The following is a 118,692-nucleotide window of genomic DNA, read 5'->3' as shown; positions in this document are numbered from 1 at the left end:
GTGTGACTTGGCCAAATTCTTTTACAGTTCTCAGAAGAAAAAAAAAGGAGGGAAGTTGGACCTTATTGAAGTTGGACTAAATCCAAAAATTAGATTTAGAGCTAGAGCACATTGTGAAAGATACCTAGTCCAATGGCATCCTTTTGCACATGAGGTTAATAGTCCCAGAGTGATCCACAGTGACCCCTGCCCAAAGACTGCACCACAGCCTCACTCCTGTAGGATTTCTCTTTTATTGGCCCCCAAAAGTCAGAGCAGGAACGTTTTATTTCTTTCAATACCATATAGCACTTGCTATCTTCATTGGGTTCTATTTCATGATACCAAAAGGAAGGGCCATATTGGTGAAAATGCTTTTTAAATCATTTTGACAAACATTTCCTTAATTTCCAGCATAAATAAGAGCCCTAGAGGCAGGAAAGTGAAAGACCAGTTTTGTTTTTTCTTCTTGTATATGTGTCTTCTTTCATAGCATGAATATGGAAATATGTAGTGCATGACAGCACTGGTTTAACCTAAATCAGACTTTTTACCGATTTGGAGAGTGGGGAAAGGGAGAAGAGGGTCAGATCTGAATCACAAAAGTGAGATAAAAATTGTTTCTACATGTAATTAAAAAAAATTTTTTTAAGAAAAAAAAAGGACTACCATCTTTCCTCTGAAGGAGCTAGTGTGCAAGTGAGGAAGTACATTTTCAGGCACTGAGGATATCTTGCATGAACAAAAGGGTAGAATTTATCAATTGGGAAGGAGCTTAGGTTGTTCGGTACAAAGAACCATTACCATTCTAAGAAGTGAGTCTTTGATGAAGGGGAACCTCACAGAGGTCTCATGTAATACAAAGACTAGGGAACAAAGGTTGTTTGGCAAGAATGTTGAGCAACTATGGGGAACAGTATGAGATAAGGCTCAAAAGAGAAGTCTCAAGAGGTTGGATCCAGATTGTGAATGGCCTTGAATGCTAGACAAAGGAATATGTATGTAATCCTTTAATAGGGAGGCCACTTAATGTGCCCAGAAGTTTTTTGATCCAATCTACCATAGAACTTGATCCTGATTATATATTGTTAGACAAGTTTCATAGGCTACTCCTTTGGGTGTTTTGGCAAATGCAAGACTAACTAGAAGTCAGTGCACTGTGTGTAATGTATTTTAAGGATAGAGGCTGGACCTAAGAGTTTATTGGTATGGGAAACTGCTGCATCAATATAGATTGGCACCTTCTCTGCATCTTATAATCTTAGTTTCCTAGAATACTGAGACATGAAATGTTTTGCCAAGAGTCACATATAGACAAGTTATGTGTCAAAGGATAGACTTGAACCCAGGTCTTCTTGGCTTAGAGGTCAGCTTTCTATGCTATACTCAATACTCAGGAAGTCAACAAATGTGACAGCAGTTAAAAACTGCTAGCTTGAATTAACAGAAGTGTAACAGAAGCCAAAACAAGGGAGGCTTTTTTAAAAGAAGCATATTCTGGTCAAACCATAGCTCAAGTAGTGTGTTCAGTTGTGGGGTCAATATTTTTTAGGATACAGAAAAGCTCTCAGAAGAAGCTTTAAGTTCTTAAAGATTGTTCCAGAGAATTATAAACTCTTAACAGGATCTATCAGGATGGAAAGGTTTTGAACCTGATCCTGGTGACATACTGTGTCTACTGTTCAAATAGCAGTCTAAATAAATATGAATTTCACTAAGAGAAAGTTGTCTATTAGTAGATAAATTCTTTGGTCACAATGCTACATGAAACAAAAAACAGACAATGACCCTGAATCCTGTTGTTCTGTGGTGAAGGGCAATAAAGGGGGCAGTGATACTAATCAGTACCACAGGTACAGATTTTAGACTCTCTATAAAAACTAAATTTTAGTATTCCAAATGAGAAAAAGTTCTTGAACCTTTAAAGAACTGATATAATACCAAAGGAACTTAACTATATCCATATCGACATTCCCAGTATAAACGAAATCAGTCATAGTCACAGCAGCTCTAAATCACTATTGATATATTAGAGACTAAAAAAACGGGTCTAAAACTGAAAACATTTCATGGAGATGGGACTTCAGTTAGGCCTTGAAAAGATTGGTAGGCTTGGAAAATGAAAGAGAAGACAGAATATTAGGAAGGAAAACTAGCTTAAATAGAAAAGTTAAATTTGATGTCTTTTGTGTTTTACCCATTCACTATTCCTTGAAAAAAAAAATTTTTTTTTTGAGACTGGGTCTCCATCTCACCTTGTTGAAGTATAGTGACTACTCATGGCCAGATTCCACTGATGACTGGCTTGGAAGTGTCTGAATATACAATGCTAATAAACAGTATATACAGTACTAAATATATGTATGTATACATATACATTACATGTACAGTATTAAATCTAAAATAGAATGTAAGAGATTTTTAAAAAAAGGATAATGTCCAAATTCTCCAGCCTGGCAATCCAGTTGATTTTCTTTCCTCCCCACCTAAAGCATATCTTCTGCATTCCACTTCCCTGCCACTTAAATTTTCACTACTTCTCCCATATTGAAATATCTTTCATTTCTCCCCCTATCTAAATTCTATTCATCTTCCAAATAACAGTTGAAGTTTGACTATTTTTTTAAACATTACTTTATTTCTCATAATAAAGAATTGCTCTAGGAATGTTGGCTCATCTCTTAAAAAAAGGAAGGCCCCACAGACAATGCTCTGGAACTCAGTTATGAACAAGTGCTCAACCATAAATGATTTTTTTTCATAAACATCCTACCAATAAAGTTTTGTTTTCTGTATTATAGTCCATTGTTCTAGAGATCTGAAATATTAGTACTTATCTGGCACTTACAAGCAAATTTATATGGATAATATATATGTATATTTCCTCCAAACCCCTTATTTCAACTTTTCTATAAAATCTACATAGATGTGTTATATTTGCTGTCTCAATTTGCTGGGACCAGTCCAGGTTCTCTTTAGTTTACAAATGGACTTTATAATAGATTACTTTCTGGATTCTTAAGATGTGTCTTCCTCTAACACAGACTACATATAATTACTATGTTGGTATCTTTATTCTTCCCAGTTATTTATGGTTGTTCTCCATTTACCTTTCCAATATAACCCAAACTCCAGGTCCACATTACATTCTTAAGTTTCAGTTTCTTGGCAAAATTCCATTACATTCCAGTCAGGCCAGTCTCTTGATTTTATTCCTATTCTTTGAATGCTATGATCATCTACCTTTTCAATTTTATTTGGTTCTTCTTTTCAACAAGAATCTTTACCATCCTTCCTTTCTCTGAAGCTTTTACCTGACCATGTTCTCCCCTTTCAGAATGTCCTTAAAATTTAGTTATAACATGCATTTTAGTAATTTTAGTACTAAGCACCAGATTGGAACACTAGAGATCATAAAATCCATCCCTCTTCTATTATATGTGAGTTAGCTGAGGTTCAGAGAGGTTAAATAATTTGCTTAAGAGTGAACTACTGACAAGTCATATCTTGAGCCTGAGTTCAATGACTATAAATTCAGTGAAATTCCCAATACACCTCACTTCTTGATAATATGAATTCTGGATGACTTTGAATGCAAGGATCAATTGAATTATTCCTATAGGAAATAGGAATCAACTAAGTTTTCCAGCGAAAAAGTAAAAATCTGATTGCCATAAAAAAGACAAATTATCAGTGGAACTAGAAATAAAGGATGATAAAAGAAACAAATTAGAATAAGGAAAAGTTTAAATGTCAGTTTTATGGATAAGGGAAGAATTTATAGCCTTAAAAACAAAAACTAAAGGGGTAATTTTAATTACATCAAATTAAAAAGGTTTTATATAAACAAAACCAATGCAAACAAGATTAGAAGAATTATTGGTATATTTCTTAAGCTAGAGTAAATATATTCCTAAAGAATATGAAAAACTTATTAAATAGTTATGGAGAATATGACAGTTATAATATCCTACTGTAATATTCCCAAAGTAGTGGTACTAGGGTGTGACTTTGCTGTATCTTTTTTTTTAAATCTAATTCTGTATTGCTGAGTTTTTGCAATATCACAGGATATTGAGGATGAATACCATACTGTACACAATGGAAATGCAATATGCCACTATCATTTATGCAAGCTTGACAATGTGAGACTGTACACGGCACACTATTGGTTGATGGAATTAAAGGTAACCAACCACAGCCCTGTGTTCTGTATCCTGGACACTGATTGGCTCAGTGTTTAGTGTGGGAAAGGCTAGTAAGAATGTGAAAAAGACGTATAGGAAGAGAGGGAAGGGCTTATAAAGCCTTAAAATATATTGAATAATATAATTCTGCTACTTCGCAGATTTTCACCTATCATGAGGGGCTCTCTCAAACTTAACTCCCATGATAGATGAGGGATCACTATATACCAAATAAAGGTTTATGAAAAGATAATCCTTTTTATTTCATATGCATATGGCATGGTCAACTCTAGAACTTCCTTTCATGTTGAATAGGATGTAGAAAAGGTTTACTGAAAACTAAAGAGTACAAGAATTGACAAAGTTTGGATCCCTTGGGGGCAAGAGGGATAGCTAGGTGGCACAGAGAATAGTCAGGTTGACTTGGGTTCAAATATGGCCTCAGACTCTTCCCCCTAGCTGAGTGACCCTAGGCAAGTCACTTAAAATAACTTCAATTGCCTAATCCTTACTAGTCCTCTGCCTTCCAATTGATACTTACTTAGTATTGATTCTAAGAAGGTAAAGGTTTTTTTAAAAACTGACTGGATCTAGTGATGAATGTATGTAGAATTTAAAATAATGCAAAGATTTTTTTTATTACAATCTATAATCCAGTTATGATATCCATAAAATGAATGTGGTTATGAGTAGGGATAGATTTGATAATCTGTAAAGGTCCTTTCACAACCTTGAATTTAACGATCCCATGAATCAAAGAACTAAAATATTATGTTTGTGATGAAAACTTCCAAGTATGTCTTTGCTGTTCTTTTTGATGACTGAAACCTGACCATAGCAAAAGAAGGCAGGAGTAATATTATTTAGTGTTAAGTACTTTTCAAGAAATTAAGTCTTGTTACCTATAATAGCACTGGTTTTCATGGTCAACACAGGGAAAATATAATGGAAGATAAAGCACCAAAGTCAACACTTTAAACAACAAAAAAATTGTTTTAAAGAAAAGACAAATTACCTATATATTCCTTAAAATGCCATTGCTATGTTGCTATCTCTTGGTATTATTATTTAGGCTATTTATGTTAACTACTAGTTTTGAAGATTATAATATTATTGTGAAACCTTATATTTTACGATGAATGTAAAATTATACACTAATTTGGAATGACTGGGGTAGAGAGCAGTGTGAATTAGTGACACCAGAATTATAGGACTTTTGTTATTAAAAAAAAAAATTGAGTTTTATTACTTTCAAGTACATAGGAATATGTAACAGTGTTGCCAAGAAGATAAACATTTATAACAAACACATTATTTGTATGCAAATGATGTTGCTAAAGTGGTTAAGGGGTTAAAAAGTTTCTCAAGTAGGTTAGAACATTCCCTTCAAAATTGAGTTTATACCTCTCCTCCTAGTTTAGTTTATATGCTCTTCTAATTTATACTACAAAAATTTACATGATCATTAGTCTTCTCATAGATTGTGTATAAAGGCAAACTTCATTCCTATATGAATTATTTAAAAATTCCCAATTAAACAAATCTGAATTAGTTTTGAATGAATTATGCAGTTAACAGAAGATACAGGTTATTCCATCTTTTATGTTATTGAATTTTCCATTCTTTATACTGACACCAAAAATAATGAATCTAAAATCCTCAAAGTGTATTTAATTTCTGCTCTGATTACGATGTGAATAACTTGACATTTAAAATCAAGTTAGACAAAGTGCTGCTATTAAATTTAACCCAATATACCAAGAATGAAGCAATAATAGCAGTATTTACATATTGTATATTTAAACGGGTAGATATAGATAGTCCATAAACATTTTTCTGAAGAGGCAATAAGCCAGTATCCATCAAGCATATAATGACAAGTCCTTTGAAGGAAAGTGTGTTGTTTGAAGTTTCATTGGAAAGAAAAAGACAAATAACTCAGTCAGGCTTCAAATCAATTAGACAACTTTTACTAAATGGAAAAAAAAAACTACATTTGAAATATGCCTTTAAAACAAAATGGAATTAGAAAAGAGACATCTATTTTAAAGAACTTTTTCACTGTGTCAAAAATCAAATATCTCTTGCATTATATAACGTGCCAATTCAAATGTAAGTTACTAGAATCCTCAATTTAACATTTTAAAAGACGATATTAAAGAGCTTTACATCTATTGTAGCACATTCAGAATGGCATTATAAATCTGTTATCTTTCTCCAAGCTTACAAATTTGACAACGTTCAATAAAAACTTTTATAATTACATTCAGTAAAGAACTACAAATCTGTCTTCCATTTTTCATCTAACAACTTTAAGTGACTTTTTTTACACCTTGCCATTTACTAATGTTAACCCTTAAAAAGGGGAGGGGGGAAAAAGAACAGTAAAAGAAATACAGCAATAAACTCTTGATCATGTACAGAAATTATTGCTACTATAGTATACTACAAAGCATAAGTCTATACAGTAATATTGTATGAACTTTGATCATGAAAATCCAGGAGGATAAAATCTTTAGTGATATAAGCCTTACAATTGCATACGACATCCACATGGCAATACTAGACAGTTAAGCACCCAATATCCATATAGTTGACAGTGTCCCACTGATCAGCATCCATTTTAAATACATCCCTTCTTTATGAAAAAATTTTAAAAGAAAGTGTCAGCTTTCTGAGGCTTATCAAAAAAGGATCCTCACATTCTGGGGATCTACAAAAAAAAATTCTCTGATGCAGGTGAGGGTGTTACCTGAAAGCTAAGCATGCCAAAAGGTGTTTCGTGCTAATTAAATCTAAAGCCAAGGTACCACATAATCACATTACTAACTAATTGGGTAATACTATTGAGCCTTATCTTAAAGTTAAATGAAATGCTACTGCACAATATAGCATTAATAAGTTAAAATATAGTGTGCAAGTCCCAAATCAGAGGCAATTTAAGTAAAAAGCAAAATGTTTTCTGTCAGCTGGTCATATTGCCCAGTCAAGTTGCTTAAATTGCCAGCTCAGACTTAAGGTTGCATGTCTTATTTACTTCACTGAATTATCCTTTTTAAAAAGTATAATGGGCTGCATATTTACTAAGTCAAACAGGTAAATAGCTCAATAAGCAAGGGAAAATAAGTCAGTGGCGTTTTTAAAAGCCCATCCCCACATTTCACTTCCAAAAAATCTAGGGAAAATGAAAACCATTTGCCATTATTCTAGCTTAAAAAAATTCAAAACAAAACACCCCCTCCCCCAAACAAACCCAAAGTAATTAAACAATCAAGCAACACTAAAAACCACATTACACAAGTGGATCATCATGCTTTCATCTGGTTTAACTATCACATCTAGTTTTAACTGGGATGCTTTTCAACTTTAAAAACCATGATAAGTGCATATGGAACCTTAATGGGTATTTTTGAGTCTGGATTTAACTTTGCTGGATATTAGAAGAGAGTATACTTATTACAATACAGTGTTGCACATCTTTCTACTAGGAAAAAAAAATGAAGATCCTTTACCCGTCTCTTTAAGTTAAATGTATGTGACATCATAAAGAGTGTCAAATGGCTGGATGGTTTTACAGTGCACACTTATATATTATGGAGTTTTGTCCTTGACAGATCTAATTGGTTCTCTACACAGATCCTTTCTTCACCTCTTCTTCGGGGGATTAGCTGTTCGAGGTGGAGTGACAGGACGTCCAGAATTCAGTCCACCATACTGATACTTGGCTTTCTTTTCAGATGGTTTTAGTATCTGTAGTAAAGAATTTATCAAGAAAGTGCTGTTTTTTACTAATGAAATAAATCAGATAATTCATTTTCATAATAAAAGTAAAATACTATGATGACAGAAACATTAATATTTTTTAACCTTATCTAAAGAAAATAGCTTCAAAAAAAAAGGAAATTAGCAAAGTTCCTTAAAATGTGATTTACTTTTTTTTAACTCTTACCTTCCATCTTGGAATCAATACTGTGTAGGGCAGAAGAGTGGTAAGGGCTAAGCAATGGGGGGTTAAGTGACTTGCCCAGGGTCATACAGCTAGGATGTCTGAGGCTAGATTTGAACCAAGGACCTCCCATCTCTAGGCTTGACTCTCAATCCACTGAGCTACCCACCTGTGATTTACTTTTTATTTCATTTGACTAAGTAGACCTATCAGATGAAAATCACTGTGATTATCCATAGCTTGCATGTTTTTAGTCATTATCACTACATATTAACATGACTTATAATTTGTTTTAATAAATCAAGAGGCAGTGAGGTATGATGGCACAAATACTCTCTCTCTGATACTGGTAAAGTTAACTCAATCGTCCCAGAATCACATTTCTTCAAGGATAAAAGATTAGACTATGGCTACGATCCTATAATGCTATCATAAAACCTAGGTGAATGATGTGGGGGTTGGGGGTGGGGGAAAGGATGTGTGGTGGTGCTACAAACTACTAAAATTTTTAGTTATAATTATCTCAATTCTCCCTTAGTGTTGAAGTTAAATTCCTAGTAATGATTAAACAAAAAAAAAATTTAAGTTTCTAAATAATTTAAAGAAGATCACTAACTCTTTCAATGAAAGTTATCATAGCACTATCATATGGATCTGAATATAAGTTGGTATTCTTCTACCCCCAAACCCAGTAAGGGCAATGAAAATAGAAGTAATGAGAGAATTAAAAGCAAAATATTCACACAAGATATTTTCATTGTACTTTCGTGAACTATTTTCTGGCATATACATACATTGTTTTAGGCACATACTCTGATATCACAAGAAATACATGCATGTACCTTTATTTAAGATAAGGAGATGTGGGTACATATATAACAATCTGCCTTTACACTGCTGAAATAAAACTTAACAGAAGACATTAGTCTAATACTAATTAGTTTGCCTAATTGATAATTAAACTATAGCGCAAATTTGTAGAATAAAACAACTAAACTGAACTAATGTAAGAGGGAAGGAAACAGTCTAAATCAGTAAAATTTATATTATATAATTCCTAAAAAATGTTTCATTACTTTCACATATGTAAAATTTCTATTTTAACAACATTAAATTCTGCTTCTTAATAAACAAATAAGAATAATTTTTAATTGCTATTTAAAATCTAGTGCAAATTTGTTAATTTTTGTTCATACTTTTACTTTAAATAAAAAAATAGGGGGCAGCTGGGTGGTTCAATGGATTGAGAGCCAGGCCTAGAGATAGGAGGTCCTAGGTTCAAATGTGACCTCAGCCACTTCCTAACTGTGTGACCCTGGACAAGTCACTTGACCCCCACTGCCTAGCCCTTACCACTCTTCTGCCTTGGAACCAATACACAGTACTGATTCCAAGACAGAAGGGTTTAAAAAAAAAAGAAAACAAACAAATAAACAAATAAATGAAGCTATTTACTGAAAGCTAATTTAAGTTTTCTACGGCTTACTAGATACCTGACTACTGAGCAAAAGGAGCTCTTATTTCTTAAATTTTCTTAAGAATATTTATTAGGTTTGTATTTTTCATTTGTTCCTATCTTTTTTTTAACCCTTACCTTCCGTCTTGAGTCAATACTGTGTATTGGTTCCAAGGCAGAAGAGTGGTAAGGGCTAGGCAATGGGGGTTAAGGGACCTGCCCAGGGTCACACAGCTGGGAAGTGTCTGAGGCCGGATTTGAAGCAACAAAGAACCTCCTGTCTCTTGACCTGGCTCTCAATCCACTGAGCTTCCCAGCTGCCTCCTGTTCCTATCATTTTATATGAAATCTATAAGGGCTATATTCCTTCCTCTACCATCCATAAGACTATAGGTTCCTCAAGAGCAAGAATAATAGTGGCCTCTTTAATCCTCAAAATGTCTTACAGATAGCAGTCACTTAAAATGTTCACTGAACTAAAAAAAATTATTTCAAAAGTATTCACTGTATTTATTAACCTTTAATATAGGACAACTATAAAGCAGGCAGCACCTTACTAAATGAAAACAGCTAGACTTAGAAATAAATTCAGGTTATCACAGCACCTAGAATATTATTATCACTCTTCTACCAGGGGGAAAAAAGCCAGAACCCCACCCCCAACAAAAAGTATTCAGAAAACTATTATTAATACATTAATATGTTAATGCCATACCTGAAATGAACACATCAAAGTTTCATCCACACTCATCATTCCACCAGCATTATCAAACTCGCCACAATAATTTGGGGCTGAAAATAAGGTTACCAGCTGTCGCTTGGCAAAAAATTCATATCCATCTTCAACCACCTATCAAAATAAAATAATCTAATTTATATTTAATTCCTAATTGTCAATATTAATATAGGAGCACAATAACATAATTCACTGAGCAATTAATAATATTTTTTAAAATTCAGAATGTACAGTGTAACTTTTGGGAGTGAAGAAAGAATATTCACACCACACTGCTTTCTATAATCATTTTTGGACACCTCAGTATTAACCTCATGGTCAGATATTTTAAGGGTAACCTTCTCTAGTCACACTCAGCTTCTCAATTTAATTATCTTCAATGATTGACTCAAACTATAAATCCAAACAGTTGTTAAGGCTCTGTTCACCTTCTACCACATCTTGGAATTCAAATGGCTTTTTGTATTCTTAGTAGTTACTGTCTTCCCCTGAGAGCTAAAGTTACTTCTTATATATTTCATATTTATTGATTTTTATGAAGTTCCTGTTCCTCTCAGTAGAATATAAGCTCTTTAAAGGGAGGAAATAGTTCATTTTTGTCCTTGTTACCTGGTCTATCTCACATAATGTCTTGTACATATAATGCTTAATATATTATTGCTGAATAAATGGCATCTAATCTATAGAAAACAAAAACAAAGATTACCTTTCGCAGCATATGATTATGTAAGTTTAGCCTCAGAAATCTCAATTCTAGGAAAGATGCTTACAAATAGGAGGTAATGAAGAAATTAAAGCTATAATTTCTGAAGGCTTTTTTAGTCTTATTTTCAATTTTCTATCTGAATTGTATAACTATACACTGAGTCAACATTAGTGTCAATGAGTCTTGGTTTAAATTAAATAGTTCCCTTGAAAAGGTAGTAGGCATTATAATGTCTATAAATCATTTAGTTTCATTTATGATTGATCCTCAATAAAAGATTTGATACTAAACACAAGGGGCTTTAAATTCTCAGAAATAGAACCTATTTGCTTAATGATACACACATAAAGATTTTATACCAAGAAAGGTCACTTCAAATATTAAGTATTTAAATTTTGTTTTTCCTGAAAGCAAAACATCCTTTTAAAATGCAAATAATTACCATAGTACTTTTGGCCAGTTTCTGACAAGTATGGTAAGCTTATAGAGTCAGATTATCAAAATGTTTAAAACCACATAAAGCACTTTACATTTGATTCTGGGGGTAATTGGGACTCACTAGAGCTCATTGGTAAGGAGTATGGAGAAGGTGATGTGGTCAGACCTAAGCTTTAGGGAAAAAAATCACCTTGGCAGGTGAGTGGAGAATGCACTGGGGTGGAGTATAGACCTGAGGCAGGGAGACCAGTTAGGCAGCTATTCTGTATTAATCTAAGAAAGAGCTGGTAAGGTTTGAACAAGGGGGTAGCTATGTTACTATAAAAAAAATAGCATGTCTAGATAATTCCTGCTTACCATTAAGTGGGCCAGTCCATAGACATCTTCCCCCACCCCCCACTTGGGGAGCTCAGAGTGGTCCCCACCACCACCCCTGAAAAAGCTGTGGCTCCAGTATCCTCCCGCTCCCTGCAAGTTAGAGCAGCTGCACGGCCCTAGGAAGGTTGTGTGCTTTTGTGTTTACTCTCCCCCCTCCCCCCCAACCCTCCCAAGTCAACTAAGAAAGTTGAAATTTGCTAATTTGAATTTATGGGAAGTGAGAACTGTCTGTATATGAGAGATATCATAGAAGTAAAACTACTTGGCATTGAACTGGAAATGTGGGGCGAGTAAGAATAAAGAGTCAAGGTTAGCACTGAGGGTTGCCAGATGAGGAGGCTAGGAAAAAAGTGGTGCCTTAGTACCAAGTAACAAGGAAATTCAGAAGGGAGGAGTATAAAGGGGGAAAAAATTAGTTCTATTTTAGAAGTCAAGAGTTTGAGATACTGATAGGATATGCAGTTTGAAATGTCCAAAACAGATACAGATGTAGAATCATAGCCCAGGAGAGACTAGAGCTGGAGATAAAGAACTGGTAATTATCAACATAGATATGACTATTGAAATGCTAGAAGCTAATGGGATTACCAAAATGGATAGTATAAAAAGAGATATGAGGGTCTAAGACAGAGCTTTAGAGAATATCCACATATAGAAGGCATGGCACAGAGATACAGCAAAGGAAATGAAGGGCAATCAACAGAGGAGGAGAAAAGAAAGCAGTGTCACAAAAAAGAAGTTAATCAATTGTGTCAAATGCAACAAAAAGGTAAAGATGGGTCAGAATAGAAAAAGGCTATTTGATTGGGAATCAAAATATCACTTGAAACTTTGGAAGGCAATTTCACTTGAATAATGAATTAAATACCAGATGGCAAAGGGTTTAAAGGAAGTTAAGAGGAGAGGAAGCAAAGGAAGCAAATGTAGATGGCTTTCTTAAGGCATTGAATCAAGACATAGTGAGGATAGAATCAAAACTATGAAGTCAAGAATCCTACAGGAATAACAAATACAGCTAGAGAATGATATAATGTGACTGGATAATTTATAAGTTTAGTATCCTGCTTAACAAAAGTAGAGGTAGCAGGTAAGATAAGCAAAAGTAAGTATGGAAAAGTAAAGAGGGAAATGGATCATACTAGGAAAAAAAAAATCTTTCAATGTAAAAAACAGTGGCAACTGATATGTATGTATTTGATTGATATGCATATTTTATAAAGTTGTTAATCACTCTTGGCAATGACAATAATTATACATGCACTAAATATATTTGTAGTTTAAATGGCAAAATTGCCAAGAAATTGTTTTGACAAAATAAGACACCTCTATACTTTAAAATACATACATCATAGGGGGCAGCTGGGTAGCTCAGTGGATTGAGAACTAGGCCTAGAGACAGGAGGTCCTAAGTTCAAATCTGGCCTCAGACCTTCCCAGCTGTGTGACCCTGGGCAAGTCACTTGACCCCCATTGCCTAGCCCTTACCACTCTTCTGCCTTGGAGCCAATACACAGTATTGACTCCAAGACGGAAGGTAAGGGTTTAAAAAATAAAATAAAATAAAATAAAATAAAAATAAAATACATCATTAGTTACTACAAATATAAAAAAAAATCTACAAAGACTATTCAAAATGTTTTAAATTTTACTTTAAATTTTGATGTTATAAACTGGTTCCTAAGATTCAAATATTTGTAAGAAACCACTCTTCATAAAAGCTGAAGACAAGTAAATTTTACATTTAAAAAGCTGTTGTTGGGAGACAGGAAAAATATCACTCTATAATGATCAATAAGCATTATTAAGCACCTACTATATTCCAGACATTGTACTAAACACTGAGAATAAAAAAGCAAAATTAGTCCCAGCCACTTTACATTCTATTAGAGTAGACATGTATACATCTAACATATTTTTTTAAAAAAGAGGTAAAGAAGGAGGGATAATAAAAGGGAACTAGAAGGACAGAATGCAAAAAAGGCTTTGAACTAAGTTTTGAAAATAACAACTAATTCTAAAAAGTAAAAGTGATAAGAGACTGTATTCCTGGCACAAAAGACAAATAGTGCAAAGGTTACTTTAAAATGTTTCCAGAGCTATGTGTAATAAGCCAACATCAGTTGAGGTTTTACCATACAGTGTTTCCATGTAATTATTTGAAAATATGTTCTGGAACTAAAAAAGAAAATAAATGACCAAGACAAATCATGGCTAAATATTGCCTACAAGTTTTCAAAAAATTACACAAGAAAATAAACTAAAGAGGCAAATTGGATTTTTCTTAAGCCATACCTTCTGCCTTACTTGGTTCTAAGGCAGAAGAGCAGTAAGGGCTAGGCAATGGGGGTTAAATGACTTGCTCAGGGCCACACATTTAAGAAGTGCCTAAGGACAAATTTGAATCCAGGACTTCCCATCTCTGGGCCTGGATCTCAATCCAATTTAGCGACCTGGCTGCCCCTAGAAATCTACTTCTAATCCACACCAGTCCTTAAAAGGTCTGAGGTTCATGATTAGGATTGTAATTCCTTGAGAAGTAGGGATCTTCACTTCTGTTTTTGTATACAGTGTGGCACCATTAAGTAGGCACTTAATAATAATTCAGTAATAGATGTTAATTATGTAAGGCAAGGGTCAGATTTTGCCAAAGGCCTGTTGCCTATTTCTGTAAGGCAAAAATCTAAGAATGATTTTTATATTTTTAAATACAATAAAACTTTATTTATGTAAAACTACATAACTTTACAAATTTCTGAAATAAAACTTCTATTCCAGTAGAATATAAACTTCTTGATGCCAGGGATTGTTTTGTTTTTTCTATTCCTATTTCCAACAATGAGCTTAATATCCTGAAGTCCCTTAATAAAAATTCTTGTGAAATTAAGTATTTCCAAAGATTAGAAGTATCTCTCTTATTAAGTCCATTTATCAAAACAAGTTTTAGATTTCATACCTGATGAGCTCGACAAATCAAGTCCAAGTCATGACGATTCAGAAATTTACTGACCACATCGGCCCCAAAAGTGAAAGAAACACCACGATCATTTTCTCCCCAGCCTTGTACATCCTTATCTGGGTCAGACCATAGCAAATCACAAAGTAAACCTTGAAAAAAATAGCAGTAGCAAAGTTACTACAAATATGATACAGAAGTACTCTATCTAAACTCTTCCTTAGTCTCAACTTTTAAACCATTTACCTTCAGTAATTCTTCTCAGCTTATGGAATCAACACTCAATACGGTCCATTACCTGGGTCCAATCTGGCCCTTGTTCAGCCTGATCTCGCCCTCAAATACATTATATTGCATTAAAATTAGAATACTTTGTTCCAGTTCTCCTCTTAGAATTTTTCCTACCTGTGTACTCATGCCAAACTTCTAAGCTACCTAGACTATCACCATCCAACCATGCCTAGCTCAAACAAACTTAGCTTCTTTTCACAATTATATTGTATTCTCACTAAACTGTAAGCTCCTTGAGGGAGGAAGACTGTCAACTTTCAGCTTTATACTGAACCGAGCACATGCCAAGCACTTATTTTTAATTTTATAAAGTCAACAATCTAAGTACTCAGATTCTTGAACACATCTACTTTGTTTCCCCCCAACTTATTAAAACCACAAAGACTTTATTGGCAAAATCTATGACAATAGTGTGGAAAGCAATGCAGCATAGAGCAAAAATGCTTAATTTATAGTAGTAAGAACCTTATTTTAATTTATATCTTAACTCTGAAGAATTTCTTTAACTTATCTGAACAATTGTTCTAGAAATTAGAGGCAACATTGCTTAGAATACCAAAATCACAGAAGGTACATTTTAAGCTATGAATTTAAGCTATGAATTATTATATGTTAGTTGTCCTTAATAAGGTTCTAGTATACAAGGATATATTTATAATTATTTATGGACACAGTGAGGAAGAACTACCTAACATTATAGTGGAAAATACCCCCATTTAAAAAGTCCTAAACACAGCAATACCAAGGTAAAAGATATTCTGATGCATCTATGATATCAATGCTAAGGATATATATTCTCTAAAAGTGCAAATTACATCCTATTAAGTAGAATTTTTGTCCACGTTCTTTTATAAATCTTCCAAACAGGGTATGAAGCTAAGGTAATAGAGACTTATTCTATTTCTAGTCTATTTCTCTTGACATTCAATGGATATCAGTGAAGTACATGTATGTCTTTCTAGTCATATAATTCTCTAATATCATCTTTCAAGGTGCTTTTTATGTGCAAGTCTATGTTGGTAACTTATTTCAGTCTACCTAGGTCTTCCATGTCCCTCTTCATTGTCTTTTGGGTGAAATGAGGCTCTATTATTTTATTTATTGAGTCATTTAGCATCCCTAATGTTTTAAAATAATGGATTTTTAAGGAAGAAGTTTAGAGGTTATTGAAATTATACAAGTTCTCAAATTCTATCCAATTCACTCTTTTCATCTTATATAATTCTATCTGGCTGAGTTTTAATTGATCAAAGAACCTGGCTCATGGCTCATTTGTATTATACTGCTAGACAAACTATAAAGAGTGTACATATGAGTTTCCATTAGCAAAGTTTGAAATATGGGCATTCCTTATTTGCATTATTCTTTGAGGTCAAATTCTCTAGTTACTATGGATCTCATTTAAGATGTCCTGCAATATTCTTGAGCTTGATATAATCAGCACCATTTTATCCACAAACAGATCACATAGATGACCTAGCAAGGTCTTAACAAGATGGTTGAACAAAGTTAATAATTTTGTTACACAATTCAGGGAATCCTATGATTTAAACATATATGCTTTGTTTAAGAACTTTAATGCTACATTTTCCTCTACAAAATCAATTCTTTTAAAGTCACACAAGGCTGGGATTTTATATTGTCTGTGTTTTATAAGCAGTTATGTCAAAATGTTGAAAAAGCCTGCCTGTATAATTTTCTTACTTTCATCAAGGTTACCCTTAATAACTTTTAGGTAATTTATATTTTTCTCAGTCCTTTTTTTTGGGGGGGGGTGGGTAAGAAAAATATTCTGTTTTAGCTATCTTAAGAACTGAATTGATTCCCTCAATGCGTTCAAAATTCTATCATCTTCAGCAGAGAAGTCTTCTGAGCACAGTTCAGCTGCGCTTCCTATCCTTTCTCCCACCCCATGTCTACTTTCTAATGTAGATAATTCATTGAAGATGAGGACTTTACTGGCAATGATAAGAATAATTTGTTAAAATAATCCCAAGGATTTTTCCATTTCCTTAACTTATACAATTAGTCAACATGCATTTATTAAATGCTTGCTATATGCCAGTCAAGAAGTGACTGGAGTCAAGAAGACCGATATTCTTGAGTTCAAATATGGCCTCAGACATTAGCACTGTGACTCTGGACAAGTCACTTAATTCTGTTTACTTCAGTTTCCTGTAAAATGAGCTGGAGAAGGAAATGGCAAACCACTCCAGTATCTTTGTCACGAAAATCCCACAAGGAGTCATGAGGGAATAGGACACAACTAAAACAACTAGACAATAACAACTATGTGCCAAGGATTGTACTGCTAGGAAAAAAAAATTGTGTGTGTGGGGAGTAAAGATACTGCTGGGGTCTTTCATCTGTGTCGGATATTCAGGTCTACAACATCAAATTTCACAACTTCAGCAATAAAGAAATGCATTGTCTTCTTGGCTATCTGAACTAATCCAATCAGTTTTCTGTTTGTTTCAGCAGGAAGATGAAGAAAAGAGAGGGAGGAAAGATAATGATAAAGATATTCACAGAGAACATCCTTGGAGTAAAAATAGAGTATAAACTATAAGACAATAAACTTGACTAAAGTTTCTAGCAAAATTCATAAATATTATGAGTATAATTTGTGAACTACTAGAAAGGAAAATAATAATAATAAGGATCAACATGATTTCATTGAGAATGAGTCATGACAGCAAAATGTAGGAAGACTTGTATGAATTAATAAAGGGTAAATTGAGCAAAACAAGGAAAATTGCTTTTAAAATGATATAAAAAAAACTATGAATGACTTAAGAATTCCCATCAATACTACAAAAAAAAATCAGGACACTCTACCTCTTAGCAGAGAGATTATGGACTAGAGTTATAGAATGACTCCTATTTTTTCAGACACAAGCAACATGCAAATCTTTCACCTTATCATCCTTTTTTTTAAGGAAGAGTTTTTCTTTTATTTATTTGAAAAGCAGAGAGAGAGAGAGAGAAAGAGAGACAGAGACAGAGACAGAAAGACAGAGAAAGACAGAGACAGAGAGACAGACAGAGACAGAGAGAGACAGAGACAGAGACAGAGACAGAGACAGAGACAGAGACAGAGAGAGAGAGACAGAGAGAGAAGGGATGGGCAGAAAAGGAAGAAAGAAAAGAATGTCAACAAAACATTTTAAAATACACAGAAAAGAATACAAGGAAGATAAATAGATAAGGGTAGTCTTGGTACTATGTTAAATTTAATATATACTTGAAAAATAAGGTCATGCAAGACCAATTCATTTTTGATAGAATTACTAAAATGCTAGATATAATAAACCGGAAGTACTTGAGAAAGCTCCTTCTGTTATCCTTTCAGACAAAATAGAAACATGAAATAGTGGTATAACTGAATAAATTTGGAACTAGATGAATAGTCTGATCCAAAAGAGTGTTTAGGTTTGTAGTCAGGAAGTTTTAGGTTCAAATCTTTGCTTGGTCACTTACTGCATGGAGAAGTCACTTAACCTCTCTAGGCCACATATGTAAAATGAGGCCTTTTCTAGCTCTTTCTATGATCCCCAGAGAAATTATTAAGGGGATGAATTTAATTTAGAAGCTATGTTTCTTACATTTGGAGATGACACAAAGCTAGATGAGAGATAACTTAAAGCACTGAATAAGAGTCAAAATCCAAAAATATCCAATGCAATAGATTAATGGAACAAATCTAATGAGAGGGAAAATAAAGTCTTTCATGTGAATTAAAAAAAACAAAACTTCACAAGCACAATATAGTATCAGATATCTGTATGAACAAGGCCTAGAAGACTTCATGGAACCCAGAAAACTAATAATACCTTACATTGCATTAAGAATGGTGTTAGCATATTTGCTTTGGCCACACCACATCTAATAATTCAGTTTTGGATGACCACATTTTAGAAAGAAAATTGACAAAAACGAAAGGCATACAGAAGAATACGAAAATGCTAAAAGTCAACCATGTCTTTTGAACATGAAGCTGAAGGGAAACTGGGGACATTTTGCCAAGAGACAAGGGTGAAGGCTGAGGTAGGAAGGAGAAATCTTCAGTTTTTAAAGAGCTATTGAATGAAAAGATTAGCCTTGTCCTACATAGCCCCAAAGGGAAATAGGAAAAATGTATGAAAATAGCAAAGAAATAAATTTCAGTGTTATGTAAGAAATACTTCTGAACAATTCAAGTGAAATGGTCTGCCTTGAAAAATAGTGGCTTTTCTCCACTGGATCATTTATGGATGATGTACAAAGATTTTGTGTACAGGCGCACATTTGACTAGTTGGCCCCTGAGGTCCTTTTTCCAACTTTGAGACTGCATGTTAATCATCTTTGTCAAAGTGTCTAAATCTAAATGAATAGGACACAAGAAAGTTCAGAAGTAAACAAGCAGGAAAATGTTGGAACTACTGTATTAAATTTTTATATATTTAAAAAACTGATACATACTAGAAAGCAATAGCTTCATATGTAATCTTTTTTCTGTTCTCTTTGTATAAGGAAATGTTCATGTTTGTTGATGCTTGGCAAATTCATAATCATAACAAATTGGGGAGGGGGGATGCAGTTTAATATACTTTTGGTATAGGCCTGCCTGTTGGTGGACACTGTCTCCTGTGCAAGGATTAGTCTACTTAACTCTGGAGAGGCTTATCACCAGATTGTTCACAGAACAATGAAATTTTTTTTTTTCAAGAAAGCAATTCTTGAAGATACTCTGCAAAGTTGTAGAAAAGATATATTTATGTTGGTAAAGGAAGTATCCATGTTGAAGAAATTAGGCCATATCATATCATAACTTTTTAGCCAGTAGAAAACCTAAAACTAAACTGAATTATAGAATTCAATATGTCTACACATCTTGACAAGAGTATTATCTGGTCCCAATAACATTAATGAAAATTTCTGATGTCCGATATTAAGAATTTTAAAATTGTTTGATAAGGTACTTACTCAACCTTCATGGTTCTATTTAGTTTCATACTTGAATATTAAGATCCAAATACAAATTAAAAGCAATACTATTTTAGACATGAATTATATACATAAAGCTTAAGTATAAAATAATTATAATGAAACCTAGTAGAATCCAATGAGAGGCAGTATAAAGAGCTGACTGTTGAGCAGGAACACCTCAAATCAAATCCAATATCTGACACATGCTTTAGCTGTCTGGCCATGGGGCAATAAATTGCTTCCTTTATTTCTTTCTTCCCCAGGCACTCCTTTAAGAGTTTAAGAACAGCGTTCATAAAGGAATTTTCCACACTAATAGTTCTCCACGACAATGAAATAAACAAATTTTTTCTATATGTACATGCATGTTAACTATAAATAGAGGAAGTTCACACAAAGTTTCCAAAAAAAGGCAGTTTGACAGATGGAATGCTTCCAACTTAATATCTTAAGTTAAAATAGAAATTGTGAATATTCTAAAGCAGCATTTTTTCCTATGTTAGAGAGGATCTATTCATAAAACCTTTTAACATCAAAAGACTTCTATAAAGTTCAGTTATTGCTCAAACCGTTTATGCTACTCCTGGCTTCCTTTAAAACGCCTATCAAATCCTACCTTCTGAAGAAAGCCTTTTGTGGTCCCCAACTCTGCTGCTAAAGTTTTCCCTTTCAGATTTCTCTATATCAGTGGTTCTCAACCTTTCTAATGCTGTGAGCCCACAATACAGTTCCTCACGTTGCAGTGACCCCAAACCAAAAAATCATTTTGGTGGCTACTTCAAAACTGTAATTTTGCTGCAGTTATGATTCGGGATGTAAATACACGATATGCATTATGTATTCTCATTGCTACAAATTGAGAGGTTGAGAACGGCTGCTCTATATACTTCTACACATCTTGTTATTTGTGCTGTCCCTGTTCGAACATATGATCCTTGAAGGTAGGGACTGATTTTTTGTCATTCTTTATATCATATAGCACAATGCCAAACTTTTTCTTTTAAGTACACAATCAACACACTACTCCTTATTAACAGAAGGTATAGTCCTTCACTTCACTGCTATATAAATCACAGGTGAAGATTGGATTTTGCTATCTACTGATTGTAACAATGAAGACACTTCTTTAACAAAATCAGGAAGGTCTACACCCATACTTAAGGATTAAGTATTCAGGAGGATGGCCTTTAACAGACATATGCAGAAACAGTTGACAGAACACTGGGCTATCCTAAGTCAAGCTAAGCTACAAATAAGATGCAGGAAAATGATGTAAAACTGTCCGTATATTTCGCGTCACTTCCTCTCATTGGCCTCTTTCCTTGGAGATATGGCTCTGACTGGCAGAGTGCTAAGCATTCTGACATCTTGGCATGGTGGCAGCTATTTGTCTGGGTTTTGGCAGTGAGTTTGCCCTTGAGCTAAAATTCAGGTTCAGGCATCTTAGCTGAGCCCTCTTGGAATTCAGGCTGAGTCCTTCCTCCTTTACTCTCCAAACTTTATCTTCCCAGAAGCCTCTAATCTTCCTCCTGGCACAGGCCAGGCAGGAGAAATCCTACACCTTTTCCCTCTCCCTTCTCCTTAATTGATTTCCTCCATATTAATTAAAATCACCATAAATTTCCAGCTGTCTTGGGTATTTTATTTGGGATATCCCACGGCGACCAATAACTAATATAATTTAGGTCACAACACTAAAATTATCCTTTGCACACCCAAGAATTTCTCAATTGCCAAACTCTTCCACTACTCAATTTTTAAATTTTTATTTTTTGCCTTATTTCCTACTTTCATTCTCCATTTGGCAAAAATTATTAAAAAAACAAACAAACCTTACTCTGACAAGGAGTCAAATCTAAATCCATGCCATTCTTTCTTACTTTCTCCAGGAATATTTTATAAATCATATGCTGCAGCTAACATCATTTCCTACCTGCCTACATACACAAATATTCTTGATCTTAACAAAAACAAAACTCCATCCTCCTTTGATTCTTCAAGAACGTCCAGCTAACTGTCTCATTTCCTTCATCTCTCTCTTTTTGAACCTTCTAAGAAAAAAAGTTGACTTTATCTGAGCTCCTGGTTAGCAGCCTTGACTGAAGAAGCCTGGACAGAAGCGACTCACAGAATATGCAAACCTGAAAAAAATTGTAGAACCTAAACTAGTCACATGGTCAAAATCAAGTAAGGGGAAAAACATGTTCCAAAGTGCGTAACATGTGGAAAACGAACAAGAACAAAGTGTTTCTGAATGTTTCCCCAATGGAAAAAAAAAAGAAAACTATTGTACAGTGTCCCTCTGAAAATAAAGACTTCAAGACTAAATTACTGTCTCAATTTTCCATGAAAGCTCAGGGAGCCAGCTTCTGAGGCTGGAGAAAAGTAATCTCATTTTATGAACAAAAGGTATGAGGACTAAAAACCTCTGGATTTGGGGAGAGTATGATATTAGAAAGAATATGCTTTCTAAGAAACCAGGTGAAATTTAAAGACAGGAACTATCAAGAATTACTATAAAAGATACTCTCACTTTATAGGCTATTCCTTTTGTGACCACCCTCAAGGCCAAACTGGAAGATTAAAGCTCTTATATACAAACCTGCCCAGCTCAAGAAATAGCTCTAGGTGAATGTGAAATCAGCTAGAAGAGATTGGCACTAGGTGGCAAAGGAGTACTTTTATTAATCAAAAAAGATGATGGGGTGGGGGGGTCATCTTTATTTAAGGACAATGAACCTCTTTTGTACCCATTTTTCAAATCTGCATTAAAAAAAAAAAGGCAGATTGTTGATATGACTGAAAATACTCTTCTTCAGTGACTACACATACTAGAAATCTGCAGATTTGACACTACAGATACACCTTAAAAAAAAAAAAAAACCAAACCCTTACCTTCTGTATTAGAATCAGTGCTGTGTATTAGTTTCAAGATTTGAACCCAAGACCTCCTAGGTCTGGCTCTCAATCCATTGAGCTACCCTACAGCCTTAGAGTTAGAGATGTAAATTTTATAAGATTTGGCTTGGAAAAAAAAAAACAAAAAACAAACCAACCAGTGCTAATTTGGTACTGGGCTCTTCGTCATGTCACCACTAAAATTTCTTGGTAGAATTTCCTTTTCCTTGTTCTTGCATAAAATATTGTTTCTCAGTGTATATAGTAAGGGAAACATAAGACTACAGTAGTTGAACTGTTTTTTCAATACCAGAAAACTCTAATCAAGGGGGCCAAAGGGGGCCAAATATAATTATTTAGCTGGAAGGTTTTAAGTTCTGCCATAAAAAAAAAAAAAAATCCCATTTTTATGCAGCACCTAAAGAGAAATTTGGGTCTAGTTTGCCCAGAATTGACCACTATTTCAAGTCCTGCCTCACTTCTCACTTCTGTACTGCCTCACTCCTCTCTACTCCCCATATGTTATAGTTCTAGAATGATAATAAAATCAATGCTTCCATTGTGACTTGAAAGGGCATGCCCCCACCAACTCCCTAAACTCCCAATCCTGGAAACTTTCTAAACAAAAGCATCCATTCTTGAGTATTACTACTCTCTTTTACGTTCACAGTAGTCTGCCCCTATTAGAAGTATACCCCTTCAAGCCAGGGATTAAACTTCCTTTCTATATTTTTATCCCCATATTTAGCACAGTATTTGGCACACAGTAAAATGCTTACTATATGTTCATTTGTTCGTTCATTCACTCATTCACTCACTCATTCACTCATTCATTCATTCATTCATTCATTCATTCATTCATTCATTCATTCATTCATTCATTCACCTGGATGAGTTTTTAGTTCTTTTTTGGGTTTTGGATATTGATCTTATTTAAAATTAGTATTAAAGTCATTATTCTTTTATACTGTCAGGATAACTGAGTAATAAAAAGACATATATGTGCTCTTTATATATCATAGTATATTTCTTTTGGGGATTCAAAAGCAAAATGATTTTTAAAAATAGGTTGTTACCTAATGTCTATTCCCCACCCCCAAATTTGTCCTTACTTTCCTTACTATCTGACTTATGCTACCAACATGAAACTGAAATTGTTCTCTAAGAGATTTCCAGTGACCTTTTAATTGTTTTATACAATAATATTTTTAGCTATTATCATCGACCAATTTCTAGCATGACACTTTAACTGTTTTAATTTTTTAATTTTATTTGTATTGTTGTGCAAAACACTTCACACTGGTCATTGTTTTAAGAGCAAACTCATACATAATCAAAACCCACAAATAAAACCATAAATACACTAATGTGAAAGATGGCTCCAAGAGTTCTTCCTCTGGAGGTAGAGAGCATTCCCTATCATGTGTCTTTCAAGATAGTCCCAGGTCATTGCACTGCTGAGAATAGCCAAGTTTCATCCAATATTGTTAATGCATATAACATCCTCCCAGTTCTGTTTATTTCGCTCTGCAGATTTTTCCAGCTTTTCCTGAAATCTAAACCTCCCTTTATGAATATTCTTTTCTCTTATGGTTTTATTACCACTCTTCCTGTTTTTCGGGTTTTTGTCTCATCTTCCTTCACTAGTACCTTTTGAATCTTTTAAGAAGGCAATCTTCAAGATTTCGCCCTTAAATGCCTTTTTTTAAAAAAACCCTTACCTTCAGTCTTAGAATTCATATTAAGGATTGGTTCCATGACAGAAGACCAGTAAAGGTTAGGCAACTGGAGTTAACTGACATGCCCAGGATCATATAGCTAGGAAGTATATACAGCCAAATTTGAACCCAGGACCTCTAATCTCCAGGCCTTGCTCTCTCTTATCCACTGAGCCACCTAGCTCCCTCCCTCGCTATCTATCTTCTTTACATTCACCTCTCTGGCAATATAATTTACTCCCATGGCTTGATTTCTGCAGGTGACTACCATATCTTTTAGCATTAGCTTTGACCTCTCTTTTAAGTTCCAGGACAATATCTCTGATTGCCCACATGACATTGACTTCAGATGTTTCACCTATCTAAAACACAAACTAGTTTATAATTGTAGCCAGTTCTTTCTCCTAAATTCACTATTTCCATCAGTTGCAGTACCACTCTCCCCCTAGTCATCTCACTTGCCACCTTTCCTTACAAAGGATTGCCTTTACTGAAATGTTTTGAAAAAAGTTTCTTTGTTATACTTATGCTGATATATGGGGGTGGATAGCCTTGGAAGAGTCACTGAAATAACTTTGGAAAGATCTTCAGGGATCACAAAGATATCTTTCAATGGTCAAATGATACAAACTTGTTTAATTTAACATACTTGCCTTTTCCTTTATTGTTTAACATGCTATTTTTGAAGGAGTTAGCCTTTGAATTCTATCATTGTTATTGTGCTATGATAATCTTAATTAACTTTTTACTTCATTATATTTATATCTTATGTTTATATCTGTAAAAACCTACCACAGTTCTGGGCACAGGATAAGTGTTCAAGAAATCTTTGACAATAGTTTTAGAGCTGAAAAGGACTTCAGAGGCCTATTAAGTTCAACTCCCATACTTTACAATGAGGAAGTGGAGACTCAAGAGAGGCTGACCTACTACTTGCTCAATGAAATTCTTTTCTCTCATAAGCTGATGTTAAGTCCAGTTTGATACAATTCAAGATTAGTCAAATCTTATCGGAAAAGGACTTTCTTTCCCTCACATTACAATTTGCTCAATTAAGTAATTTGCTGACATCTGCCACCCATTTCCTTTTAGCTAGTAGGCAATTTGTAGCCTAGCAAAGTTCTGTGAAACTGGAAGCATAAAGCAAATCAGTGCTTTGCACTGTAATAAAGATGATAGCTCCTCAAAAGTTATTATGTTACTTCAATGCTATTTGGTTATATCAAAACTGGCTAACTCTTGGGAAAGGTATTATATCAAGGTAGCAGACTAAAGGCAAAAGATTATGAAGGAACTACTGAAAATTTCTGAGGTGACATTAATATTAGGTAAGATATACATTTACATGTACACATTTTTAAAAAATTCTTCTGAAAAAGGACTGAAGATGGAAGCTAGTTTGTACAAAAATGACCAATGTCAGGAAGAAAAGTCAAATGTGAAGGTATAATTCAGAAGCATATAATCGAAGAAGCATGAGGAAGAATTGGAGATCCAACTGAACAGCATTTTATCCAAGATAAACATTTTAGCCAAGTTTTTGGCATAATATACCTGTATCAGGGACATCCGTTGGTCTCATAATTCTCCGAATCTGCTCCATTGATTGCAGATCTGGTGAAAGTCCTAATTAATGATAAGGTAAGAGAAAATGCATGCAGAATAAATATTTAGTATTCAATTCAATAAAAAGTATCTCAGAAATTAATTATATTTGGAACTTAAAATGTTTTAAAACAACCATTTCAGAGCTGAACGCATGTGAAATTTCACCATTAAAAATACAGCAACATTGTTTTGCTTTCAAAAAGTTATTTCTAAATTAAAATCTACCTATTAAGAAATGTACATTAAATTTAAAGAAAAAAGAATGTGACTTCAATGAACTTATAGTCTATATTCACATGTAATAAACCTTTGCTTGTATCAATAGCTACTTAAGTATATATTCACAAGTATCCACAAAAGCAAAACAGCACAATTGTATTAATTCATGAAGTCACAAATATTAGAAATAGAGAATACATATTTTAATAGTTTGATGTCTTACTATATTCTACACAGTTCTTATTCCTTTAGTGTCTCACAGCAATTAAAAAAAATAATTAAAAAAACCAACCCATACCTTCTAAAAAACCAATATTGTGTATTGGTTCCAAGGTAGAAGAGAGGTATGGGATAAGTAATGGGAGTTAAGTGACTTGCCCAAGGTCATACAACTAGAAAATGCCTGAGATAATATTTGAACCTACGACCTCCCATTAATGCAGCTTTGTAGGTAAACTGGAAAAAAAAAATCTAGCAGTGTGATATATAGCTCTATGTCTAGTTACTCCCTCATCTTCATGCAGGGTCATATCTAATCAGAGGGACACCAGAACCTACTCCATTTTTAAAAGTCCTCACAAAAGAAAATTCCATAACTTGATGCAGTAAGGCATTCTAAGATTCCTCTTCAGTGTCCAAAAAAACCCTCTTTTCCTCCAACCATGTTCAGAGCACCAGACTTGGTTTATTGCTCTGGGATTCTAGGCTTCTGAATGCTGCCATTTCAAAGCTGATACTCCAGAATCCTTACCAGTCTTGCTCTGGAAACAGTAATCCAGACACTACTGTTCCTAAGAATATGTCATACAAATGCTTTAAGTCCACTCACTATTCCTGCAACTTCCTTCTCCAGAACTTGAAAAGAATTTACACTAAAAATAGAAATTCAGATAGAATTCTGTTTTTACAAGTTCACCAAATTGTTGCATTTTAGTCAAGTTTTAAGGGAAAGAAGATTGGATTTGGAGTCTGAGGTTCCAAGTTCAAATGTGAGTGTCACTATCTTACCTGTTTGACTTTTCCCCCCACCTTTAACACAAGTTATGTTAGCAGATAGGTATAGTAAAGCATTGAACTTCAGAGTCAGGAAGACCTGAGTTCAAATCATGCCTTCGGCACTACATGAGTAACCCTGGGCAAGTCACTTAATCACTTTCTGTCTCAATTTCTTCATCTGTGAAATGAAGATAATAGCAGCATATACTTCTGAGGAGTGTTGTGAAAATCAAATAAGTCAACATATATAAATGCTGTTTAAACCTTAAAGTGTTATACAAACACTATTATTATTATTACTTAGTCACAAGCTTTTGAGTCTCCACAGTTTCCTTATGATCTGACTAAAGAATCTCCACAGTCATTTTCTAGCTCTAAATTTTACTGTCTAAAGTGGAAGACTATTTTTATTTTTACATCATACTGTAAACCTTAAAATTTCTTAGACTTATAAATGTTGGAAATTTCACCATTGGGAAATTTCATACTTGGAAAATTTCTTACTGATAGTCTATTGGAATGTGAACCTCATTGGCATGGGAGGTTCCTCCTCCTCCCTTCTTAAGATTACTTTAGGACAGAAACCTTTTGCTGAACAATGGAAAGGGCTTTGACCTATGCTTAAGCATAGAACAGGAAGTTCTTTGAGTCATGATTGATTTTAGAATTGATACAATAGAGATACTTGGAATGACAGAACCAGGTCTTGGAAATTACAATCTCCACCCTACTCAGTCCTAACAGGATTTAGGAAGGGCTGCAGCATAGATCAAAATTAAATTATTCCAATCTCCACCCTACTCAGGGTAACAGGATTTAGGAAAGGCTGCAGCAAAGGATCAAGATTTAATTATTTGAGAATATGATCTTCAACAGACATATGCAAAGCCACAGACCTCTGGGCAGCCCTGGGTTAAGGTAGAGCCACCATTGGCACAGGGAAGACATGGACAGTGATTGATAGATGTGAGAACTGAGGGGAGGGAACTTGGATGGTTTCCTTCAAGATAGCAGGGTCTGAGGACTAAGGGTGGTTGGAGAGGTTTTGCTCTGAGAGGTTGTGCTCTGAGAAGCTTGCTCTGAAGAAAGCTGGAGGTGGAGGCCCCTGAGACTGTTTCTCCATTTTGGTCACGTGAGTGATAGGGACTGATCTCTTTTCTTTGCCTCAGCTATCTAAGGGCTTGGGCCTTTTGGCCCAGCCTAAACAGAAGGGGTATTTAAGCCCTATTTTCTCTCTCCTCTCTCTCTCTGTCTCTCTCTGTCTCTCTCTCTCTCTCTGTCTCTCTCTCTCTCAAACCTTTCTTCCTCCTGTTTGTAATTAAACTCCATAAAAGGTTGACTGCTGACTTGAGTTTTCATTTAGGAATTACATAGCTGAATTCCTTGGCGACCTTAAATTAATATATATCAGTCTTTTAAAGTGATTTCCTTGTCACAAATACACAGAGGGCAATCTTTATGGTTAAGCAAATATTAAATGTACAATGTATTTATAAACCAGTTGGAATAATATTCAATATTCAAAATCAAAGAATCAGAAAAGACTTAAAAGGTCATCTAATTCAACCCCACCCCCAAGATATCCTTTTCAAATGCCAAAAAACAAAACAACAAAAAACAAAACAATAAAAACAAAAAATAACACACACCATGAGACTATAGTATAAATGCTATACTACCCTTTTAAAAATGTAAAATAAAGAGGCAATATGCTGTAGTGGATTGAGAACTGGCACTGATATCCAGAAAGCCTTGGTTCCAGTTCTACCTATAACCTATATTAGCTTTTTAATTTTTAAAAACTGGTACCTTCTGTCTGAGCATCAATATGGATTCTTTGACAGAAGAGCAGTTAGGACTAGGTAATTGGGGATAAGTGACTTACTCAGGGTCACACAACTAGGCCATATCTGAGGCTGGATTTGAATCCAGGACCTACTATTTCCAGGCCTGGCTCTCTATCCATTGACTCACCTCGCTATCTCTCATACTACCTTTTTAACACTAGCTAAGATATAATTTCTCAGGGTTCTAGGCTGGGAGTGTCAAACTCACAAGAAGACAGGGGCCAATAATTTCATATTATCTATATTGTATTATATTCTTAATTTACTGACATCTCTACAATGCTGACTTATAATGACATGGGGTTTCCCTATCCAGAATTTCTCTTCCAAAGAAATCAAAGGTCTAGTACTCTATATTAATAAAATGTAATATGTTTAGCTCTATGTTTTACTGGTGATTTGAGCAAAATCATCTCCTTAAAATATCTTTTTCTAGGCTTCTAAACTCAATTATTTCATACCTGTTCATCCTCCAAAAATCAGGTAAGATCTCACATTTATATAGCAACTTACAGTTTATGAAGCACTTCCCTCATAATTTTAAAATTGATTATGAAGTTAAGTGATCTCCTGAATGATCTACAATTTCAAAGCCAAGTTTTAAAATAAGCCAAACACCTCCAAATCCAGTGCTCTTTCCCACTATCCATACTTTATGAATCCCGTCTTTGAAATGAGTATGTTTTCTTGCATGATAAGAATATTTTCTTTTGTTACTTTTTTTCTTCTCTTTTTCTAGATCATCTCCTACCTCTGCATGTGCACATTAGCAATCTATTATTCTGTTTTGTTTCTTTGGTGAGACTCCACATAACAGATACCAATTTTACTATTCTGCCCATGTTCTTGCTGTGTAGGCTATAAAAATCTGCTTTCATAATTCTTAATTTTATTTTGAACCATCCAGGGAAAGCAAGTTGTGGTTCCATGTAAGCCTCGCATTCTACAGGGTTCACAATCTCATCATGCGTTATATCATTTTCTTTTGTTTTAAAGTATTCATTCATAGATGCCTGAACTCATTTATTAGCTATGGAAGACAGATTTCCTTTTGTTCTTTATGTTTTCTCTTCAGATTTTTCTGCTATTTTTTAGTTCTTTTGAACTAAGTTCTTCTTAGGATCTCTGGTAATTTCAATCATTTTTTTAGTGCCTGCTTTTATCATTGCTCACTTTCTGACTCTTTTCCCATGAGAGGTGATTTCCTTAAGGGACTGAATTTCAAAAGTACCTCACTGTTCATAAGTCTCTGCCCCAATGACTTTAGAGTGAAGAGAACTCGGTTCAGCTAGATACTGTGCTCTTTTCCTCAGGCTTAGTTAAGTGCTACAAGCCTCTTCCCAAAAGTATTGCCTTGTTCCCCCTCAGTTCTCTGCCCTAACAACAACAGTTCCATTACAGCCTAGAAGCAGGGTTTCTATGGCACTGGAAAAAGGGTGAGAGGATCATGTGAGATTGGGTCTTGCCCTATGCCCGTTCCTTAGGACTATTAATGCAATGGAAAGTATAAGAGGGGGGCCACATGAGCTCAAGGTAGGCACTGGTTCATGGGTTTTGTTTTGTTTTATATTTTCTGGGACTCTGGGTCTCCCAAGACCATAGAAATAATTGAAGTTGCTTCATCTTTGGTGCAGAATTTGTTTTGATGAGGTTTAGGAGGTCATGGGGATCAGAAAAAAGGTCTATTCCTCCATCTTCTCATTCCGTCACTATATTATGCTAATTTATAAATAACCCATTTACAATGAACACAAGGATAGAGCTATCTATAACCCCAAAATGTGGCCTATAAGCAATTCAAATCAATTTTTAAATTTAAATTTTATTATTTTCTGTTATTTTACATTTTAATATTATATATTACCTCAAAGAGCCTACATTCATGTGTGTGGAAGGGATGTCAATGGTGTCATATTGTGAAGATTGGATTTAGCTATTTCCTGTTTGTAACAATGAAGATATTTCGTTTAACAAAATCAGGAATGTCTTGGGAACTCTAAATTACTCCACCCTACTTAGACCTTACTTTAGGGGAAGATAAAGTTGTAATCTCCTGATTGAACAATGAAGGTACTTAGTTCTCACCTTACAATGAAGCTAGAACTTTAAGCCAAGTCTATTTTTAGATCTTAATACAAAAAGGTGTTAAGTAACTATAAAGGTTAAATTAATCACAAAAAGCTCAAGTAACTCACAAAAGGTGAAGTTAACAAAGAAGTGTTAAGTAACTCTAAAGATATAATCAAATCAAAGATGAGAATTAAAAGTATGGGCAGTCCTGGAGAAAAGCCTTTGATATGATTGGTAGACATGAAAATTTGGCAGAGACACAAGGGTGAAAGGTCTATATATTTGGGATTTTTGCTCTCTCTAGCACCTTATTGGTGGTGGAGAGTTAGCTGAGAGCAGCATGCTGAGCCTTCTGGCATCTTAGCGTGGCTACAAACTATTTGTCCCGTTCGGTGGTGAATTTCTGGCCAAGTTTCCTCCTTTACTTTTCCAACTTTATCCCCTTAGAAGCCTCTAATCTTCTTCAGAGACCTAGAGGCAAGGAATTTTAAACCCCCCCTGGCACAGGCCAGGCAGGAGGAATCCTATAGCCTCTTTCCTCTTTCTTCTTAAATTCCTCCCCTCCATATTAATTAAATTACCATAAATTTCCAGACTGACTTAGGTATTTTATTTGGGATTTTCCCTGACGGCCAATTAAATCTAGACTTTAAGTCATAACCCTAAAATTATCTTGACAATATGGAGGCAAATATAAGTAAAAGAGAAATAAACACAAAGTAATTTCATCAAAGTGGGAATATTAACAACTAGGAAAATTAGCAAAGTATAAGAAGTAGCACTTGAATAGAGCCTGAAAGAAAGCTAGGGAATCTAAGAAGTGGATGTGAAGAGGGAGTACATTCCAGATATAAATCTGTGTGAAGGCCTGGAGGTGGCAGGTAATATGACAAGTATGAAAAAAGTCACTATGATAAGAACAGAATGCATGAAAGGAAATGTCAAAAATGGTTGGGAAGGTAGATGGAAACTAGATTTTGGATGGCTTTCAATGTTAGGCTGAAGATTTTTTATTTTATCCTAGAAGCAACAGGGAGCCATTTTAATATTTTTGAGTAAGAATTAAAGGCACAAAAATGCTTTAGAAATAGATTATTTCATTCAATAAACGTTTTCCTACCAGAGATTTTTACATAGTAAGAGCTTAATTTTTATTAATTTGGCAGCTGTGTAGGATACAAGGGGAGACTGGGACAAGATGACCATATATCACAGGGGGCTACTTCAAATATCTAATGTATAACAATGAGGAAAAAAGAAATTTATCATAACATTTCCTTTGGGAACAAAAGTATCTAGACTCATACTAATTATTAGACTTATTCTTGAAAATATGATACATGTAGCCCTTGGGATAGGGGGAATATTAAAGAAATAAGGAGTAAATAAAAGTCAAGGATCTAGGTTTCTAAGTCATTAAGAATGGCAGAGTATGATGAATCTGGATGGAAAATTAGTGTAAAACTGATTACTAAAGACTACTATAGAAATCTGATTTATAAATTAGATTCAAGTAGGAGAACTAAGGGGGAAAAGGAAAGTATATTGTCTGTCATATCTTACTACTCCCATCTTCTATGAAAGACACTTGAATTCTTTTTAAAACAAATACCACTTTACATACTCTTACCCCTACCCATCAGTCCTACCAATATGCAAAAACAAAAAAATGCTTTAGTATTATTTCAGACACTACAAATATTCAGAAAATGCCAGGCCTAGTCCTTGGGAAAATAGTTAATAACTAATATTTACATTTAAAAGTTTGCTAAGCATTTTATGTATCTTTTCTCATTTGATCCTCAAATATATGTGCTATTATTATTATCATCCTGATATTACAATTGAGGAAACTCAGGCTGACCAAAGCTAAATGATTTGCTTAGGAATACAAAGATTAAGTATCCGAGGCACATTTGAACTCATAATTTCCTGAGCATACTAAGTACATGAGCCCCATCTACTGCTCCTCCTCAATAAGACACATAAGATAAGTAGAGCAGATACAATAAGAAAATGATTGTTTCTCTTTATTGGCCTCATTCCCTTCTGTCTACAAAATTAATTTTCTTGCTCAAAACAATCCCAATGCAACGATGGGGTTATTGAAGATAGAAGATAGTTTAGGGTATGTAGAAAAGCCATGAAATGTTGTCTCTTTTAAGGCTAAACAGCAGTGATAGAGGAGCAATATGATTACATTTAATCATCTCTAGACTTAAGATGCAAAATGAGACATACATTTTTAACAAAAACCAGTGTAGAAATTTGCTTTGCTTGACTATGCATATTTGTTACAAGTCTCTTCTTCTTTTCTCTTTTTTCCAGTTTTAAGGGAGTAGGTGGGAAAAGGGGATTAAAAATAAAAGAGACTATTTCCCTAAGAGAAAAGAGGGGAGGGTAATTAAAGCATTTTTTGAATAGAGAAAGCTAGAATCACAAAAAAGGGACAGCTTTGAAAATAATATGTTGAATTTATTTTGCACGCACATTTAAAAGGAAACAGTATCTAAAAGATTCTCAGTTTCAACAATGCTATTCATTTTATTTGCATTTCAGTTCAGAGTAAAAACTGATTAAAAAAATTAAAAAATTAAAAAAAAATATTCCTCTACTGCTATTATATTTAAAGAACTAGTAAGAGAACTTCCCTGAACATGGCCAGCCATACAAATATGTATGTGCTTTTATAATCCAATATTTAATATGATTTTAAAACATTCAATCACTATAGGAGGAGCAGCCTTCTATACAGTAGTAGAAAGACTGTGGCAAGAAGGAAGATGTGGATACAAATACAGGTATCCCTTCTATATCTTAGGAACACAGCATCCCTGCAACCTGGAAAATTCACATAGAATGTTTTGGCTTTCATGTTCTTTTCAAAAAACATTTAATTTTTCATTTATTTTAACTTCAAAAAAGTAACTGTGCATATTTATGGTACTAAAAGATAAAATGTGTTATACAATATAATGTCCTGCCAAAAGAATGATATTCATCATTCCCTACTTGAATTGCTGCCCAACTTCCCCTAACAACGTTTTTATGATGTTATTTCTCAGGTCAAAAACTCTGAACATGTCTCTATTTACAATGTAAAGGCAAACTCTCTGCTTAGTAAAATCCCTTATAATTTGCCCCCCCCCCCAACAAATTAATTTCATGCTTGGTGCCAAAATATACTCTTCACTAGAGATAGGCGAGTTCTCTTGTTATTCCCATAATATATGACAAAGTTTGAAAATGTGGAATATGTTCTCTCCAAAACATAGCTGAGATCAAAGCTGGAATCTTATGCACCTTATAACAAGCTTTCCCCAACAATTCTAGGCCTTGTTGATCTGTACTTTTCCTGAAATTTCACAGCATTTACTTTATATGCCAAACACTTTGGAATTTATTGTTACATTTTATACAGATACAAATATTTGCTCTCTGATTAGATGGATTTTAAATTCTCTAGGGCCACAAAGAAGGTAGGATAGCATATTCTATACTTGCTGAAACTGGATAGAATGGCACTAATCTGTCACACAAGTTATTACACACTTAAATATATTGCATAGGTCATATGAAAAAGCAACATTCATATTCAGAGAAAAATGTTGAACAGGTAATGTTAAATCTAAACTCTGTGTACAAAAAAATCCTTAATGAAATTAGGACTGATGGAAGTAGGGAACACAGTAGAAAGACAATTGTAGAAAATATCCTAACAAGATCAGAGTAAAATTCCATTTGCAAATGGAAGTTCAAGTAATATTCTAGGTCTAGGGCTGGTAAGTCTGCTTTCTTTGGGTAGAGCCATTTGAGATAAGGAATATTTTTTTTTACAACTGACCCTTGTATATTTTGATGATCTCTGTTCTGGATCAAAGTCTTCAAAAAATGGTATAAGTTTTTAAATTTAATGGTATCAACATGTTATTCAACTTCATTCTTCAAATACAGTTCTTTATTAACAATATACATATATATTATGCATGAACTAGTTTCCCCAAGATTCAATTTCAGTAGCTTGTTTTCTTAATTCTTCTTCTATTATCAGGAAGCTAACCATAACAAAAGAGAAATTTAAGTAAGATAAATTTCTTAGTTTACCTCCATGACAACAGAAGATCTTCTCATCCACAATGGCTGCAATAGGCAGACAGTTAAAACAATCTGTGAAAGTCTTCCATAGTTTAATATTAAATCTTCGTTTGCCTAAAACAATCAACATACAGAATAAGTTCAGGATTTCATATATAACTTAACTACATACCTTAACTAAAATTGACCTAATGTGAAGATCATAATGAACAATAAGAAGCTTTAACGAAAGTATATCTACTAAATGTCTTTAGGAAAATTACCCCAAATCGCAATGGCTTCTTGAAGGGAGGAGGAGGGGACAAAGGGCCACTGGTATTTTTAAAAGAATGTTAATTAAAAAAAAAATTTAAGAAGATGGTTGAGAACACTGGTTCACAAAGTTTAAATCTAAATCCAAGGAGAGAATAATTCCAAACACTAGCTGGTTTTTGCTTTTGAATGTCTTACTACTACTTGGATGGATAGCAAAGTAAAAATGGAGGCTAAAAGGCTATAATTTTTTCTGCAATTTGCTATAAAGCAAGGACAACAAAACAAATACCCTGCAATTCAACTTAAAGCTGTCATTTTGCTATTATTAACAATATTTGCTAATAGTAACAAGTAGGTGATCCACAGGTGGGGGGAAGAGGCCCTAAATGATGGTTTCTTTAGATTTCTAATTTCATAGCTTGGTCTCAAAACACTTTGGCAGTAAGAGCTGACTATAATACTTAGAGTATGTCTCACTTCTTCTTTCCTTTAAGATACTTCTCTTGGTACTAGAAGCTAGTCATAATTCTGTCTTTCCACTTGTGGCAAATAAGTAAATTTTAGAAGATTTCTATTATAATTAAAATAGTTTAAAAATAACTGTAAACACAGTTATCTTAAAACCATAGGACCCTGGAGATAAAAGTAAAACTTCACTGTGTGAATGTCAAAACTACTCAACCCTATTCAGACCATTCTTTAGAAGATGGGATTTTAGCTATTTCCTGATCAATAACAATAGAGATATTTGGAATAACAGAATCAGGTGGGGAAACTACAATCCCCACCCTACTCAGGGTAACAAGATTAGGAAGGGCTGCAGCAAAACTCAAGATTTAATTACTTGAGAATATGGCCAACAGACATGTGCAAAAAGGACAGACCTCTGGGCGGTCCTAGGTCAAGCTAGAGCCACCACTGGCACATGTGAGACACAAGAAGTGAGGTAGAGGACAGCCTCAGGAGTTCTCATGACTTCCTGTGAGGAGGGAGAGAGTCAGTGGAAGGCTGGTGCTTGGAGCTGGAGGAGCCCAAGGACTGTTTTCTCCAGTTTGGTCATGTGAGTGATAGGGACTGATCTCATTCCTTGCCTTGGCTATCCAGGGCTTTGGTCCCGCTTTGGCTCAGCCTGAGCAGAGTGGGTATTTTAAGCCCTCTTTCCTTCTCTCCTCTTTCCCCCCCTCTCTCTCCCTCTAATACTTTCTTCCTCCTGTTTGTAATTAAAACACCATAAAAAAATTGGCAGCTGACTTGAGTGTTTCATTTAGGAATTACATAGCTGAATTCCTTGGTGACCTTAAATTAATATATATCAGTCTTTTAAGGTGATTTTAATATCACAACTGGCTTATATTAATTACAGGAAAACAGTGGAATCAACAAATCTTCTAAAAAGAATATACTATTTCAGTACATAAAACTATAACTAAACCAGGAAGTTTTGATTTGTAAAAAAAAGTCCTTAGGAAAATGATCTATGACAAGTAGTATAGAAAAAAAAAACAAATATTTCTAATGTGCTTTGTGTTAATTCTTTTCTTATACAAACACTGCCTTAGCTATCAAAACATTAATTTCCTTAGCAAAATTTTTTTAAAATTAAAAGTATATCATCAAATAGCAATACAACCAATTAAACTTTCTTCTTAAAACAATAATGACAATTTTTCATCTATTTCCTCTAAATTCTCACTAGTACTTTGTCCACTCATTCTCATTTACTTTTTTTTCCAATATGACTATTCTTACTGTGGAATTCCATTTTTTGGGGGTTCTATTTATTTGCTTTGCATTACTTTGTAAAGATCTTTGCAAGTTTCTCTGTATTCCTTGTACAAAATGATCTATAACTATCTCTTTATTAATAGATATGTAAATTATATGCAATTCTATATAATGCCACTACAGAGCAATGGAATAATTTTTTGTTTTGTTTTGGGGAATGATTTTAGGATCTATTCCCAATAGTGAGTCAAAGTGTTAGTCTTACAATTTTGCTATGAACTGCCAGGCCACTCTAAAAAGATTCTACTATTCCTTTACATACATGAGAGCATGGAGTTTAAAATGAGTAAAACCAACCAATAAATGTAATGTTCCACACTCAATTTTGAATTTTGACATCCTTTTAAGTTTTGCTAAACAAAAGCAATTTAAAATAGTGGACAGATTAATTTCAGTTGTCAAAATTGTTATAAATTAGGAAACTGAATAAATGCTGTCTCTAACATATATTATTAGGGTGATTATATTACAAAATGTTAAATCATTGTATAATAGTTTATTATCTACATATAGAGATAGAGATATAAAAATGTCATTAATACAGGGAACTCTTCAAAGTTGAAATTCCTTCTGCGAATACAGATGTTCCCTGCAACTCATAATCTTAGAGAAGTGTCTAAAGCAACACAAGTCTGACATGTCTGGCCTAAAGTACTATGAAATTGAGTGACTTTTCCAGGGATATGCCATCAGTAGCTGTCAAGGGTAGAAATTGAAACCAGGTCTTTCTGGCTTTGAAGCGAACTCTCTATTGACAAAGATCTAACAATAGAAGAAAAATGAATATGAAAACATCAAGGAGGTGACTTTTTGATTCATAAGTGAATAAAAAGAGTAAGAATAAAGGAGCTCTGACCTCTCATCATTTGGAAGCACTGTTTTCACATAACAGCATATCTCCTAACTTGAAAAAAAAATTTAAGAGGATAACAAAATTTAAAAGAGTAGCACTGACAGATGTGTACTTCAGATTATATAATAGCTTTCTATCCAAGTTTAATGGCATAAATTAATAGTAGCAATACATTTTAACTGCTGAATAGTTCTTATAGCTTTCAGTTTATTAACACAGCTTGTCAAAAGTACTGAGAATCAACTCCTCAGCACTTGCTGGAAACTGGACTAAAACATCCAGGACAATCTTTTTCATAGTTGATTTATCTACCTGAAACTCCAGATTATCTAGATTATTTTCCTTGCTCAAGAATGCTCCAAATGAGTGCTTATCATATGCATATGATAGTATGCATATATAAGAATACTAATGAGACACTACTATGTTGTTCATAGCAAATTCCCTCCCTCCTCCCCTCACTAACTCTTTCTCCACAAAATGAAAGACTAAGAAATATGTCTCCTTTGTTTCTTCCTTATTCAGAATGCCTGGTCTTTAAAATACAAGAAGTTATACTTTATTTTGCAAAACATTCAAGTACAAATTTCTCTAATTTATTCATTCCCCATTATCATTTAAACAATTTCTTACTTTCACTTACATTCATCATAGAATCCATAAATACGATTGATGCTAGCACATTCATGGTTTCCTCTTAAGAGAAAGAAGTTCTCAGGATATTTGATTTTATATGCCAATAGCAAACAAATGGTTTCCAAAGACTGCTTTCCTCTGTCCACATAATCTCCCAGGAAAAGATAATTGGCTTCTGGTGGAAATCCTCCATATTCAAATAATCGAAGTAAGTCTGTATATTGACCATGAATGTCTCCTAAAAATAAAAAGTATATTTTTATAAGTCAGTCCTATTCATATGAAGAGTTCAAATAATCAATTTTTGTATTAAACTATTTAGGTATAACTTTTATAACTTATGGAATCTTGTTCATTACCAGGGCAGAGTATAATGTCAAGCTATGTTGAAAAAGGATACCCTAACTTTCAAATGGCTTTTGCTTAGTAAGAAGAAATATTTAGAAACAAAAATTTGCATTCAATACTCACTGAATATTGAGTGTTTTTAAATCTTTATCACCTTAGAGAATAGTCATTCTTCGAAAAGTTCTAAAACCTATAAACCATAACAGATTTTTACTCAAGGGAATTTGTTTGTACAGAAATGTTTTAACTAGGTCAACTGAGAAGTTATCCACATTTTCTTTATTTATTTAAAGTCAAAAAGGTTAGGCTAAGCTTCTGTTGAGAATGAAATGACTTGTGTTTATTTTTTAACTGAGTAAAAGCAAAAGAAATTTATTTCAAATTAATATATGAAATGATAATATTTAACTATGAAGCAATTTTGTTCTAATTTCTCTAAAACTGTTACTTGAAAGTGATGATCTAGGTGAGCTAAAGTAGACCGCTATAAAGACAAGAATAAATAAGTGCACAAAGAACAGTTTAATTCAATGTAGCACAACTGGGGACTTCTAGGAAACAAAACACAAGCTAGAAAGGTCTGGTGAAAATTAAACTGACCTTTTAAAAAGAATTACTTGTTTTTAAGTATTTTTCCAAGGTTACATGATTCATGTTTTTTTCCCTCCGCTCTTCCCTTCCCCCTCCAGAACTGACAAGCAATTCCATTAGGTTATACATGTATTATCACTCAATACCCATTTCCATATTATTCATTTTTGTAAGAGTAATCTTTTAAACCAAAACCCCCAAGTCCTGTACCCATATAAATAAGTGACAAATCACGTCTGTCTTCTGCATTTCTATTCCCACAGTTCTTTATTATGTGGATAGCATTCTTTCTCATAAATCTCTCAGGATTGTCCTAGATTATTGCACAGCCATTAGTAGCAAAGTCTATTACATTTGATTGCCCCATAATATTTCAGTTACTGTGTATAATGTTCTCTTGGTTCTGCTCATTTCACTTCCCATCAGTTCATGGAGGTCTTCCAAGTTTTTATTGAAATCAAACAGTTCATCATTCCTCATAGCACAACAGTATTCCATAATCACCACATACCACAATTTGTTCAGTCATACCCCAGGAGGGATTTAGGACACTTTTTAAATGAGATTATTGATATAAATTAACCTTTTTTAAAAAGCAAATGCAGAAGACAACTCTAAGAGTCTTTATTGAAGTGAGAAATGCTACAAAGAATAGTTGTATCAGAGAACATAGCTTATAAATCATGTTTTTTTTTGGTCTACATTCAAACTTGCTGATAGCAGATCACCAAGGGATGAATTTTTTATTTTACATCTCTTTTATTGTTTTTTGGCAAAAAGATACTGTTAAACTTTCAATTAAGGGGGGAAAAAACAGTAGGCAAAATGTTATCAGAAAAAAAGTTAGGAAGAACACTATATTTCATCAGTATAGAGAAATCCCTCCACTGATGCAGATTGCAATCTTCTCATTTATATAACCTGGTAATAAACCTATATAGCTATAAAAAAAAAAATAAACCCCCAATCTTCTCTAATTTTTAATTGTGTGACATTTTTGTATCTCCTTTAGCCATATTTGACTCAGTAATCAAAGAATTTTTAGAATTGTAAAGGATCTTAGTAGTCATCTAGTCAAACCATACACAAATAGGAACTTCCAATATAACAACAATATTATAAATTTTGAACCATATACAAACAGAAATTCCCAACATATGACAATAATAATGTTATTTATTCTCCAACTGAGGCCCTTTGATGAGAAAGAAACACCTACTTCACAAGGCAATGCATTCCATTTTTGATTGGCTTTATAGGCATATTTTTTCCTGCTTATTTAAGCCTTCAGATATCTTAAGAATCAATTTTTCAAAATGCAAAGATTGTGTTAACCTCATGAAAAAATATTTCAACAGTTTGTCAATCTGTAGAGAAAAAAATTGAAGCAAAATGCAAATACAGTAACAAAAAATTGCATGATCTAGTTGCCAGAATGAAACAGCACCAAAAAATTTCAAGAACTCTTAAGACATCTCACGGATAATCTATTCCAGAGGTTCTTAACCTGAGACCTATGAGATTTTGTTTTGTTGTTGTTTAAACATTTTGATGAATGAACTTCAATACAATTAGTTTCCTTTGTAATCCCTATTTATTATGTATTTAAAAATATTCTGAGACGAGGTTCAAAGGCTTCAAACTGCTCAAAAGGGCCCATGACACAAATAAGGTTAAGAACCTTTGATCTAGTCCAATTTTTTCATTTTACAGAAAAGAGGTTAAAGAATTACCCAAAGTCTTTTAGTGGCAGAACCAGATCTAGAACCCAAATCTCCTGACACTCAGTCTTACCCTCTTCTCACTAAACCATAGTGAAATACTCTCTAAGGAAGAATTTGCAATAAAGATAAACTATAAAACTTAAAGTTGGAACTCATAAAATGTTTGGCCAAGTGTTACAAGTAATGAACATCATATTATACATAATTTTACTTTAAAAAAAATAACGATATACCTATATTCCTGTTTTATGAAAGTCCAACTCCAGTATCTCCTCAAAACATAAAAGTGATCTGGCTTGAAGGTTTTGGAGATCCTTGAACCACATCTAGGATTGTTTTAAATATGGCCTGAATAGAAGGATGTGTAGTATTACATGAAATGTCTAAGTTTGGTCATGTTAAAAGCAAGGGGGGTATGCAGCTGGGTAGCTCAGTGGATTGAGAGCCAAGCCTAGAGATGGGAGGTCCTAGGTTCAAATCTAGCCTCAGACACTTCCCAGCTGTGTAACCCTGGGCAAGTCACTTAACCCCATTGCTTAACCCTTACCACTCTTCTGCCTTGGAACTAATACACAATATTGATTCCAAGATGGAAGGTAAGGGTTTAAAAAAAAAAAGCAAAGAGGGAAAACGTCCATTCTTGAAACACTCAAATTTGTTAAAAGGATTGAAGTTTTTTCTGCCTTCTCAATTCTCATATTTTGTGATTTTGGCTTGAAGAATAGATTTTCTATGTTGCAGGGCTTATATGTTACCAACAATAAGGTCTAGTATTATCATCTATCCACTCACAAAATAGTCACAGTTGTCACTTAAAGCCCAGATAAAAACAACTTCAAAATTATGTTCTGTATATATACCATAAACAATTATAACAATTGTATAGTTAAATAGAAAACTACATTTAAGATGCTTTCTCCCTGAACAATCTTCAGGGATCTAAAAAACACTATCCACAAGCAGAAGATAAACTGTGGGAGTAAAAATACCGATGAAAAGCAACTGCTTGACTACAGGGGTGGAGGGGATATGACTGAGGAGAGACTCTAAATGAACACTCTAATGCAAATACCAACAACATGGAAATGGGTTTGAATCAAGAACACATGTGATACCCAGTGGAATTGCGAGTCAGCTGTGGGAGAGGTGGTGGGAGTGGGGGGGAGGGAAGAAAAGAAAATGACCTTTGTTTCCAATGAATAATGTTTGGAAATGACCAAAAAAAAGATGCTTTCTACAATTATATATTTTAAACTTGTCTTCAAATCATAATACAAATACATTTAACTAGGCATGAAGAACTGCAAACTGTGAAGATGATCAACTCCTAGGCCACCTACCACAAATTTTCAGGGGAGCTTCTAACTCCAGAAGTATAGGCTGACTAAGGAAGATCTCCCGAGATTTAATGCACAAGCCTCGAACTTCTGCTTCAGTCATCTGCACAATCTTCCCAGGACGACATCCTCGTACTGAAATGCAAAAGATTTCATAAATTAGTCCTTTTTAAAAAAATTAAAAAACTTTATTTTCCCAATTACAAGTAATAGCAATTTTTAACATACATTTCCTGAAATTATAGGATCCAAATTGCTCCCCTTTTCCCCTCAGAGATGGTAAGCAATTTGATCTCAATTATGCATATGTTAACATGCAAAACATACTTCTATATTGGTCAGTTATAAAAGAATATTCATATAAAAACAAACCCCCAAAATAAAATCATAAATAAACTAATGTGAAAGATAGTATGCTTTCATCTGCATCTGAATCCAACAGTTCTTTCTGTGGAGGAGGATCACATTCCTTGTCATAAGTCTTTCAGAATTGTCCTGGATCATTGTGTTGCTGAGAATACCCAAGACTAAGACAGTTGATCATTTCATGATATTGCTGTTACTGTGTAAAATGTTTTCCCAGTTCTCCTCATTTCACTCTGAATCAGTTCATATAGCTCTTTCTAGCTTTTTCTGAAATCATCCTGCTCATCACAGCACAATGATATTCCATCACTGTTTCTTCAGCCATTCCTTAACTGATGAACATCCCAATAGTTTCCAATAAATTGTTTTTTTTTAATGAAAATTCTACATGTACTTATGAAGCAATAACTTTCACAAACAGATATGTCCACTTATGTCTTCAGAGACACTAGACACAGATTTTTTTTGTTCTGCTGCCTCCTGATGTGGCACTTGAACACTATAACCAAAGGTTTATATCAGAATTCATTCCTATATGCCTGTCTCTCCTACCTCAATTCAGTGCCACAGAGAGACCCTGACTCTAGGCTATGGAACTATGTTCATTCCTCAACAGTCTGCCTGGTTACAGCCCTGTAGGAGCAAAAGCGTGCCTGAAATTCTAACACAGAAGCACCAGTTGCAAAAAAAAAGGAAAAAGGAAAAAAAGAAGAAAAGGAAAAAAAGAAGAAAAGGAAAAAAAGAAGCCGAACTTGACTCCTGTGGAAAACTGGTAAACAGCTTCTGAACCACTGTTGCTGGGCCAAAAAATTAAGGACAAAAAGAATGGGCAAAGTCACCAGTACAGTACACTGTGCATATGTGGGGCTATACAGCATTCCCTCAAATCTGAGCAAAGTGTATAGTGTTCACCTGGGACCAGTTTTGATTAATCAAAAGTCAACTGGAGTAGAAACCAGGAATCAATTGCCAAAGTGAGAAGAGGCCAAGACTGAAATCTAGCCTTCAATTAAACTGCAATTAGGGGAAGGCAGTCAGGAATAAAGTGGTAAGAAAAAATAAGGGTTTGGAGGAGGGTGGCTGGGTACCAAAGATTTCAGGAAAAAGAAATTTCACAGACCTTGGACATCAACAGGTAAATCAACAGAAAAAAAAAAAACCAACCACCAAGGAAAATATAGCCTCCAGATCTAGTAAAATGAGTTCAGGCTTATATAAATAAATACTGCAAAACAAAGGAAAATGATCCAATACTTGATGAAACATAGGACTTGTGGAATTTGAGGAAAATGTGGAATCACAACATACTGTTCCTGTTCTGATAACAAAAATAATAAGCGGAATAGAAAAACTTGAATCTGAGAATAGAGTAGAAAATAATAAGTAGAAATGAAAAGCAACTTATAAGAAAAGCAGAAAATAAATTCACTTGTAAGCAAAACATATACATCTCAAAGACAAGATATGTACAGAAAATCTAAGAATCAAAAGTCAACCAGAATAATATGACAGGACAAAATAAACCTTACTACCATAATAACAGAAGAAAAGTGCCCAGAATTTCTAAACTTAGCAAATGAAATTCCAATCAAGAGAACCTACAAATTGCTCCTGGAACAAACTCAAGGCTGAAAACTCTAAAACACATAGTGGTTAAATTTCTGTTCTGCAAGCTCTACAAGTCAGCAGACTTTCAAATATAAAAGAAAGGGGGCAACTAGGTGGCTCAGTGGATAGCTAGACCTGGAGATGGGAGGTCCAGGATTAAAATTTGGTGAACCTGGACAAGTTATTACACCCCCAGTGCCTAGTCCTTACCACTCTTCTGCCTTGAAGGCCATACCTAGTCTTGATCCTAAGATAGAAAGTATGGGTTTAAAAAAATACTGCCAAACTATTTCTGTATCTTTACAACAACAACCCAAATGGAGGCACAACTGAAATGAGACTGAATAAATAAAATGTTAAGAGAAGATATTGAACTGAAGAAATTTCTAGAAAAATTATAAGGATATAAGCTGTGTTTTAAATTGAACAGAAAAAGAACACTTATTTCTCACCTCATAGAAACTTTTCAAGGGTCAAAGAACAAATCACAAGAAAATCATAACAAAACAGGTGGCCACAATTTCTAGGATGTAGCTAAAGCAGTCTTGGGGGTGGGGGGGAATCATACCCTTACAATCATACATTAACAAATAAGAAAAGAGACACTTAATGAAACTGAATATGCAACCTTTTAAATTGGAGAATCAACAAATACAAAATAAGTACAATGGGAGAAGTATTAAAAATTAAGAGGGGAAATAGATTATGGGAAGGGGAGAAATCTATACAAATGATAACTAAACCAAAGTTGTTTCTTTTGAAAGACTATCATGAAGGGGGCAGCTGGGTAGCTCAGTGGATTGAGAGTCAGGCCTAGAGATGGGAGGTCCTAGGTTCAAATTTGGCCCCAGACACTTCCTAGCTGTGTGACCCTGGGCAAGTCACTTAACCCCCATTGCTTAGCCCATACCACTCTTCTGCCTTGGAACCAATACACAGTATTGATTCCAAGATGGAAGGTAAGGGCTTAAAAAAAAAAAGACTAATCAACTATTAGCTAATCTGATTAAAGAGAAAAAAAAATCAAATCAAATAACAAAAGAGCAAAGTAAAAATCACATTCGTGATATCACAGTAGAATTTTCATCATGGCAAATTCAGGAAGACTTCTCTTCTGGAGTTCAAATCTGGCCTCAGACTAGATGGGCTATCACTTAACCCTCTTTCCCTCAGTTCCTCATCTGTAAAATTAGCTGGAGAAGAAAATGGCAAGCTGCTCAAATATCTTTGCCAAGAAAACACCAATCACAGAGTTAGATACAGCTGAAAAACAATTGAACAAATTGTTCAATTGTTCAACAAACCCAAAGTTTGTTATACAATTGTAACCAGTTTTCTATGAAGTCTATCCATCCTTAATTGTGCAAATTAAAGCAAAACCAGAATTTTTAAAAATCTGTATATTTATAACATAACTGAGAACACAAAAAATAGAGGAATATCTTCAAAAATATAAAGTATTCAAACTATCAGAATACCAGATATAGATCATAAATAATTCAATTTCAGAAAAGGAAATAGATGAATTATGAACTATGAAGTAATTACCAAAGAAAAAAATTTTATCAAACTTTTACATGTGTAATTATGTAAAATATTATTCCTTTTGTAGAAGAAAACTCAATTTTGAAAATTTAAGAAAGTGAAAAGTCCCGTTCCCTCCCCAGCAGATGGCATTAAAAAAAATCATGAACCCATTGAATAATTTTGGATCATTGTATTGTTGAGAATAGCTAAATTATTCACAGTTGCTAACCATACAGTTACCTGTCACTGTGTATAATGTTCTCTTGGTTCTACTTATTTCACTCTGCTTCAGGTCATGTAAGTCTTTCCAGGCTTTTCTAAGTCCATCCTGCTTGTCATTCCTTACAACACTATAATATTCCCTTACAATCATATACTATAACTTACTCAGTCATTCCAATTGATGGGTATCACCTCATTTCCCAATTCTTTGCCCTCTCCCCACCAAGAGCTACTTTAAATATTTCTGTACATATAGGTCCTATCCCTTTTTGTTTTTTAACTCTTTGGGATACAAACCTAGTAATGGTATTGCCGATCAAAGGGTGCTGTTTTATTGTCCTTAGAACAATTGCTCTCCAGCAAATGATTTAATCAGCTCATAATTTCCCTAACAGTGCATTCCTGTATCAATTTCCTAATCTCCCCATTAACTTGTCATTTTCCTTTTCTGTCAATATAGCCAATCTGATAGGTATGGAATGGTACCTCAGTGTTGTTTTTATTTGCATTTCAATTAATAGTGATTTAGAGCATTTTTTTGCATAACTATAGACAGCTTTAATTACTTTGTCTGAGAACTGCCTATTCACATCCTTTGACCATTTTATCAATTGGGGAATGACTTGTATTCTTATATACTGGACTCACTTCTCTATGAATTTGAGAAATGAGGCCTTTATTAGACTTGTAAAAATTTTTCATGATGATTACTGTGCATTATTTTCCTTTCTATTTATACTTTGTCTCCAACCTCCAACTGTCCCAATTTGCCCCCCCCCCCCTTCCCTTTCTCTTCTTACTTTCCTCTAGGGCAAGTTAGCTTTCTATATCCAATTGATTTAGTATGTTCTTCCCTCACTGAGCCAATACTGATGAGAGTCAGGTTCACAGGCTCTCCCCTCTCCACCTCCCCCATATTACCTCCCACTGTGAATGCCCTTTCATGTCCCATTTGAGATAATTTATCCCATTCTATTTTCTCCTTCCCCCTCCTCCCAATGTAAGCCTTTTTCTCATGCCTTTATTTTATTTTTTTCTAAAAATCAACCCATCATATTCAACTCACACCCTCACCCTCTGTTTTATTCCAACTGCCCTAATAATGATGAAGTTCTTTGACGTCTAAGAATCATCTTCCCATGTAGGGTTGTGCATAATTTAACCTTATAAAATGTCTTTTAACTTCTCTTTCTTGTTTACCTGTTCCTATGATCCTCTGTAGTCTTGTATTTTTCATCAGAAATATTTTAAAGTCGTCTATTTCATTGAATACCCATTCCTTCCCTCCCCCCATGAAGGATCAAGTTCAATTTTGCTGGGCAAGTGATTAGTTGAAGTTCCTTTGCCCTCTGAAATATCAATTCCATGCTCTCTGACCCTTTAATGTAGAAACTGCTAAATCTTGTGTTATCCTGACTATAGCTCTATGATATTTCAATTGTTTCTTTTTTGGATGCTTGCAATATTTTGTCCTTGACCTGGGAGTTCTGGAATTTGGGTACAATATTCCTGGGAGTTCTCCTTTTGGGATCTCTTTCAGGAGGTAATCAGTGAGCATTTTCCTTGATACTTTTTTTTAAAAGTATTCCTCCCTACACTGCAAAGTTCATTACTAGAAAGGCAGAGGGACTCAGGCTGCTCCCCTCCCCCCTTCCACCACACCTGAAGACATTTTTTCACATCACCTGCCCCTCTGCCCGGAAGTCTAATGGGAGCGCTTTCTCCCTCCCCTGTGTGGGGTAAGGGGCAGGGTCACCTGTCATTCATGGGGTTGGGGGGGTGGGAAGGGGATAGCATGTGGTTTCTGGGGTGGGACATGGCAAGTGTTCTTTAAAAGGTTCACCATCACTGTCTTATGGTGTAACTACTCAAGTTTAATCTGCACTATTATTCTCCATCACTTTCTTAAGACTAGACAATCATCAATACTTCAATCCTTGATTTGTAGGATTTAGTCAGCCAATAGGAGTTAGCTCTAACACATCCCTTGTTCTCTCACAAATAACTTACTTTTGGAGGGGTTATCAAACATTGTAGGTAGTAAACAACAATGAATATGATAAATACAAAACAAAAACAAGGAAAGACTTAGACAAAGTAAAAGTAGAATCATGAAAAAAACCTAAACAATGGCTACAACAATGTAAATGGAGAGGTGTACAAAGCAATCCAGTCTGAATGATATGAAATTAGGACCAAGAGGGCCACAAAGAAAAATGAGAAAGGCACCCTCCCTCAAAAACTTTTTTGCAAAGGTAAGGAATAATGTATGGGGTCAGTTTTCTCCCCTTTTTTGTTCTTTTGTTTTTAAGTACAAGGATGGCTCTCTAGAAAGAAGTTGAAGACTTTATTAGAAAATGTAGGTGATATTTTATAACAATCAAAGTATAAAAAAGGATTTATCTAAAAGTAATCATTAGAGAAACAGGGGCAGAAGAAACAACATTCAACATCAGTAAACATTTTTGCCAAGTTGAAGTCAAAGATTTTCTTTGACTAAAATAAGACAACTTCTAGAAAATGTACTTGAAGCTTTGGGGAAATTAAGAATTTAACAAGCTTCTGATTTTACTATACTGACTATTGAACCACGAAACATTTTCTATAATAATGAAGTACTGAGAAAGTCAAAGATGTAAAGAAAAGTACTAATCGATGGTAAGGGCATTAGAAATCAACAAAAAAGGGAAGAATTAAAAATAATGTTTCTGGCTAGTGTGTGCCACGCCTGTGCCAAGAATAAGAAACTTGATATTGCACCATAACAAATAAAGGAGTTCATAAAAAGCTAGCAAAACTTCTATGAATTGATGCAAAATGAAATAAGCAGATTCAGGGAAATAACGTATACGTAATAAAAATATTGCACAATGATCAATTGTGAAGGACTAAATTATTAGCAAAGCAAGGTCCATAATACCCACAAGGGACCCATTACAAAAAAATGTTATCCTCAACTAAAGAAGGAACTGCTGGAGTCTGATTGCAGATCAAGGGATGCCACCTTCCACTTTATTTCCTTCATGAGTTTTTTTTTAATATATGTGATATATATCAGGTGTCATAGCATGAGTAATATGGAATTACACATTGCATGAAAGCACTGGCATAACCTTTATCAGGCTAATATTTACTGCCTTGGGGAAGAGGGTGGGAGGGGAAGGAGGAAGCAAAAATCTGAATCCTAAAATGTCAGAAAACAATTGTCAAAAATTGCTTCTACATGTAACTAGAAAATTAATTAATTAATTAAAAAGAATATTAAAGCTTTCTTTCTATATAGTCTCAGACTATATAACTCTAATTTGGACCTAATATATTGTATAATGAGCATATGTATAAACAGACACACAACAGGATTACTGGATGTTGGAGCTCAAAGATAAACTAGTCTAACTTCCTCATTTTTTATAGATGAGAAAATTGAGGGCCAAAAAGGTTACATGACTCATACTAAATCACACAGTGGCAGAGTCAAGATGAACTCAGATGGCTTGACTCCTAATCTATTGCTTTTTTAAGGACTGAAAACACATCACAGTAGAAGCACATTTAAATTTTAATGTTTTGCTCAATTTGAAATAAAGACAACAGACTCATTTTTCCTTGGAAGTAATTTTCATTAAAAACAAAGAAGTACATATACTGTTCACGGGGCATTTTACTAGAATAATTTTTCAGGACTAAGCTAATTTAAATTTGTTTAACCCAATATGTTCATTTTTATTCTTCTGTAGTTCCTTTCATCAGGTAAGCTGGAAAAATGCTTTATACATCACTTAGCTTTTATAACAGGAAACAAAGACATTTTTAACTAGACCCACACAAGCTGTTATGCCCCTAATCTCAATTTCAAATGCCTTAGCAAACTACCTAAAAACAAAGAAAGGCTTCAGATCTCAATATGATTTTCACTATGGAAATATATTTTTTAAAGTGCTTCCACCTTTACTAGTATGTCTAAGGTTGAAACAATTGAGTTTGTTTAGAGGTGGGGAAAACTTCTTAAAAGCCACATTTAGTAGAGTTGTAATATACTTCAAGAAAACTAACCACACTTGTCATGAAGCAACTCCAATATCAAGCTATCCAGGCTTTGGAAATCCACTTATCTATGACTAAAGGTTAAAGAACATGAATACTATAGAGAAAAGCAAATTATTAAGTGTTTTTAATAGAAAACATGCTTTATAGTAAATGTTTACATATTAAAACAGTTATTATGAACACTGGCCTGGGAGTTAAACATGAATTCTAGTCCTCAGACTGCTATACTTATGTGTTAGGGTCAGTCACTGGACACAATATTTTAAAAGGCTCATTTTCCTCATCTGTAAAATGATGGAGTTAGAATAAATAATCCTTAAAGTTCCTTCCAATTCAAATAGTCTAAGAACCAGTCTCCATTCTGTGCTTAGGTTGATATTTTTCCTTAGATTGAGGTTACTATACAGTTGGCTCTAACACTTTTCCATGCTGTTGTTTCAGTATGAAATTCAACCTCTCTAAATAGCCAAATATAGTATACTAAATTAGAACATACAGTACTGAATTGTGCAGCCATCTGATTCTTTTTAAACAACCACATCTGTGATGGATTTGACAAAAATAATTTCAAGTCTGTAATCTCCATAAAAAAGGCTTACTTAAAAACAACCTTTATGGAAGCTGCCTTCCATATATTTTCTTAAATCAAAATTAGAATAAGGATAGAAAAATTGTTTTTAATTTGGTAGAAAGTGCTTCACAGAAATAACAAAAACAATACTTAAACAAAATTCTTTTCAGTAAAGCTTTAAAATCCCATAAATTCCTTCACATTACTCAAGGAGAAAAAGGTTAAACTACTACTATGCCATAACCATAAAAACTGATCTATTAAGAAAGGGAATTCATCACCTGCTAAAGTAGCCCATTTGGGGCTTTAGGATGGCTTTGTTAGGAAGTTTTTCCTTACAACAATCCTAAATTTGCCCCTTTACAACCGGTCCTGTTGGTTCCGAGTTCTCCCAAGCAGTAGAAGTCTAATCCCTCTCCCACATGGCACTTTCAAACATTTAAAGACAACTATCATGTCAGGCCCTTCCCATCCCCCACCCCTCAGAAGATATCCAATTTCTTCAACAGATCCTCCTGTGACTGGAAGTTTCACCATCCATTGCCTTACCCAGGATGTTCTTAGTCAATTTACTAAATGCTTGCAAAATGCAAATCAATATGCTAGGAAATAGGGATACTGAAATTATATGATCTCTCTTCTCCATTACCTTATATTTTATTGGAGAATACAATACATACATATCAAATAAAAAGTAATGTTGGGATGGGTACTGATGATGATGATGATGATGATGATGATGATGATGATGAGAGATAGCATTTAAGTGTTACATGCACTTATTATGTGCCAGGCACTGTGTTAAGAGCTTCACAAATATTTCATTTGATCCTTACAACCATCCTGGGAGTCAAGTACTATTATTATCCCCAATTTACAGTTGAGAAAACTTAAGGCACAAAGGTGAAGAAGTCTCTTGCCCATGGTCACACAGCTATTAAGTATATGAGACTGCACTTTAATACTAGTCTTCTTGTCACCAAGCCCAACATTCTATTCACCCTGCCGCCAAGCTAGTAGGCAAATTTGGCTAGAACATAAGAATTCATGAAAGCAAATCATGAAGTGTGCAAAGACAGACAGATCATTTTGTGAAGGGCATTAAATGCTAGGAGTCTATTTTATAAAGCAACTGCAAAAGTCTACCCAAGAAAGTAAAACAAAGGATATAAATGCTTTCTAAAACAGGATGCCCAGAACTGAACAAATACTCCAGTTGTAGTCTGATTCATGTACCCTATAAATCACATTAACTTATGTGAATTTTACATTTATTCCACCCAGCTTAGTCTTTAGAATTCTACTAACCAGGAATGTATACACCCCACTTAAGGATTAACTATAGGGGAGAATGGCCTATGACCAGCACGTGCTAGCAAGTAACAAATCAAGAACAACTGACTGACCCCCTAGGACACTAAACCAAGATTAAGCCACCATTGGTACATGTGAGACACAGGAAGTGATGTAAAGAACTGCCTATATATTTTGTATCACTTCCTGTGAGGCTCTTTCTCCATGGCTTGGGAGCTTTTGGTGGCGTTTGGCATGCTTACGGCTTTGGTGGACTTGGTGTTGGGAGTTTACTGGGAGGAGCTCTGTAGCATGGTCTAGGTGAGATGATTTCCCTGAATCAGATTTGGTGAGTGAGAAGGCTGACTCCCCTTTTCCTTGACCATCTGAAGGCACTATCCTCCAAGGAGGCCCCTCATCTTGGAGGAGGCCTCCAGCTGGAAGCTGAGCTAGATTTAATCTTCTGAGAAGGCCCCTTGGCTGAGGTCTCTGAACTCCTCTTGGCTTAGGCAAGGCCGGAGCAGATCTTCTACCCGAACCCTCCTCTTCTTCTTAATTTCTTCCTTCTAGTGTAAATAAACCACCATAAAATCCCATACTGAATTCAGTATTTCATTGGGATTGAATCTAAATCCTTGGCAACCATTAATATAATATATGCAGTCATAACCCCTAAACTTACTCCTAACACTTACCTAGCTGCCACAATAAGCTTACAATCCACTGAAATCCTCAAATTTATTTAGCCACATAATTGGGGAAGTTGATTTTTAAAAATCAGGTGCTCAGACATTTTTTCTATTATATTTCATCTTGGATAAATCCAATATTCTAGTTTGACGAGATCTCTGTAGATTCATTTAGCATGATAAAGCAACATTGACAATTTTGTGCCATCTGTAAATTTTGATAAGCAAAATGTCTGACTTTCCTTAAGTCACTGATAGAAACATTACTGGACTACACACAATTCTGAAGCATATACTGGAGACCATCCTGCCAAGATCACATAAAGCTATTAAGGACTATCCTGAATCCAACCTTTCACCCAGTTCTGAATCAGCCATGTGTTAACCACATAATTTCCACAAAGATAGCATGAGACACTTTGTCTTATTTTAAAAAGAAAAAATCCATATAAACTAGTCCTAGAGCAGTGATAGAGAACCCTTTTGGACTTACTGTATGCCCCACAGGGAGGCTCCAGTGCCCCATACCCTTAGCTTGCATTTGGGGGTAGGGTTAGGCTACCAGCCCTAGATCAGCTGTACCCCTTGTTCCTAGGGCCTGAAGAGGGTAGGCAATGCAGTCCCAGGGCTGGAGAGGCCATCCCCATCCCCTGCATTCCAGGGCGGAGCCAAGTCAGGTGCCTACATATGCCCACTGAGTGTCATCTTTGGCACTCATAGGTTCACCATCATGGACCTAGAGCATTCTTCTGATTTATCAGCTTAGTATTAAATAGATCAGTGGCTTCATCGAATGACATAGGTGACAAACCCATACATACCTACTCATTTGTCTAGTGCAGTAGTTCTCAACCTTTCTAATGCCGTGACCCCGCAATATAGTTCCTCATGTTGCAGTGACCCCAAACCAAAAAAATTTTGGTGGCTACTTCAAAACTGTAATTTTGCTTCAGTTATGATTTGGAATGTAAATATGCATTATGATATGCATTATGTATTCTCACTGCTACAAATTGAGAGGTTGAGAACCGCTGGTCTAGTGTCTAGAACATAGAATAGGCATAGGGACTAGATCTGATTTCATTTGCATAAGGAACTCCCAGATTAGAAAACTCTCCTTCCATTTGAAGTCAGAATTTTCTCAGCAATTTATTTAGAGATTGGTATGGAGCATTAAAAGAATAAATGACTTGCTTGCCCAAAGTCATACACAATTATTTTGTTGATCTTGATCCCACCTCTGGGGCTAGCTCTCTATCTGCACAGTTTCTAAAATATAGTAGATGCATAACCAATATCTGTTGAATTAAGTTATATTACTATAAAATCTCAGATAACCTATTGCTATAATCTTTTTGGTAAGCACTTCATGGGATCTACATGTAGATAAGCCATCCACTATTTTTTAAATGACAAAAAACATTAAAAAAAAATTTGAAGTACAATTAAAACTGCTAAACCATAGAGAAAAGAGAAACTATTTTAACATACCAAATTTGTAGTAATAGCTGCAGTAGTAATAATAAATCTAGCATTTTATATAACATTTTAAGGCTTGCAAAACACTTTAAAACACTTCTTAACAGTTGCCAAGTTCTGAAGTGTCTCCCTCAGTCAATAGTTTTTGTATCTGGCTTCAACAATCACTACACTCTCTTTTGCTAAATTACAGCAATAGCCTAAATGTTCTTCCTACTTCAACAATTTATTGTTCCTCAACTAATCTTAATACAGAGCTGAGCATAATATTCCTCTCCTGAAAACTCTTCTGTGGCTCCCTATCATCTACCAAATAAAATAAAAATTCTTCATCCTGGCAATCAAGGTATTTTTTTCTGCCTCTGAAAATTTTTCATATCACTACTCCCTTTTACATGCTCTGTTTTACCCAAACCAAACTACTCTATTTCCCTCTACCTCAATTCCCATTTTGTGTTTTCCTTGCTCTGCACCTTTACATTTACACAACTCCCTAAAATTGGAATGTATTCCTCCTGGTACCTCACTCTCTGGGCCAACTTGGATGCCATCTCTTCCATGAAACTGATTCCTATCTCTCTTTCTATAGACTCCTATCAGCACTCAGATAAAACTTCTCTCTCTAATGGACACAAAGACTTGTACAAAAATATTCATAGCTGCGCTCTTTGTGGTGGCCCAAAACTGGAAAATGAGGGGATGCCCATCAATTGGGGAATGGCTGAACAAACTGTGGTATATGTTGGTGATGGAGTACTATTGTGCTAAAAGGAATAATAAAGTGGAGAAGTTCCATGGAGACTGGAACAACCTCCAGGAAGTGATGCAGAGCGAGAGGAGCAGAACCAGGAGAACATTGTACACAGAGACAAACACACTGTGGTATCATCGAACGTAATGGACTTCTCCATTGGTGGTGGTGTAATGTCCCTGAACAACTTGCAGGGACCCAGGAGAAAAAAACACCATTCATAAGCAAAGGATAAACTATGGGAGTGGAAACACCGAGAAAAAGCAACTGCCTGAATACAGAGGTTGAGGGGACATGACAGAGGATAGACTCTAAATGAACACTCTAATGCAAATACTATCAACAAAGCAATGGGTTCAAATCAAGAAAACATCTAATGCCCAGTGGACTTACGCGTCGGCTATGGGGGGTGGGGGGGGGGAGGAAAAGAAAATGATCTATGTCTTTAACGAATAATGCTTGGAAATGATCAAATAAAATATATTAAAAAAAAAAAAAAAACTTCTCTCTCCCTCCTAACCCTGCCTACTTAGACTTATTCCCAGGATCACATACTGGGATCTTACCTGCATACTGCATGCACTATGTCACATCAGTGCATTCCAACATGGGTCATAGGACAGTGACCTAGGCACACTGACCAGGAAAGGATCAGGTTATAGCTCCAGAAAGTAGTCACCCACTATGCTCTCTCTCTATTCACTTAGACATGAGGCAAAAAGGACAGTGGTGGAGAGAATCATGTCAAGGAGAGTCCATGTAGCTAGTTTAGAATATACTTCTTTCTATCTGCCTGCCTCCTCTTATTCAAATAAATATTAATAAACTATGGAAATTAAGGATCAGAGTTTAATTTAACAAAACATTCCATCTCTGGAGACTTCTGGAATGTTCTCCATCTTCATCTGTTTCCTGGCATCCTGCAAGTCCCAACAAAAACCTCACCTTTTATAGGATATCTTTCCCAGCCTTACTTAGTATTTATTCCATTTGTAGCTTCTTTTTGTTTGCTTCTTGTCTTCCCCATTAGACTATGAGCTCCTTCAGGATGGAGACTATCTTCCCTCTGCACCAAACTCTTACCTTCCATCTTAGAATCAACATTATGTATTGGTTCTAAGGCAAAAGATGCAGTAAGGACTAGGCAATGAGGGTTAAATAACTTGCCCAGGGTCCCGCAGCTAGGAAGTATCTGAGGCCATATACTGGAACCCAGGTCCTCCCACCTCCAGGTTTGGCTCTTTTTATCCCCAGAACAATGGTTGGTACATAATATGTACTTAATTATAATTGATCTAAAAGAGAGCTGAGATCATTATTTCTCCCCTTGTCAAGATAATTTTAGGGTTGTGACTTAAAATCTAGATTTAATTGGTTGCCAGGAAAATCCTAAATAAAATACATAAATCAGTTCGGAAATTTATGGTAATTTAATTAATACAAAGGGAAGGAATTTAAGGAGGAGGGAAGAGGCTATAGGATTACTCCTGCCTGGCCTGTGCCAGGGGGGGTTTAAAATTCCTGCCTCTAGGTCTCTGAAGAAGATTAGAGGCTTCTAAGGGGATAAAGTTGGAAAAGTAAAGGAGGAAACTCAGCCAGAAACTCACCACCGAACGGGACAAATAGCTTGTAGCCACACTAAGATGCCAGAAGGCTCAGCACGCTGATCTCAGCTAACTCTCCACCACCAATAAGGTGCCAGAGAGAGCAAAAATCCCAAACATATAGACCTTTCACCCTTATGTCTCCTCCTCTAAATTTTCATGTCTACCAATCATATCAAAGACTTTTCTCCAGGACTGCCCATACTTTTAGTTCTCATCTTCTTTGATTTGATTATATATTTAGAGTTACTTAACACTTCTTTGTTAAATTCACCTTTTGTGAGTCCTAGGTTCAAATGTGACCTCAGACACGTCTCAGATGTGTGACCCTGGGCAAGTCACTTGACTCCCATTGCCTAGCCTTTACCATTCTTCTGCCTTGGAACTAATACATGGTATTGATTCCAATATGGAAGGTAAGGTCTTTAAAAATAAATAAACAAAATCTTTGTTACAAAGCCTTACTTCTCACATTTTTAGGGATCCATGTCAAATTTATAAGAACACAAAAGTCTTTCCTAAATTGATAAATGCTCAAAAGATAATGAACAGCCAATTTTCAGACAAAGAAATCAAAGCTACCTATAGTCATATGAAAAAATGCTCCAGGGATAACTAAATAGCTCAGGGGATAGAGCCAGGTCTAGAGTCAGGAAGTCCTGGGTTCAAATCTAGCCTCAGACATTTTCTAGCTGTGTGACACTGGAAAAAGTTACTTAACCCCAGTTGCCTAGCCCTTACCACTCTTTTACCTTGGACCCATAACTAGTATCGATTCTAAGACAGAAGGTAAGGGTTTAAAAAAAAAAAAAGAAAAAATGCTCAAAATTATGATCAGAGAAATGCAAATTAAAACAACTTTGAGGTACCACCTCTCAACTATTGGATTGATTAGTATGACAGAAAAGGGAATGATAAATGGAGAGGATGTGGGAAATTTGGGACACTAATGCACTGTTGGTGGAGTTGCAATCTGAACCAACCACTTGGTAGGGATCTAGCAATACCAATACTAGGTCTGTATCCCAAAGAGACTTAAAAAAAAAAAAGAAAAAACTTGTTAGAAAATATTAATAACAACTCTTTTTAGATTTGGTAAAGAATTAGAAATTGAAAAGATACCCTTCAAATGAGGAATGGCTAAAAAGTTGTGGCATATGATTCTAATGGAATACTATTGTATTTTAAGAAATGATGAACAGAAGAATTTCAGAAAAACTTAGGAACACTTATATGAGCTGACACAAAGTAAAACAGAACCGGGAGGTTATATACAATAATAGCAATATGATGATCAACTGTGAATGACTCAATAATACAATGATCCAAGATAAATCCAAAGGACTCATGATGAAAAATGCTATCCATGGCCAAAGAAAGAATGGAGTTTGAATTGCATACCATTTTACACTTTTTCTTTGAGTTTTTTAAAAAGTAATTTGTGTTGTCTTCCATAATGATACAGAAATATGTATTGCATCATTTTACGTGTATAACTTTTATCAAATTGCTTAGTCTCAGAGAGAATTTGAAACTCAAAATGTGAAAAATTAATGTGAAAAATTGATTCTATATGTAATTGGGAGGTAAACAAAATACTGCTGAAAATAAAGTAAAATCTTTGATATGAGGGAACAAAAGATACCTTAAATGATGAATATTGATGTAGTGAGGTGGCTCAGAGGATAAAGATGGTAGGTCCTGGGCTCTAATCTGGGCTCAAGACACTTCCTAGCTATGTGACCCTGGGCAGGTCACTTAACTCCACATTGCCTAAGCCCTGCAGTGATGGTGAACCTTTTCCAGACCAAGTACTCAAACTGCAATCCTCATGCCGCATGTGAGCCCCCCACTCCAGACAGGGGAGGGAGGAAGCACTCCCATTGGGTTGCTAGGCAAAGTGGCATGTGATGTGAGAAATGTCATCAGGCAGGTGTGGAGAGGAAAAGGGGAGCAGCTCCCTCCAGCATACATGCCATAGGTTTGCTAACACAGGTTTAGCCCAATATGATTCTTCTGCCTTGGAACCAATGCACATTATTTATTCTAAGACAGAAGGTAATGGTTAAAAAAATAAAAAGATGAATATGATACAAAACAAAAGATAAGAGCAAGAATATTTTTATAGGAAAATTTCATAATCTATTTCATTAAAATAGTACTTCCTTGAACTAGGTCCTGCCAGACCCATTTCAGTCTAAAATTTGGGTGGGGGGAGAGGGTATGGACATTTGAGAGCCAGTCTGATGCTATCTTAGCAATTTTCATTAATCTTGACAGTCTCGGCCCTTTTTATTAAGTTTAATCATAGTTGAATAGCTCCAAGAATCAGTGAATAAATGCAAACTTCGTGTCAGAACTATATTCTAACTTTTACGACTAGGCATTGGCTTGTTCCATGCCTGCGATGTATAACTTGATTAAATCAAAGTGAATGAAAAGTAGGAAAGTAGCTTACCTGGTGAAATATAGTATACAAACATTTTCATTTTTTCCCCCCCAGTGATGGCAAATCTCCAAAGTGATGGCTCTCTCCAAAGAATATTTTTAAGCTTTAGTGAAGCTTTTAACAGGAGTTTGCTAGTTATCAGTGCTAAAGGCACTTAAAATTTAAATAACCTAAGTTTTCTTTCTTCAATAATTCCTTGATTCTTAAGAGTAAAAAACTACCCTATCTTTTTGTGCTAGCAACTGGCAAAGTAATAGAATGATAAATTTGGCTGAAATATGATGTTTATAGTCAGACAACTCTTAAAAGTTTCTTATTTAATGCTTAACCACTTTTATTCCAGAGAAAGAATTTTAGGTAGCTACAGCAGTTATACTTACTCTGAAGTCTACCAGGAGGTTTGGAGATCTATAAAGATTTGTTTGCTCTTAAGACCAAAGAAAAGAAATAGAAAGAAATTCAAGATTACCAAAGGTAAACAAAAATATAAGGCTGAGTTACTAACTAGTTCTTCTGTTTCAATGTCAGCTAGAAGCAATAGCTTTTTAAAAAAACTCTTTTCCTAGTGAAGTCACAGATCTGGTCTTGATTACTATCTCCATTTGAGATGACATATCCTGTTGGTGTTTAAAAAATTCAATTAAAGATGACTTAATTTAAAAATTCCCATTTGAAAAGGTGGAAATGTAATTCTAGAGATGTATAAGCAAACAGATGGATCCACAAAAAGTAGAAACCCGTTTTCAAAAAGGATCCCCTGCTTGTCTCAACAGCTACAGCAATGTCTAGTACTCATCAACTATTACTGCTTTACCAGGTGGCTTTCTACTATGGTTACATACCTGATAAAAAGAGCTAAAAACATTCTTAGGAAAGATGAAGAATGCAGTCCTTTTGTTGGATCTTTTCACTAGGTAGTTGGCTTCAGTTCTGGTTTTGACCTGCCCAAACTTCTACCAAAAATCCTCTGGTAGAAACTAATGTAATGCTCCCAAGTTGCACTTAGGGGGGCATCCTCTCACAAAATGACAGTTTATTCAAATCTACTGCATTGCTTCATTAAATTTGGCAGTATTCTTTGGAGATCAAATCATGTCATCAGTGGGCAAATAGTTTGAAAAAATCATAACATCTACAAACTGGAAATGACCAGATATGTTAAGCTGTTTGTCATTTGGTTTGATTAATCAACTTCAAAACCCACAAGAAGGAAACCCAACAAGTCAATGCCTAGAACTGAAAGTTAGACTATAGGCTTCTGAACTAGTTGACTTAACCTTATGATGGCAGACCAATTGCACGCATGCTAAGGATCCAGTTCTCCCCCATTCCTGCACTATAAAGTTCGCCAGAGTTCTTAATTAGAAAGCCTGAGGAAGGCGTAACTGGGCTGCTCCCCACCCCTCCTCTCTCCCCAGTAGGAGTTAGTAAGCAGATCTTTATATAATTTTTTTTTTTACAAATACTTTTTATGAATGTGAGTGAGGCTAGGCTTCTTTCCAGTTCTACAGCTCCCTTCCCCAGTTTGTTTGTTTCATTTTTTAAAAAACCCTTACCTTCCATTGGTTCCAAGGAAGAAGAGTGGTAAGGGCTAGGCAATGGGGATCAAGTGACTTGCCCAGGGTTACAAGCTGGGAAGTGTCTGAGGTCACATTTGAACCTAGGACCTCCCATCTCTAGGCCTGGCTCTCAATCCACTCTACCCAGCTGTCTCCCCTGCCCCCCACCTCCCACTTTCACAAGCAAACTCAGGCTGTTTTAATTTGCATTCTACGTCCTCTTGCATTTAACCAGATGCCAGCTAAAGGGAGAGAAGGTAGGCTAGAAGCTCTGGAAAACACAATAGGTAGCAATCTCCAAATCAACCCTACATCCAGATTAAAACCTGACTTCAACCCTAGATCATTTGCTTAAAAGGTTTAATTTGGAGGATACCCCCCTCAGGAAGGCCGGAACTGATGGAGTGAATGTGTCAGGATCATGTCATTTAACCTGAGGGTTATAATTTCCTATAAAATAAGAGGTTTTCCTGTAAGCTAGAGCTTTTTTTTTTAAACTTTTTTATCTCTTTATAACAGGTTCTTTGAATAGTGGCTAGAGGATATACTTTGAAATTTTCAAGAGTCCCTCAATTTCCACTTCACACAGGTGGAAGAGGAGCTAGGTTTGAGGAGATCACAGCACACATAACTAGAAGGGAACAGAGCAGAGTGCTTGTACAGCTCCACACTGCTCTCCCTCTCCCTAAGCCTATCACTTGCCCATTGCCCTGCAGTCAAATGAGAGTGCTTGCTCCCTCCCCTCTGGGTGGAGTAAGGGGAAGAAGCAGTTAAGCTGGCACTCAGTGAGGGGAGGGACACAAGAATGGGGGAGGGGGCAAGGGATGGGCCTGGGACTCCATCTCTAAAAGATTCGCCATCACTGACTTAACCTAATCCCTCACAGTAGCTAGGTTCCAAGATTAAGACCTATTGGACAATCCTTCAGGTCAAGACAAATCCATATCCAAAGAGGAAATGGTTTCTAGCATCTATTGCTACTGCTTCTGAGTCCCCCTTGGTGAAATTCTAGAAATGAAGAGAATCAAAAATAATGGAAATCGATGGCCTAGTTTTTGAAAACTATAGTAGTAGTCTCTCGGTAACCAAGAATGATGATTGTCTTTGTGCGTTTTCATCTATGGTGTACCCTCATATGACTTTGAAGTCCAAAGACTGAGGCGCAAAGTTTGTGGCACATGGGGCATGGGACGCCAGTTGTTACGGGAGGTGCGGTTACGGCCTGGTATTGGCGTTCACGCGCAGCGGCAAGACGTTGACATTGTTCATCTTCAAAGGTGGTGGCGGCATGACTGATGTAGATATGCCAGCTGCTTCTGACAGAGGCAGCAAGTTCTAGTTGCTTTGGTGTAATGCCAGCCCACTTCAAGTTTGACTTTAGCTGATCTTTGTATCTTTTCTTTGGTCGGCCTTGTTTCCTGAGTCCAGCTGACAGTTCACCATAGAATACCTGTCTTGGTATTATTCGCTGTGGGTCCATGTGGATGACGTGTCCAGACCATCGTAGCTGGGTTTTGAGAACCATGACTTCGATGCTGGTAGAGTTGGCTCTGTCGATGACTTCCTGGTTGGTGATTCGGTTCTGCCATCGGATCCTCATGACTGATCAGAGAGAACGTTGGTGGAATTGCTTCAACTGTTTCTTGTGCTTCCGGTACAGTGTCCATGTCTCACAACCATACAGGAGCAAGCTGAGGACCACTGCGTTATATACTTTGAGCTTCGTCGCAGGACTTACACTGCTGTGTTGGAGGACTTTGGAGCGCAGCCGCCCGAGTCCCTGACTGGCCTAACACAAATTACTTAGGAAAAAACTATGATTTAAAAGAAGAAAAGAGGAGGGCAGCTGAGTGGCTCAGTGGATTGAGTGTAAGACCTAGAAATGGGAAGTTCTAGGTTCAAATTTGGGCTCAGACACTTCCTAGCTGTGGGGCCTCAAGCAAGCTACTTAATCCCCACTGCCCAGCCCTTACAGCTCTTCTGCCTTGGAATCACACAGTAGTATTCCAAAGCAGAAAGTAAGGGAAAGAAAAAAGAAAAGGGGAAAAGAAGGGAACGGATCCTGAGAAAACTGGAAAGCGGTTTGGGAGCAATTAAGCTTAGGTCAAAACAATATTTCACTATTCATTCTAAATGGGTATAAACCACCTTAATACTAAAGCTGATATGGGTTTTGTACCCAAGAGCTATTATAAATAATTAACAAATATACATACATACATACATACATACATACATACATACATACATACATACATACATATGTGACCAAAAGCCATTTCCAATAGATAAGTAGTCCAAGAGTAGTTGTTAAAAGAACTGCAAATTATAAACCAAAAAGCCACATGAAAAAGAACGATCTAAATCACTAACAAGATGAACACAGATCAAAAAAGCTCCGAGTAAATTACCACACAGCCTGCAAATAGGTAAAGATGGGAAAAGTTTATGTTGGAGGGATTGTAGGAAGATAGGCACATTAGTACATGATTGGTAGAACTGGGAATTCATTTAGGTAAGCATTTTAGAATTATGTAAGTAAAGTGACTAAAGCGTCCATACCTGTTAACCCAAGATTCTACTACTAAATGGCTAATATACTTGGGAGGCCAATGATAAGAAGTCTCCAAACACATAAAAATGGTCACGGCAGCATACATTGTGACAGCAAAGAGAAAAACAATTGGGGAATGGCTAAACAAACAGTGGTACAAGAATGTGAAGAGAACACTTGCATAGTGTAAAAAATGAATGTAGTGAACAAAGAGAAGCATGAAAAGGTTTATATAAATTGATGTACAGTGAAGAATACACAGTAACTACAAGGATATAAATGAGAAGAAACAAACACACAAAAAATCAGAAATACATGTTGCAAAATTATAAAGAAAAAGCATGGTCTAAAAGAAGAGATATGAAAAGATATTTTTCCACCTCACCCCTCTGCAGAGGTAGGAGTTCATGAGTTATATATATGCAAACTTTTCCCAATATACTTATCAGTTGTGCTGCTTTCCCCCCTCTTTTAAAAACAAAATTTGTTCTATGACAAACCCAAAGATCCCAGCTTTTGGGACAAAAATCCACTATTTGAAAAAAACTGCTGGGAAAATTGGAAGACAGTATGGGAGAGATTAGGTTTGGATCAACACCTCACAGCCTACACCAAGATAAACTCAGAATGGGTGAATGACCTGAATATAAAGAAGGAAACTATAAGTAAATTAGGTAAACACAGAATAGTATACATGTCAGACCTTTGGGAAAGTTAAGATTTTAAAACCAAGCAAGACTTAGCAAAAGCCACAAAATATAAAATAAATAATTTTGATTACATCAAATTAAAAAGGTTTTGTACAAACAAAACCAATGCAACCAAAATTAGATGGGAAGAAACAAATTGGGAAACAATCTTCATAACAAAAACCTCTGACAAAGGTCTAATTACTCAAATTTACAAAGAGTTAAATCAATTGTACAAAAAAAATCAAGCCATTCTCCAATTGATAAATGGGCAAGGGACATGAATAGGCAATTTTCAGTCAAAGAAATCAAAATTATTATTAATAAGCACATGAAAAAGTGTTCTAAATCTCTTATAATCAGAGAGATGCAAATCAAAACAACTCTGAGGTACCACCTCACACCTAGCAGATTGGCTAACATGACAGCAATGAAAAGTAATGAATGCTGAAAGGGATGTGGCAAATCAGGACATTAATTCATTGCTGGTGGAGTTGTGAATTGATCCAACCATTCTGGAGGGCAATTTAGAACTATGCCCAAAGGACACTAAAAGACTGTTTGCCCTTTGATCCAGCCATAGCACTGCTGGATTTGTACCCCAAAGAGATAAGGAAAAATACATGTACATGAATATTCATAGCTGTGCTCTTTGTGGTGGCAAAAAATTGAAAAATGAGGGGATGCCCTTAATTTGGGGAATGGTTGAACAAATTGTGGTATATGCTAGTGATGGAATACTATTGTGCTCAAAGGAATAATAAAGTGGAGGAATTCCATGGGAACTGGAACAACCTCCAGGAAGTGATGCAGAGCAAAAGAAGCAGAACCAGGAGAACATTGTACACAGAGACTGATACACTGTGGTACAATTGAATGTAATGGACTTCTCCACTAGTGGCAATGCAGTGATCATGGACAACCCAAAGGGATCTATGAGAAAGAACACTATCCACATTCAAATTCTAGAAAAGCTTTCCCATCTGTCAATTAACAAATAATTATTAAGCATTTTCTATGTCCTAATAAGCATAGAGGATACAAAGAAAAAAAGGAAAAAACAAGTTGGGAAAGGCTTTAAGTGCCAGACTAAAGGTTTTACATTTGATCATGAAATTTTTAACAGAGGTACTGGAGTTGACTAACTATGGGACAGACATGGTCACATATGCACTTTGTGAAAATCATTTTGGCAGCTGAATGGAAAACAGGATGGGAAGAGACTTGAGGGCAGGGAGACCAGTAAGAAGGCTACTGCAATAATCCAAGTAAAAGGTGATGAGAGCATGTAGATAGTAGCCATATAGGTGGAGAAAAAGGGATATATATTAAAATGGACATTGTGATGTGTAAAAATAACAAGATTTGACAACAATTGGATGTGAGGAGTAAATTGAAGATGATAACACAGCTGTAGGTCTGGGAAAGTAGGAGAATGTTATTGTCCTTGACAATGAAGTAGAAGTCAAGAAAAGGGGAGGCTCCAAGGGAAAAAAAATAATGAGTTTTATTTTGGACAATATAAGTTTGAGCTATCACAGGGACCTGCAATTTGAGACATCCTACAGGTAAATGGTGAGGCGAGACTATAGCTCAGAAGAGAGACTAAGGTAGGATATATAAACTGGGAATTATCTACATAAAGATGATAATAGAAAGCATGAGTGCTTATGAGATTCCCCAAGTGAGGTATATAGAGGGATAAATAAAAAGAGACCATGACAGAGTCTTGGGGGACATCTACAGTTGGTAGATATGATGGGGGAGGTGGGAGATCTACCAAAGGAAACTGAGGAATGTTACAGACAAAAGAGTGGTTGCCATAAACTGTGACCACGAAAAATATGGGTTTAAGACTTTGAATTGCCAAAACTGTAAGATAATTTCTTAGTGTCGTGATTTTATATTAAAAATAAAGTGGTCGCCATGGGAAAAATTCCCAAATATGAAATACCCAAGTCAGCTGGGTTTTATGGAGATTTTAATTCATACAAATTAAGGAATTAAGGAAAGAGAGAGAGACAAAGTTAGAGGAAATAATAGGAAGGCTAGGGCCTAGGCCATTGGCCTAGGCCTTTCTTTTAAGAGAGAAAATTAAGTCAGTCTTTAATCACTCACCACAAGATTGTCCCAAGCAAAACTCTAGTGTTCAGAGAGACCCTCTAGTTCAGCTCAGGAAGCTGAACTAAGTTCAGCCACCGAGAGAGAGACCATCCTCCAATTCAGCTCCAAAGCTGAATTCCCATTCAGAGGCCTTCTGGCCTCCTTTTAAAGAGAATTTTCTCCTATGTCACTTCCCCTAAGTTTTCACATCTACCAATCACAGTAGATGTTTTCACAGGACTGGCCATTCTTAATTTACACCTTGCTATCTCACCTTCTCTGGGTAGACTAAAACCTCACACCTCTTGCTAAGCTTTCTTGAACTTTTAGTGATTAATTTGACCTTCATAGGTACTTAGCACCTTATTGTATTAGATCTAAAAATAGACCCAGCTTAAGGGTTTTAGCTTTACTTTAAGTATGGGTTAAGTACTTTTCATTGTTCAGTAAGGAGTTAAAACTTTATCTTCCCCTAAAGTATGCCTAAGTACGGGTGGAGTAATGTTAGAAGTCCCCACATTCCTGATCAAGTACCTTCATTGTTTAAAATGGGTTTAGCTTATTAATCAAATCTTCTGATGTAGAGTCTGAGAATTTTTAAGATTCACAATCCCCCCCTGATGATAATTGGGAGACTAGTCTCCCCACTGATCATTTAACATAATCCTCTTGTAGTCCTAAACGTACTTCTAACTATAGATATATACAATATTCAATTTTCTAAGAGGAAATTACAGTAGTGAGGGAGGAATAGAAAAGAAAGAAAACAATGTTTTTGCTAGGTGCATTGACAGAAAGCCAAATTAGGGGCAATCCCTTTTGGCATAAATGTGTACATTTACAATAAATTTTCAATCAAACTTCACTTCAATCAACCACACCCAAAGTTCATTCTTGATCTTCTTGATGTAGTGTGGATTTTCTGACATCTTTTTGCAACAGTTCATTCTCTGGATTTAGGAGTTAGCAAACTTCTTTCCTTGAAGATTTTTTCTTGAACAAAATCAAAATCTTGGATTTTTATTGAAATCCAATCTCAAACAAAAAATCAAAAATCTTGGATTTTAAATTAAAATACAGGAAAGATAAAAAAATAATAACATGAAGAGACAAGTGTCATATAAATTCAGAGATGAGAGAGTATCCACGAGGTGGTAGTGATTGACTATGTCTGTTGCTAGAGGTCAAGAATGTGTATTGACTGAAAAAGGTAGTTATACCTGGCAATTTAGAGAACACTAAGAACTTTAGAGAGAATAGTTTAAGCTAAATGACACCAGAAACCAGAGTTCAGACAACTTGGAGGAGAGTGAGAGAAAGAAAAAGTATAGGCACCAAGTACATAGATGGCTTTCTCAAGGAGTTTAGCCTAGAAGAGGATGATATCTAGAATAGATGATCAAGGATAAAAGATTCATCAGGGAAGGAACTGGTAGATAAGGAGACTGAAGAAAAGAGAAAGAATGGAATGATGGGGGGGGGTGTCTACTGGAAAAGATGGGATCAAGGATGCATATAGTGGGGTTAAGACTTAGCAAGTAGAAAACCACCTCTTCATCAGAAAACAGCTATGAAGGAAGACACATTAGTGGACAATGCTTGAATGATATGATGTGTGATGAAGAGTAGAGGATTTCTCAGTGAGTGGCCTCATTTTTATTTTGCATGAAGTATTTAATAAATAAGTTCCTTAGCTGAGAGGAGTAATGGATTATGGTGGGATGCTTAAGAGTTGATACAGTTTGAAATAGTTACTGTGGTGAGAATACTGAATCAATTAGGGAGGCATAAAAAGTTGCCATACACACACTCATCCAGGACTTTTAAGTGGGATGGTTATATGTCCTCAGGAAAGAGCTCCGAATAGAAGCACAGAAAAAATTAGGAGATTCTGAAGGAAAACAGAAATAATCAGGAGAGTTTGTTAAGCTTGTGTTAAATTTAACAAACATTTTCAAAAAGAGGTATGTATCAGATCAACTTCATATGTCATCTTTGCAGATTGAAATTTTTGGTGATATCTATTAAGTTTATTAAACAAATTAGCAAATGAATGAAAAGGAGCAGGAATGGAGACAGGCACAGAAAATAAGGAAGACAAAATAGTTGGTAGGTAAATATGTAGCAAAGAAAAAGATAAGAAAAAGACAAAGGCTAAGATAGAGACTTGGAAGAATGAAATATTGGATTAGCTAAATGGAAAAGTCCTTTAATTGCTAAGTAAAATATGGTCAACATTCACATTTTTAAACAAATGTCTGCTTTATGGTTTAATCCTTAAAAGATCACCAAGTTCTTACCAACAAGGCAAGAATGGGAACAAGCCAGTTAAAGAACAAACAATTATGGAATACCTAATAGCAGTAATTTTGGAATTATATGTTGGGCTCAATGCAGGAGTTCGGCAAGTGCTAAACTGAATAAAAATCACCATGGTATTCACTTAAAAATGAAATAAAATTCACTTTTAGAATGAGATCAAATCTGGCAAGGCTAAACTCCAAGGCATCATTTTAAACCGCAAGAGGGTTTTTCAAGTGTCATTTGATGATCATTTGAAAAGTGCTACATTCTAGTTTTCAAAAATAACCATTTGTTACAAAGAAAAAAGACAATAATGGACAAGGAAAAAAAAGTAGAAATTTACTAGACACAAAGGACATAACACACTTAGCTGAATATATACCTCCCCTTGCCAAAAATTTTGAAAATGGAAACAGAAAAGTCTATTCAATAAATACTAGAGTAGGTAGGAACGTGTAACAGTTTATTTAAACCTAAATTCCTAATTTTATAGATGATGAAACTTAAGCCAGAGAAGTATAGTTCCTTGCCCAAAGTCACAGAGATATTACGTGGCAGACTCAAGATTCAAACCTAGGTCCTTTTACATGAAATTCTGTATCCTTTCTATTTTACTGCCAAACTTTCAGTTCTACATTTTACCCAGAAAAAGGAAAAATGGTGAGGAAGAGAAAGGGAAAGAGGGGACAATAAAATAATCTGAAATGCTATTAAAGTCTGAGAAAAAATTTAACTCATCTACTAACCCTGCATTAAAAATATACAACTCCTTTATTTTAAAGGAGATGGGGGGAATATTCCCAATCAGATTTGCTCCAAAAATAGTTTTCAAAAATTCCTTTCAGAGTAGCCTTTGAAGTCTCTTCTTTCCTATGAAAAACTTAAGGCTATTTTTTGTTGTTGTAATTACTTATAAAAACTATCTGTAATGACAAAGATAATCACATTTCTCCATATTCTCCTATTCAAATGACTAACAGCAATTTGATCTCTCTCCTCCATAATTTAAAAGGGCTAGTCCAAAAAATATGGAAAAATACAATTGTCAGAATTCTTTGTCTCAAGGTCATAAAGTTATTCTATTTAGTTCAACTAAAAAAGAATCTTTATATATTAACTGGAATGAATTTAGGCCTTGAAGAACTAAAAAGGGGGAATACATCTCAGCTTATATTGTCAAAAAGCATTTATCTTGAACTTATTATGTGCCAAGCACTGTGTGCTATGAAAGGCAAAAACAATCCATGTTCTCAAAGAACTCACAGTGTAAGGGAGGCAAAAAGACAGGAAATAAATGAAGGAGGAGAGAATGAAAATGTACTGAAAATGCAGAAAGATGCTGAGAAACAGCAAAGGCCAGTATCACTAGATGATAGAGCAGATAAAGGGGAATGAGATTTAAGAAGCCTGGAAAGGTAGAAGGGGCCAAAGTTATGAAGTGTTTTGAATGCCAGAGGATTTTATATTTGATTTTGGAGTCAGAGGAAGGAAGACTACTGGAGTTTACTGAAATGTTGGCACGTCATGGCCAGATTTGGGCTCAGAAATTATTTGATAGTTGAATGGAAGATGTAGTAAAATGAGCATATACAAGATAGGAGACCAACCAGAAGATTAAAGCAATAGGCCAGATGTGAATTGATGAGGACCTGCACTAGGGTAGTGGCAGTGTCAGGTCAGAGAAGGGGATGTATACAAGAAAAATTATGAATGTAGAATCAATAGACCATGGCAAGTGAATGAAGATATGGAGGATGTAAGAGTTAGGAATTGGGTGAACAGACTGATGTCAAACACTTGTCAGTGTAAAAGTAAAGAGGAGGGGAGGATTTGGAAGGAAAGAATGAGTAGTTTTGGACCAGGTGAATTTTAAGATGTTTGCTTACTATATTTTTCTGTTATTGTAGTTAGCATATTATTCTACTAGTTCTGCTTATTTTACAACTGTTTAAATAAGTCTTCCTTTGTTTCTCTAGATGCCAATTAATTTTCCTTTTTTTTTTTTAAACTCTTGCCTTCTGTCTTGGAATCAATACTATGTATTGGTTCCAAGGCAGAAGAGTGTGGTAAGGGTTAGGCAATGGGGGTTAAGTGACTTGCCCAGGGTCACACAGCTGAGAAATGTCTGAGGTCAAATTTGAACCTAGGACCCCTGTCTATAGGTCTGGCTCTCAATCCACTGAGCTACCCAGCTGCTCCCAATTAGTTTTCTTAAGAGTTTAACAGTAATCCATTATATTCAAATACAATTTGTTCAACCATTTACTTGTTTATAGACATCCATTTTGTGCTATCACAAAGTGTTAAGATAATTTTGGTAACATATTAAGACCTTTCTTTGATCTTACTAAGAACAAATAAACAGTGAATCCCTGGATCAAAGAATGTCAGCAATTCAGCAAATTTTCCCCTATGATTTCAAATAGTTTTCAGGAAAAGACTGGACCAATTCATAACTCCACTAAAAGCGTATCAGTGTGCATGCCTTCCTCTAGTCTCTCCAACATTGATCCCCCCCCCATCTTTTATTACCTTTGAGTATATAATGTAAAATTTCAGAATAAGTACAAAATTGATACCATTTCTAAAGTTTTAAAAGGATATCAATTCAGATAAAATGGCCACTTCCCTCTCCTCTTAACTCAACACAGCAATTGGCCAAACAAGATCAGAAAGGCATACCGAAAACCTCAAATACCAACTTCCCATAGGGCAGATGTAGTCCCATACTAATGATGATCCAAGAATGTCCTTTTCACTTTCTTAAAGGGAAATAGGTTCATTTGACATGAAAGAATCATTCCTAAAACACCTGTATTTTCATTAATGTGGGAAAACTTTTCCCTGTGAGGGAACTCCCATTACAACACACCTATTCTGTAATTTGTAATTTTAAAAGTATTTGTTAGGGAATGAAGAGGTTGTGACTTGCCCAGGACCACACAGTCAGAACACATTAGAGATAGAACTTGAGCACAGGCCTTCCTAATTAGGACTTATACTGTCTATTATGACATGTTGCCTCTCCCTTGCACAGTCACTTAATAAATATTTGTTAAAATTGAATTGACTTTCAGTTCATTATGATGATCATTTCAACATGAATACCAGTTATTCAGGAAAAGAGATTTAGAGCTATCAGTCCAATGTGACTAAAATAACCAATGAAATGTTGGACATAATAAGAAGGGATTTAAGAAACTAAAAACAACTTCAGTGGAATAAGAAACTCAGCATGTAATAAAAACTGCTAAGAAAATCAGAAAGCAATCTAGCCGAAACTAGACAAATTCATATCTCAGATCACATACACATTAGGATAAAATCCAAGTTAACACATTACTCAGACAAAAACAAACCAAGCAAATGAGGAAGAATCACTCTACAGATCTATGAAGTTAAAAACAAGCAAGGGATAGAGAACAAAAAAGACAAAATGGACAATTCTGATTACATATAAAAAAAATCTCTGCACAAACAAAATCAATTAAATTCTTTTTAGAATTTTAGAAAAAGAATATCTACTTAGAAGATACAGCAACAACAATGTTCAAAGTTTTCCCCAATGCTAGTGGGTAATACATTCCCTATACCAGCTTGGTAGGGGAGAGAGAAGAGCAATTTAATTCAATTCCTACAAAGCACAGATCCAAAAAAGTTCACATCCAAAGGAAGCACTGCTACTGGATGAGCCCTTGTCTCACTGGGCTATCATTGGGCTGGGGGGTCTCAAAGGTCACTCTTTGCTCCTCAAGGGAGCAAATGTTGCATTGGTTGTGGAACCCATACTCTGTGATGTACTCAATTGACCTTTTGTAGCCCAAAATCAGAGGCTCCAATCTTCTTCACCTGATGCCATAAGCAAAGGAACCAATATATTCACCAAAAGCACAGCAAAAGATTGACTAGCCCAAAGGGCCTATTGTTTTTCATTTAAAATACATATAAATATAAATAAGATTTTATACAATCTACTTATTCACATAAGTTTTATCTATATTATTTTCCCTTAAAAACAAAACAATAAATTGTTACTTTTAACTGGTACCAAGTAGTTTTCAAGATCACCCCTTTATTTTTACTTTATCCCATATTTCTCTCTAGATTCTATGCCTTTTGTTCCTCTAAATTAATTAATTTCTACAAAATTGTTCTTTGGTAATTTGACAGCACATTAAATCTGTAAATAAGTTTAGGCTTTTGTCATTTTTATTACATTGGCTTGGGCCAAGCATGAAGAGTGAATCTTTCTCTAATCATTTAAACATTCCTTTATTTGTGCAGAATCTCATAGCTAAATATAAAACTTGATCACACATAAATATTCAGATTATTTCATGTTGTTATTTTAAATTAACATCCCATAATAAATATGTCATGTCCATTTAAAATAATTTTTTACAGGAACTATCACTTTATATCATTTTCATATAACCAGTCATTTTTTTTTTAAACCCTTACCTTCTGGCAGAAGAGTGATAAGGGATAGGCAATGAGGGTCAAGTAACTTGCCCAGGGTCACACAACTAGGAAGTGTCTGAGATCAGATTTGAACCTAGGGCCTCCCATCTCTAGGCCTGGTTCTCTATCCACTGAGCCACTCAGCTGCCCCCTAATTAGTCATTTTTAAAGGCTGGCAAATTTCAGCATTCAAGGGTTGGTTATTTCTTCTCTGTTCTTTGGTAATGCCACTAAGGAAGTTGTGATGCTCTAGGGGGTATGAAGTCTTAAAAACCCAAGATTTAGATTATAACCAGGAATTTTCAACTCAATTTTTCAAAATAAGATAAAAAATTTTACAGAATAAAAGACTAGTAAGAACTGGAAGATAGCAAACTAAACAAGGTAAACAGAGTTATTAAGCATGGCAGAGTAGATAAAGTGACTAAGTTAGGAAGACCTGAGTTCAAATGTCACTTTTGATCCCAGTTGTCTGACTCTTGGAAAATTACAAACTCTGAAATTCCCAACACCCTAAGATTATTAAATTATAGGTGGAGTTCAATCTCTGTTAGAATTTTCATATTGACAAATCCTCATTTCTTGATATACTGTTGATCACTGTTGCCATCTGTTTTAGTGTAGAGAATTCCCACAATGAGGATTCAAAGGTACTAAATTAAATACAGCAAAACTAGAACACTAAAGCAACCTTCTTTTCTCCCTTTATCTTTATTAAGCCATTATGTGGCAATACATTGTGCTAAATATAACAAAAGATATGGTGATCAATAATCTCATGAGTTTATAATCTATTGGGAGAATATTATAGAATTAATTACAAATCAAAACTGAAGAAAAACACATGTCAGTCAAGATCAAATAAAGAATTATTTCCAAATACCAAGATAAGGGAAGGCCTTATCAGAGAATTATAGAACCAGTGGGCTAAATATGACTGTGTTGCATCTTTAAGACAGATTAGAGTTACTGGGATTCTCTTGACAGTAAAGTTCCCTGAATTAAAGGAGAGGATGAGAAGAAAAACAATTATGTCAGCAATAAAAGTTACATGTAGAAGAGAAACAAGGCCAATTTTAAGCAAAACTATAAAGTCAACTAAGTTTGACAAGTCTGGAGCCTCCCCTTTTTGAGCCCTATCTAGGTACTAGAAATCTCTATACAATGTATATGTACACCATCGAAGGAAGTTAAAGGGAGAAACAAGGGATTGATAAATGCCAAAATATGTATAACAACATTCTTGGTTGTGGAAAAAGACCTGGAAATAAGCCTAGTGCCTGTTGAATGGGAAAATTCTTATTTATACTGTATATACTTGTTTGCAAATTGTCTCTGCCATTGGATTGTAAGCTTCTTGAGGGCAGGGACTGTCTTTCCCCTTATTTTATATTGCCACCAGCACTTAGCACAATACCAGGCAAACAGTAGACAACAAATGTTTACTAATTGACTATAGAATTAATAGAACACTTACTTTATAATAAGAAATTAAGAGGTAATCTATGTTTGTGGCTGGAGAGCTAAGCTAACCTTTTAGCCAGAAACACTTGGGTTCAAGTTCTATTTCTGCCACATGATCACTGTGATCCTAGGTTAATCACTAATATCTCAAGGTGAGTTGCAGAGAAGGTGCTAATATGCATTATTAATAAGTTATTTCCCCATATAGACATTCTCTATACCAATGAAAGTACAAACCTGGTCTCTTTTCCTATTTCCAAAAAATTAACAAATTGTGGTATCACATTACTGAGATATAGAGGATAAGAACAAAGGATTATGAGAAGTATGGAAAAACACATGAAGGGGGCAACAGGTGGCTCTGATAGAAAGCCAAGTCTGAGGACTGGGTTCAAATCTTATCTCAGACATTTCCTAGCTGTATGAACCTGGGCAAATCACTTAACTCCAATTGCTTAGCCTCTACCAGAACCAATACTTAGTATCAATTCTAAAACAGAAGGCAAGAATTTATTTGTTTTTAAAGAAAGAAAAAAAAGACACGAAATGAAATTTAGTAAGAGGAGCTAGGAGAACAATATGATTATAATAATACAAAATTAAAGAACTAAATATCAAAACTAAACTGCATATAATCACAATAACCAAGATCAGATTCAAAGAAGAGCTGAAAATACTAATAGTCCTGTTGTCATTACACAGGTTGGGGGAGCAAGAGATTGGGAGGGAGAATATATATATATTAAAAAAATAAAGTAACATTAGAAGTTGAGTATTCTATTGGTTGGTTTTGCTGAAATACCCTTTATCTTTTTTACTTTTATTTTTTGTTACACAAATGGTTGGCTGGGTATGAATGTAGTAATGCAAATGAAAAGTAATATAAAAACAAGATACCAGCAAAAATAAGATTTTAAATTCTTAAATTGCTAATATACGCACAAAACCTACCAGCAGGTAAGAAGGATCTGCTGACAGGTCAGGCCGGAAAGACCAAGGTTCAAATACAGTCTCTGACATCTGATCAAGTCATTCCTTCTAAAGGGGCTTAATGTCTTCTGTGATACATGTATGCAAGAGATCCATAAAACTAGCAGGTACAAGTAAAGAAGAATCTTTATGGTAATAATGATGGTAGAATCATACAGGGAATTAAGTGGTAAAAACTACTGGTTTTTAGACTTGAACCAAAAAAAGTGTCTTTTATAACTTGTACTGGAAGACATACACTATCCAGTAACTCAAAAGGATATTAATAGGTATTAGATATAACATACTAAAAATGTCTTCCATCTAGAGGATCTAAAAGCCCTTTGAAAAATATTACACCAATGATGGATATCAAGAATCTCTAGACAAATTCACATAAAATGAGTCATAAATATCTACAAGTGTGCTACAGGTGATTCAGGCTAAAAACAAGGAAAAAAACCCAAGACAAATTACAATTTGGCAAATTTAAAGACCTACTATTTCTGTGTTGGCAAACAATCATGGCTAAACCGCAAAGCAACTTACAAACATGCTGAGTTTGCAAGAACTTTTATATATGGGGGGTGGGGCAGCTGGGTGGCACAGTGAATGAAGAACCAAGCCAGGACACAGGAGGTTCCCAGGGTTCAAATCTGGCCTCAGACACTTCCTTGCTGTGTGACCCTGGGCAAAACACTTAACCCCACTTGCCTAGGCTTATATTCTAAGAAGGTATGGGTTTAAAAAATACACACACTCACATGTCACCTATATATATATATATATATATATATATACACACACACACACATATCTATCATCTATCTATCCATCTTTCTTCACCATCATCAATCTGGCATATCCTATATAGCAATGTTAAAAACTGAAGTTCAGGAGAAAGATAATTTTTAAATTGTATGATTTGGAAAAAAAGAAGAAAATTCCAATTCTTCGTCTTAAAAACGTGAAGTCTTATTTCAAATTAGGATCCTATACCTAGAACTGGATGGTACCTTAGAGGCCCTTCAGTCCAACCCCCTCACATTTTATAGATGTGGAAATCGAGACTGAGAGAGTGAACAGAACAGGGTCATATGAGCTTATAAGTGCCAGAGGTGGAATTTGAAGTCTCTCTAGCTTCAAGTCTTATCACTCTCTCCATTACGACATACTCTAATGGTAAATAGAAGGAAGATTCAAATGTTTATTTTAAACAAGTGTTTGAAGTATGTTTGTGCATGCAAATATAAGTAGCCTCAATATTATTTTTAGCTAAGAATTATGAACTTTTATAACTATACTATCATAACAAAAGGCAAGTGAATTTGAAAAAGATGTTCCAAAGTTCCTATTAAAAATTGTATAATTGTACCCTACTATAATAAAATATATTAATATAAATTAAAAAGTGAAAACTTTTTAAATGGTTTAAGTCTAAGCAATGAGATCATAGGTCCTCAATAAGAACTAAACTCCCCCTAGGAGTGCAAAATTCTAATTTTTTTTTACAAGTCAGTAAATCTACCTTAAAAGCAATATTTGATTACATAAATCTAATTACCCAACTCATTAAAAGTATGGCCATGTTTTATTTTTTAAATGGATTATTTATACATATAATTTTCAAAACCATAAAACAGTAATATTTTGACATGCGTATGTTAGTTTCCAAATCATTTTTATATGTTATTTTATTTGATCCTTCCAACAGCATGAAGTAGGCAACTTAGGAATTAGTTTTCATTTCTCAAATAAGAAAACAGAGGCACAGAGGTGATGTGACTTGTTCAGTGTCACATAACTAGTAAATTGTATTCCTGACATTTTAGGGACTGCTATATATAATCTTGGGCTCCTCGGAATAATAGATTTCATTTTAACTCCAAAACCCAAGACCATGTTTCCTGAGGTCTCATTTATTCTTTTTACTACAATATACAGAGTTTGGGCATTTGGAGATTTTTACTTATTTAATGCCAAACAATTCCAAGGAGTAAGTTAAACTCTTTGCCATAAGCTTATAGTATTTTTTTAGTCCAATATCTTATTTCCAGACTACTCTAGCCTATTTTACTTAACATGGATTTTTTTTTTTTTTTGCTTCCCGAGGCTCTATAATGCAAAGATTTCTATCTCAGAAAAATATTCAGGCGGGTTAGAAGTCCGTTAAGAAGTTAACACTAACTATAGGCACCAGGGGGCCTCCCAGTGATAACTGACAGCGTAGAGGAAAAGGCATAGAGTTCACGGTAAAACTTTTGTTTTCCTATTTAAGCAATAAGCTGTTTCGGACTTTCACATCTGAAATGAATGCATTTATTCACACGATATATAAAATATACAGAACTAATTGTAATTAGTTCTTTAGATGAAAACAAGTTGGAAAATGAACTTTCCAAAAGCACGCTTTAGTGTTAACTATTATCGTGTAGTTTAGGAAGCAAACAAATTAGGGCAAATGAGTTTAATATACAACCTGGTATTTTTATTCAACAAGGATTCGCAGTATAAAACTGCTTTTCTTCTATAATACTCAAAGAAATTGGTTTCGGAGCTTTCAGGGCGCTTTCCTTTGGGTTGAGGGGAAAGATATTAGGAAGACTCAAGCAGTAATAAAGTTGAAACCTAAGTTCACTTTTCACATTTAATAAGAAACAATTTTAAACTCTTCTTAACCCCTTTAGGAAAAACAAAACAAACTTCGATGGCTCCGCAGAACTTCAACGAAGTAAATAAAATTTATAAACCGAGTTCCTTAAGAACAAGGGGGGTTCATTTTCCAATTTCTGCCCCAAACTGATTGATCTGCACAAAAATAACTAATTCATTGGAATCAGTAACTCAATTCCTTCAGTTGTTTTCTACTGTGGATACATTGAGAAGATTTTCAATGCTGATCTTTTCTTTTCGCGTTTGTCAATAAACCAAAATAAACAGCACCCTCCCCCCCCCAAAAAAAAACACCCTATCCAACCCCACTAAAATCCAAAGACATCAGAAATTTTGGTAGAATCTGGGCTACTCCACTCTCTCCAACCCTCTACACCCTCTATCAATAATGTTTTACCCTCAACATCAGCTCCAAAATAAAAGACTGAAACCCTCAATGGAAGATCAACTGAGCCCCATATACAAAGGGGAAGCCACCAAAGGTCAATACCACAGCGTACACTGGGGCGCGGGGTCTGCTCCAGTTGCCCCCATTCCCGGTGGGGGGCGTCTCTTAGCTAGCCCCCAAGCTCGAGTCATCTCCCGCCCCCGGATGGGGGGCGGGGAGGCGAGAGGGAGGGGGCCCGCGCTCAGACCGCGCCGTTTCCTCCCCCATCACCCCCAACCCCCTCAGCGGCCCCGCCAATTCGTAAGGCTTCCCCGCCGTAAGAAGACTTCAGACCCGAGTCTCCCCAGCCCCAAGGGAGGCCACGTCCCAGGGAGGATCACGCCATGGTCAGAGTTCGGCTCAAGTCTCCTCTACCTCCCCAGGTCCGAGTTCAGCACCCCGCCCCGCACCTGCGGGGGCTCCAAAGACTGAAGAGGAGGAGGCGGCGGCGCCCCCAGCGCCCGCTTCCGTCCCGCCCGCACTCACCCTCCAGAAGCCGGGTGATGAGACTATCCACGTTCAGCTCCCCGTCCGCCATCTTGTCGGAGCTCGACTCTCCTTCCCGGCCGCGGGAACAAGGGCTTCTCGGCAGTCGTGACGGTGACGGCGGCGGTGACGACGGCTAAGGCGGCCCGCGCTCCCCGGCGAATCACACCCCTGTGGGCTCGGCCCCGGCTACCCCTTTCCCTCCCCCCCGCCCCTCGGAGCAGGACACGCTCAACCCCCACAGACCCACACAGCAAGAACAGAATATAAATAATTAAATAAAAGAACCAGGAACGATAGGGGGGAGCCGAGGGGAGGGGGAGCGCCCACGAACGCAGCTGCGTCAGGGAGAAGTCGCCAGCGCTGCCGCCGCCTCCAGGCTCCTCCTTGTCGGCACCGCCCAGCTCTAGAGAGCTCAGCAGCGCCACTCCGGGCCCCACCCGCAGCCGCAACACCGGCCCCGCGGCCTGCCACCCCCAATGCCAAGCTCGCTCCTGCGCAGGCGCAATTCTTGTCCCTCTGGCCGCCGCTCTTCCATCACGCAAGCGCACTAAATCTCTTTGGTGCAGATACGTTTCGTTCTTCTTCCCGCTCCAACGCGCCGACTTTCCAGCGACGTCGCAGGCGTCCCATAGGCTCAGCCGTTTAGCGTAGTGCCCAAAGGTCCCCTTAAGCTAGATGCACGTAAGCAAGGAAACCTTACCCCCACGCTCTCCAGAGGTCCCCTGTCACGCAGATGCATTGGCCTGTTTCTTCCCTCCATTCTCCTTGCTCTCCAGTTTTGGTCTCCATCCCTTGTTTCCTAAGCAACAATCGCATTTAAATTTGCCGGGAACACTAACCACAGTTTGGCTGCTTCTGGAAACGGAGATTGGGGTTTCCAAAAGAATTGTCCCATGCAGGAAAATTCAGACATAAATCATCCACCAACAACCTAGTGTATGTACCGTTGTCATCTGGTTTCTCAGAGTTAAGGCAAGTGTTAGTTTAACTGTAATCCTCTGAAAATCCCCTACCACCATGACAAAAGGATAGATCCTGATTCTACAGTTTATTCCCAGTGTGACTCTGAATGTGCCCCTTACCCCCTCTTAAATCTCATTTTCCTTATCTTAAAAATGAAAGGGGATGTATTAATTTAAGTATTGCTGAAGCTGGCCTGTGCCAGGCAACTATCAATTTATTAAGTGCCTACAATCAGACACTGCAAAGCACCTGACCTGGCTAAGGACATGAAAAGAGTCAAAAGACAGCGGCTCCCTGCCCTCAAGGAGCTTATAATATAATAGGAGAGACAACCTATAAACATATATAAAGTAAGCTATAAAGAGAATAAATTGGGAAGAGGAAAAACAATGGAATTAAGAGGGTTTAGGAAAGGCTTCCTATAGAAGCTGGAATTTTGGTTAGGACTAAAAGAGAGCTGGATACCCAAAGGTAAAAAAGAACAAACTGGGGATTCAGACAAGTGGCTCAGTGGAGATCCAGGCCTAGAGACAGTATGTCCTGGGTTCAAATTTGAACTCAGATACTTCTAGCTGTGTGACTGGACAAGTCACTTAACCCCTACATCCTCCCTGATATTACTCTTCTGCCTTACAACCAATATATAGTATTGATTTGAAGACAAAATAAGGGGTTAAAAAAAAAACTGGGCCCTGCTCTAAAGGAACTAAGTGAATGTCCTAAAGCACTGGTCTCATCATATCACTATAAACACCAATGGTGCTCTGTATGGCATTTAAAGCCTTTGGGCTTTACTTTTCTTAACTTAAGTAACTTTTAACTTGATTATTTATATGGGGGCTGGGGGGACTAGCTATATAAATGATATATTTATATAGGGGAGTTCTAATAGAATGGCTTTCTATTTTATTTTTATTTTATATTTATTATAGATGAAGATATTACAGTGAATATAAATTATAGTGAAATTTATAGTGAAGGCTTCTGTAACTGAGAAAAGACTTTACATATTGAATAATATTTATAATTATATTTTACACAGTGAATAATCAGTCAATCTATAACTATGTTAATAGATTGATCAATTGTTATTTATCTTTGGTTTTTGAAGAGGGCCAATATCACAATGAATGAAGTCTTGACTTTAGAGTAGCTGGATTTAAGAAAGGCAAAGTTGTACAAAATTGTCAACCTCATTCTCTCAGAGCCATTGAAGTTCAGTGGCAAGATAAAAGTCAGGAGCACTGGCAATGGCCTGGGATGCAGTGGATGACTGTGGCCTCTTCAACGTCTGACCAAGCTCTAAGGGCTGCAGAGTATTCACTTCAACTGCTTTCATGGACACTGGACCAAATTGTTCTCATCCATCCATTCTGTACATACTTGAGATAAATATCCCAATATCAGTTATGGTAAACCTGGTTTAGCCCATCTGCTGAGATGGTTTTACTGAGGTGTGGCCACTATGTATGCTACAGCTTCTTGAAGCCACCGGTGAGAGTTGGGTGACAAGTAGACCCCAAAGGTGAACCAGCAGCCCTGAACAGTGAGTGCTTGGTAAGCCCTCACACCAGAGGGGCTAGTTTTCCCTGAACACCTATATGCCACAGACTGATAAGTTAACAATGACAGCAAGAAAGGCAGCTAGATAGCACATTGGATAGAGGACCAGGCCTAGAGTCAGGAGGTCCTGGGTTCAAATTTGACCTCAGACATTTCCTAGCTGTATGACCCTGGACAAGTTACTTAGCCCCATTTGCCTAGCTCTTGTCCTTCTGTCTTAAGAGTTGTTACTAAGACAGAAAGTAAAGGTTTAAAAAAAGGTAGATAGCAAGAAAACCAGTGTAAGATATATCGGAGGGAGGAAGGAACACTTCTCCAGATAGGGAAAGCAACTGGGTGATTTTCTTACTACTTTTTAAAGTTAATGAATATGTAAAGGACTAAATTGGGGAATTCTGTTAATCTACCTAAAGACCTTTTGAGTGGAAGAATAATGAGCCTTTGCTTGGTTTGTCTTTGCTACTATCAATAAGTCATGGACATGCCCATTAGCATCTTGTTTAGAAAAAAAAAAAGACTATTCAGGACTATGGGTCAGTGGCTAGCCCTAGGAAGAATTGGTTGACTCCCAAGCTTAGGAAATAGACTCTTGAAGGAAGTACTGCTCCTTTTGAGCTGATAGAACGTCTCTGGTTCTTTTGGCTTTTTTTTTTCACTCTTCCATCTTTCTTCAGGGGTGTAGCCAGGGGTTTGCTGGTAAATATTTAACAACCTGGGCTCTCTAGGAAAAAAAATTAATAAAACAAACTATACCCCACAAACCTTTAAGCTTAATCTACATAATTGACAAATTCTCCATCATTTTCTTAAGTCTAGACATCCAACAAAATAATGAGTCCTGATTTGTAGCATTCCCAGATTTCTAAGGTACAAATGCAGATAATGAAAATATAACAATTAGCTCTCTCAAGCTATTAAAGATAACTCCAGCACACCTCTGTGTGTAGCTGACCAGAGTCCTGGGCTCCTGTCCTTACCAGGGGGCATTAATGGCTGACTTGAGGTCTGAGGACATAGCTGTGCAATGTGTTCACACACTCCCCTCCTTTTTTTTTTTAAACTCTTACCTTCTGTTTTGGAATCAATACTGTGTATTGGTTTCCAAGGCAGAAGAGTGGTAAGGGCTAGGCAATGGGGGTCAAGTGACTTGCCAAGGGTCACACAGTCTGAGGTAAGATTTGAACCTAGGACCTCCTGTCTCTAGGCCTGGCTCTCAATCCACTGAGCCACCCAGCTGCCCCCTGTTCACCCTGTTAACCTGAGAGCAGCAGCAGCTGGGGCAATAGTGGTGTGTCCAGTAACTTAAAAGCTATATGTGCTGACCATACCCAGAGGGGAGTTCATGGGTAATAGTCCCAAATTTCAGGTTCCCTGTGTTGAGAAGATTTGGGGTTCCTTTTTATCCTGAGACCAAAATCTGGTCCTCTGCCAAAGGAAGAAAATTTCTTGGGCAGCACTAAGCTTGGAGGTTCCTTCAGGAGTAAATTCACATTTCAGTGTTCAGAAAGCTAGCCTTTTAGAGAGAGAAGGGAGAAGAGGTATAGCAAGGAGACTCAGACTGACAAACTGACCTGAGAGCTCTCTCCTCACCTTCCCCACCCCACTAATTGAGCAGACAAACACTCTATTATGGTGAGTTATTTAAACCTTATGGGGCCTCTGGAAAGGAATTACCTTTCCAGCAGTCCCAAAGTTTGTTTACCTTGGGGGGAGCAAACCACAGGGTGGCACTGCAAATCTTGGAGGGTCTATGTGGGACCTTAGGGGAGATCAAGAAATTAATTCACTGGAATGTCAGGGTGTTGCCCAGTTGAGAAAGTCAAATTCAATTCCCTTTTGAAGAGGATCTAAACCACTCTGTCACTGAGTCATTTATAGTTATATTTGTTATCAATATATTACAGTCAATATAAATTATATTTTATAGTATAAGCTTCTTTAACTGAGAAAAGACATACAGTGAATAATATTATTATATTTTATATACAGTGAATAGTCAGTCCACAACTATGTTAATAGACCGATCAATTGTTATTTGTCTTTAGTTTTTGAAGAGGACTAATGATATCACAGTTATCAAAGTCTTAACTTATGAGTAAACTGGATTTAAGTGATACGGAGTTGTCCAAAGGACCTTGGTGGAAAATTGAGCCCTAGCAGAATTATTTATGGGCTGTCTTGAGTAGTTTGTATTTTTAGTATCTGGTTATATAAATTCTTTGTGAATTCTGAATTTCCGTGAGGTAGGATAAAGACTGCCCTGTTCTTGAGATGCATTTGTTACACTGAGTGTTTATATGGGAGCTGGATCCCCTATTGTTCATATTTATAGAAACCTGTGTGTGAACTCTATGCATTAATGATATTTGGAGATTATCCAGAATGAAAGGGTGGGGGGGGATAAACAATCCAAAAGAATAACCTTTTGTGAGAGATCAGAGCTGGCCTTCATGAGAGTAGGGCTTGGAGACTCCTGGGTCTCAGATTATATATTCATTTTAAAAAATTATAAATAATAAACATGTGTAGTTTCATAAAATTATTTATAATCATTATTATTTTATTCTGATTTATATGTTTGAATATTTGTATTTGTCAATAATTTTGAATATGATAACATTTTTAAAAATCAATTAATCACTAAGTACTTATTGAATATTTACTACTATAGCCCAAAGTAGGCTTAATATTATGGGTGAAATAGAAGCATAAAAATGTGATTTCTATCATTTAGAAGCTTGCAATTGAGATGGGGAAATGGAGCTAGCACATAGAAAATAATAACAGATAATACAGTATATCCCTATAGAGACATTCTTCAAATGTGGAAAATTAATATTAAACTGTAATAATCTTAGTAAGAAACCTTTCTTAAACCTCCGGTATAGAAGATCAGCCGGCTTCCAAATTGAAGTAATTTACTCCCAGATCTCAGAGCATCTTACAGGGCTGACTGTTGTTACCTGTTTTTTGTTTTGTAAACAAGAACTTTCTTAGGTAAGGGAGGTCATCAGGCTTGTGAAGATATCACAAGGTAGGGTATCTATTGGCCTGCACTGGAGAAAGTAGCTCTCTCTGGCTTCTCCACTGCTCTTTTACCCAGCATCTCTCTTTTGCTCCTCTCATTTGCCCTACTTGAGATCCTTGGCATCCATTTGGATTATGGAGGGAGTCTACCGGCTAGTTAAGATTTTCTTGAGCAGCTGGTTAATGAACTAACTTAAAAACTAAGAAATGCTGCCTCTCAAGAATTTAGTCATTACACAACTTATCCATAGGTCATATTCCAAAAGGTTCCTTTGTAAGTTGATTGGAATTTATAGTATTTACCAACAGAAATAAAGTGCTATACATTAAGTAGGTTCCTAGAGCAGCCACACAGAAACCTGTATATTTGAAAATGTAACCAAATTATGGCAACAATATTACTATAGCAGTGATATTAAACTCAAATAGGAAAAGGGCCACTAAATCATACTTAAGCATCCTCCAGGCCACATAAATACCTAGAAAACCACATATTAACAATTGATAAAAATACATTAGAAAGTCAGAGGGACTCTGGCAGGAGCTGTTCCCCTCCCCCTCTCCATGTGCCTGAGGATATTTCTCCCGGTCTGGGGTAGGGAGGGGCAGGGGGCAGGGCATGAGATGAGGGAGGGGGATAAGGAGGAGGCAGGGCAAGGCATGGCACTTGGTCTGGAAGTGACTGGCACTCCATCTCTAAAAGGTTCGTTATCACTGGACTAGAGTAACAGGTACTAGCTAGGAGCCTGTTGTTGTAATCCAGGCATGTAGACTGGGACTGGACAATGGGAATGGGAATAGGGAGGAATGAATTAAAAGAGATATTTCTTTCAAAACAGCAAAAATAGACAAAACTTGGTAAAAGTGTTTGATAGGGAATAAAGTTAAAGATTACATCAATATAATGACCTTTAAATTTGTCTTTTTATAAATCTTTTATTTCACATAATATAATCCTGACTGATTTAGGCTTAGTATTCCTATCATGTATATACAATATTCAAGTCTAAAATTACTTTATCCATGGACAATCATTTATACCATTTTTTCTCAATCAATCAACATTTATATAGCATCCCCTATATAGGGAGCACTGGACCTAATTGCTTAGTGTATGATTGTGATGCTAGGGAGTGTAGAAGATATGAAAGCGATAGCTATAAAATTAATCTTCTTAAAGGCAGGTCTGACCATGTCACCACCCCCTTCTCCATTCAATAAATTCCAGTAGCTCCCTTATTTCCTACAGGATCAAATATAAAATTCTGTTTGGCTATTAAAGCCCTTTATAACTCAACCCTTCTCTACTTAACTTGTCTCTTTTTTTAAATAAGTTTTTATTGGTGTCTTTGGTTTTTTATATCATCATTACTTTCTCCAATATTATTCTCCCTCCTTTTCCCAGAGAGGCATCACATATAGCCAAGAGTTTTTTTTTTTTTTTAAGACATCCTTCCCTCTCCTCCACAAAAAAAAAAAAGAGCATAACCAATCAATACATTGAAAAAGTCTGAAAACATGTGCAATTCTTTCCAGGATTTCTTATACTTTAGCTCCACATCCACTGACCTTCTCTCCATCTCCATCAATGGGCATTTTCACTAACTTCCCTCTATACTTGAAAATTTCTCCTTCCTTATCTCTGTTTCATGAATTCTCTGACTTCCTTCAGATCTGAACTAAAGTTTCACCTTTTGCAAAAACTGTTTCTGGTCTTCCTTTATCTTATTACCTTCCTTCTGAAATGATCTACATTTTATCCTGTGTGTTACCTCATTTGTGGGGTGTATGGGGTACTCAGGGAGGGGTAGTATCTCTGGTATGGAGGGCTTGTCGTGCCCTCTTAGGGCAGCTCTCCAGCCTCTGACCCTCACCTGACACCCAGCTCTCACTTGTGGCTCCCAGTAGCTGCTAGCATGCGGCAGCGGCCACACCCCGGGCAACGGCTTCGACAGGCCGGCTAAACCTTGTGAGGGTAGCCATCGGGTCATCGACCCCTGGTGATCCAGGGCTTTGCTCACCCAGCATGTGAAGACTGCTTCAGCCGAACAGACGGAAGAAACCAAAAAGAAGGTTCAATGGCTGAGATGGTGACGCAGCAAGGCACCGTGGAGTGCTTAGGGTGTGTTGGAGCACAAAGGACAACAGGGCCATCCAATGCAGCTGAGGAAGTCTCCAGGTGTAATGACTTTTCATGCCACTGGACCCAGGCTTCCAAAGCCGAGAGAGTGGGACTGTCTCTGTGCATGGACTTTTCCACTTAAATCTCCTTCACGCACAAGTGTCTTTGTGCACACTCATCTACATCACAGATGAAAGCTCACAAAGACAATCGAGACTATTACTACCTCATTTGTAACAAGTTATTTGTATGTTGTCTTCCCCATAAAACTGTGAGATCCTCGAGGGCAAAGACTAGTTTTTGTTTGTTTTGTTTTCCTTTATTTCTCTCTCCAATACTTAATATAGTGCCTTGAATGAGCTTAATAAATACTCACTGACCTGACCAGAGAACTAGCATTTACACAGAACTTTGAAGTTTATAAGGCATTTCCCGTATATTATCTCACTTGAGCCTCACTATGGCCATATAAGGTTAGTGCTCTCATTATACTCATTATACAGCTGAAGAAATTGAAACAGAGAATTTAAGAGACTTGCCCCTAAGTCACACAGTGTCTGAGCCAGGATTTGAACTCAAATCTTCCCAAGTCCAAGTCAATTCCTCCATCCACTGCACTACTTCACTCCCTCACAAGGGCATTATTATTTTCCTTCATAACATATTTCCTGTTTCCAACCTTGGCTCCAAAGCTGGAGATGAACATTTCCGACTTTTCTTGGCATGATGCCTTCAGACCTGGGTCTTTCCCTATATAGTTTTGGCTAAAAATAGTCCAGATTCTTGGCAACTAGTGACTCAGGAGACACATTAAGCTTAGTGCTGATCTCATAAATGGAATTTAGTAGAGCATAGAAAAGCAGAAGAGGGTCCAACAATAGTAATAATACTTTATCTTTACATACATTTGCATTTGCATTCATGGAAGGCATTTTGCTTGAAAATGTGAGGGAACAGATTGACTTTGACATGCAAATATATTGGACTGTCACACAATTGACTGAAGGGTTTATCAACTAAAAGATCTCACTACCTTTACTGATTTTAAGGAAGCTTTAAATTAAGGAGTGTATTAGTAAAAAGTGTTTTATTAATACTTTTCAATATTGATGTCACATCTCAATGACATGTTCCCTTCCCCTTATTAAATAAAAGGTGCAGCAGGTTATAACAAAAGGATGTTTGTAGCAAAGAAGTACAATCAAGCAAAACAAGCCAACCCAGTGGTTGTGTTTGCTAATGTAAAGATCATTACACACCTATGGAGATTTCGTGATTAACTTCAAGGATTAGTCATTGCATTGATTAGAATTCTAAAGTCTTTTAGTGTTTAATCTTACATTATTGTGGTCATATAATGCTTACTTCTTTTGACATTAATGCATATGAATCTCAAGTTTTTTTGGCCTTCACATTCAACAAATTATGATATACAAATATGATAAAATATTATTATATACTGTAAGAAATTAAAATATGAAGCTTTCAGAGAAATTTGGGGAGTTATACATAAATTGGTACAGAGAGAAGTAAGAAGAACCAGGAAAATAATTTTCATGATGCTGTAATAAAGGAAAGGAAAGGAAAATATCAAAGACCTGCAGAACTCTGACCAATAATGTGAGCAATAAAGACTTTCCAAGATGGATGGTGAAGCATGCCTCTTAACTCTTGCTAAAGGAGATCGTAGACTAGAGGTGTAGAATAAGATCTATATTTTCAGATATGTTCACTGTGTAGATTTGTTTTACTGGACTTATTTGCTACAAAAGAAGGTTCTTTGGGGATGGTAGAAAGTTAGTGAAAAGTGTTAGTACTGTTTTATAAAAGAAAATAACATTAATAATACATAAAAAACCCAGGATAATTCATATTTTATGGTTCAATCATATTCTATTATATTTATATACCACAATCTGTCTAGCCATTCACTAGTTGATGGACACTCATTTTATTTCTGTGTTTTCCTGTAACAAAAGTACTGCTATAAATGTTTTATTATGTGAGGTCTTTTCTTCTATTTAAAAAAATTTATTTTCCTCCTAATTATGGATGAAGCCATTTTTAACAGTCATTTTTATTTTTAAAATTTTGAGTCCAAATCCTCTCTTTCTCACTGTCCCTTCCCACTAAAATCTTTAGTTCCTCCCAGAGACAGTAAATAATTGGATATAGATTTTACATGTGCAATCATGTAAAACATTTTCCCATATTAGTCATCTTGTGGAAGAGATAAAAAATAAAGCAAAGCAAAAGAACAAGAAAGTATGTATGTTTTGGTGGTATATTTTAATCTGCTTTCAGATTCCATCAATTCTTTTTATGGTGATAGAGCACATTTTTCATCATGAGTCTCTGAGATTTTCTTGAATCACTACTACTGTATTGCTGAGAATAACTACTTTCCTTCTATTTTTTTACCTCAATCAGTGATATGTTTTAAGTACCTTCTGCATGCTAGACATGGTATTAGGCATTAAGGAGAAAAAAACATGGGAGAAATAAGCCCTGTCCTCAAGGAACTTACATTCTGTCAAGGAGAACATGTACATGGATAAGCTTATACTTCATATGCAAACAATATATGACATATACCTGTCACACACATGCATGTAATATACATGTACATGTGCCCTCAAATATAAGTTAATTTTGTGGATGAAGTAGCAGCTTTGGGAGTCAGAAAAAGGGTCATGGGGCAGATGATTATTTGAGCTGAAATTTGAAGGAAACTAGAGATTGTAAGAATCAGAAATGTGCAGGGAATCCATTCTAGTTATGGGATTGCCTCAGTGCAAAGGCACACAGGGGACCGAATGTGGAAGGAAGAGCAAGAAGGTCAATTTGACTGGACTATAGAGAAATGTGTGAATAGTAATGATATGGTATATGTTAAACTTGGAGGCGATGTATCATCTATTATATAATATGTGATAAGTGTTGGAAAGTTCACAGTGACTTAAGTTCTGAAAAGCTTTGAACAGCTAACAGGGGAGTTTGTATTTGCTTCTCAGGGCAATTGGGAATCCCTGCAGTTCATTGAATAAGGGAGTGCCATGGTAAGATTAATGCTTTAGGAATATCATTTAGGAATACCATCTTCTGTAAGAGATGATAATTGAGCTTAGAGTTGCTGATGAGATCACCTTCTGAAACATTGTGGAGAGAAAACAGAAAAGGACCCAGCACAGAGCCTTGAGGGATCATTCACAATTAAGGTATGTGATTTGGATGACGAACCAACAACAGATTCTGAGCAGAAATGGTCATACAGATAGGAAGAAAACCATCAGAGCATGGCATAACAAAAAACTCAGAGGAGAGAGAAAATCCAGGAAGAAAGAATGGTGTTCAGTGTTTTGAGGGGTCAGAAAGGGTGAGGACTGAGAAAATCCTATCAAATTTGGCAATTCAGTCACTGGTAACTTCTGAGAGGGGTATGAGTTGACTGATGAGATTGGTAACCAGATTATAAGCAAGGGATTGAGGAATGAGAGGAAAGGATACCTTCTTGGGTTATGTGCCCAACAGTGGCATTGCTTGTTAAAAGGTTATATAGGTAATTTAGATAACTGAATTTAAATTTTTAAAATTTTAATTTAAATTAATTAAATTAATATTTATATTATATATTTGTATTATTTATATTATATTACAATAAATAATATAATATAATTTAATTTAAATGTAATAAAATTAAAAATCTAAATTTAACATTTTATTGGGCAACTAGGTGGCTTAGTAGATAGAGAGCTAAGCCTAGAGAGAGGAAGTCCAGGGTTCAAATCTGGTCTCAGACACTTCCTAGCTGTGTGACCCTGGGCAAGTCACTTAACCCCCATTGACTAGCTCTTACTGCTCTTCTACTTTTGAACCAATACTTAGTAGTGACTTCAAGATGGAAGGTAAGGATAGAAAAAAAGGCTTATTGATATCTTTGGTTTCTAATCACCTTCATTTCCAAATATATCCTTCTCTATTCTCCAATCTCCAAGACTAACAAAGAAAAAAGAGAGAGACTTCAGCAAAATTAATCAACACATCAGATGTATCTGAAAGTATATACAATATTCCACACTTGTAGTGCCCCATTTCTGGGAGGAGGGGAGAGCTTTTAGATAGTACTTCAAGGTTTGCAAAGCATTTTGTAAATATTTTCACATTTTATCCTAACAACAATCCTGGGAGATAGGTGCTATTATTATTCCCATTTTACAGTTGAAGAAACCTAAGTGGAAAGAAGTTAAATGACTTGCCCTGGGTCACATAGCTAGTAAATTTCTGAAGCTGGATTTTAAGTCTTCCTGATACCAAATCCAAAATGCTATTCAAGGCATTACACTGATGTCCCTTTGAACACCCTTGAACTCTGGTTTCCCACTTCATCAACCTCATTAAATCCCATGGCCTACATCTTCCATCTTCTTTAGCTCTACACAAGTATGGTCACAGCTCAGCTCTTACCACATTGTGTCACCTTCATGATTTTGCTGAAATTCCTCTCCCAGATCCAGAAAACTCTAGCTTTCCTGCTTTTCTACTTCTTTCCTGATCTGGTGCCTTCATTTTTACAATTGCCTCTAGGCAGCTCTGTGGTACAGTGGATAGACAGCCAGCCTGGAATCAAGAAGCCTCAGTCAAGTCAGTTTCAGAGGCTTAGTAGTTCTGTGACCATGGGCAAATCACTTAACTCTATTTGCTTTACTTTCCTCATCTGTAAAATGAGGTAGCAAAGAAAATGGCAAACCACTCCAGTATATTCCTAAGAAAACCCCAAATGGGGACCTGAGGAATTGGACACAACTCAAAAACCTCCCTTTGTCTCTTTTATTCCCCTAATCTATTCCTGTTCTAGCTGTATAACTCATCGGTTTGACTATGCATTTCCTCTATTACACTCACGAATCTTTTATCCCATCCTCAACTACAGATTCTCCTCTCTGCCTTCTCTGTTCCTACTCTGAATAGTCAAATGATCTTGGGGAAGTCAATAGAGTCATGCCAACTAGGTGCACTAAAAATTCATGTTATTAAACCTCTATTGTGCCCTCACTGCTGCATGGTAATTCTTTTATTCTTGCCTGAATAACTCCAACTCACGTTCCTTATAATGGTTGGCACATAGTAGACACTTATTAAATGCCTATTGATTTTACTCTATGGGTTCCTCCTTTTGTTCAGTATTTTCTACAGCTACTTGTGGTAATGAAGGTTTCCCTTTACTCCCTTCCTACCCCCTGTATTCCTAGATAGAAGCATCTTTTCCTGTCTTTTGAACAAAGAGCTTGGATCTTCCTAGAGAATCACAAGACTCTCCTTCCTTCCCATGGGCCAACCTTTCTCAAGGAACCATTTAATCTCTTTGATTTACAGTATGACCCTGGATTGGAGCACAACAGCAGCCAGTATTAGGAATTGCTCCTCGACATTACCTTGTTGCTCTTTGGCTGATCTTTCCACCAGTTGGCTCTTTGTCCCTTTGCTACCACTCTGTCACTGTGCTGCCATGTTCTTTAGTTGGACATCATTGCTCTACTTTCTGCTACACTGATGCTTCTTCCATTCTTTACTGCCACTATTCTTCACTATTTGTATTTTTAAAAAAATATTTACTTTCTGTCCTAGTAACATATTTAGAACAGAAGGACAAAAGTTTAGACAAATGGGATTAAGTGACTTCCCCAGTGTTACACAGCTAGAAAGAGTCTGAAGCCAGATTTCAAACCAAGTCCTCCTGACTCTAGACCTAGTGATCTATGCATTGTGCCATCTAGATGTCCTTCACTATTTGTATTAATGAGTTTATCAAACACTGGGCCACTATGTTGAATCATTTTTGTCTTTTGCTTCTCTGGTCTAAGTGATTCATCTATTTTTCTATTTTTTAACCTGTACCAAGTGATTTTTGTGCTTACTGCTTTATAATATAGGCTGATATCTAGTACAAAGATAACCTTCCTTCCTTCCTTCTTTTCTTCCCCCATCTCTTTCTGTCTCTGTCTTTCTCTCTCTCTCTCTTTTTTCCCCCTCTCTTTTGTCTTCCTAACTTATCCAGGCTGGAAATATTAAAGTCACTCATAGCCCAATCTCACTGCTGGACAGCAAAGCAGCTTGGATCTTCTCCCATTTTTTAATTCAGGCCAGTTTACCCTTCCTTTGGCAGCCTGGTAGTCCCTCTACTTCCATGCTCTGGGAAACTCCCTATATTGGTGTTAGGCTTAGTGAGGACCCTGATTAGCTTTAGTGGCACTGCATTTCAGAGCTCCTGACCTCAAGAGACCCACCTGGCTCAGTTTCCCCAGTAACAGGGTGCTAACTATATCTAGGTAGTAAGTGTGCTTCATTTCTACTTCTCCCTGTTCCCCAACTACTTTCCCTGAGGCTCTAAATATTCCTCCACATGAGTTTTGCTAATATTTTGTATAAAAATTATCCCCTTGGAACACTTGCTTATGCCAGTATGACTGCCCACTGTGTTCTCTGGTAATACCTTAGTGCCAGCTGTTGAGCAGCTGGACTGAAGCTGACATATGGCGATTTGTTCATGACCATGTCTTCAGGGTATTCAAAGTTTTTTGCTCTTTCATTCAAATATAGCAGCCCTGCTATTCCCTAGAAGTCTTCTTTAGCAAACAGTAAAGCCCTTCCTTTTCTTTTCTTGCTATACCAAGATTCCAATTTCCATTTCTGTCCGAGCTAGAGTGAGTATTTCTACGTGGTTTGTCTTTTCCCAGAACTCCATATTGGGTACCTCCTGTTGCTTAGTATGTTTGACTGTTACTTGTGGTTGTGAAGGCTTCCACTGAACCCCCTGTCTATCCCTTGTATTCCACTGACAGGTCCATGAAAATTAAGGCCAGGGGTGCCTTAGAAAGCACCGGGTTTGAAGAGTGGGGTGGGAACAGAATCGAAGGTTACTCCCCAAGTCAGGTACCAATTACTCATCAGGGAGAAGGTCAATACCAAAGATCCTTGACCACATTACACTAACAGCTCAGAGAACATTGGGGATATAGTCAATCTACAGGGAACAGAAGGAAAAGCATTGAACATATGTGTGTGTGTATATATATATATATATATATATATATATATATATGTATATGTACACACCCCTACACACAAACGACACAAGAAAGTGAGAGACTGTGTAACAACAACGAAAGACAAGGGGGACTTTTTAGTTCTACCCTGGTGTTCTCATTGGACAAAAAGAACAAGAAGATCTGAGCAAAATTTCTATGGAGGGTTTGGGATAAAACCTGGGTGATAATTGAGCAGATGGAGATAAAATTACATTTTCAGGCTGCTCAATGAATATTTGTCCAGTACATTAGAGTTTTTGAAATACATTAATGGACATGCCTTCCTTTGAGCCTTACAACCCTATGGGACAGACAGAGCATTTATTTTTTAACCGTCCCTTCTATCTTAGAATCAATACGAAGTATCTGTCCCAAGACAGAAGACTAGTAAGGGCTAGGCCATGGGGGTTAGATTATTTGCCCAGGGTCACATGTGTAGGAAGTATCTGAGGTTGGATTTGAACCCAGGTCCTCCTGATTCAGGACCGACCGGCTCTTTATCCATGGAGTCATCTGTCTGCCCTAAGCATGTATTTTTATACTCATGTTCCATATGTTTTATACTCATTTTATACTCATGTTCCATATGAGAAAACAGGCTCAGCAAAGTTAAGAGTAATTTTCCTTCTATCGCAGATGTGTTCAGTAACAAAACCAAGGGTTCAATAGCATTTGTGTTTGTATCTCCAGTGCCTGAAGGGGCCTTCAAAGCCATCAAGATCATCCCTTTCATTTTATAGATGAGGAAACTGAGTTGAAATGACTTGCCAAAAGTCACCCAAGTGGTAAAGAGATGAACTAGAAACATCTGGACCTGTCTAGTGTGCCTTGGAGTCAAGAATATCTGGGGAAAGGGAAGAAACATTTATTAAGTACCTACTGTGTCAAGCATTTGACAAAGATGATCTCACTTGATTTTCATAAAAGCCCTGCCAGGTAGGTGCTGTTATCTCCATTTAACTGTTGAGGAAAATGAGGAAGATAGAGGTAGAGTGACTTGCCCAGGGTCACACAGCTAGTAAGCCTCTGAAGCTTTGGTCTGTCTGGCTTCAGGCTAGGCATGCTATAACAATAATAACAAACACAGTGCTAAACACTTTGTAATTATCATTTCATCTGAACCTTACAACAGCCTTGTGAAGGAGGTCTCTCATGATCCTCATTTTACAGATGACTAAACTGAGACAAGTAGAGGTGACTCATCCAGGGTCACACAGCCAGTCAAGCATCTAAGGCAGGATGTGAAGGATGGTCATCCTTGCTCTTGGCCCACGGCCTTGAACCTGGGTTCCCTTCCTGTGCCTAATGCCTACCTCCCCCAATTCTTGTCCTTCTCCTCCAGGTCTCTACAACTAAATAGTAGAGAAGTGAAGGGAGTTTTCTGCCCCATTGACATCACAAGCCCCCTCAGTCCCAGGCCCTGAACATAGAAATAGGTCCCAAGAGCCTTCTCACCATTCCTGCTTCCTGGGATCTGCATGTTCCCCCTTTTCCTTTGCCTCAGAGCATCTGCCTCTTCCTTGAAGAGGCTGCGTAAGTACAAGCTTGAAGCCTTTCTTTCACAAGAAGCCTTTTCTAGTCCCCACAAATGCTAGTTCCATCTCTCCCAAACAACCTTGTATTTACTTTATGTTTATGTTTATACCATATATGATTTGTATAGGTGCATGGTTTTTCCCATTAGAATATTAGAAGTGACTCAGTGGAGTGAGAATCAGACCTAGAGATGGAAGGTCCTGGGTTCAAATGTGGCCTCAGACACTTCCTAGCTGAGCGACCCTGGCTAAGTCACTTAACCCATTTCGTAGTCTTTACCACTCTTCTGTTGTGGAACCAATACTTAATATTGGTTCTAAGAGGGTAGGTAAGGGTTTTTTTTTTTCTGTTTGTTTTTTGTTTTTTTAAGACTATTTGGTTTTTGAGAATGAAGGCCATTAATTACATTTTTGGTTCTTCTCTCCCCATTACCTAGCATGGTGACTGGCACTAGAGGCTTGATAAATGTTTGTTGATGGATATTTGGATGAACAAATGTGAGTTGAATTGAATTCGGTACTTCAGGGTTCTTTGTGGAATGCCCAACAGGTCAGGAGGCAGGAGGCAGGAGGCCTCTCCAACAGCTCTCTGCAGGCAGCCAGCCAGGCCTCAGAAACTGAGAAGGCAGCCACATTCCCCAGAAGGGAGCTGGGGGTGGGGTGGGGGGTGGGGAAGGGCAAAGAGTGATGATGGGCAAAGGGATTTTTTTTGTCTTAATAAATGATCAATTTTATTGAATTGAATTTCTAAACCAAAGGCTTATTCTTCACCAATGGGTGAAGTTACTGGGTCAATCCAATCTCTGACCAAGAAATAGTCCCTATAGTCTTAGAGAGAATGTATATGTGTCAGTATATGACAGAGGTAGAGCAGAACCCAGATTTTTTCCTGTCAAAGGACACATTCTGACACAGATCTTCTCTCTCAGACTCCGGGTTGCAGAGAAGGTACAGAGAGATTTCTCATTTTCAAGATTCCTATATGTGAAGATAGGATTAACTCTGTCCTTGCCTATTTTTATTTAATTTTTTTGAAATTTTTATTTAATTAGTCAATTTAGAATATTTTCTCTTGGTTACATGAGTTATATGTTCTTTCCCTGCCTTCCCCTCACCCCCTCCCGTAGCCGATGCGCAATTCCACTGGGTTTTACATGCGTGGAGAGGACCTCTGTGATCCCAGCCCCACCGCGGAGACAGGTTTTTTTTTTTTAATGAAAAATGAACTTTCCAACAACACAGACCCCCCTTCCGTGCTGTACAGTGACGTGGGGCTCTTTCTGGCTGATGCCCACGCTAAAGGTCCCCTGGGTGTTTTTGCCACTGAGTCAGCCTTCCTGGAGGAATTAACTTCCCCTCACCTCTCTCCTTCAGTGTGCCCATTCAGAATGAAGAAATGATTATAATAATTACCCACTTCACAGGGTTGCGGTGAGGTTTAATTAATGTGGAGAAACCCCTTTGAAGTCTTGAGATGAAGACATTGGTTATAGTAAAAGTACTCATCCAAGCTCGGCCGGTGTAGAAGGCAGGCAGGCTCCGCCTCCAAAGGGACCTGGCAGGACCAGGCTGCCTCTCCCGCCTTAATTAGAACTTCCTGCTAGCGCCCTAGGTTCGCGCAGGGGTGCAGGCACGCCACACCTCAGGCCCTTAATGGCTTTCATGAAAACTTGAAACCACGTGACAGCTGGGCAGTGAGCTGCCTAGGAACAGAGGCTCTCCGACCGAGGGGCCTGTCTCTGTGTACTTTGGTAGCGCTATTCTATTCCCAGGTTGAAGTCGTGGGAAAATCTTGGAGTGTATGCTGTGAAAGTTATTTTTATCCCTTGTCTCTTTGGAGAAGAAAGAGGGAATCTAGTGAGCCAAGGGATTCGCTAAGCACCCCCTGACTTGGAGAAAGGAGGCCTGGGTTCAAATGAATTTGACTCTAGGTAAGGTCCTTAGCTTTTATAGTCCTCATTTTCCTCCTCTGGGAAAGTGGGAAGAATAATCCTCAGACGACTGATCACTTTAGCCTCGTGCCTAGAGAGCATTCCTCAGAAACTTGAGTTCCAGTCCTGCCTCTGCAGTCAATGGGCTGGGGATCCTCTGTGAGCTGCTTAATTAAGCTCTGGGTGTTCTAGGCAAGGCTTCCCCCTGCAAGTGGCAGAGAAGGTGCCCCCTGGTCCAGATAGAGTGAATCACCCTGGGGGGAGTTCCCTACTGGACTGAAGTCCTAGGGCCATTCCCTAGGCTGACTTACCTCAGGTGTCTATTGGGAGGAAATTATTTTGCAAACTTTACCATGGTATGTAAATGTGAGTTATTATTATTTTTTAAACCTTTACCTTACATCTTAGAATCAATACTGTGTGTTGGCTCCAAGGCAGAGGAGTGGTAAGGGTTAGGCAATGAGGGTTCAGAGATTTGCCCAGGGTTACACATCTAGGAAGGGTCTGAGGTCCTATCTCTAGGCCTGGTGCTGTATCCACTGAGCCCCAATGTGAGCTGTTATTAATACTCTCCCATGATCATTGTTACTGAGAGGCCAAATGTTCTTTTTTTTTTTTCATTTAAAAATGTTTAAATTTATTTTGTTTATTTATTGACATAATTAAATTAATTAATTGAATTTGATTTGATTTAATTGAAGTTTTCTCAAGTTTTATCATCCATATCATCTCCTTCCTTCCCTGCTGCCAGAGCAAACAAGCAATTCAATCTGGGCTATACACATATTATCACACAAAACATATTTCCATATTATTCATTTTGTAAGTGATTAATCTTATAAAATCAAAACCCCAAATCATATATACAAATAAACAAGTGATAAATCATGTTTTCATACGCATCCCTATGCCAATAGTCCTTTCTCTGGAGGTGGATAGCATTCTTTGTCATAAGTCAAGAGGCAGAATGTTCTACTGTATAGAGAGCTAACCCCTGGGGTCTGGAAGACCTGCATTCAGTTTCCAACGCTGACACGCAGGCGGTGTAACCTTGAACAAGTTACCTAGCCTCTTAGGACAGTCCCACAGGGGCAGATTTGTATTGACAGGAAATCCTGAACCATAGAAATGAAATCACAGATCTGGCCGGAAAAATGTATTATTATAATAGAGGCATATGTGATGAATGATATTGATTGTAATCTGTGGAATTGTAATTCCCATGAGTCTGTGTGCTTATAGTGGACATACCTCAAGGGGTTGGTCAAGAGGATGGCAGAGATTTTTGGGGTGAAGGGGATGCCCCATGGAACAATCAATCACCAAATATTTGTGAAATTCTTGCGGTGTGTCAGGTACTTTGCCGCAGGCTGAGGACACAAAGGCAAAAGCAAAATGAGAAATTTATATTCCAATAGGGGAAATAGCAGACATATTTGAAAAATAGAAGGTAACCTTGGAAGCAAAGGAACTAGAAGTTGGAGGGACCAGGAAAGGCTTCATGCAAAATGTGGCTCTTGTCCTTGGTCTCAGAGGATTTCAAAAGATGGAGTTAAGAAGGGAAAAAGAATGCTCAAGGCATGAGGAATAGCAAGGATAAAGGCAAGGAGCCAGGAGTATTTTATGGAAGGACAGCGAGAGGGCCATTTTGGCTGGACAGTAAAATGTCTGGAGCCTCTGGCTTCTGACTTGGCTCCTGAGTCTTCTCCAGTACTCCAGTGGCCATGCTATTGTTGGATTGTTTTTCAGTCTGATTCTGGGGTTTTCTTGGCAGAGATACTGGAGTGGTTTGCCATTTCCTTCTCCAGATCATTTTACAGGTGAAGAAACTGAAGCAAACAGGATTAAGTGACTTGCTCAGGATCACCCAGCTGGTAAGTGTCTGAGGTTGGATTTGAACTCACAAAGATGAGTCTTCTTGACTCCAGGCCCAGCTATCCACTGGACCCCCTAGCCACTAGTGGCTAATCCTGGGACTAGACTCAACTATCCTCACCCCCAGGGACTTCTTTGGCTGGTACCTGCCACATGGACAAGCTCTGGCTCTTGTTCAGATTCCTCAGGGCCTTACCTCAGTCTGCTCTGACTTTTTGAGTTTGGAGGGAGGACCTGAGTCTCTCAATGGACCTCTCTTCTACCCCTGCCTAGATTTACATCTTAATCCCATATTCCCGTGCCCTAAAACTCTCCCTATTCTACAGATGCTGAGCACCCTTCTCCCAGCTGCTGAGGTACAAGACCTGTTCCCCTCAAACTCACCTCTCACTTGGGACCTTCCTGTTTTTTCCACTGTGCTTTCTGGAAGGTCTGTTCCACAGTTAACACATTTATTTTCATCCTAAACTTTTTCCTTTCATTTTGCAGCCCTTCTGGCTAGAGGGGGACAGAGGTGAACCTCTAGGGACACCTCCCTGACCCTCCTCCATTTAAGGAATGGCACCTAGGGAATTTTCCTTCTCATTTCCCATCCAGCTACTTCCCTGGACTTCTCCAGAAACATGTTGTGCAAGATGAAATCCCCTTGGACACCCCACTCCTGGGATCATCGCTTACCTCCTCCCACCTTTTCAGCTTTTTGGGGGGGTTCTCTCTCCCAATATTTTGGGAGCTTCTACCTTTGTATTCCCAGCACATGGCACAGTGACTGGCACATGGCAGTTTCTTACTAAATGTTTACTGTCTCTGATTCTGACTTGGCACTCTCCTCTAATGGCATCCTTCCTTCTTGGTCACTCATTTCAGCAGCAGTTTGACCTTTCATTCTGTAAGAGAGGAATATGCTAGAAGAAGAAGACAAGCAAATCCATCACACTGAGGACCAATTCGAGTGGGGGAAGGGCAGGAAGGAGAGAGTGTTCTGAAGGAAGAACAGAGGAAGTGAGAGAATCTAGACAGTTGGAGAGGACTTCTCTGTAGGAAGCTCACCAGAAAGGTTGACCTGAGCAGATCTCTCCTGTGACTTCTGATCCAGTATCCAGTGAAGACAAGCAGAGTGAATAGGACTTTGCTAAAAGCCATTCACCATAAGAAGCTCTCCTCTAAATCCCCTGAAAGTCCTTGGACTTATTACAATAGCTAGAGCAGCTGGAAAGTCAGGACATCTTCATAACTGACCTCAGAGGTTCAGGCAAACAAAGCCTGACCCTGCCAGGCTTTGAGGAGAAGGGGTTCAGTTACTTTTAGGGACCTCCAACTCCCACTTTCCCAATACCTCATTCCTCAATTCAATTGCCCTACCCTTAGAATAAATAACAGTTCATAAGACCAAGTGCCTGCTTCTTAGTATCCAAGTAGGGAGATTTGAAGTTTGCGAGACGGAAGTTACATTTCTCTCCTCAGAGAGGGAGAAGCTTTCTGTATTCTACTTTGTTACAATAAGTCTCTGAGGGAACAGAAGTTTGGGATCCTGGAGGCAAACAGAGTGGAGTTTGCCAGGGAGAGGGAAGAGGACAAACCAAACTATTCCCTTTCTCTCTCCCTTGACTTCATTTCCTCTTCACTTCACTCTAGTCCTGACTCAGTAGGGTGAGACTCCATTCTCTCTCCTCCTGTATTACAAATTCCTTGACTCTGGCTACAGTGGAGAAATTAAAGTACTATTTTCTCCTTCTTGCCCCTTTCAGATCCTCCTTTACCACCATTCACTCACCAACATCTTCTCCTTTGAAATTCTGGCTAACAATGCCCAGGTCTTCCCCCTTCCCCCTCTTTTTTTTTTTTAACCCTTATCCTCTAGCTTGGAATCAATATTAACTTTCAGTTTCAAGGCAGAAGAGCAGTAAGGGCTAGGCAGTGGCAGTGAAGTGACTTGCCTAGGGTCACACTGCTAGGAAGTGTCTGAACCCAGGACTTTCCCTCTCTAGACCTGTCTCTCATTCTTCTGACCCATCTAGCTGCCCCCTCCTACTATTTTTCTTGTTTATGTGTGTGTATTTCCTTCTGTGATGTGGCTAATATAGAAATATATTTTGCATGGATTTATATGTATGACTAATTCATAGCTTCCCTTCTCAAGGGGTAGAGGAGAGGCAGAACAGAAAGATAGAATTTGACACTCAAATTTTTTTTAAAATGAATGTTACAAATTTTTATTTATAATTGGAAATTATTTAATGAAATAAAGTTTAAAATATATATACATATATGCATGTATGTATTTAATACCCTTACCTTCTGTCTTGGAACCAATATTGTATTAAGGGCTAGGCAATGGGGGTTAAGTGACTTGCCCAGGGTCACACAGGAAGTGTCTGAGGCCAAATTTGAACATAGGACTTCCCATCTCTAGGTCTGTCTCTCAATCACTGAGCCACCCAGCTGCCCCCAGTAATATTTTTTTTTTTATTTAAAGAAAGTAACAAAGCCATTCACTAAGAACTCTCTCTTCTCCTTTTTCCTTTTTTCACATCACTAGAATTTCTTCCCCCATCATCTCCTTTTTCATCTTTGTGTCCAAGGAAGAGGAAGTCTTTTCTTGCTAAGGCAAATCTCTTTTTCTGCATACGCTCTTGATTCCCATTTCTCCATCTTCTCCAGCAGATTGCCCCCACTAGCATCTCTACTCAGTCTCTAATTTTCAGTTTCTATTTACTGGTTCCTTCCCTGTTGCCTACAAAAATACATTCTTGAAGAAAACCTTCATTTGATCTGACCAATCCTGTTGGCTATTGTCTTCTCTTTCTCTCCCTTTCAGCCAAACTCTGAGAAAGCCATCTGTTCTAGGTGTCTCTACTTCCTCTATTCCACCCCATTCCCTTCTTTTCTAAACTCTCGGCAGTCTGCCTTCTGACCTCCTCATTCAACTGCATTTGCCTTCTCCAAAGTTACCAATGATTTCTCAGTTTCCATATCTAACGGTCTTTTCTCAAATCTTCATCCTTTTTAATCTTTCTGAGATACCTGGCACTGTTGATCACTAGCTCCTCAGCTAAGTGGAAAGACAACACACAGGTTCTCCTTGGAAGAGCAAATGCAGGGGTTGGAGGAGATGATTGTATTGTGTGCCCAAAGACAAGAACATTATTTCGGTAAAAGGTATTCAGTGTACAATATGGGTATTAGCAAAGGAATAACAGAAAGTGCCACAGAAACTGAGTCAAAAGAACCTTGAAAAATTGAGAAAGTATTCAAGTAGCCTATTACACCCAATATTGAACAGATATTTTGCATTCACCTCAAACCTGTACTGTCTAAACAACTCACAAAGTTCAACTTCCTACCTGATTAGCTATAAAATGATCCTGGAGGAAGTCAGTCATCTCCACTGAGAAATGTGCTGCTAAAGAAATTCTCCTTCCTCTGGTTGGCTGATGCCTGGATACCAAAGTCAGGAACCCATGTGGTTACTACTGTGTGAATTTAATATAAATTGTACCCCTTAATTCTTTTTGAAAACCCATTTTTATCAGTATCAACTCCACCCTTTGGGCGCACATGGGTGCTATGGGAGACATCCTTGCTCCCTGGCTTTAGGAAGAGACTGGCCCCAAGTCCCACAAGACTCCTGGTGTCCAGAAGCTATCTGGCCCAGGCTGAGGTCAAGTCTGTCCAACCAGAGTAAGAAGAAGAAGGAGTGATGTCATAGGCCTTATAAGAAAGGGGATGGAGGAGGTGCTTGGCCTTTTCAGAGCTGGATACTTCTTGTAATGAAGCTACTTTCTGGCAAACTGAGATTAATTAGGAGCCATCAGGTTATCATGTAATTTTCTCCCCATCTCTCCCTCTCTCACCTAATAAATAATTATTTAAAAAATATGGTCTCCAGAGAATTTTAATCATAACACCACCTAGGCTAAAAATGTCCATTTCAAGTGCACTACTTGCTGAAAGAAAAAAAAAAATAGGGTTTTGAGGTCAAAGTCTCAGGCTGCCAAGGCAAGTCAGTGTTCTGATTCATGCTTGGGTTACAGGATGCCCATTGCCCCAGGGCTTCATTTGTTGGATATGCAAAGGAAAGAAAGAGGTATGGAAATGAAAGAGTCAAAAAGAGAAAAATGGAACCATTTTCACAGCTCCTCTTATGGACTCTAATGAGGAAAGGTTCCTCAACAAGCTTTTGCCCCACTCTTTGAATCTCAATAGTCAATCATTTTCTTGCCAGCCCTTAGATAGTAGGGTGGAGTAAGGGATTCTCCATGTAATCAGAGCAAGGCACATATGAAGAACCAGAGTACAAAGTCAGCACCGTAAAAGGAGCCCTGGTTCACAAAATCAGGAATTCCTCTCCTCACCCTTGTCACAAATTAAAATTTTAAAACAAAGTTATTGATGCTAAAGAATGGACATTGACACTAATTACAAGTTTCATATAAAAGTTTATCCAGTGTAAGTCAGTTGCCACAAAGAGGAGAACAAGAGTCCACAAATTACTTAGTTAACAAATACATGATTCATCAAGAGGATTAATATGGGAGCCAAGGGTAATGCCACTTTATAACATAAACTCACTTGAAAAGTCTTAAGAAGTACGGTATTAACAATCTCTACTGCCTCACAAGTCAGAAAGAAGCAATGGAGAGAAAAACCAGTTTAAAGAAAGCCTCCAGAGAAACCCCAAAACAAAGTCTTTTAAAGGGCCTTTAAAGATGACTCTACAAGGGAACAGTACAAACCAATGAGATGGAAAAGGTCCAAAAAGATTTTTATTAACAGGCTCTTTTCAACATCAATGAAAATCAAACCACCACTTTTGAATTCAAATATCACAGTCTCAGATGTGCCTCTAGAAGAGGAAATGTCACCTAAGGAAGCAAAGCAGACAGACTAAACCATCTATTCCAGAGGCAACACAATTTGAGGGCATTGAAAGGGATCAGTTTTCAAAGTATCTGAAAGCAGGAAACAAGGGCTTGAAAAAAAAATCCCAAACCTTATCATTAATACAAAAAAAGGAACCAAGAGGACATCAGTAAATATTGGCCCATATGCCATTTAGACCATTTCCCAACACTGAAAAATGTTTATGAGAATCATCTACAGATGAATTAAGGGTATTGACAATAAGGATATATTAGTAAGGAACAGGTAGGCTTTCCACAGTCAATATTATAGTCTCTAACATTACACAATTGATTAAAAGAAATAGAGAATGCAGGATTCCACTATGCTTATTTTTTACGGTACATGGACACAGACTTGACCACTTGAAAATTTGGAAAAGACTTAAGATCATTGGATTTACAACTGAAAGTGGCTAGTTCAGTCCCATTATTTTATGAATTAATAACTGGGGCCCAGAAGGGGGAAGTGAGTTGTCCAAGATTCCTTGGAGTAAAGGGGACAAGTTAGGATATGAACTGAGATCCTTTCATTCCAAGAAGTCAGTCTGCTAGGTGAAACCACCAAAAAGTAAACAACTTAAATAATAATAATAATAATAGCTAGTATTTATATAGCGCTTTCAAGTTTACAAATCATTTTTTAATATTATCTCATTTGATTGTCATAAAAATCCTGGAAGGTAGGTGATAATAATATTCTCATTTTTACAAATAAGAGAACTGAGGCACAGAGATTAAGAGACTTGTTCAGAGTCACATAGCTCAAGAATCTGAGGTACGATTTGAACTTAAGTCATCTTGACTCTAAGACCATTACTCTGTGTACTGTATCACCTCGATTATACTTCTTTTTTCCTTATTTTATTAATTTTTTTAAAACCTTACCTTCTGTCTTAGAATTCATAGTATTGATGGGTTCCAAGGCAAAAGAGCAGTCAGGGCTAAGCAATTGGGGTTAAGTATTTGCCCTAGGTCACACAGCTAGGAAGTATCTGAGGTCAGTTTTGATCTAGAGACTTCCAGTCTCCAGACCTGACTCTCAATCCACTGAGTCACCTGGCTGCCCCAGTTCCCCTTCTTTTGTATCACTTAAATGGAGAAACAGAAATGAGGTAGTGGAGTAGGGGAAATATGGGACAGCTTCCAAGTTCCCTCAAAAGAAGGAAAATCTCATAATTGAAGCCTCTGCCATTGGGCGTATTCAATTACCACACCTCAAAGTTGGAACTATGTAAGCATTTTGTGAGTTTTTATTAATGTATGATCCAGTTCCACCTTCTCTGTCAACTTAATTACTTCAACTACCCTCAATCGCATCCATTCTGCTGGGTAAGTCCATGATGTGAAAGGAAAAAGAAGGATTAAGGGAGAAAGAAGCCCTCCTCCCTTCCCTCTGAAAAACAACAGGTAACTTTCCAGCCCTCAGGCTTCAGTGCTTAGATCCAAGGCATCAAACTAGCCATTTCTTTGACTGATGGGAGATTCTTTGCCCAGGAATGCCTTTGTAGAGTTTTCTTCCTTTCTTCTTTACTACAGTAAAACACACAGAGGAGGAATTATGCTGATGGTATTTGCTGGCATTTATTATCTTCTCTAGCTCAGCTTCACAAAAAAGATATAATATGTAATCAGAAGAAACTGCTTAAAATTCAAGTTTCAAAGAATAACAAAAACAATGTTTGACATTTTTCCTTCAAAAATCTCAAAATATCTTATTCACCTGGCCTTTGTTTTGTTGGAGGCATTTTAAGCAAAGTGAAGTTTCAGGTTCCTTGAAGACCATGATGCATTGGTGGAGGGAACTAAAGCTATTTATAGCTCCATGTTGTCTAGAAAGGAAGTAGAAGGAAAGGACAGCTATTCAACAGGCATTTATTGAGTATCTGCTTTGTACCTAGTACTGTGCTAGGCTCATTGGATACAAAAGCAAAAATGAAACAGGTCCTGCTCTCAAGGAGCTCACATTCTATAGGAGGAAACAACATGTACATATACGACTGTATACAAAATTTACACAAATTAAATATGAAGTAATTTGGGAGTGAAGGAGGGGAAGGCCACCCTCAGGAAGAGTTTCCTGCCATGGAGGAGGTGTTTGAGCAGAATCTTGAAGGAAGTTAGGAATTCTGAAAGGCCTCCTGGAGAAGGAATGCATTGCAGACAGGCTGAAGCAGCAGGTGGGCAGAGGCAATACCAGAGCAAGTGCTAACTTCTTCATGTCCTTGCTATTTCCTGAACCCCTAGAGTGAAAGCTCCCTGCCCCCTTCCTTCATCTTACAGTCTTTCTGGATATGCCACATGTTGAAAAAACTGGGAACATTTAGTATGGAGAAAACAAGCAAGTGTCAAAACTGACAAGTATCTGAAAGATGGAAGAGAGATTAGTCTTGTTTTTAGGGGCCCCAGAAAAGGGCAGGGCTAAAAACAATGGGTAGAAGTTGTAAAGAGGCATATTTAGGTTTGATCTATATAAACAAAGCCTTCAGAAAAAAAAAACTGCCCCAAAGTGGAAAGGGCTCCTTTGGGAGGTGGCAGGCTTCCCCTCACTAGAGGTCTTTAAGCATAGGATGGATCACCATGAGTTAGGTATGTTGTAGGCATTGGTGGGTTGATAAATATTTAATAAGAGGCTCTGGGAAGGGGGCAGATGGGAAATAGACACAGGACACACTTTTTAGTTTAATCTGCATTATTAACATGTTTTTCTATCACTTTCTATCACTTTAGAAATAATCAACAAAACATTAAATCAAGTCCTGATTTATAGCATTTGTTCATTTCCAAGAAATAAATGCTCATACTGAACATTTAACAATCAACTCTCACCAGTTGGTACATGACTTATTATAGAGATTTTTTATTTTTCCAAGAGTATATCCCTTCCAGCTCTGTAATTCTGAGATCTATTGTGTGGTCTGAGTGATCAGTCTTTTGCCTCTGTCCATTTTCATAACTGACAGTTGATACATAGTCTATTAGGGGTTAGATACTGATTAATAGTACAATCTATGATTCCAGGTTTCACAGAAGAAAAAGGAATGAAAGCACTGAGGAGTTTAGAGTCAGAAGAAAAGAAGAGAAAAGTAAGCAAGATCAGGAGGGAGGGGTTGGGGTGGATAGCTCTATGGATGGTCTGATGCCCATATGGTCTGTTCCTGGGGAGAGATGGTAGAACTAGTCAAGGTATAGATTGTCCTGAGTGGTGGTGGTGGGGAAGATAGAAACTGGGGAGACTACAAAAGAGCAATTGCTTCCTAGAAAGTCAGTGAGATAAAAACCTGAAAGAGGAACAAAGTTGGGCTTAGTTAATAGGATGAAGTAATCCAGAAGCAAATAATGTCCTAGAATTAATTTCTAAACTGGAGAAGTACTACCCCCCCCCCTTCTCTATCTTTCTCTTTTCTCTCTCTCATATATATATAAACATGTATTTATACACACATGGTGACCTTTAGATTGTAGTAAGTCCCTTCTTTTTTTTTGATTCATGATAACTGGATACCATTGATGACATTATAAAGACGTCTTCATCAATGAAGAGTTGGGAAAGAGCTGGGTTCACTGAGAGGAAGTCTATACTAATTATATCAAGGTAACAGTGAAAACAAGGAACTTGTTTTTGTCACAGATTCACCATTACAGAAAGACTAGAGATCACTTTTCCAGTAGAAAGTAAGTTCCTGGAGGGCAGACTGTTTCACTATAGCTACTTTATCTGCAGGATTTAGCACTGTGCCTAGCCTGTTGTCTAATAAATTGTAGAATAAATAGAAAGAATGATGAATAAAAATTTGAAATTAGAAACTGTGAAATTAATAATGCCCAAGAAGAGACTGGACAAAGTACCATCTCCACTTCTTTGAAGAAGTTGAGAGACTATGGGTGTGGAAAACTGTATATAATGCCAAATTTGTTCAATGCATTTAGTTTTGCTAAACTGTGATTTTTACCTTTTTTTAATTCTTTGTTATCAGGGTGACTCTATTGGAGGGATTAGGGTTACATTTAATGGTTGGACAATATTTTTTTCCATTTTAAACATTATTTTATTTGGTAATTTTCATACATTATTCATTGGAAACAGATCATTTTCTTTTTCTACCCCACGCCCCACCCCCACCCCCGCCACTCCTTCCTTAGCCAACACAGTTTGTCTGGGTATCACATGTGTCCTTGCTCTGAACCCATTTCCTTGTTGTTGGTATTTGCATTAGGGTGCTCATTTAGCATCTCTCCTCAATCATGTCCCCTCAACCTCTGTAGTCAAGCAGTTGCTTTTCCTCGGTGTTTTTACTCCCACAGTTTGTCCTCTGCTTGAGGATAGTTTTTTTTTTCTCGTAGATTGCTGCAGATTGTTCAGGGACATTACACAACCACTAATGGAGAAGTCCATTACGTTCTCTTGTACCACAATGTGTCAGTCTCTGTGTACAATGTTCTCCTGGTTCTGCTCCTCTCACTCTGCATCACTTCCTGGAGGTTGTTCCAGTCTCCATGGAATTCCTCCACTTTATTATTCCTTTTAGCACAATAGTATTCCATCACCAACATATATCACAATTTGTTCAGCCATTCCCAATTGAAGGGCATCCCCTCATTTTCCAATTTTTGGCCACCACAAAGACTGAGCTATGAATATTCTTGTACAAGTCTTTTTCCTTATTATCTCTTTGGGGTACAAGCCCAGCAGTGCTATGGCTGGATCAAAGGGCAGGCAGTCTTTTAGTGCCCTTTGGGCATAGTTTCAAATTGCCCTCCAGAATGGTTAGATCAGTTCACAACTCCATCAGCAATGCATTAATGTCCCTACTTCGACACTTCCCCTCCAGTATTCATTACTTTCCTTTGCTGTCATGTTGACCAATCTGCTAGGTGTGAGGTAATACCTCAGAGTTGTTTTGATTTGCATCTCTCTGATTATAAGAGATTTAGAACACTTTTTCATGTGCTTATTAATAGTTTTGATTTCTTTAACTGAAAATTGCCTATTCATGTCCCTTGCCCATTTTTCAATTGGAGAATGGCTTGATTTTTTGTACAACTGGTTTAGCTCTTTATAGATTTGAGTAATTAGACCTTTGTCAGAGGTTTTTGTTATGAAGATTGTTTCCCAATTTGTTGCTTTCTTTCTAATTTTAGTTACATTGGTTTTGTTTGTACAAAACCTTTTTAATTTGATGTAGTCAAAATTATTTATTTTGCATTTTGTGACTCTTTCTAAGTCTTGCTTGGTTTTAAAATCTTTCCCTTCCCAAAGGTCTGACATGTATACTATTCTGTGTTTGCCTAATTTACTTATAGTTTCCTTTTTTATATTCAAGTAATTCACCCATTCTGAGTTTATCTTGGTGTAGGGTGTGAGGTATTGATCCAAACCTAATCTCTCCCACACTGTCTTCCAATTTTTCCAGCAGTTTTTATCAAATACTGGATTTTTGTCCCAAAAGCTGGGATCTTTGGGTTTGTCATAGACTGTCTTGCTGAGTTCATTTACCCCAAGTCTATTCCACTGATCCTCCTTTCTGTCTCTTAGCCACTACCAAATTGTTTTGATGACCGCTGCTTTGTAATATAGTTTGAGATCTGGGACTGCAAGGCCACCTTCCTTTGTATTTTTTTTTCATTATTTCCCTGGATATCCTTGATCCTTTATTCTTCCAAATGAACTTTGTTATGGTTTTCTCTAATTCAGTAAAATAATTTTTTGGTAGTTCAATGGGTATGGCACTAAATAGATAGATAAGTTAGGGTAGGATGGTCATTTTTATTATGTTAGCTCGTCCCACCCATGAGCAATCAATGTTTTTCCAATTGTTTAGATCTAGTTTTAATTGTGTGGAGAGTGTTTTGTAGTTGTGTTCATATAGTTCCTGTGTTTGTCTTGGCAGATAGATTCCTAAGTATTTTATATTGTCTTGGGTGACTTTAAATGGAATTTCTCTTTCTAATTCTTGCTGCTGAACTGGGTTGGAGATATATAGAAATGCTGATGACTTATGCGGGTTTATTGTGTATCCTGCAACTTTGCTAAAGTTGTTGATTATTTCGATTAGCTTTTTGGTTGATTCCCTAGGATTCTTTAAGTAAATCATCATATCATCCGCAAAGAGTGACAGCTTAGTGGTCTCATTGCCAATTTTAATACCTTCAATTTCTTTTTCTTCTCTAATTGCTACTGCTAGTGTTTCTAGTACAATATTAAATAGTAGAGGTGATAATGGGAATCCTTGTTTGACTCCTGATCTTACTGGGAAGGCTTTGAGTTTCTCCCCATTGCAGATGATGTTTGCTGATGGTTTTAGGTATATACTGTTTATTATTTTTAGGAAAGGCCCTTCTATTCCTATACTTTCTAGTGTTTTCAATAGGAATGGATGTTGTATTTTGTCAAAGGCTTTTTCTGCATCTATTGAGATAATCATGTGATTTTTGTTGGTTTGCTTGTTTATATGGTCAATTATGTGGATGGTTTTCCTAATATTGAACCATCCTTGCATTCCTGGTATGATCGTAGTGAATAACCCTTGTGATGACTTGCTGGAGTCTTTTTGCTAGTATCCTATTTAAGATTTTTGCATCTATATTCATTAGGGAGATTGGCCTATAATTTTCTTTCTTTGTTTTTAACCTGCCTGGCTTTGGGATCAGTACCATGTTTGTGTCGTAAAAAGAATTTGGTAGAACCCCTTCTTGGCTTATCCTGTCAAATAGTTTGTATAGTATTGGGGTTAGTTGTTCTTTGAATGTTTGATAGAATTCATTTGTGAATCTGTCTGGACCTGGGGACTTTTTCTTTGGGAGTTCTTTGATGGCTTGTTCAATTTCTTTTTCTGATATGGGGTTGTTTAGGTAATTTATTTCTTCTTCTTTTCGTCTACGCAATTTATATTTTTGTAAGTACTCATCCATATCACTTAGATTGCCATATTTTGTGCCATATAATTGGGCATAGTAGTTTTTAATGATTGCCTTGATTTCCTCTTCATTAGAGGTGAGGTCTCCCTTTTCATCTTGTATACTGTCAATTTGTTTTTTTTTCCCTTTTTAAATTAGACTGACTAGTACTTTGTCAATTTTATTTGTTTTTTCAAAGTACCAGCTTCTAGTCTTATTTATTAAATAAAGAGTTCTTTGAATTTCAATTTTATTAATTTCTCTTTTGATTTTTTGGATCTCTAATTTAGTATTCATCTGAAGATTTTTAATTAGTTCACTTTCTAGTTTTTTAATTTGCATGCCCAATTCATTGACCTCTGCCCTTCTTAATTTGTTTATATATGAACTCAAGGATATAAATTTCCCCCTGAGTACTGCTTTGGCTGCATCACATAGGTTTTGAAAGAATGTCTCACCATTGTCATTTTCTTCAATGAAGTTATTAATTGTTTCTACGATTTGTTCGTTAACTAGCTGGTTTTGGAGAATCATATTGTTTAATTTCCAATTAATTTTTATTTATCTCTCCATGTACCCTTACTAATTATTATTTTTATTGCATTGTGGTCTGAGAAGGTTGCATTTATTATTTCTGCCCTTTTGCACTTGTTTGCAATGATTTTGTGCCCTAGTACATGGTCAATTTTTGTGAATGTACCATGTACTGCTGAAAAGAAGGTGTATTCCTTTTTGTCCCTATTTATTTTTCTCCATATGTCTACCAACTCTAATTTTTCTAAGATTTCATTTGCCTCTCTCACCTCTTTCTTATTAATTTTTAAATTTGATTTATCTAGTTCGGATAGGGGAAGGTTCAGATCTCCCATTAATATAGTTTTTCTATCTATTTCATCCTTGAGCTCCTCTAGTTTCTCCTTTAAAAATTTGGATGCTCTGCCATTTGGTGTATACATATTGAGTACAGATATTTCCTCATTGTCTATACTGCCTTTTATCAGGATGTAATTACCTTCCCTATCTCTTTTAACGAGATTTATTTTTACTTTGGCTTTGTCCAATATCATGATTGCTACTCCTGCCTTCTTTTATCATTTGATACCCAATAGATTTGGCTCCATCCTCTTACTTTCACCCTATGTGTATCTACCTTCCTCATGTGTATTTCTTGCAGACAGCATATGATAGGGTTTTGGATTCAAATTCACTCTGCTATTTGCTTGCGTTTTATGGGTGAGTTCATTCCATTCACATTCAGAGTTATGATTACTAGCTGTGTATTTCCCAGCATTTTGATTTCTACTCCTGGTCCTGCCTTTTCTTCTTTCACTATTTCCTTCTATACCAATGTTTGTTTATAGTCATTCCCCCTAGTTCCCCCCCCCCTTATTTTACTTCCCTTTCTACCCCCTTCCCTTCTTATTCCCTCCCTTATTTTCCCCTGTAGTCTTTATAAAAGTCCCCCCCTCCCGCCCTCTCCCTCCCTTGTACTGCTTCTCTCCCCACCAGTACATTTTTTACCCTTCTACTCCCCCATAGGGCACAGATCTATTCTCTTCCCCAATGGATTGGATTGTTCTTCCCTCTTTGGGTCAGTTTCAAAGTACATAAGAGTTGAGTATTTCCTATCTCCAACCTCTTTACCCTTCCAGTGTATTGATGTTCTCCCTCCTCCCGCCATGAGCTTCTTTGTGACATATAAATTTACCCCCATTTGTTTCTTTTCCCATTTCTTTTAGTCATAACCTCTTTTTTTAGCTCTAGTCATGTATATATATATACATACACATGTATATGTATTTATGCATGCATATATCTATATACCCATTTATGTTTTGTCCTTTCATCCTATACAGTTTGTCACTGTTTCCTCTGAGTGTAATTCTTCTAGCTGCTCAGGTGATAGCAACAGTTTTTAAGAGTTACCAATGACCTCTTTTCTTATAGGGATACATATAATTTTAACTTATTGAGTCTCTTAAAAAATTTTTGTTGTTGTTTTGTTTGTTTTTTTCCCCTCTTTTTAAATTACCTTTTGATGATTCTCTTGAATTTTGTGGTTGGACATCAAATTTTCTGTTCAGGTCTGGTCTTTTATTTATGAATGCTTGGAACTCTTCTGTTGTGTTAAATGACCATACTTTCCCCTGTAAGAATATAGTCAGTTTTGATGGGTATTTTATTCTTGGTTGTAGACCTAGTTCCCTTGCTTTCCGGAATATCGTATTCCATGCCTTTCGGTCCTTCAGTGTGGATGCAGCCAGATCCTGTGTTAACCTCACCATGTTTCCATGGTATCTGAATGGCTTCTTCTTGGCAGCTTGTAATATCTTTTCTTTCATCTGATTGTTTTTGAATTTGGCTATAACATTTCTTGGTGTTGTCAGTTGGGGATTAAATACAGGGGGTGATCTGTGGATTCTTTCAATCTCCACTTTCCCCTCTTGTTCTAGGATCTTGGGACAGTTTTCCTGGATAATTTCCTCTAATATTATGTCCAGGCTTTTTCTTTTGTCGTGGTCTTCTGGTAGTCCAATTATTCTTAAATTGTCTCTTCTTGAATGATTTTCTAAATCATCTGTTTCGTGAATGAGATGCTTCACATTTTCCTCAATTTTTTCATTCTTTTTGTTTTGTTTTATAGTGTCCTGCTGCCTTGTGAGGTCACTTAATTCCATTTGTTGTATTCTGGTTCTTAAAGATTGGATTTCCTCTCCGGCTTTTTGGTCATCCTTTTCCTTCTGGTCTGATTTTCTTTGAAGATCATCTTTTATCCCCTTTACCTCGTCTTTCATCTCCTTTGCCTCATTTTCCAACTGGTTGATTTTGGCTTTCAATACACTATTAATACACTGTTTTCTCATTTTATTTCAAGTGCCTCTGTTTCCAGATGACTTATCTTAATTTTTAAGTTCTTTTCCCAATTGTCTTCAGCCTCTCTTAGTTGTGTTTTGAGTTCTTCCACAGCCTGTATCCAATTCGCTGGGATTTCTGGTTTATCGTTTGCTGATCTCTCCTCCTCTGTTCCATTTGCTGAGTAGTAGCTGTCTGGACAATATGTTTATGAAATGATATGGTTACCAATATTTATTATATCTTGAGTCCAAAAATTTATTTACACAAATAGATAGGGAATAGTAAAGAAGAGAAATGTGAGGGGGATAGTAACCTAAAAGTTCTCAACCAGGAAGGTTGGTGGTGAGTAACCACACAGCCTCCTCCAAGATGGTAGCTAGTCTCTTAGGAAACTAGGAAAGGAGTCAGCCTTTCATTCACCCAATGAAGTAGTCCAGGTCTCAGAGTCTAAGTGGAAGCTGAGCTCCAAGCCTACAACCCAAGCAGAAGTCTCCAGCAAGCAAGGTCCTTTGAAGACTCTCCCAGTTAGAAGACTATCTCTAGAAGACAATCTCTTCAGACAATCTTCTCCAAGACCATCTCTCCAGACTGAGTTCAGGGTGGTGACTCCTTGTCTCTGCCCCTCTTCACAGAGGCCAATCACAATTTCCAAAGTTGCCTAGCACTGCCCAGGGGGCTCACAGTTTCTGAGTGTGTGAGCTATCTTGCCAATTCTTAAAAAGAACAAGTTTCTGACTGATTGAGTTTTTAAAAGGATGGAGCTCTCCAAGTATCTTGCAGGCTTATCACCTAGCACTAAGTAGGGTGTGAATTCACTAAGTGGTTTGTGAGCTCCTTCATCTAGTTCAAGCTTGTGCTGATTCAATCAAAAGTTAGACAAAGGAGAGTTAGTCCAGTCTTCACAATCTAGTGAGGTACTTAAGTTATTGTTAACCAAAATGTTAGCTCCAACTAGGCAAAGAGAATAAAGGATTCCCTTTCACAAGTGTAAATTCAAAGAAAACAAAGAATTCCCTTTTACACTTGTTCTCTCTTATTCTATCTAAGACTATTTTTAATACATCCTTTACTGTGGGAATATAAGGAGCCACAATGATACTTTGCGATCTGCAATTTGCTAATTCTGACATACTGAATTAGAAAGTTTTTTTTTTCTTTCCACTCTACTGCTTTTTGAGGAGGATGACTTTATACTAGGTTTTATTCTTTTCTTTCTGACTTAAAGATAGTTTATTCTACTCTCTTCCTTTTTTTCTTGGACACACACACACACACACACACACACACACACATATTTTTTAAACTGAGAACTGAAAAGTTCAGTTCTGCCTAGCCAGAGGCTTAAAGGTACTCTAATAAGAATTGTCTGATGGAATCCTGAGAAAGGTATTGTAATTGCTCTGTCCTGTTTTCCCAGAAGTGTATCCCCTGAAAATTGTATTTTCTTTTTCTGGTTTCAGCATTCTATTTTTGCATGTGCATATGTTTTCCTCTTATGAGCCTTAGCCCCTTCATTTTCCTGCTGTGTATGTCTTTTCTGCTTGAATATGATACTTGATTTACTAGTAACAATTGTTAAAAACTCATTTACTATTTGAATGGTTATTTGAATAAACTGACTTATTTTGATGAACAATGATTTAAATTCTCATTAATAAGCTAAAATTTCATTTCTGGGGAAAATATTAATTCTTAATTCTATATGCTTGATAAATGTACATTCCTATTTTGTTTTAATTAATTTTTCAAATAATAGAAATAAATTCTCTCCCTTTCCATTGAGAAAACAAAAACAAAATCCTTGTAACAGATACGCATAGTCTGCATTGTCAGAGCAGTAGCTCAAGGTCCAGATCTTCTGGCCAGTTAGGACATGAATCATCCTCAGACTGAGTATCATCTTTTCCCCTGAAAAGAATATGATTACAACCAACCTTTAATTCACAGAGTCTAGATCTCTTGAGGACTTGAGATAGCCTCAAAGCTAGAAATACCCATATCAAGATTGCTCTTTGGTTACCAGAGCTCAGAACAGTACAGAAGAGACAAAACAATAGAGAAGAGGTAGCTTAGGGACTTGAAACCCAGTTTCAGGATCACCTAACCTAGAACATGTATTTACTGGAATAGAGATTCCATGTAGATTCCATGTAGTTCTATCTGCTGCTAGAGATGGAAGAGAAGAAAAATCCTCTCCTTCAATCAGGGGAAGTCCAAGGGAGAGCTATAGGGTCCCATGTAAAAAAGAAAAAGAATGTTCCAGAGCAGAAATTATTTTCCTTTTATAGTGGATTGAATAGACTTTGCTTCCTGCTTAGTTACCAATCATTTTTGACACAGTCCATCGTGATGGGAACTATGGAGATCAACCAGGAATTTCTGGTCCTTCAGCAAGGGGTTGGGCCAAGGGGTTGAACAAAAAGGACCAGAATATAGTCTTGGCTCCATGAGAAGTGCCCAAATCCAGCAGATCACAGAGAAAGATGGTTTCATTTTTTGCACTTGTATCCCCAGCGTCTATCATAGTGTCTGGCACATAGATAATAGGCACTTAATAATTGTTTATTGATTGATGGATTAATAAATGATTGTGCTGCTACTCTTACCATAGTTGTTCAGATTAAACATCTATTATAAGAGACCATGTATTGGGGTAGCTAGGTTGCACAGTAGATAGAGTTCCAGGCTTGAAGTTGAGAGAACTTGGGTTCAAATATGGCCTCAGACACTTTCCAGTTGTATGACTGACAAGTTACATAGCCCTTACTGCTCTTCTGTCTTAGAATTGTTACTAAGATATAAGGTAAGGATTAAAAAGAGAGAGAGTCTATGTGTCTCTGGTCTTGTCAGATATCTGTTATTTATCATGGCCACAGGAGTTTAAGTCTAATCAAAGTAGGAGCTACTTCAGTTTCTTAGATAAGAAATTGTGGTATGATGGAAAGAGTGTAGGATATGCAGTCAGAGGATCTGGGTTCAAGTTCCAGAACTACTACATACTAGCTTTAAGATTTGATTATTCTGAGGTTGGAGATAGGAAATACTCAACTCTTATGTACTTTGAAACTGACCCAAAGAGGGAAGAACAATCCAATCCATTCGGGAAGAGAATAGATTTGCACCCTATAGGGGAGTAGAAGGGTAAAAAACAGACTGGTGGGGAGGGAAGCAGTACAAGGGAGGGAAAGGGTGGGGGGAAATTTTAAAAAGACTACAGGGGAAAATAAGGGAGGGAATAAGAAGGGAGGGGGGTAGAAAGGGAAGTACAAGGGGGACTGATTTAAAGTAAATAACTGGACTAAAAGGTAGAGCTGAAGAAGAAAGGTTAGAATTAGGGAAGGCAATCAAAATGCCAGGGAGTCCACAAATGACAGTCATAACTTTGAACGTGAATGGGATGAACTCACCCATAAAACGTAGACGCATAGCAGAATGGATTAGAATCCAAAACCCTACCATATGTTGTCTTCAAGGAACACACATGAGGCGGGTAGACACCCACAAGGTCAGAATTAAAGGATGGAGTAAGACCTTCTGGGCCTCAACTGACAGAAAGAAGGCAGGAGTGGCAATCATGATATCTGATAAAGCCAAAGCAAAAATAGACCTGATCAAAAGGGATAGGGAAGGTAATTATATTTTGTTAAAAGGGACTTTAGATAATGAGGAAATATCACTAATCAACATGTATGCACCAAATAATATAGCACCCAAATTTCTAGTGGAGAAACTAGGAGAATTGAAGGAAGAAATAGACAGTAAAACCATATTAGTGGGAGACTTGAACCAACCATTATCAAATTTAGATAAATCAAATCAAAAAATAAATAAGAAAGAGGTAAAAGAAGTGAATGAAATCTTAGAAAAATTAGAATTAATAGACATATGGAGAAAAATAAATAGGGATAAAAAGGAATACACCTTCTTCTCAGCACCACATGGTACATTCACAAAGATTGACCATACATTAAGTCACAGAAACATGGCACACAAATGCAGAAAAGCAGAAATAATAAATGCAGCCTTTTCAGACCACAAGGCAATAAAAATAATGATCAGTAATGGTACATGGAAAACCAAATCAAAAACTAATTGGACATTAAACAATATGATACTCCAAAATCATTTAGTTAGAGAAGAAATCATAGAAACAATTAATAATTTCATTGAGGAAAATGACAATGGCAAGACATCCTTTCAAACCTTTTGGGATGCAGCCAAAGCAGTAATCAGAGGCAAATTCATATCCCTGAGTGCATATATTAACAAACTAGGGAGAGCAGAGATCAATCAATTGGAAATGCAAATAAAAAAACTCGAAAGCAACCAAATTAAAAACCCCCAGCAGAAAACCAAACTAGAAATCCTAAAAATTAAGAGAGAAATTAATAAAATCGAAAGTGATAGAACTATTGATTTAATAAATAAGACAAGAAGCTGGTACTTTGAAAAAACAAAGAAAATAGACAAAGTACTGGTCAATCTAATTAAAAAAAGGAAGGAAGAAAAGCAAATTAACAGCATCAAAGATGAAAAGGGGGACATCACCTCTGATGAAGAGAAAATTAAGGCAATCATTAAAAATTACTTTGCCCAATTATATGGCAATAAATACACCAA

The 118,692-nt window shown here is 36.6% G+C and overlaps 1 protein-coding gene across 1 annotated transcript; it reads right to left on the bottom strand.

Annotated features, from left to right (window-relative positions):
- Positions 1 to 6,114: 6,114 nt before the first annotated feature.
- PPP1CB (protein phosphatase 1 catalytic subunit beta) lies at positions 6,115 to 79,956 on the bottom strand. Its single transcript, XM_007476026.3, has 8 exons — positions 79,315 to 79,956; positions 43,023 to 43,154; positions 39,027 to 39,257; positions 35,500 to 35,604; positions 26,210 to 26,281; positions 14,780 to 14,931; positions 10,284 to 10,418; positions 6,115 to 7,916 (listed from the first exon to the last, which is right to left on the bottom strand). The coding sequence occupies exons 1-8, from the start codon at positions 79,364 to 79,366 to the stop codon at positions 7,812 to 7,814; spliced, it is 984 nt and encodes a 327-aa protein (XP_007476088.1). The 5' UTR covers positions 79,367 to 79,956; the 3' UTR covers positions 6,115 to 7,811.
- Positions 79,957 to 118,692: the final 38,736 nt, after the last annotated feature.

Source organism: Monodelphis domestica, chromosome 1, assembly GCF_027887165.1.
Source record: "Monodelphis domestica isolate mMonDom1 chromosome 1, mMonDom1.pri, whole genome shotgun sequence".
NCBI lineage: Eukaryota > Metazoa > Chordata > Mammalia > Didelphimorphia > Didelphidae > Monodelphis > Monodelphis domestica.
Note: the sequence above shows the minus strand (reverse complement) of the source record. Positions and strands in the feature narration are given on the sequence as shown.

Coding starts and splice junctions, on each gene's coding strand:
- PPP1CB (XM_007476026.3), bottom strand. CDS start 79,366: ATGGCGGACGGGGAGCTGAACGTGGATAGTCTCATCACCCGGCTTCTG. Junction 35,605..39,026: donor TTATGGATTCTATGATGAAT/GTAAGTGAAAGT, acceptor TGATTGTTTTAG/GCAAACGAAGATTTAATATT. Junction 26,282..35,499: donor GATCTTCTGTTGTCATGGAG/GTAAACTAAGAA, acceptor ATCATTAATTAG/GACTTTCACCAGATCTGCAA.